This window comes from Ovis canadensis, chromosome 22 (genome assembly GCF_042477335.2).
Source record: "Ovis canadensis isolate MfBH-ARS-UI-01 breed Bighorn chromosome 22, ARS-UI_OviCan_v2, whole genome shotgun sequence".
NCBI classification, from domain to species: Eukaryota; Metazoa; Chordata; class Mammalia; order Artiodactyla; family Bovidae; genus Ovis; species Ovis canadensis.
Genome location: NC_091266.1, coordinates 14,642,821 through 14,785,011, shown reverse-complemented (window position 1 = coordinate 14,785,011; position 142,191 = coordinate 14,642,821).

Sequence of the window (142,191 nt, the reverse complement as noted above, 5' to 3'; positions counted from 1 at the left end):
GAAGTTCCCCGACATACCCGTCTCCACTCGAGAGGAAGCACGTGGGGTCCCGCACACATCCAGGGGAGCCCCGTTTCCGCCTCCTAGCTCGAGATGAGGGATCCTTTCCCTGTTTCGTAGGGAAAGAATTCCCGGCGTTCCTGTCGCATCTCAAGAGGAGGCGCTCTCCACAGGAAAGGCGAGAGGAACTCCAGGGTCATGCCACCATTCCAAGAGTCCCCCAGATGTGCCAGTCCATTCCAGAGGAACCTGTTTTCCCTGCACTGCCTTGACATTCAAGCCGAGGATCTACTCCCACCACGTGTGCTCGTGGAACAGCCCTGTGGGAAAGCCTCGTGGGAAAGCCTCGTGGGAAAGACTCGAGGGAAAACCATAGATCCTTTGATCCACGCGGCGGACTGCGGGACACTGCTGCTACCGCTCTGGAGGAAAGCGCAAGTGCATGCCCGCATTCGAGACGAGGACTGACTCCCCTGGGGAGACTCCAGAAGTACCCCAAGATCCATGTCAGCACTGGAGAGGAATCCTCAGGTTCCGGCCCCGACTCCACACAAGGTCTTAGGCCCCGGCATCGACGGGAGAGGAATGCCGAGAGGCCCCCGAGGAACTCGCATGGGGACTGGCCTTTCCTGAGGCCACCAGAGCGGGTCCCTGAGGTCCCCGTCGTAAGTCGAGAGCACCTGCCGCAACTCGAGAAAATCCAGGAGGTTTTGCCCTCCAGGCGAGATGAGGCCCATTTCCGCTGAGGCTTCTCGAGGCGAAACACATCTAACCACTGGAACTTCCAAAGGGCCCTTCACACCCTTGCTGCAACTCAAGAAGTTCCCCGACATACCCGTCTCCACTCGAGAGGAAGCACGTGGGGTCCCGCACACATCCAGGGGAGCCCCGTTTCCGCCTCCTAGCTCGAGATGAGGGATCCTTTCCCTGTTTCGTAGGGAAAGAATTCCCGGCGTTCCCGTCGCATCTCAAGAGGAGGCGCTCTCCACAGGAAAGGCGAGAGGAACTCCAGGGTCGTGCCACCATTCCAAGAGTCCCCCAGATGTGTCAGTCCATTCCAGAGGAACCTGTTTTCCCTGCACTGCCTTGACGTTCAAGCCGAGTATCGACTCCCACCACGTGTGCACGTGGGACAGCCCTGTGGGAAAGCCTCGTGGGAAAGACTCGACGGAAAACCATAGATCCTTTGATCCACGCGGCGGACTGCGTGACACTGCTGCTACAGCTCTGGAGGAAAGCGCAAGTGCATGCCCGCATTCGAGACGAGGACTGACTCCCCTGGGGAGACTCCAGAAGTACCCCAAGATCCATGTCAGCACTGGAGAGGAATCCTCAGGTTCCTGCCCCGACTCCACACAAGGTCTTAGGCCCCGGCATCGACGGGAGAGGAATCCCGAGAGGCCCCCGAGGAACTCGCATGGGGACTGGCCTTTCCTGAGGCCACCAGAGCGGGTCCCTGAGGACCCCATCGTAAGTCGAGAGCACCTGCCGCAACTCGAGAAAATCCAGGAGGTTTTGCCCTCCAGGCGAGATGAGGCCCATTTCCGCTGAGACTTCTCGAGGCTAATCACATCTAACCGCTGGAACTTCCAAAGGGTCCTTCACACCATTGCTGCAACTCAAGAAGTTCCGCGACATACCCGTCTCCACACGAGAGGAAGCACGTGGGTTCCCGCACCCATCCAGGGGAGCCCCGTTTCCGCCTCCTAGCTCGAGATGAGGGATCCTTTCCCTGTTTCGTAGGGAAAGAATTCCCGGCGTTCCCGTCGCATCTCAAGAGGTGGCGCTCTCCACAGGAAAGGCGAGAGCAACTCCAGGGTCGTGGCACCATTCCAAGAGTCCCCCAGATGTGTCAGTCCATTCCAGAGGAACCTGTTTTCCCTGCACTGCCTTGACGTTCAAGCCGAGGATCCACTCCCACCACGTGTGCACGTGGGACAGCCCTGTGGGAAAGCCTCGTGGGAAAGCCTCGTGGGAAAGACTCGAGGGAAAACCATAGATCCTTTGATCCACGCGGCGGACTGCGTGACACTGCTGCTACCGCTCTGGAGGAAAGCGCAAGTGCATGCCCGCATTCGAGACGAGGACTGACTCCCCTGGGGAGACTCCAGAAGTACCCCAAGATCCATGTCAGCACTGGAGAGGAATCCTCAGGTTCCGGCCCCGACTCCACACAAGGTCTTAGGCCCCAGCATCGACGGGAGAGGAATCCCGAGAGGCCCCCGAGGAACTCGCATGGGGACTGGCCTTTCCTGAGGCCACCAGAGCGGGTCCCTGAGGTCCCCGTCGTAAGTCGAGAGCACCTGCCGCAACTCGAGAAAATCCAGGAGGTTTTGCCCTCCAGGCGAGATGAGGCCCATTTCCGCTGAGGCTTCGCGAGGCTAATCACGTCTAACCACTGGAACTTCCAAAGGGTCCTTCACACCCTTGCTGCAACTCAAGAAGTTCCCCGACATACCCGTCTCCACTCGAGAGGAAGCACGTGGGGTCCCGCACACATCCAGGGGAGCCCCGTTTCCGCCTCCTAGCTCGAGATGAGGGATCCTTTCCCTGTTTCGTAGGGAAAGAATTCCCGGCGTTCCCGTCGCATCTCAAGAGGAGGCGCTCTCCACAGGAAAGGCGAGAGGAACTCCAGGGTCGTGCCACCATTCCAAGAGACCCCCAGATGTGTCAGTCCATTCCAGAGGAACCTGTTTTCCCTGCACTGCCTTGACGTTCAAGCCTAGGATCGACTCCCACCACGTGTGCACGTGGGACAGCCCTGTGGGAAAGCCTCGTGGGAAAGCCTCGTGGAAAGACTCGAGGGAAAACCATAGATTCTTTGATCCACGCGGCGGACTGCGTGACACTGCTGCTACCGCTCTGGAGGAAAGCGCAAGTGCATGCCCGCATTCGAGACGAGGACTGACTCCCCTGGGGAGACTCCAGAAGTACCCCAAGATCCATGTCAGCACTGGAGAGGAATCCTCAGGTTCCGGCCCCGACTCCACACAAGGTCTTAGGCCCCAGCATCGACGGGAGAGGAATCCCGAGAGGCCCCCGAGGAACTCGCATGGGGACTGGCCTTTCCTGAGGCCACCAGAGCGGGTCCCTGAGGTCCCCGTCGTAAGTCGAGAGCACCTGCCGCAACTCGAGAAAATCCAGGAGGTTTTGCCCTCCAGGCGAGATGAGGCCCATTTCCGCTGAGGCTTCTCGAGGCTAATCACGTCTAACCACTGGAACTTCCAAAGGGTCCTTCACACCCTTGCTGCAACTCAAGAAGTTTCCCGACATACCCGTCTCCACTCGAGAGGAAGCACGTGGGGTCCCGCACACATCCAGGGGAGCCCCGTTTCCGCCTCCTAGCTCGAGATGAGGGATCCTTTCCCTGTTTCGTAGGGAAAGAATTCCCGGCGTTCCCGTCGCATCTCAAGAGGAGGCGCTCTCCACAGGAAAGGCGAGAGGAACTCCAGGGTCGTGCCACCATTCCAAGAGACCCCCAGATGTGTCAGTCCATTCCAGAGGAACCTGTTTTCCCTGCACTGCCTTGACGTTCAAGCCTAGGATCGACTCCCACCACGTGTGCACGTGGGACAGCCCTGTGGGAAAGCCTCGTGGGAAAGCCTCGTGGAAAGACTCGAGGGAAAACCATAGATTCTTTGATCCACGCGGCGGACTGCGTGACACTGCTGCTACCGCTCTGGAGGAAAGCGCAAGTGCATGCCCGCATTCGAGACGAGGACTGACACCCCTGGGGAGACTCCAGAAGTACCCCAAGATCCATGTCAGCACTGGAGAGGAATCCTCAGGTTCCAGCCCCGACTCCACACAAGGTCTTAGGCGCCGGCATCGACGGAAGAGGAATGCCGAGAGGCCCCCGAGGAACTCGCATGGGGACTGGCCTTTCCTGAGGCCACCAGAGCGGGTCCCTGAGGTCCCCGTCGTAAGTCGAGAGCACCTGCCGCAACTCGAGAAAATCCAGGAGGTTTTGCCCTCCAGGCGAGATGAGGCCCATTTCCGCTGAGGCTTCTCGAGGCTAATCACATCTAACCACTGGAACTTCCAAAGGGTCCTTCACACCCTTGCTGCAACTCAAGAAGTTCCCCGACATACCCGTCTCCACTCGAGAGGAAGCACGAGGGTCCCGCACACATCCAGGGGAACCCCGTTTCCGCCTCCTAGCTCGAGATGAGGGATTCTTTCCCTGTTTCGTAGGGAAAGAATTCCCGGCATTCCCGTCGCATCTCAAGAGGAGGCGCTCTCCACAGGAAAGGCGAAAGGAACTCCAGGGTCGTGCCACCATTCCAAGAGACCCCCAGATGTGTCAGTCCATTCCAGAGGAACCTGTTTTCCCTGCACTGCCTTGACATTCAAGCCTAGGATCGACTCCCACCACGTGTGCACGTGGGACAGCCCTGTGGGAAAGCCTCGTGGGAAAGCCTCGTGGGAAAGACTCGAGGGAAAACCATAGATCCTTTGATCCACGCGGCGGACTGCGTGACACTGCTGCTACCGCTCTGGAGGAAAGCGCAAGTGCATGCCCGCATTCGAGATGGGGACTGACTCCCCTGGGGAGACTCCAGAAGTACCCCAAGGTCCATGTCAGCACTGGAGAGGAATCCTCAGGTTCCAGCCCCGACTCCACACAAGGTCTTAGGCCCCGGCATCGACGGGAGAGGAATGCCGAGAGGCCCCCGAGGAACTCGCATGGGGACTGGCCTTTCCTGAGGCCACCAGAGCGGGTCCCTGAGGTCCCCGTCGTAAGTCGAGAGCACCTGCCGCAAGTCGAGAAAATCCAGGAGGTTTTGCCCTCCAGGCGAGATGAGGCCCATTTCCGCTGAGGCTTCTCGAGGCCAATCACATCTAACCACTGGTACTTCCAAAGGGTCCTTCACACCCTTGCTGCAACTCAAGAAGTTCCCCGACATACCCGTCTCCACTCGAGAGGAAGCACGTGGGGTCCCGCACACATCCAGGGGAGCCCCGTTTCCGCCTCCTAGCTCGAGATGAGGGATCCTTTCCCTGTTTTGTAGGGAAAGAATTCCCGGCGTCCCCGTCGCATCTCAAGAGGAGGCGCTCTCCACAGGAAAGGCGAGAGGAACTCCAGGGTCATGCCACCATTCCAAGAGTCCCCCAGATGTGTCAGTCCATTCCAGAGGAACCTGTTTTCCCTGCACTGCCTTGACGTTCAAGCCGAGGATCGACTCCCACCACGTGTGCACGTGGGACAGCCCTGTGGGAAAGCCTCGTGGGAAAGCCTCGTGGGAAAGACTCGAGGGAAAACCATAGATCCTTTGATCCACGCGGCGGACTGCGTGACACTGCTGCTACCGCTCTGTAGGAAAGCGCAAGTGCATGCCCGCATTCGAGACGAGGACTGACTCCCCTGGGGAGACTCCAGAAGTACCCCAGGATCCATATCAGCACTGGAGAGGAATCCTCAGGTTCCGGCCCCGACTCCACACAAGGTCTTAGGCCCCGGCATCGACGGGAGAGGAATGCCGAGAGGCCCCCGAGGAACTCACATGGGGACTGGCCTTTCCTGAGTCCACCAGAGCGGGTCCCTTAGGTCCCCGTCGTAAGTCGAGAGCACCTGCCGCAACTTGAGAAAATCCAGGAGGTTTTGCCCTCCAGGCGAGATGAGGCCCATTTCCGCTGAGACTTCTCGAGGCGAAACACTTCTAACCACTGGAACTTCCAAAGGTTCCTTCACATCTTTGCTGCAACTCAAGAAATTCCCCGACATACCCGTCTCCACTCGAGAGGAAGCACGTGGTGTCCCGCACACATCTAGGGGAGCACCGTTTCCGCCTCCTAGCTCGAGATGAGGGATCCTTTCCCTGTTTTGTAGGGAAAGAATTCCCGGCGTCCCCGTCGCATCTCAAGAGGAGGCGCTCTCCACAGGAAAGGCGAGAGGAACTCCAGGGTCATGCCACCATTCCAAGAGTCCCCCAGATGTGTCAGTCCATTCCAGAGGAACCTGTTTTCCCTGCACTGCCTTGACGTTCAAGCCGAGGATCGACTCCCACCACGTGTGCTCGTGGGACAGCCCTGTGGGAAAGCCTCGTGGGAAAGCCTCGTGGGAAAGACACGAGGGAAAACCATAGATCCTTTGATCCACGCGGCGGAGTGCGTGACACTGCTGCTACCGCTCTGGAGGAAAGCGCAAGTGCATGCCCGCATTCGAGACGAGGACTGACTCCCCTGGGGAGACTCCAGAAGTACTCCAAGATCCATGTCAGCACTGGAGAGGAATCCTCAGGTTCCGGCCCCGACTCCACACAAGGTCTTAGGCCCCGGCATCGACGGGAGAGGAATCCCGAGAGGCCCCCGAGGAACTCGCATGGGGACTCGCCTTTCCTGAGGCCACCAGAGCGGGTCCCTGAGGTCCCCGTCGTAAGTCGAGAGCACCTGCCGCAAGTCGAGAAAATCCAGGAGGTTTTGCCCTCCAGGCGAGATGAGGCCCATTTCCGCTGAGGCTTCTCGAGGCCAATCACATCTAACCACTGGTACTTCCAAAGGGTCCTTCACACCCTTGCTGCAACTCAAGAAGTTCCCCGACATACCCGTCTCCACTCGAGAGGAAGCACGTGGGGTCCCGCACACATCCAGGGGAGCCCCGTTTCCGCCTCCTAGCTCGAGATGAGGGATCCTTTCCCTGTTTCGTAGGGAAAGAATTCCGGCGTTCCCGTCGCATCTCAAGAGGAGGCGCTCTCCACAGGAAAGGCGAGAAGAACTCCAGGGTCGTGACACCATTCCAAGAGTCCCGCAGATGTGTCAGTCCATTCCAGAGGAACCTGTTTTCCCTGCACTGCCTTGACGTTCAAGCCGAGGATCGACTCCCACCACGTGTGCACGTGGGACAGCCCTGTGGGAAAGCCTCGTGGGAAAGCCTCTTGGTATAGACTCGAGGGAAAACCATAGATCCTTTGCTCCACACGGCGGGCTGCGTGACACTGCTGCTACCGCTCTGGAGGAAAGCGCAAGTGCATGCCCGCATTCGAGACGAGGACGACTCCCCTTGGGAGACTCCAGAAGTACACCAAGATCCATGTCAGCACTGGAGAGGAATCCTCAGGTTCTGGCCCCGACTCCACACAAGGTCTTAGGCCCCGGCATCGACGGGAGAGGAATCCCGAGAGGCCCCCGAGGAACTCGCATGGAGACTGGCCTTTCCTGAGGCCACCAGAGCGGGTCCCTGAGGTCCCCGTCGCAAGTCGAGAGCACCTGCCACAACTCGAGAAAATCCAGGAGGTTTTGCCCTCCAGGCGAGATGACGCCCATTTCCGCTGAGGCTTCTCGAGGCCAATCACATCTAACCACTGGAACTTCCAAAGGGTCCTTCACACCCTTGCTGCAACTCAAGAAGTTCCCCGACATACCCGTCTCCCTTCGAGAGGAAGCTCAAGGGTCCCGCACACATCCAGGGGAGCCCCGTTTCCGCCTCCTAGCTCGAGATGAGGGATCCTTTCCCTGTTTCGTAGGGAAAGAATTCCCGGCATTCCCGTCGCATCTCAAGAGGAGGCGCTCTCCACAGGAAAGGCGAAAGGAACTCCAGGGTCGTGCCACCATTCCAAGAGACCCCCAGATGTGTCAGTCCATTCCAGAGGAACCTGTTTTCCCTGCACTGCCTTGACATTCAAGCCTAGGATCGACTCCCACCACGTGTGCACGTGGGACAGCCCTGTGGGAAAGCCTCGTGGGAAAGCCTCGTGGGAAAGACTCGAGGGAAAACCATAGATCCTTTGATCCACGCGGCGGACTGCGTGACACTGCTGCTACCGCTCTGGAGGAAAGCGCAAGTGCATGCCCGCATTCGAGATGGGGACTGACTCCCCTGGGGAGACTCCAGAAGTACCCCAAGGTCCATGTCAGCACTGGAGAGGAATCCTCAGGTTCCAGCCCCGACTCCACACAAGGTCTTAGGCCCCGGCATCGACGGGAGAGGAATGCCGAGAGGCCCCCGGGGAACTCGCATGGGGACTGGCCTTTCCTGAGGCCACCAGAGCGGGTCCCTGAGGTCCCCGTCGTAAGTCGAGAGCACCTGCCGCAAGTCGAGAAAATCCAGGAGGTTTTGCCCTCCAGGCGAGATGAGGCCCATTTCCGCTGAGGCTTCTCGAGGCCAATCACATCTAACCACTGGAACTTCCAAAGGGTCCTTCACACCCTTGCTGCAACTCAAGAAGTTCCCCGACATACCCGTCTCCACTCGAGAGGAAGCACGTGGGGTCCCGCACACATCCAGGGGAGCCCCGTTTCCGCCTCCTAGCTCGAGATGAGGGATCCTTTCCCTGTTTTGTAGGGAAAGAATTCCCGGCGTCCCCGTCGCATCTCAAGAGGAGGCGCTCTCACAGGAAAGGCGAGAGGAACTCCAGGGTCATGCCACCATTCCAAGAGTCCCCCAGATGTGTCAGTCCATTCCAGAGGAACCTGTTTTCCCTGCACTGCCTTGACGTTCAAGCCGAGGATCGACTCCCACCACGTGTGCACGTGGGACAGCCCTGTGGGAAAGCCTCGTGGGAAAGCCTCGTGGGAAAGACTCGAGGGAAAACCATAGATCCTTTGATCCACGCGGCGGACTGCGTGAAACTGCTCCTAAGGCCCTGGAGGAAAGCGCAAGTGCATGCCCGCATTCGAGACGAGGACTGACTCCCCTGGGGAGACTCCAGAAGTACCCCACGATCCATGTCAGCACTGGAGAGGAATCCTCAGGTTCCGGCCCCGACTCCACACAACGTCTTAAGCCCCGGCATTGACGGGAGAGGAATCCTGAGAGGCCCCCGTGGAACTCGCATGGGGACTGGCCTTTCCTGAGGCCACCAGAGCGGGTCCCTGAGGTCCCCGTCGTAAGTCGGGAGCACCTGCCCCAACACGAGAAAATCCAGGAGGTTTTGCCCTCCAGGCGAGATGAGGCCCATTTCCGCTGAGGCATCTCGAGGCTAATCACATCTAACCACTGGAACTTCCAAAGTGTCCTTCACACCCTTTCCTCAACTCAAGAAGTTCCCCACATACCCGTCTCCACTCGAGAGGAAGCACGAGGGTCCGGCACACCTCCAGGGGAGCCCCGTTTCCGCCTCCTAGCTCGAGATGAGGGATCCTTTCCCTGTTTCGTAGGGAAAGAATTCCCGGCGTTCCCGTCGCATCTCAAGAGGAGGCGCTCTCCACAGGAAAGGCGAGAGGAACTCCAGGGTCGTGCCACCATTCCAAGAGTCCCCCAGATGTGTCAGTCCATTCCAGAGGAACCTGTTTTCCCTGCACTGCCTTGACGTTCAAGCCGAGGATCGACTCCCACCACGTGTGCACGTGGGACAACCCTGTGGGAAAGCCTCGTGGGAAAGCCTCGTGGGAAAGCCTCGTGGGGAAGACTCGAGGGAAAACCATAGATCCTTTGATTCACGCGGCGGACTGCGTGACACTGCTGCTACCGCTCTGGAGGAAAGCGCAAGTGCATGCCCGCATTCGAGACGAGGACTGACTCCCCTGGGGAGACTCCAGAAGTACCCCAAGATCCATGTCAGCACTGGAGAGGAATCCTCAGGTTCCGGCCCCGACTCCACACAAGGTCTTAGGCCCCGGCATCGACGGGAGAGGAATCCCGAGACGCCCCCGAGGAACTCGCATGGGGACTGGCCTTTCCTGAGGCCACCAGAGCGGTTCCCTGAGATCCCTGTCGTAAGTCGAGAGCACCTGCCGCAACTCGAGAAAATCCAGGAGGTTTTGCCCTCCAGGCGATTGAGGCCCATTTCCGCTGAGGCTTCTCGAGGCCAATCACATCTAACCACTGGAACTACCAAAGGGTCCCTCACAATATTGCTGCAACTCAAGAAGTTCCCCGACAAACCCGTCTCCACTCGAGAGGAAGCACGTGGGGTCCCGCACACATCCAGGGGAGCCCCGTTTCCGCCTCCTAGCTCGAGATGAGGGATCCTTCCCTGTTTCGTAGGGAAAGAATTCCCGGCGTTCCCGTCGCATCTCAAGAGGAGGCGCTCTCCAGAGGAAAGGCGAGAGGAACTCCAGGGTCGTGACACCATTCCAAGAGTCCCCCAGATGTGTCAGTCCATTCCAGAGGAACCTGTTTTCCCTGCACTGCCTTGACGTTCAAGCCGAGGATCGACTCCCACCACGTGTGCACGTGGGACAGCCCTGTGGGAAAGCCTCGTGGGAAAGCCTCGTGGGAAAGACTCGAGGGAGAACCATAGATCGTTTGATCCACGCGGCGGATTGCGGGACACTGCTACTACCGCTCTGGAGGAAAGCGCAAGTGCATGCCAGCATTCGAGACGAGGACTTACTTCCCTGGGGAGACTCCAGAAGTACCCCAAGATCCATGTCAGCACTGGAGAGGAATCCTCAGGTTCCGGCCCCGACTCCACACAACGTCTTAAGCCCCGGCATTGACGGGAGAGGAATCCCGAGAGGCCCCCGAGGAACTCGCATGGGGACTGGCCTTTCCTGACGCCAACAGAGCGGGTCCCTGAGGTCCCCGTCGTAAGTCGAGAGCACCTGCCGCAACTCGAGAAAATCCAGGAGGTTTTGCCCTCCAGGCGAGATGAGGCCCATTTCCGCTGAGGCTTCTCGAGGCTAAACACATCTAACCACTGGAATATCCAAAGGGTCCTTCTCACCCTTACTGCAACTCAAGAAGTTCCCCGACATACACGTCTCCACTCTAGAGGAAGCACGATGGTCCCGCACACATCCAGGGGAGCCCCGTTTCCGCCTCCTAGCTCGAGATGAGGGATCCTTTCCCTGTTTCGTAGGGAAAGAATTCCCGGCGTTCCCGTCGCATCTCAAGAGGAGGCGCTCTCCACAGGAAAGGCGAGAGGAACTCCAGGGTCGTGCCACCATTCCAAGAGTCCCCCAGATGTGTCAGTCCATTCCAGAGGAACCTGTTTTCCCTGCACTTCCTTGACGTTCAAGCCGAGGATCGACTCCCACCACGTGTGCACGTGGGACAACCCTGTGGGAAAGCCTCGTGGGAAAGCCTCGTGGGAAAGACTCGAGGGAAAACCATAGATCCTTTGATCCACGCGGCGGACTGCGTGACACTGCTGCTACCGCTCTGGAGGAAAGCGCAAGTGCATGCCCGCATTCGAGACGAGGACTGACTCCCCTGGGGAGACTCCAGAAGTACCCCAAGATCCATGTCAGCACTGGAGAGGAATCCTCAGGTTCCGGCCCCGAATCCACACAATGTCTTAGGCCCCGGCATCGACGGGAGAGGAATCCCGAGAGGCCCCCGAGGAACTCGCATGGGGACTGGCCTTTCCTGAGGCCACCAGAGCGGGTCCCTGAGGTCCCCGTCGTAAGTCGAGAGCACCTGCCGCAACTCGAGAAAATCCAGGAGGTTTTGCCCTCCAGGCGAGATGAGGCCCATTTCCGCTGAGGCTTCTCGAGGCTAATCACGTCTAACCACTGGAACTTCCAAAGGGTCCTTCACACCCTTGCTGCAACTCAAGAAGTTCCCCGACATACCCGTCTCCACTCGAGAGAAAGCACGTGGGGTCCCGCACACATCCAGGGGAGCCCCGTTTCCGCCTCCTAGCTCGAGATGAGGGATCCTTTCCCTGTTTCGTAGGGAAAGAATTCCCGGCGTTCCCGTCGCATCTCAAGAGGAGGCGCTCTCCACAGGAAAGGCGAGAGGAACTCCAGGGTCGTGCCACCATTCCAAGAGTCCCCCAGATGTGTCAGTCCATTCCAGAGGAACCTGTTTTCCCTGCACTGCCTTGACGTTCAAGCCGATGATCGACTCCCACCACGTGTGCACGTGGGACAGCGCTGTGGGAAAGCCTCGTGGGAAAGCCGGTGGGAAAGCCTCGAGGGAAAACCATAGATCCTTTGATCCACGCGGCGGACTGCGTGAAACTGCTCCTACCGCCCTGGAGGAAAGCGCAAGTGCATGCCCGCATTCGAGACGAGGACTGACTCCCCTGGGGAGACTCCAGAAGTACCCCAAGATCCATGTCAGCACTGGATAGGAATCCTCAGGTTCCGGCCCCGACTCCACACAAGGTCTTAGGCCCAGGCATCGAAGGGAGAGGAATCCCGAGAGGCCCCCGAGGAACTCGCATGGGGACTGGCCTTTCCTGAGGCCACCAGAGCGGGTCCCTGAGGTCCCCGTCGTAAGTCGAGAGCACCTGACGCAACACGAGAAAATCCAGGAGGTTTTGCCCTCCAGGCGAGATGAGGCCCATTTCCGCTGAGGCTTCTCGAGGCTAATCACATCTAACCACTGGAACATCCAAAGGGTCCTTCTCACCCTTGCTGCAACACAAGAAGTTCCCTGACATACCCGTCTCCACTGGAGAGGAAGCAGAGGGTCCCGCACACATCGAGGGGAACCCCGTTTCCGCCTCCTAGCTCGAGATGAGGGATCCTTTCCCTGTTTCGTAGGGAAAGAATTCCCGGCGTTCCCGTCGCATCTCAAGAGGAGGCGCTCTCCACAGGAAAGGCGAGAGGAACTGCAGGGTCGTGCCACCAATTCAAGAGACCACCAGATGTGTCAGTCCATTAGAGAGGAAGCTGTTTTCCCTGCACTGCCTTGACGTTCAAGCCGAGGATCGACTCCCTCCACGTGTGCACGTGGGACAGCCCTGTGGGAAAGCCTCGTGGGAAAGACTCGAGGGAAAACCATAGATCCTTTGATCCACACGGCGGACTGCGTGACACTGCTGCTACCGCTCTGGAGCAAAGCGCAAGTGCATGCCCGCATTCGAGACGAGGACTGACTCCCCTGGGGAGACTCCAGAAGTACCCCAAGATCCATGTCAGCACTGAAGAGGAATCCTCAGGTTCCGGCCCGACTCCACACAAGGTCTTAGGCCCCGGAATCAACGGGAGAGGAATCCCGAGAGGCCCCCGAGGAACTCGTATGGGGACTGGCCTTTCCTGAGGCCTCCAGAGCGGGTCCCTGAGGTCCCCGTCGTAAGTCGAGAGCACCTGCCGCAACTCGAGAAAATCCAGGAGGTTTTGCCCTCCAGGCGAGATGAGGCCCATTTCCGCTGAGGCTTCTCGAGGCTAATCACATCTAACCACTGGAACTTCCAAAGGGTCCTTCACACCCTTGCTGCAACTAAAGAAGTTCCCCGACATACCCGTCTCCACTCGAGAGGAAGCACGTGGGGTCCCGCACACATCCAGGGGAGCCCCGTTTCCGCCTCCTAGCTCGAGATGAGGGATCCTTTCCCTGTTTCGTAGGGAAAGAATTCCCGGCGTTCCCGTCGCATCTCAAGAGGAGGCGCTCTCCACAGGAAAGGCGAGAGGAACTCCAGGGTCGTGCCACCATTCCAAGAGTCCCCCAATGGGTCAGTCCATTCCAGAGGAACGTGTTTTCCCTGCACTGCCTTCACGTTCAAGCCGAGGATCGACTCCCACCACGTGTGCACGTGGGACAGCCCTGTGGCAAAGCCTCGTGGGAAAGCCTCGTGGGAAAGACTCGAGGGAAAACCATAGATCCTTTGATCCACGCGGCGGACTGCGTGACACTGCTGCTACCGCTCTGGAGGAAAGCGCAAGTGCATGCCCGCATTCGAGACGAGGACTGACTCCCCTGGGGAGACTCCAGAAGTACCCCAAGATCCATGTCAGCACTGGAGTGGAATCCTCAGGTTCCGGCCCCGACTCCACACAAGGTCTTAGGCCCCGGCATCGCCGGGAGAGGAATCCCGAGCGGCCCCCGAGGAACTCGCATGGGGACTGGCCTTTCCTGAGTCCACCAGAGCGGGTCCCTGAGGTCCCCGTTGTAAGTCGAGAGCACCTGCCGCAACTCGAGAAAATCCAGGAGTTTTTGCCCTCCAGGCGAGATGAGGCCCATTTCCGCTGAGGCTTCTCGAGGCTAATCACATCTAACCACTGGAACTTCCTAAGGGTCCTTCACACCCTTGCTGCAACTCAAGAAGTTCCCCGACACACTCGTCTCCACTCGAGAGGAAGCCCGTGGGGTCCCGCACACATCCAGGGGAGCCCCGTTTCCGCCTCCTAGCTCGAGATGAGGGATCCTTTCCCTGTTTCGTAGGGAAAGAATTCCCGGCGTTCCCGTCGCATCTCAAGAGGAGGCGCACTCCACAGGAAAGGCGAGAGGAACTCCAAGGTCCTGCCACCATTCCAAGAGTCCCCCAGATGTGTCAGTCTATTCCAGAGGAACCTGTTTTCCCTGCGCTGCCTTGACGTTCAAGCCGAGGATCGACTCCCACCACGTGTGCACGTGGGACAGCCCTGGGGAAAGCCTCGTGGGAAAGCCTCGTGGGAAAGACTCGAGGGAAAACCATAGATCCTTTGATCCACGCGGCGGACTGCGTGAAACTGCTGCTACCGCTCTGGGGGAAAGCGCAAGTGCATGCCCGCATTCGAGACGAAGACTGACTCCCCTGGGGAGACTCCAGAAGTACCCCAAGACCAAGTCAGCACTGGAGAGGAATCCTCAGGTTCCGGCCCCGACTCCACACAAGGTCTTAGGCCCCGGCATCGACGGGAGAGGAATCCCGAGAGGTCCCCGAGGAACTCGCATGGGGACTTGCCTTTCCTGAGGCCACCAGAGCGGGTCCCTGAGGTCCCCGTCGTAAGTCGAGAGCACCTGCCGCAACTCGAGAAAATCCAGGAGGTTTGCCCTCCAGGCGAGATGAGGCCCATTTCCGCTGAGGCTTCTCGTGGCTAATCACATCTAACCACTGGAACTTCGAAAAAAGGTCCTTTACACCCTTGCTGCAACTCAAGAGGTTCCCCGACATACCCGTCTCCACTCGAGAGGAAGCACGAGGGTCCCGCACACATCCAGGGGAGCCCCGTTTCCGCCTCCTAGCTCGAGATGAGGGATCCTTTCCCTGTTTCGTAGGGAAAGAATTCCCGGCGTTCCCGTCGCATCTCAAGAGGAGGCGCTCTCCACAGGAAAGGCGAGAGGAACTCCAGGGTCGTGCCACCATTCCAAGAGACCCCAGATGTGTCAGTCCATTCCAGAGGAACCTGTTTTCCATGTACTGCCTTGACATTCAAGCGGAAGATAGACTCCCACCACGTGTGCACGTGGGACAGCCCTGTGGGAAAGCCTCGTGGGAAAGCCTCGTGGGAAAGACTCGAGGGAAAACCATAGATCCTTTGATCCACGCGGTGGACTGCGTGACACTGCTGCTACCGCTCTGGAGGAAAGCGCAAGTGCATGCCCGCATTCGAGACGAGGACTGACTCCCCTGGGGAGACTCCAGAAGTACCCCAAGATCCATGTCAGCACTGGAGAGGATTCCTCAGGTTCCGGCCCCGACTCCACACAAGGTCTTAGGCCCCGGCATCGACGGGAGAGGAATCCCGAGAGGCCCCCGAGGAACTCGCATGGGGACTGGCCTTTCCTGAGGCCTCCAGAGCGGGTCCCTCTGGTCCCCTTGGTAAGTCGAGAGCACCTGCCGCAACTCGAGAAAATCCAGGAGGTTTTGCCCTCCAGGCGAGATGAGGCCCATTTCCGCTGAGGCTTCTCGAGGCTAATCACATCTAACGTCTGGAACTTCCAAAGGGTCCTTCACACCCTAGCTGCAAGCAGTTCCGCGACATACCCGTCTCCACTCGAAAGGAAGCACGTGGGGTCCCGCACACATCCAGGGGAGCCCCGTATCCGCCTCCTAGTTCGAGGTGAAGGATCCTATCCCTGTTTCGTAGGGAAATAATTCCCGGGGTTCCCATCGCATCTCAAGAGGAGGCGCTCTCCACAGGAAAGGCGAGAGGAACTCCAGGGTCGTGCCACCATTCCAAGAGACCCCAGATGTGTCAGTCCATTCCATAGGAACCTGTTTTCCCTGTACTGCCTTGACGTTCAAGCCGAGGATCTACTCTCACCACGTGTGCACGTGGGACAGCCCTGTGGGAAAGCCTCGTGGGAAAGCCTCGTGGGAAAGACTCGAGGGAAAACCATAGATCCTTTGATCCACGCGGTGGACTGCGTGACACTGCTGCTACCGCTCTGGAGGAAAGCGCAAGTGCATGCCCGCATTCGAGACGAGGATTGACTCCCCTGGGGAGACTCCAGAAGTACCCCAAGATCCATGTCAGCACTGGAGAGGAATCCTCAGGTTCCGGCCCCGACTCCACACAAGGTCCTAGGCCCCGGGATCGACGGGAGAGGAATCCCGAGAGGCCCCCGGAATCTCGCATGGGGACTGGCCTTTCCTGAGGCCTCCAGAGCGGGTCCCTGAGGTCCCCGTCGTAAGTCGAGAGCACCTGCCGCAACTCGAGAAAATCCACGAGGTTTTGTCCTCCAGGCGAGATGAGGCCCATTTCCGCTGAGGCTTCTCGAGGCTAATCACATCTAACCACTGGAACTTCCAAAGGGTCCTTCACACCCTTGCTGCAACTCAAGAAGTTCCCCGACATACCCGTCTCCACTCGAGAGGAAGCACGAGGGTCCCGCACACATCCAGGGGATCCCCGTATCCGCCTCCTAGCTCGAGATGAGGGATCCTTTCCCTGTTTCGTAGGGAAAGAATTCCCGGCGTTCCCGTCGCATCTCAAGAGGAGGCGCTCTCCACAGGAAAGGCGAGAGGAACTCCACGGTCGTTCCACCATTCCACGAGTCCCCCAGATGTGTCAGTCCATTACAGAGGAACCTGTTTTCCCTGCACTTCCTTGACGTTCAAGCCGAGGATCGACTCCCACCACGTGTGCACGTGGGACAGCCCTGTGGGAAAGCCTCGTGGGAAAGCCTCGTGGGAAAGACTCGAGGGAAAACCATGGATCCTTTGATCCACGCGGCGGACTGCGTGACACTGCTGCTACCGCTCTGGAGGAAAGCGCAAGTGCATGCCCGCATTCGAGACGAGGACTGACTCCCCTGGGGAGACTCCAGAAGTACCCCAAGATCCATGTCAGCACTGGAGAGGAATCCTCAGGTTCCGGCCTCGACTCCACACAAGGTCTTAGGCCCCGGCATCGACGGGAGAGGAATCCCGAGAGGCCCCCGAGGAACTCTCATGGGGACTGGCCTTTCCTGAGGCCACCAGAGCGGGTCCCTGAGGTCCCCGTCGTAAGTCGAGAGCACCTGCCGCAACTCGAGAAAATCCAGGAGGTTTTGCCATCCAGGCGAGATGAGGCCCATTTCCGCTGAGGCTTCTCGAGGCTAATCACATCTAACCACTGGAACTTCCCAAGGGTCCTTCACACCCTTGCTGCAACTCAAGAAGTTCCCCAACATACCCGTCTCCACTCGAGAGGAAGCCCGTGGGGTCCCGCACACATCCAGGGGAGCCCCGTTTCCGCCTCCTAGCTCGAGATGAGGGATCCTTTCCCTGTTTCGTAGGGAAAGAATTCCCGGCGTTCCCGTCGCATCTCAAGAGGAGGCGCTCTCCACAGGAAAGGCGAGAGGAACTCCAGGGTCGTGCCACCATTCCAAGAGACCCCAGATGTGTCAGTCCATTCCAGAGGAACCTTTTTTCCATGTACTGCCTTGACGTTCAAGCCGAAGATAGACTCCCACCACGTGTGCACGTGGGACAGCCCTGTGGGAAAGCCTCGTAGGAAAGCCTCGTGGGAAAGACTCGAGGGAAAACCATAGATCTTTTGATCCACACGGCGGACTGCGTGACACTGCTGCTACCGCTCTGGAGGAAAGCGCAAGTGCATGCCCGCATTCGAGACGAGGACTGACGCCCCTGGGGAGACTCCAGAAGTACCCCAAGATCCATGTCAGCACTGGAGAGGAATCCTCAGGTTCCGGCCCCGACTCCACACAAGGTCTTAGGCCCCGGCATCGACGGGAGAGGAATCCCAAGAGGTCCGCGAGGAACTCGCATGGGGACTTGCCTTTCCTGAGGCCACCAGAGCGGGTCCCTGAGGTCCCCGTCGTAAGTCGAGAGGACCTGCCGCAACTCGAGAAAATCCAGGAGGTTTGCCCTCCAGGCGAGATGAGGCCCATTTCCGCTGAGGCTTCTCGTGGATAATCACATCTAACCACTGGAACTTCCAAAAGGTCCTTCACACCCTTGCTGCAACTCAAGAGGTTCCCCGACATACCCGTCTCCACTCGAGAGGAAGCACGAGGGTCCCGCACACATCCAGGGGAGCCCCGTTTCCGCCTCCTAGCTCGAGATGAGGGATCCTTTCCCTGTTTCGTAGGGAAAGAATTCCCGGCGTTCCCGTCGCATCTCAAGAGGAGGCGCTCTCCACAGGAAAGGCGAGAGGAACTCCAGGGTCGTGCCACCATTCCAAGAGTCCCCCAGATGTGTCAGTCCATTCCAGAGGAACCTGTTTTCCCTGCGCTGCCTTGACGTTCAAGCCGAGGATCGACTCCCACCACGTGTGCACGTGGGACAGCCCTGGGGAAAGCCTCGTGGGAAAGCCTCGTGGGAAAGACTCGAGGGAAAACCATAGATCCTTTGATCCACGCGGCGGACTGCGTGAAACTGCTGCTACCGCTCTGGGGGAAAGCGCAAGTACATGCCCGCATTCGAGACGAAGACTGACTCCCCTGGGGAGACTCCAGAAGTACCCCAAGACCAAGTCAGCACTGGAGAGGAATCCTCAGGTTCCGGCCCCGACTCCACACAAGGTCTTAGGCCCCGGCATCGACGGGAGAGGAATCCCGAGAGGTCCCCGAGGAACTCGCATGGGGACTTGCCTTTCCTGAGGCCACCAGAGCGGGTCCCTGAGGTCCCCGTCGTAAGTCGAGAGCACCTGCCGCAACTCGAGAAAATCCAGGAGGTTTGCCCTCCAGGCGAGATGAGGCCCATTTCCGCTGAGGCTTCTCGTGGCTAATCACATCTAACCACTGGAACTTCGAAAAAAGGTCCTTTACACCCTTGCTGCAACTCAAGAGGTTCCCCGACATACCCGTCTCCACTCGAGAGGAAGCACGAGGGTCCCGCACACATCCAGGGGAGCCCCGTTTCCGCCTCCTAGCTCGAGATGAGGGATCCTTTCCCTGTTTCGTAGGGAAAGAATTCCCGGTGTTCCCGTCGCATCTCAAGAGGAGGCGCTCTCCACAGGAAAGGCGAGAGGAACTCCAGGGTCGTGCCACCATTCCAAGAGACCCCAGATGTGTCAGTCCATTCCAGAGGAACCTGTTTTCCATGTACTGCCTTGACATTCAAGCGGAAGATAGACTCCCACCACGTGTGCACGTGGGACAGCCCTGTGGGAAAGCCTCGTGGGAAAGCCTCGTGGGAAAGACTCGAGGGAAAACCATAGATCCTTTGATCCACGCGGCGGACTGCGTGACACTGCTGCTACCGCTCTGGAGGAAAGCGCAAGTGCATGCCCGCATTCGAGACGAGGACTGACTCCCCTGGGGAGACTCCAGAAGTACCCCAAGATCCATGTCAGCACTGGAGAGGATTCCTCAGGTTCCGGCCCCGACTCCACACAAGGTCTTAGGCCCCGGCATCGACGGGAGAGGAATCCCGAGAGGCCCCCGAGGAACTCGCATGGGGACTGGCCTTTCCTGAGGCCTCCAGAGCGGGTCCCTCTGGTCCCCTTGGTAAGTCGAGAGCACCTGCCGCAACTCGAGAAAATCCAGGAGGTTTTGCCCTCGAGGCGAGATGAGGCCCATTTCCGCTGAGGCTTCTCGAGGCTAATCACATCTAACCACTGGAACTTCCAAAGGGTCCTTCACACCCTAGCTGCAAGCAGTTCCGCGACATACCCGTCTCCACTCGAAAGGAAGCACGTGGGGTCCCGCACACATCCAGGGGAGCCCCGTATCCGCCTCCTAGTTCGAGGTGAAGGATCCTATCCCTGTTTCGTAGGGAAATAATTCCCGGGGTTCCCATCGCATCTCAAGAGGAGGCGCTCTCCACAGGAAAGGCGAGAGGAACTCCAGGGTCGTGCCACCATTCCAATAGTACCCCAGATGTGTCAGTCCATTCCAGAGGAACCTGTTTTCCCTAAACTGCCTTGACGTTCAAGCCGAGGATCGACCCCCACCACGTGTGTACGTGGGACAGCCCTTGGGAAAACCGCGTGGGACAGCCTCGTGGGAAAGACTCGAGGGAAAACCATAGATCCTTTGATCCACGCGGCGGACTGCGTGACACTGCTGCTACCGCTCTGGAGCAAAGCGCAAGTGCATGCCCGCATTCGAGACGAGGACTGACTCCCCTGGGGAAACTCCAGAAGTACCCCAAGATCCATGTCAGCACTGGAGAGGAATCCTCAGGTTCCGGCCCCGACTCCACACAAGGTCTTAGGCCCCGGATTCGACGGGAGAGGAATCCCGAGAGGCCCCCGAGGAACTCGCATGGGGACTGGCCTTTCCTGAGGCCACCAGAGCGGGTCCCTGAGGTCCCCGTCGTAAGTCGAGAGCACCTGCCGCAACTCGAGAAAATCCAGGAGGTTTGCCCTCCAGGCGAGATGAGGCCCATTTCCGCTGAGGCTTCTCGTGGCTAATCACATCTAACCACTGGAACTTCCAAAAGGTCCTTCACACCCTTGCTGCAACTCAAGAGGTTCCCCGACATACCCGTCTCCACTCGAGAGGAAGCACGAGGGTCCCGCACACATCCAGGGGAGCCCCGTTTCCGCCTCCTAGCTCGAGATGAGGGATCCTTTCCCTGTTTCGTAGGGAAAGAATTCCCGGCGTTCCCGTCGCATCTCAAGAGGAGGCGCTCTCCACAGGAAAGGCGAGAGGAACTCCAGGGTCGTGCCACCATTCCAAGAGTCCCCCAGATGTGTCAGTCCATTCCTGAGGAACCTGTTTTCCCTGCGCTGCCTTGACGTTCAAGCCGAGGATCGACTCCCACCACGTGTGCACGTGGGACAGCCCTGTGGGAAAGCCTCGTGGGAAAGCCTCGTGGGAAAGACTCGAGGGAAAACCATAGATCCTTTGATCCACGCGGCGGAATGCGTGAAACTGCTGCTACCGCTCTGGGGGAAAGCGCAAGTGCATGCCCGCATTCGAGACGAGGACTGACTCCCCTGGGGAGACTCCAAAAGTACCCCAAGATCCATGTCAGCACTGGAGAGGAATCCTCAGGTTCCGGCCCCGACTCCACACAAGGTCTTAGGCCCCGGCATCGCCGGGAGAGGAAACCTGAGAGGCCCCCGAGGAACTCGCATGGGGACTGGCCTTTCCTGAGGCCACCAGAGCGGGTCCCCGAGGTCCCCGTCGTAAGTCGAGATCACCTGCCGCAACTCGCGAAAATCCAGGAGGTTTTGCCCTCCAGGCGAGATGAGGCCCATTTCCGCTGAGGCTTCTCGAGGCTAATCACATCTAACCACTCGAACTTCCAAAGGGTCCTTCACACCCTTGCTGCAACTCAAGAAGTTCCCCGACATACCCGTGTCCACTAGAGAGGAAGCACGTGGGTTGCCGCACACATCCAGGGAAGCCCCGTTTCCGCCTCCTAGTTCGAGATGAGGGATCCTATCCCTGTTTCGTAGGGAAAGAATTCCCGGCGTTCCCGTCGCATCTCAAGAGGAGGCGCTCTCCACAGGAAAGGCGAGAGGAACTCCAGGGTCGTGCCACCATTCCAAGAGACCCCAGATGTGTCAGTCCATTCCATAGGAACCTGTTTTCCCTGTACTGCCTTGACGTTCAAGCCGAGGATCTACTCTCACCACGTGTGCACGTGGGACAGCCCTGTGGGAAAGCCTCGTGGGAAAGCCTCGTGGGAAAGACTCGAGGGAAAACCATAGATCCTTTGATCCACGCGGTGGACTGCGTGACACTGCTGCTACCGCTCTGGAGGAAAGCGCAAGTGCATGCCCGCATTCGAGACGAGGATTGACTCCCCTGGGGAGACTCCAGAAGTACCCCAAGATCCATGTCAGCACTGGAGAGGAATCCTCAGGTTCCGGCCCCGACTCCACACAAGGTCCTAGGCCCCGGGATCGACGGGAGAGGAATCCCGAGAGGCCCCCGGAATCTCGCATGGGGACTGGCCTTTCCTGAGGCCTCCAGAGCGGGTCCCTGAGGTCCCCGTCGTAAGTCGAGAGCACCTGCCGCAACTCGAGAAAATCCACGAGGTTTTGTCCTCCAGGCGAGATGAGGCCCATTTCCGCTGAGGCTTCTCGAGGCTAATCACATCTAACCACTGGAACTTCCAAAGGGTCCTTCACACCCTTGCTGCAACTCAAGAAGTTCCCCGACATACCCGTCTCCACTCGAGAGGAAGCACGAGGGTCCCGCACACATCCAGGGGATCCCCGTATCCGCCTCCTAGCTCGAGATGAGGGATCCTTTCCCTGTTTCGTAGGGAAAGAATTCCCGGCGTTCCCGTCGCATCTCAAGAGGAGGCGCTCTCCACAGGAAAGGCGAGAGGAACTCCACGGTCGTTCCACCATTCCACGAGTCCCCCAGATGTGTCAGTCCATTACAGAGGAACCTGTTTTCCCTGCACTTCCTTGACGTTCAAGCCGAGGATCGACTCCCACCACGTGTGCACGTGGGACAGCCCTGTGGGAAAGCCTCGTGGGAAAGCCTCGTGGGAAAGACTCGAGGGAAAACCATGGATCCTTTGATCCACGCGGCGGACTGCGTGACACTGCTGCTACCGCTCTGGAGGAAAGCGCAAGTGCATGCCCGCATTCGAGACGAGGACTGACTCCCCTGGGGAGACTCCAGAAGTACCCCAAGATCCATGTCAGCACTGGAGAGGAATCCTCAGGTTCCGGCCTCGACTCCACACAAGGTCTTAGGCCCCGGCAACGACGGGAGAGGAATCCCGAGAGGCCCCCGAGGAACTCTCATGGGGACTGGCCTTTCCTGAGGCCTCCAGAGCGGGTCACTCTGGTCCTCTTGGTAAGTCGAGAGCACCTGCCGCAACTCGAGAAAATCCAGGAGGTTTTGCCATCCAGGCGAGATGAGGCCCATTTCCGCTGAGGCTTCTCGAGGCTAATCACATCTAACCACTGGAACTTCCCAAGGGTCCTTCACACCCTTGCTGCAACTCAAGAAGTTCCCCAACATACCCGTCTCCACTCGAGAGGAAGCCCGTGGGGTCCCGCACACATCCAGGGGAGCCCCGTTTCCGCCTCCTAGCTCGAGATGAGGGATCCTTTCCCTGTTTCGTAGGGAAAGAATTCCCGGCGTTCCCGTCGCATCTCAAGAGGAGGCGCTCTCCACAGGAAAGGCGAGAGGAACTCCAGGGTCGTGCCACCATTCCAAGAGACCCCAGATGTGTCAGTCCATTCCAGAGGAACCTTTTTTCCATGTACTGCCTTGACGTTCAAGCCGAAGATAGACTCCCACCACGTGTGCACGTGGGACAGCCCTGTGGGAAAGCCTCGTAGGAAAGCCTCGTGGGAAAGACTCGAGGGAAAACCATAGATCTTTTGATCCACACGGCGGACTGCGTGACACTGCTGCTACCGCTCTGGAGGAAAGCGCAAGTGCATGCCCGCATTCGAGACGAGGACTGACTCACCTGGGGAGACTCCAGAAGTACCCCAAGATCCATGTCAGCACTGGAGAGGAATCCTCAGGTTCCGGGACCGACTCCACACAAGGTCTTAGGCCCCGGCATCGACGGGAGAGGAATCCCAAGAGGCCCCAGAGGAAGTCGCATGGGGACTGGCCTTTCCTGAGGCCACCAGAGCGGGTCCCTGAGGTCCCCGTCGTAAGTCGAGAGCACGTGCCGCAACTCGAGAAAATCCAGGAGGTGTTGCCCTCCAGGCGAGATGAGGCCCATTTCCGCTGAGGCTTCTCGAGGCTAATCACATCTAACCACTGGAACTTCCAAAGGGTCCTTCACACCCTTGCTGCAACTCAAGAAGTTCCCCGACATACCCGTCTCCACTCGAGAGGAAGCACGAGGGTCCCGCACACATCCACGGGAGCCCCGTTTCCGCCTCCTAGCTTGAGATGAGGGATCCTTTCCCTGTTTCGTAGGGAAAGAATTCCCGGCGTTCCCTTCGCATCTCAAGAGGAGGCGCTCTCCACAGGAAAGGCGAGAGGAACTCCAGGGTCGTGCCACCATTCCACGAATCCCCCAGATGTGTCAGTCCATTACAGAGGAACCTGTTTTCCCTGCACTGCCTTGATGTTCAAGCCCAGGATCGACTCCCACCACGTGTGCACGTTGGACAGCCCTGTGGGAAAGCCTCGTGGGAAAGCCTCGTGGGAAAGACTCGAGGGAAAACCATAGATCCTTTGATCCACGCGGCGGACTGCGTGACACTGCTGCTACCGCTCTGGAGGAAAGCACAACTGCATGCCCGCATACGAGGCGAGGACTGACTCTCCTGGGGAGACTCCAGAAGTACCCCAAGATCCATGTCAGCACTGGAGAGGAATCCTCAGGTTCCGGCCCCGACTCCACACAAGGTCTTAGGCCCCGGCATCGACGGGAGAGGAATCCCGAGAGGCCCCCGAGGAACTCGCATGGGGACAGGCCTTTCCTGAGGCCACCAGAGCGTATCCCTGTGGTCCCCGTCGTAAATCGAGAGCACCTGCCGCAACTCGAGAAAATCCAGGAGGTTTTGCCCTCCAGGCGAGATGAGGCCCATTTCCGCTGAGGCTTCTCGAGGCTAATCACATCTAACCACTGGAACTTCCCAAGGGTCCTTCACACCCTTGCTGCATCTCAAGAAGTTCCCCGACATACCCGTCTCCACTCGAGAGGAAGCACGAGGGTCCCGCACACATCCAGGGGAGCCCCGTTTCCGCCTCCTAGCTCGAGATGAGGGATCCTTTCCCTGTTTCGTAGGGAAAGAATTCCCGGCGTTCCCGTCGCATCTCAAGAGGAGGCACTCTCCACAGGAAAGGCGAGAGGAACTCCAGGGTCGTGTCACCATTCCAAGAGACCCCCAGATGTGTCAGTCCATTCCAGAGGAACCTGATTTCCCTGCACTGCCTTGACTTTCAAGCCGAAGATCGAGTCCCACCAAGTGTGCACGTGGTACAGCCCTGTGGAAAAGCCTCGTGGGAAAGCCTCGTGGGAAAGACTCGAGGGAAAACCATAGATCCTTTGATCCACGCGGCGGACTGCGTGACACTGCTGCTACCGCTCTGGAGGAAAGCACAACTGCATGCCCGCATACGAGGCGAGGACTGACTCCCCTGGGGAGACTCCAGAAGTACCCCAAGATCCATGTCAGCACTGGAGAGGAATATTCAGGTTCCGGCCCCGACACCACACTATGTCCTAGGCCCCGGCATCGACGGGAGAGGAATCCCGAGAGGCCCCCGAGGAACTCGCATGGGGACTGGCCTTTCCTGAGGCCACCAGAGCGGGTCCCTGAGATCCCCGTCGTAAGTCGAGAGCACCTGCCGCAACTCGAGAAAATCCAGGAGGTTTTGCCCTCCAGGCGAGATGAGGCCCATTTCCGCTGAGGCTTCTCGAGGCTAATCACATCTAACCACTGGAACTTCCAAAGGGTCCTTCACACCCTTGCTGCAACTCAAGAAGTTCCCCGACATACCCGTCTCCACTCGAGAGGAAGCACGTGGGGTCCCGCAACATCGAGGGGAGCCCCGTTTCCGCCTCCTAGCTCGAGATGAGGGATCCTTTCCTTGTTTCGTAGGGAAAGAATTCCCGGCGTTCCCGTCGCATCTCAAGAGGAGGCGCTATCCACAGGAAAGGCGAGAGGAACTCCAGGGTCGTGCCACCATTCCAGGAGTCCCCCAGATGTGTCAGTCCATTCCAGAGGAACCTGTTTTCCCTGCACTTCCTTGACGTTCAAGCCGTGGATCGACTCCCACCACGTGTGCACGTGGGACAGCCCTGTGGGAAAGCCTCGTGGGAAAGCCTCGTGGGAAAGACTCGAGGGAAAACCATAGATCCTTTGATCTAAGAGGCGGACTGCGTGACACTGCTGCTACCGCTCTGGAGGAAAACGCAAGTGCATGCCGCATTCGAGACGAGGACTGACTCCCCTGGGGAGACTCCAGAAGTACCCCAAGATCGATGTCAGCACTGGAGAGGAATCCTCAGGTTCCGGCCCCAAATCCACACAAGGTCTTAGGGCCCGGCATCGACGGGAGAGGAATCCCGAGAGGCCCCTGAGGAACTCGCATGGGGACTGGCCTTTCCTGAGGCCTCCAGAGCGGGTCGCTGAGGTCCCCGTCGTAAGTCGAGAGCACCTGCCGCAATTCGAGAAAATTCAGGAGGTTTTGCCCTCCAGGCGAGATGAGGCCCATTTCCGCTGAGGCTTCTCGAGGCTAATCACATCTAACCACTGGAACTTCCAAAGGGTCCTTCACACCCTTGCTGCAACACAAGCAGTTCCGCGACATACCCGTCTCCACTCGAGAGGAAGCACGAGGGTCCAGCACACATCCAGGGGAGCCCCGTTTCCGCCTCCTAGCTCGAGATGAGGGATCCTTTCCCTGTTTCGTAGGGAAAGAATTCCCGGCGTTCCCGTCGCATCTCAAGAGGAGGCGCTCTCCACAGGAAAGGCGAGAGGAACTCCAGGGTCGTACCACCATTCCAAGAGACCCCAGATGTGTCAGTCCATTCCAGAGGAACCTGTTTTCCCTGTACTGCCTTGACGTTCAAGCCGAGGATCGACTCCCACCACGTGTGCACGTGGGACAGCCCTGTGGGAAAGCCTCGTGGGAAAGCCTCGTGGGAAAGACTCGAGGGAAAACCATAGATCCTTTGATCCAGGCGGCAGACTGTGTGACACTGCGGCTACCGCTCTGGAGGAAAGCGCAAGTGCATTCCCGCATTCGAGACGAGGACTGACTCCCCTGGGGAGACTCCAGAAGAAGCCCAAGATCCATGTCAGCACTGGAGAGGAATCATCAGGTTCCGGCCCCGACTCCACACAAGGTCTTAGGCCCCGGTATCCACGGGAGAGGAATCCCGAGAGGCCCCCGAGGAACTCGCATGGGGACTGGCCTTTCCTGAGGCCACCAGAGCGGGTCCCTGAGGTCCCCGTCGTAAGTCGAGAGCACCTGCCGCAACACGGGAAAATCCAGGAGGTTTTGCCCTCCAGGCGATTTGAGGCCCATTTCCGCTGAGGCTTCTCGAGGCTAATCACATCTAACCACTGGAACTTCCCAAGGGTCCTTCACACCCTTGCTGCAACTCAAGAAGTTCCCCGACATAGCCGTCTCCACTCGAGAGAAAGAACGAGGGTCCCGCACACATCCAGGGGAGCCCCGTTTCCGCCTCCTAGCTCGAGATGAGGGATCCTTTCCCTGTTTCGTAGGGAAAGAATTCCCGGCGTTCCCGGCGCATCTCAAGAGGAGGCGCTCTCCACAGGAAAGGCGAGAGGAACTGCAGGGTCGTGCCACCATTCCAAGAGTCCCCCAGATGTGTCAGTCCATTCCAGAGGAACCTGTTTTCCCTGCACTGCCTTGACGTTCAAGCCGAGGATCGACTCCCACCACGTGTGCACGTGGGACAGCCCTGTGGGAAAGCCTCGTGGGAAAGCCTCGTGGGAAAGACTCGAGGGAGAACCATAGATCCTTTGATCCACGCAGCGGATTGCGTGACACTGCTGCTACCGCTCTGGAGGAAAGCGCAAGTGCATGCCAGCATTCGAGACGAGGACTTACTTCCCTGGGGAGACTCCAGAAGTACCCCAAGATCCATGTCAGCACTGGAGAGGAATCCTCAGGTTCCGGCCCCGACTCCACACAACGTCTTAAGCACCGGCATTGACGGGAGAGGAATCCCGAGAGGCCCCCGAGGAACTCGCATGGGGACTGGCCTTTCCTGAGGCCACCAGAGTGGGTCCCTGAGGTTCCCGTCGTAAGTCGAGAGCACCTGCCGCAACTCGAGAAAATCCAGGAGGTTTTGCCCTCCAGGCGAGATGAGGCCCATTTCCGCTGAGGCTTCTCGAGGCTAATCACATCTAACCACTGGAACTTCCAAAGTGTCCTTCACACCCTTGCCTCAACTCAAGAAGTTCCCCACATACCCGTCTCCACTCGAGAGGAAGCACGTGGGGTCCCGCACACATCCAGGGGAGCCCCGTTTCCGCCTCCTAGCTCGAGATGAGGGATCCTTTCCCTGTTTCGTAGGGAAAGAATTCCCGGCGTTCCCGTCGCATCTCAAGAGGAGGTGCTCTCCACAGGAAAGGCGAGAGGAACTCAAGGGTCGTGCCACCATTCCAAGAGTCCCCCAGATGTGTCAGTCCATTACAGAGGAAGCTGTTTTCCCTGCACTGCCTTGACGTTCAAGCCGAGGATCGACTCCCACCACGTGTGCACGTGGGACAGCCCTGTGGGAAAGCCTCGTGGGAAAGACTCGAGGGAAAACCATAGATCATTTGATCCACGCGGCGGACTGCGTGACAGTGGTGCTACTGCTTTGGAGGAAAGCGCAAGTGCATGCCCGCATTCGAGACGAGGACTGACTCCCCTGGGGAGACTCCAGAAGTACCCCAAGATCCATGTCAGCACTGGAGAGGAATCCTCAGGTTCCGGCCCCGACTCCACACAAGGTCTTAGGCCACGGCATCGACGGGAGAGGAATCCCGAGAGGCCCCCGAGGAACTCGCATGGGGACTGGCCTTTCCTGAGGCCACCAGAGCGGGTCCCTGAGGTCCCCGTCGTAAGTCGAGAGCACCTGCCCCAACTCGAGAAAATCCAGGAGGTTTTGCCCTCCAGGCGAGATGAGGCCCATTTCCGCTGAGGCTTCTCGAGGCTAATCACATCTAACCACTGGAACTTCCAAAGGGTCCGTCACACCTTTGCTGCAACTCAAGAAGTTCCCCGACATACCCGTCTCCACTCGAGAGGAAGCACGTGGGGTCCGGCACACCTCCAGGGGAGCCGCGTTTCCGCCTCCTAGCTCGAGATGAGGGATCCTTTCCCTGTTTCGTAGGGAAAGAATTCCCGGCGTTCCCATCGCATCTCAAGATGAAGCGCTCTCCACAGGAAAGGTGAGAGGAACTCCAGGGTCGTGCCACCATTCCAAGAGACCCCCAGATGGGTCAGTCCATTCCAGAGGAACCTGTTTTCCCTGCACTGCCTTGACGTTCAAGCCGAGGATCGACTCCCAACACGTGTGCACGTGGGACAGCCCTGTGGGAAAGCCTCGTGGGAAAGCCTCGTGGGAAAGACTCGAGGGAAAACCATAGATCCTTTGATCCACGCGGCGGACTGCGTGACACTGCTGCTACCGCTCTGGAGGAAAGCACAAGTGCATGCCCGCATTCGAGACGAGGACTGACTCCCCTGGGGAGACTCCAGAAGTACCCCAAGATCCATGTCAGCACTGGAGAGGAATCCTCAGGTTCCGGCCCCGACTCCACACAAGGTCTTAGGCCCCGGCATCGACGGGAGAGGAATCCCGAGAGGCCCCCGAGGAACTCGCATGGGGACTGGCCTTTCCTGAGGCCACCAGAGCGGGTCCCTGAGGTCCCCGTCGTAAGTCGAGAGCACCTGCCGCAACTCGAGAAAATCCAGGAGGTTTTGCCCTCCAGGCGAGATGAGGCCCATTTCCGCTGAGGCTTCTCGAGGCTAATCACATCTAACCACTGGAACTTCCAAAGGGTCCTTCACACCCTTGCTGCAACTCACGAAGTTCCCCGACATACCCGTCTCCACTCGAGAGGAAGCACGAGGGTCCCGCACACATCCCGGGGAGCCCCGTTTCCGCCTCCTAGCTCGAGATGAGGGATCCTTCTCTCTTTCGTAGGGAAAGAATTCCCGGTGTTCCCGTCGCATCTCAAGAGGAGGCGCTCTCCACAGGAAAGGCGAGAGGAATTCCTGGATCGTGCCACCATTCAAAGAGTCCCCCAGATGTGTCAGTCCATTCCAGAGGAACCTGTTTTCCCTGCACTGCCTTGAAGTTCAAGCCGAGGATCGACTCCCACCACGTGTGCACGTGGGACAGCCCTGTGGAAAGGCTCATGGGAAAGCCTCGTGGGAAAGACTCGAGGGAAATCCATAGATCCTTTGATCCACGCGGCGGACTGCGTGACACTGCTGCTACCGCTCTGGAGGAAAGCGCAAGTGCATGCCCGCATTCGAGACGAGGACTGACTCCCCTGGGGAGACTCCAGAAGTACCCCAAGATCCATGTCAGCACTGGAGAGGAATCCTCAGGTTCCGGCCCCGACTGCACACAAGGTCTTAGGCCCCGGCATCGACGGGAGAGGAATCCCGAGAGGCCACCGAGGAACTCGCATGGGGACTGGCCTTTCCTGAGGCCACCAGAGCGGGTCCCTGAGGTCCCCGTCATAAGTCGAGAGCACCTGCCCCAACTCGAGAAAATCCAGGAGGTTTTGCCCTCCAGGCGAGATGAGGCCCATTTCCGCTGAGTCTTCTCGAGGCTAAACACGTCTAACCACTGGAACTTCCTAAGGGTCCTTCACACCCTTGCTGCAACTCAAGAAGTTCCCCGACATACCCGTCTCCACTCGAGAGGAAGCACGAGGGTCCCGCACACATCCAGGGGAGCCCCGTTTCCGCCTCTTAGCTCGAGATGAGGGATCCGTTCCCTGTTTCATAGGGAAAGAATTCCCGGCGTTCCCGTCGCATCTCAAGAGGAGGCGCTCTCCACAGGAAAGGCGAGAGGAACTCCAGGGTCGTGCCACCATTCCAAGAGTCCCCCGGATATGTCAGTCCATTCCAGAGGAACCTGTTTTCCCTGCACTGCCTTGACGTTCAAGCCGAGGATCGACTCCCACCACGTATGCACCTGGGACAGCCCTGTGGGAAAGCCTCGTGGGAAAGCCTCGTGGGAAAGACTCGAGGGAAAACCATAGATCCTTTGATCCACGCGGCGGTCTGCGTGACACTGCTGCTACCGATCTGGAGGAAAGCGCAAGTGCATGCCCGCATTCGAGACGAGGACTGACTCCCCTGGGGAGACTCCAGAAGTACCCCAAGATCCATGTCAGCACTGGAGAGGAATACTCAGGTTTCGGCCCTCACTCCACACAAGGTCTTAGGCCCCGGCATCGATGGGAGAGGAATCCCGAGAGGACCCCGAGGAACTCGCATGGGGACTGGCCTTTCCTGAGGCCACCAGAGCGGGTCCCTGAGGTCCCCGTCGTAAGTCGAGAGCACCTGCCGCAACTCGAGAAAATCCAGGAGGTTTTGCCCTCCAGGCGAGATGAGGCCCATTTCCGCTGAGGCTTCTCGAGGCCAATCACGTCTAACCACTGGAACTTCCAAAGGGTCCTTCACACCCTTGCTGCAATTCAAGAAGTTCCCCGACCTACCCGTCTCCACTCGAGAGGAAACACGTCGAGTCCCGCACACATCCAGGGGAGCCCCGTTTCCGCCTCCTAGCTCCGGATGACGGATCCTTTCCCTGATTCCTAGGGAAAGATTCCCGGCGTTCCCGTCGCATCTCAAGAGGAGGCGCTCTCCACAGGAAAGGCGAGAGGAACTCCAGGGTCGTGCCACCATTCCAAAGTCCCCCAGATGTGTCAGTCCATTCCAGAGGAACCTGTTTTCCCTGCACTGTCTTGACGTTCAAGCCGAGGATCGACTCCCACCACGTGTGCACGTGGGACAGCCCTGTGGGAAAGCCTCGTGGGAAAGCCTCGTGGGAAAGACTCGAGGGAAAACCATAGATCCTTTGATCCACGCGGCGGACTGCGTGACACTGCTGCTACCGCTCTGGAGGAAAGCGCAAGTGCATGCCCGCATTCGAGACGAGGACTGACTCCCCTGGGGAGACTCCAGAAGTACCCCAAGATCCATGTCAGCACTGGAGAGGAATCCTCAGGTTCCGGGACCGACTCCACACAAGGTCTTAGGCCCCGGCATCGACGGGAGAGGAATCCCAAGAGGCCCCAGAGGAACTCGCATGGGGACTGGCCTTTCCTGAGGCCTCCAGAGCGGGTCCCTCTGGTCCCCTTGGTAAGTCGAGAGCACCTGCCGCAACTCGAGAAAATCCAGGAGGTTTTGCCCTCCAGGCGAGATGAGGCCCATTTCCGCTGAGGCTTCTCGAGGCTAATCACATCTAACCACTGGAACTTCCAAAGGGTCCGTCACACCTTTGCTGCAACTCAAGAAGTTCCCCGACATACCCGTCTCCACTCGAGAGGAAGCACGTGGGGTCCGGCACACCTCCAGGGGAGCCGCGTTTCCGCCTCCTAGCTCGAGATGAGGGATCCTTTCCCTGTTTCGTAGGGAAAGAATTCCCGGCGTTCCCATCGCATCTCAAGATGAAGCGCTCTCCACAGGAAAGGTGAGAGGAACTCCAGGGTCGTGCCACCATTCCAAGAGACCCCCAGATGGGTCAGTCCATTCCAGAGGAACCTGTTTTCCCTGCACTGCCTTGACGTTCAAGCCGAGGATCGACTCCCAACACGTGTGCACGTGGGACAGCCCTGTGGGAAAGCCTCGTGGGAAAGCCTCGTGGGAAAGACTCGAGGGAAAACCATAGATCCTTTGATCCACGCGGCGGACTGCGTGACACTGCTGCTACCGCTCTGGAGGAAAGCACAAGTGCATGCCCGCATTCGAGACGAGGACTGACTCCCCTGGGGAGACTCCAGAAGTACCCCAAGATCCATGTCAGCACTGGAGAGGAATCCTCAGGTTCCGGCCCCGACTCCACACAAGGTCTTAGGCCCCGGCATCGACGGGAGAGGAATCCCGAGAGGCCCCCGAGGAACTCGCATGGGGACTGGCCTTTCCTGAGGCCACCAGAGCGGGTCCCTGAGGTCCCCGTCGTAAGTCGAGAGCACCTGCCGCAACTCGAGAAAATCCAGGAGGTTTTGCCCTCCAGGCGAGATGAGGCCCATTTCCGCTGAGGCTTCTCGAGGCTAATCACATCTAACCACTGGAACTTCCAAAGGGTCCTTCACACCCTTGCTGCAACTCACGAAGTTCCCCGACATACCCGTCTCCACTCGAGAGGAAGCACGAGGGTCCCGCACACATCCAGGGGAGCCCCGTTTCCGCCTCCTAGCTCGAGATGAGGGATCCTTCTCTCTTTCGTAGGGAAAGAATTCCCGGTGTTCCCGTCGCATCTCAAGAGGAGGCGCTCTCCACAGGAAAGGCGAGAGGAATTCCTGGATCGTGCCACCATTCAAAGAGTCCCCCAGATGTGTCAGTCCATTCCAGAGGAACCTGTTTTCCCTGCACTGCCTTGAAGTTCAAGCCGAGGATCGACTCCCACCACGTGTGCACGTGGGACAGCCCTGTGGAAAGGCTCGTGGGAAAGCCTCGTGGGAAAGACTCGAGGGAAATCCATAGATCCTTTGATCCACGCGGCGGACTGCGTGACACTGCTGCTACCGCTCTGGAGGAAAGCGCAAGTGCATGCCCGCATTCGAGACGAGGACTGACTCCCCTGGGGAGACTCCAGAAGTACCCCAAGATCCATGTCAGCACTGGAGAGGAATCCTCAGGTTCCGGCCCCGACTGCACACAAGGTCTTAGGCCCCGGCATCGACGGGAGAGGAATCCCGAGAGGCCACCGAGGAACTCGCATGGGGACTGGCCTTTCCTGAGGCCACCAGAGCGGGTCCCTGAGGTCCCCGTCATAAGTCGAGAGCACCTGCCCCAACTCGAGAAAATCCAGGAGGTTTTGCCCTCCAGGCGAGATGAGGCCCATTTCCGCTGAGTCTTCTCGAGGCTAAACACGTCTAACCACTGGAACTTCCTAAGGGTCCTTCACACCCTTGCTGCAACTCAAGAAGTTCCCCGACATACCCGTCTCCACTCGAGAGGAAGCACGAGGGTCCCGCACACATCCAGGGGAGCCCCGTTTCCGCCTCTTAGCTCGAGATGAGGGATCCGTTCCCTGTTTCATAGGGAAAGAATTCCCGGCGTTCCCGTCGCATCTCAAGAGGAGGCGCTCTCCACAGGAAAGGCGAGAGGAACTCCAGGGTCGTGCCACCATTCCAAGAGTCCCCCGGATATGTCAGTCCATTCCAGAGGAACCTGTTTTCCCTGCACTGCCTTGACGTTCAAGCCGAGGATCGACTCCCACCACGTATGCACCTGGGACAGCCCTGTGGGAAAGCCTCGTGGGAAAGCCTCGTGGGAAAGACTCGAGGGAAAACCATAGATCCTTTGATCCACGCGGCGGTCTGCGTGACACTGCTGCTACCGATCTGGAGGAAAGCGCAAGTGCATGCCCGCATTCGAGACGAGGACTGACTCCCCTGGGGAGACTCCAGAAGTACCCCAAGATCCATGTCAGCACTGGAGAGGAATACTCAGGTTTCGGCCCTCACTCCACACAAGGTCTTAGGCCCCGGCATCGATGGGAGAGGAATCCCGAGAGGACCCCGAGGAACTCGCATGGGGACTGGCCTTTCCTGAGGCCACCAGAGCGGGTCCCTGAGGTCCCCGTCGTAAGTCGAGAGCACCTGCCGCAACTCGAGAAAATCCAGGAGGTTTTGCCCTCCAGGCGAGATGAGGCCCATTTCCGCTGAGGCTTCTCGAGGCCAATCACGTCTAACCACTGGAACTTCCAAAGGGTCCTTCACACCCTTGCTGCAATTCAAGAAGTTCCCCGACCTACCCGTCTCCACTCGAGAGGAAACACGTCGAGTCCCGCACACATCCAGGGGAGCCCCGTTTCCGCCTCCTAGCTCCGGATGACGGATCCTTTCCCTGATTCCTAGGGAAAGATTCCCGGCGTTCCCGTCGCATCTCAAGAGGAGGCGCTCTCCACAGGAAAGGCGAGAGGAACTCCAGGGTCGTGCCACCATTCCAAAGTCCCCCAGATGTGTCAGTCCATTCCAGAGGAACCTGTTTTCCCTGCACTGTCTTGACGTTCAAGCCGAGGATCGACTCCCACCACGTGTGCACGTGGGACAGCCCTGTGGGAAAGCCTCGTGGGAAAGCCTCGTGGGAAAGACTCGAGGGAAAACCATAGATCCTTTGATCCACGCGGCGGACTGCGTGACACTGCTGCTACCGCTCTGGAGGAAAGCGCAAGTGCATGCCCGCATTAGAGACGAGGACTGACTCCCCTGGGGAGACTCCAGAAGTACCCCAAGATCCATGTCAGCACTGGAGAGGAATCCTCAGGTTCCGGGACCGACTCCACACAAGGTCTTAGGCCCCGGCATCGACGGGAGAGGAATCCCAAGAGGCCCCAGAGGAACTCGCATGGGGACTGGCCTTTCCTGAGGCCTCCAGAGCGGGTCCCTCTGGTCCCCTTGGTAAGTCGAGAGCACCTGCCGCAACTCGAGAAAATCCAGGAGGTTTTGCCCTCCAGGCGAGATGAGGCCCATTTCCGCTGAGGCTTCTCGAGGCTAATCACATCTAACCACTGGAACTTCCAAAGGGTCCTTCACACCCTAGCTGCAAGCAGTTCCGCGACATACCCGTCTCCACTCGAAAGGAAGCACGTGGGGTGCCGCACACATCCAGGGGAGCCCCGTATCCGCCTCCTAGTTCGAGGTGAAGGATCCTATCCCTGTTTCGTAGGGAAAGAATTCCCGGGGTTCCCATCGCATCTCAAGAGGAGGCGCTCTCCACAGGAAAGGCGACAGGAACTCCAGGGTCGTGCCACCATTCCAAGAGTACCCCAGATGTGTCAGTCCATTCCAGAGGAACCTGTTTTCCCTAAACTGCCTTGACGTTCTAGCCGAGGATCGACTCCCACCACGTGTGTACGTGGGACAGCCCTTGGGAAAACCGCGTGGGACAGCCTCGTGGGAAAGACTCGAGGGAAAACAATAGATCCTTTGATCCACGCGGCGGACTGCGTGACACTGCTGCTACCGCACTGGAGCAAAGCGCAAGTGCATGCCCGCATTCGAGACGAGGACTGACTCCCCTGGGGAGACTCCAGAAGTACCCCAAGATCCATGTCAGCACTGGAGAGGAATCCTCAGGTTCCGGCCCCGAATCCACACAAGGTCTTAGGCCCCGGAATCGACGGGAGAGGAATCCCGAGAGGACCCCGAGGAACTCGTATGGGGACTGGCCTTTCCTGAGGCCTCCAGAGCGGGTCCCTGAGGTCCCCGTCGTAAGTCGAGAGCACCTGCCGCAACTCGAGAAAATCCAGGAGGTTTTGCCCTCCAGGCGAGATGAGGCCCATTTCCGCTGAGGCTTCTCGAGGCTAATCACATCTAACCACTGGAACTTCCAAAGGGTCCTTCACACCCTTGCTGCAACTCAAGAAGTTCCCCGACATACCCGTCTCCACTCGAGAGGAAGCACGTGGGGTCCCGCACACATCCAGGGGAGCCCCGTTTCCGCCTCCTAGCTCGAGATGAGGGATCCTTTCCCTGTTTCGTAGGGAAAGAATTCCCGGCGTTCCCGTCGCATCTCAAGAGGAGGCGCACTCCACAGGAAAGGCGAGAGGAACTCCAGGGTCCTGCCACCATTCCAAGAGTCCCCCAGATGTGTCAGTCCATTCCAGAGGAACCTGTTTTCCCTGCACTGCCTTGACGTTCAAGCCGAGGATCGACTCCCACCACGTGTGCACGTGGGACAGCCCTGTGGGAAAGCCTCGTGGGAAAGCATCGTGGGAAAGACTCGAGGGAAAACCATAGATCGTTTGATCTAAGAGGCGGACTGCCTGACACTGCTGCTACCGCTCTGGAGGAAAGCGCAAGTGCATGCTGCATTCGAGACGAGGACTGACTCCCCTGGGGAGACTCCAGAAGTACCCCAAGATCCATGTCAGCACTGGAGAGGAATCCTCAGGTTCCGGCCCCGACTCCACACAAGGTCTTAGGCCCCGGCATCGACGGGAGAGGAATCCCGAGAGGCCCCCGAGGAACTCGCATGGGGACTGGCCTTTCCTGAGGCCACCAGAGCGGGTCCCTGAGGTCCCCGTCGTAAGTCGAGAGCACCTGCCGCAACTCGAGAAAATCCAGGAGGTTTGCCCTCCAGGCGAGATGAGGCCCATTTCCGCTGAGGCTTCTCGTGGATAATCACATCTAACCACTGGAACTTCCAAAAGGTCCTTCACACCCTTGCTGCAACTCAACAGGTTCCCCGACATACCCGTCTCCACTCGAGAGGAAGCACGAGGGTCCCGCACACATCCAGGGGAGCCCCGTTTCCGCCTCCTAGCTCGAGATGAGGGATCCTTTCCCTGATTCCTAGGGAAAGAATTCCCGGCGTTCCCGTCGCATCTCAAGAGGAGGCACTCTCCACAGGAAAGGCGAGAGGAACTCCAGGGTCGTGCCACCATTCCAAGAGTCCCCCAGATGTGTCAGTCCATTCCTGAGGAACCTGTTTTCCCTGCGCTGCCTTGACGTTCAAGCCGAGGATCGACTCCCACCACGTGTGCACGTGGGACAGCCCTGGGGAAAGCCTCGTGGGAAAGCCTCGTGGGAAAGACTCGAGGGAAAACCATAGATCCTTTGATCCACGCGGCGGACTGCGTGAAACTGCGGCTACCGCTCTGGGGGAAATCGCAAGTGCATGCCCGCATTCGAGACGAGGACTGACTCCCCTGGGGAGACTCCAGAAGTACCCCAAGATCCATGTCAGCACTGGAGAGGAATCCTCAGGTTCCGGCCCCGACTCCACACAAGGTCTTAGGCCCCGGAATCGACGGGAGAGGAATCCCAAGAGGTCCCCGAGGAACTCGCATGGGGACTTGCCTTTCCTGAGGCCACCAGAGCGGGTCCCTGAGGTCCCCGTCGTAAGTCGAGAGCACCTGCCGCAACTCGAGAAAATCCAGGAGGTTTTGCCCTCCAGGCGAGATGAGGCCCATTTCCGCTGAGGCTTCTCGAGGCTAATCACATCTAACCACTGGAACTTCCAAAGGGTCCTTCACACCCTTGCTGCAACTCACGAAGTTCCCCGACATACCCGTCTCCACTCGAGAGGAAGCACGAGGGTCCCGCACACATCCAGGGGAGCCCCGTTTCCGCCTCCTAGCTCGAGATGAGGGATCCTTCTCTCTTTCGTAGGGAAAGAATTCCCGGTGTTCCCGTCGCATCTCAAGAGGAGGCGCTCTCCACAGGAAAGGCGAGAGGAATTCCTGGGTCGTGCCACCATTCAAAGAGTCCCCCAGATGTGTCAGTCCATTCCAGAGGAACCTGTTTTCCCTGCGCTGCCTTGACGTTCAAGCCGAGGATCGACTCCCACCACGTGTGCACGTGGGACAGCCCTGTGGAAAGGCTCGTGGGAAAGCCTCGTGGGAAAGACTCGAGGGAAATCCATAGATCCTTTGATCCACGCGGCGGACTGCGTGACACTGCTGCTACCGCTCTGGAGGAAAGCGCAAGTGCATGCCCGCATTCGAGACGAGGACTGACTCCCCTGGGGAGACTCCAGAAGTACCCCAAGATCCATGTCAGCACTGGAGAGGAATCCTCAGGTTCCGGCCCCGACTGCACACAAGGTCTTAGGCCCCGGCATCGACGGGAGAGGAATCCCGAGAGGCCACCGAGGAACTCGCATGGGGACTGGCCTTTCCTGAGGCCACCAGAGCGGGTCCCTGAGGTCCCCGTCATAAGTCGAGAGCACCTGCCCCAACTCGAGAAAATCCAGGAGGTTTTGCCCTCCAGGCGAGATGAGGCCCATTTCCGCTGAGTCTTCTCGAGGCTAAACACGTCTAACCACTGGAACTTCCTAAGGGTCCTTCACACCCTTGCTGCAACTCAAGAAGTTCCCCGACATACCCGTCTCCACTCGAGAGGAAGCACAAGGGTCCCGCACACATCCAGGGGAGCCCCGTTTCCGCCTCTTTGCTCGAGATGAGGGATCCGTTCCCTGTTTCATAGGGAAAGAATTCCCGGCGTTCCCGTCGCATCTCAAGAGGAGGCGCTCTCCACAGGAAAGGCGAGAGGAACTCCAGGGTCGGGCCACCATTCCAAGAGTCCCCCGGATATGTCAGTCCATTCCAGAGGAACCTGTTTTCCCTGCACTGCCTTGACGTTCAAGCCGAGGATCGACTCCCACCACGTATGCACCTGGGACAGCCCTGTGGGAAAGCCTCGTGGGATAGCCTCGTGGGAAAGACTCGAGGGAAAACCATAGATCCTTTGATCCACGCGGCGGTCTGCGTGACACTGCTGCTACCGCTCTGGAGGAAAGCGCAAGTGCATGCCCGCATTCGAGACGAGGACTGACTCCACTGGGGAGACTCCAGAAGTACCCCAAGATCCATGTCAGCACTGGAGAGGAATACTCAGGTTTCGGCCCTCACTCCACACAAGGTCTTAGGCCCCGGCATCGATGGGAGAGGAATCCGGAGAGGCCCCCGAGGAACTCGCATGGGGACTGGCCTTTCCTGAGGCCACCAGAGCGGGTCCCTGAGGTCCCCGTCGTAAGTCGAGAGCACCTGCCGCAACTCGAGAAAATCCAGGAGGTTTTGCCCTCCAGGCGAGATGAGGCCCATTTCCGCTGAGGCTTCTCGAGGCCAATCACGTCTAACCACTGGAACTTCCAAAGGGTCCTTCACACCCTAGCTGCAAGCAGTTCCGCGACATACCCGTCTCCACTCGAAAGGAAGCACGTGGGGTGCCGCACACATCCAGGGGAGCCCCGTATCCGCCTCCTAGTTCGAGGTGAAGGATCCTATCCCTGTTTCGTAGGGAAAGAATTCCCGGGGTTCCCATCGCATCTCAAGAGGAGGCGCTCTCCACAGGAAAGGCGAGAGGAACTCCAGGGTCGTGCCACCATTCCAAGAGTACCCCAGATGTGTCAGTCCATTCCAGAGGAACCTGTTTTCCCTAAACTGCCTTGATGTTCAAGCCGAGGATCGACTCCCAACACGTGCGTACGTGGGACAGCCCTTGGGAAAACCGCGTGGGACAGCCTCGTGGGAAAGACTCGAGGGAAAACCATAGATCCTTTGATTCACGCGGCGGACTGCGTGACACTGCTGCTACCGCTCTGGAGCAAAGCGCAAGTGCATGCCCGCATTCGAGACGAGGACTGACTCCCCTGGGGAGACTCCAGAAGTACCCCAAGATCCATGTCAGCACTGGATAGGAATCCTCAGGTTCCGGCCCCGACTCCACACAAGGTCTTAGGCCCCGGAATCGACCGGAGAGGAATCCCGAGAGGCCCCCGAGGAACTCGTATGGGGACTGGCCTTTCCTGAGGCCTCCAGAGCGGGTCCCTGAGGTCCCCGTCGTAAGTCGAGAGCACCTGCCGCAACTCGAGAAAATCCAGGAGGTTTTGCCCTCCAGGCGAGATGAGGCCCATTTCCGCTGAGGCTTCTCGAGGCTAATCACATCTAACCACTGGAACTTCCAAAGGGTCCTTCACACCCTTGCTGCAACTAAAGAAGTTCCCCGACATACCCGTCTCCACTCGAGAGGAAGCACGTGGGGTCCCGCACACATCCAGGGGAGCCCCGTTACCGCCTCCTAGCTCGAGATGAGGGATCCTTTCCCTGTTTCGTAGGGAAAGAATTCCCGGCGTTCCCGTCGCATCTCAAGAGGAGGCGCTCTCCACAGGAAAGGCGAGAGGAACTCCAGGGTCGTGCCACCATTCCAAGAGTCCCCCAGATGTGTCAGTCCATTCCAGAGGAACCTGTTTTCCCTGCGCTGCCTTGACGTTCAAGCCGAGGATCGACTCCCACCACGTGTGCACGTGGGACAGCCCTGGGGAAAGCCTCGTGGGAAAGCCTCGTGGGAAAGACTCGAGGGAAAACCTTAGATCCTTTGATCCACGCGGCGGACTGCGTGAAACTGCTGCTACCGCTCTGGGGGAAAGCGCAAGTGCATGCCCGCATTCGAGACGAGGACTGACTCCCCTGGGGAGACTCCAGAAGTACCCCAAGATCCATGTCAGCACTGGAGAGGAATCCTCAGGTTCCGTCCCTCACTCCACACAAGGTCTTAGGCCCCGGCATCGATGGGAGAGGAATCCGGAGAGGCCCCCGAGAAACTGGCATGGGGACTGGCCTTTCCTGAGGCCACCAGAGCGGGTCCCTGAGGTCCCCGTCGTAAGTCGAGAGCACCTGCCGCAACTCGAGAAAATCCAGGAGGTTTTGCCCTCCAGGCGAGATGAGGCCCATTTCCGCTGAGGCTTCTCGAGGCCAATCACGTCTAACCACTGGAACTTCCAAAGGGTCCTTCACACCCTTGCTGCAATTCAAGAAGTTCCCCGACCTACCCGTCTCCACTCGAGAGGAAACACGTGGAGTCCCGCACACATCCAGGGGAGCCCCGTTTCCGCCTCCTAGCTCCGGATGACGGATCCTTTCCCTGATTCCTAGGGAAAGATTCCCGGCGTTCCCGTCGCATCTCAAGAGGAGGCGCTCTCCACAGGAAAGGCGAGAGAAACTCCAGGGTCATGCCACCATTCCAAGAGTCCCCCAGATGTGTCAGTCCATTCCAGAGGAACCTGTTTTCCCTGCATTGCCTTGACGTTCAAGCCGAGGATCGACTCCCACCACGTGTGCACGTGGGACAGCCCTGTGGGAAAGCCTCGTGGGAAAGCCTCGTGGGAAAGACTCGAGGGAAAACCATAGATCCTTTGATGCACGCGGCGGACTGCGTGACACTGCTGCTACCGCTCTGGAGGAAAGCGCAAGTGCATGCACGCATTCGAGACGAGGACTGACTCCCCTGGGGAGTCTCCAGAATTACCCCAAGATCCATGTCAGCACTGAAGAGGAATCCTCAGGTTCCGGCCCCGACTCCACACAAGGTCTTAGGCCCCGGCATCGACGGGAGAGGAATCCCGAGAGGCCCCCGAGGAACTCGCATGGGGACTGGCCTTTCCTGAGGCCTCCAGAGCGGGTCCCTCTGGTCCCCTTGGTAAGTCGAGAGCACCTGCCGCAACTCGAGAAAATCCAGGAGGTTTTGCCCTCCAGGCGAGATGAGGCCCATTTCCGCTGAGGCTTCTCGAGGCTAATCACATCTAACCACTGGAACTTCCAAAGGGTCCTTCACACCCTAGCTGCAAGCAGTTCCGCGACATACCCATCTCCACTCGAAAGGAAGCACGTGGGGTGCCGCACACATCCAGGGGAGCCCCGTATCCGCCTCCTAGTTCGAGGTGAAGGATCCTATCCCTGTTTCGTAGGGAAAGAATTCCCGGGGTTCCCATCGCATCTCAAGAGGAGGTGCTCTCCACAGGAAAGGCGAGAGGAACTCCAGGGTCGTGCCACCATTCCAAGAGTACCCTAGATGTGTCAGTCCATTCCAGAGGAACCTGTTTTCCCTAAACTGCCTTGACGTTCAAGCCGAGGATCGACTCCCACCACGTGTGTACGTGGGACAGCCCTTGGGAAAACCGCGTGGGACAGCCTCGTGGGAAAGACTCGAGGGAAAACCATAGATCCTTTGATCCACGCGGCGGACTGCGTGACACTGCTGCTACCGCTCTGGAGCAAAGCGCAAGTGCATGCCCGCATTCGAGACGAAGACTGACTCCCCTGGGGAGAATCCAGAAGTACCCCAAGATCCATGTCAGCACTGGAGAGGAATCCTCAGGTTCCGGCCCCGACTCCACACAAGGTCTTAGGCCCCGGAATCGACGGGAGAGGAATCCCGAGAGGCCCCCGAGGAACTCGTATGGGGACTGGCCTTTCCTGAGGCCTCCAGAGCGGGTCCCTGAGGTCCCCGTCGTAAGTCGAGAGCACCGGCCGCAACTCGAGAAAATCCAGGAGGTTTTGCCCTCCAGGCGAGATGAGGCCCATTTCCGCTGAGGCTCCTCTAGGCTAATCACATCTAACCACTGGAACTTCCAAAGGGTCCTTCACACCCTTGCTGCAACTAAAGAAGTTCCCCGACATACCCGTCTCCACTCGAGAGGAAGCACGTGGGGTCCCGCACACATCCAGGGGAGCCCCGTTACCGCCTCCTAGCTCGAGATGAGGGATCCTTTCCCTGTTTCGTAGGGAAAGAATTCCCGGCGTTCCCGTCGCATCTCAAGAGGAGGCGCTCTCCACAGGAAAGGCGAGAGGAACTCCAGGGTCGTGCCACCATTCCCAGAGTCCCCCAGATGTGTCAGTCCATTCCAGAGGAACCTGTTTTCCCTGCGCTGCCTTGACGTTCAAGCCGAGGATCGACTCCCACCACGTGTGCACGTGGGACAGCCCTGGGGAAAGCCTCGTGGGAAAGCCTCGTGGGAAAGACTCGAGGGAAAACCATAGATCCTTTGATCCACGCGGCGTACTGCGTGAAACTGCTGCTACCGCTGTGGGGGAAAGCGCAAGTGCATGCCCGCATTCGAGACGAAGACTGACTCCCCTGGGGAGACTCCAGAAGTACCCCAAGATCCATGTCAGCACTGGAGAGGAATCCTCAGGTTCCGGCCCCGACTCCACACAAGGTCTTAGGCCCCGGCATCGACGGGAGAGGAATCCCAAGAGGTCCCCGAGGAACTCGCATGGGGACTTGCCTTTCCTGAGGCCACCAGAGCGGGTCCCTGAGGTCCCCGTCGTAAGTCGAGAGCACCTGCCGCAACTCGAGAAAATCCAGGAGGTTTGCCCTCCAGGCGAGATGAGGCCCATTTCCGCTGAGGCTTCTCGTGGATAATCACATCTAACCACTGGAACTTCCAAAAGGTCCTTCACACCCTTGCTGCAACTCAAGAGGTTCCCCGGCATACCCGTCTCCACTCGAGAGGAAGCACGAGGGTCCCGCACACATCCAGGGGAGCCCCGTTTCCGCCTCCTAGCTCGAGATGAGGGATCCTTTCCCTGTTTCGTAGGGAAAGAATTCCCGGCGTTCCCGTCGCATCTCAAGAGGAGGCACTCTCCACAGGAAAGGCGAGAGGAACTCCAGGGTCTTGCCACCATTCCAAGAGTCCCCCAGATATGTCAGTCCATTCCTGAGGAACCTGTTTTCCCTGCGCTGCCTTGACGTTCAAGCCGAGGATCGACTCCCACCACGTGTGCACGTGGGACAGCCCTGGGGAAAGCCTCGTGGGAAAGCCTCGTGGGAAAGACTCGAGGGAAAACCATAGATCCTTTGATCCACGCGGCGGACTGCGTGAAACTGCTGCTACCGCTCTGGGGGAAAGCGCAAGTGCATGCCCGCATTCGAGACGAGGACTGACTCCCCTGGGGAGACTCCAGAAGTACCCCAAGATCCATGTAAGCACTGGAGAGGAATCCTCAGGTTCCGGCCCCGACTCCACACAAGGTCTTAGGCCCCGGCATCGACGGGAGAGGAATCCCAAGAGGTCCCCGAGGAACTCGCATGGGGACTTGCCTTTCCTGAGGCCACCAGAGCGGGTCCCTGAGGTCCCCGTCGTAAGTCGAGAGCACCTGCCGCAACTCGAGAAAATCCAGGAGGTTTTGCCCTCCAGGCGAGATGAGGCCCATTTCCGCTGAGGCTTCTCGAGGCTAATCACATCTAACCACTGGAACTTCCAAAGGGTCCTTCACACCCTTGCTGCAACTCACGAAGTTCCCCGACATACCCGTCTCCACTCGAGAGGAAGCACGAGGGTCCCTCACACATCCAGGGGAGCCCCGTTTCCGCCTCCTAGCTCGAGATGAGTTATCCTTCTCTCTTTCGTAGGGAAAGAATTCCCGGTGTTCCCGTCGCATCTCAAGAGGAGGCGCTCTCCACAGGAAAGGCGAGAGGAATTCCTGGGTCGTGCCACCATTCAAAGAGTCCCCCAGATGTGTCAGTCCATTCCAGAGGAACCTGTTTTCCCTGCACTGCCTTGACGTTCAAGCCGAGGATCGACTCCCACCACGTGTGCACGTGGGACAGCCCTGTGGAAAGGCTCGTGGGAAAGCCTCGTGGGAAAGACTCGAGGGAAATCCATAGATCCTTTGATCCACGCGGCTGACTGCGTGACACTGCTGCTACCGCTCTGGAGGAAAGCGCAAGTGCATGCCCGCAATCGAGACGAGGACTGACTCCCCTGGGGAGACTCCAGAAGTACCCCAAGATCCATGTCAGCACTGGAGAGGAATCCTCAGGTTCCGGCTCCGACACCACACAAGGTCTTAGGCCCCGGCATCGACGTGAGAGGAATCCCGAGAGGCCCCCGAGGAACTCGCATGGGGACTGGCCTTTCCTGAGGCCACCAGAGCGGGTCCCTGAGGTCCCCGTCATAAGTCGAGAGCACCTGCCCCAACTCGAGAAAATCCAGGAGGTTTTACCCTCCAGGCGAGATGAGGCCCATTTCCGCTGAGTCTTCTCGAGGCTAAACACGTCTAACCACTGGAACTTCCTAAGGGTCCTTCACACTCTTGCTGCAACTCAAGAAGTTCCCCGACATACCCGTCTCCACTCGAGAGGAAGCACGAGGGTCCCGCACACATCCAGGGGAGCCCCGTTTCCGCCTCTTAGCTCGAGATGAGGGATCCGTTCCCTGTTTCGTAGGGAAAGAATTCCCGGCGTTCCCGTCGCATCTCAAGAGGAGGCGCTCTCCACAGGAAAGGCGAGAGGAACTCCAGGGTCGTGCCACCATTCCAAGAGTCCCCCGGATATGTCAGTCCATTCCAGAGGAACCTGTTTTCCCTGCACTGCCTTGACGTTCAAGCCGAGGATCGACTCCCACCACGTATGCACCTGGGACAGCCCTGTGGGAAAGCCTCGTGGGAAAGCCTCGTGGGAAAGACTCGAGGGAAAACCATAGATCCTTTGATCCACGCGGCGGTCTGCGTGACACTGCTGCTACCGCTCTGGAGGAAAGCGCAAGTGCATGCCTGCATTCGAGACGAGGACTGACTCCCCTGGGGAGACTCCAGAAGTACCCCAAGATCCATGTCAGCACTGGAGAGGAATACTCAGGTTTCGGCCCTCACTCCACACAAGGTCTTAGGCCCCGGCATCGATGGGAGAGGAATCCGGAGAGGCCCCCGAGGAACTGGCATGGGGACTGGCCTTTCCTGAGGCCACCAGAGCGGGTCCCTGAGGTCCCCGTCGTAAGTCGAGAGTACCTGCCGCAACTCGAGAAAATCCAGGAGGTTTTGCCCTCCAGGCGAGATGAGGCCCATTTCCGCTGAGGCTTCTCGAGGCCAATCACGTCTAACCACTGGAACTTCCTAAGGGTCCTTCACACCCTTGCTGCAACTCAAGAAGTTCCCCAACATACCCGTCTCCACTCGAGAGGAAGCCCGTGGGGTCCCGCACACATCCAGGGGAGCCCCGTTTCCGCCTCCTAGCTCGAGATGAGGGATCCTTTCCCTGTTTCGTAGGGAAAGAATTCCCGGCGTTCCCGTCGCATCTCAAGAGGAGGCGCTCTCCACAGGAAAGGCGAGAGGAACTCCAGGGTCGTGCCACCATTCCAAGAGACCCCAGATGTGTCAGTCCATTCCAGAGGAACCTGTTTTCCATGTACTGCGTTTACGTTCAAGCCGAAGATAGACTCCCACCACGTGTGCACGTGGGACAGCCCTGTGGGAAAGCCTCGTAGGAAAGCCTCGTGGGAAAGACTCGAGGGAAAACCATAGATCTTTTGATCCACACGGCGGACTGCGTGACACTGCTGCTACCGCTCTGGAGGAAAGCGCAAGTGCATGCCCGCATTCGAGACGAGGATTGACTCACCTGGGGAGACTCCAGAAGTACCCCAAGATCCATGTCAGCACTGGAGAGGAATCCTCAGGTTCCGGGACCGACTCCACACAAGGTCTTAGGCCCCGGCATCGACGGGAGAGTAATCCCAAGAGGCCCCAGAGGAAGTCGCATGGGGACTGGCCTTTCCTGAGGCCACCAGAGCGGGTCCCTGAGGTCCCCGTCGTAGGTCGAGAGCACCTGCCGCAACTCGAGAAAATCCAGGAGGTGTTGCCCTCCAGGCGAGATGAGGCCCATTTCCGCTGAGGCTTGTCGAGGCTAATAACATCTAACCACTGGAACTTCCCAAGGGTCCTTCACACCCTTGCTGCAACTCAAGAAGTTCCCCGACATACCCGTCTCCACTCGAGAGGAAGCACGAGGGTCCCGCACACATCCAGGGGAGCCCCGTTTCCGCCTCCTAGCTCGAGATGAGGGATCCTTTCCCTGTTTCGTAGGGAAAGAATTCCCGGCGTTCCCGTCGCATCTCAAGAGGAGGCACTCTCCACAGGAAAGGCGAGAGGAACTCCAGGGTCGTGTCACCATTCCAAGAGACCCCCAGATGTGTCAGTCCATTCCAGAGGAACCTGATTTCCCTGCACTGCCTTGACTTTCAAGCCGAAGATCGAGTCCCACCAAGTGTGCACGTGGTACAGCCCTGTGGAAAAGCCTCGTGGGAAAGCCTCGTGGGAAAGTCTCGAGGGAAAACCATAGATCCTTTGATCCACGCGGCGGACTGCGTGACACTGCTGCTACCGCTCTGGAGGAAAGCACAACTGCATGCCCGCATACGAGGCGAGGACTGACTCCCCTGGGGAGACTCCAGAAGTACCCCAAGATCCATGTCAGCACTGGAGAGGAATCCTCAGGTTCCGGCCCCGACACCACACTATGTCCTAGGCCCCGGCATCGACGGGAGAGGAATCCCGAGAGGCCCCCGAGGAACTCGCATGGGGACTGGCCTTTCCTGAGGCCACCAGAGCGGGTACCTGAGGTCCCCGTCGTAAGTCGAGAGCACCTGCCACAACTCGAGAAAATCCAGGAGGTTTTGCCCTCCAGGAGAGATGAGGCCCATTCAGCTGAGTCTTCTCGAGGCTAATCACATCTCACCACTGGAACTTCCAAAGGGTCCTTCACACCCTTGCTGCAACTCAAGCAGTTCCACGACATACCCGTCTCCACTCGAGAGGAAGCACTAGGGTCCCGCACACATCCAGGGGAGCCCCGTTTCCGCCTCCCAGCTTGAGATGAGGGATCCTATCCCTGTTTCGTAGGGAAAGAATTCCCGGCGTTCCCGTCGCATCTCAAGAGGAGGCGCTCTCCACAGGAAAGGCGAGAGGAACTCCAGGGTCGTGCCACCATTCCAAGAGACCCCAGATGTGTCAGTCCATTCCAGAGGAACCTGTTTTCCCTGCACTGCCTTGACGTTCAAGCCGAGGATCGACTCTCACCACGTGTGCACGTGGGACAGCCCTGTGGGAAAGCCTCGTGGGAAAGCCTCGTGGGAAAGACTCGAGGGAAAACCATAGATCCTTTGATCCACGCGGCGGACTGCGTGACACTGCTGCTACCGCTCTGGAGGAAAGCGCAAGTGCATGCCCGCATGCGAGACGAGGACTGACTCCCCTGGGGAGACTCCAGAAGTACCCCAAGATCCATGTCAGCACTGGAGAGGAATCCTCAGGTTCCGCCCCCGACTCCACACAAGGTCTTAGGCCCCGGCATCGACGGGAGAGGAATCCCGAGAGGCCCCCGAGGAACTCGCATGGGGACTGGCCTTTCCTGAGGCCACCAGAGCTTGTCCCTGAGGTCCCAGTCGTAAGTCGAGAGCACCTGCCGCAACTCGAGAAAATCCAGGAGATTTTGCCCTCCAGGCGAGATGAGGCCCATTTCCGCTGAGGCTTCTCGAGGCTAATCACATCTAACCACTGGAACTTCCAAAGGGTCCTTCACACCCTTGCTGCAACTCAAGCAGTTCCGCGACATACCCGTCTCCACTCGAGAGGAAGCACTTGGGTTCCCGCACACATCCAGGGGAGCCCCGTTTCCGCCTCCTAGCTCGAGATGAGGGATCCTTTCCCTGTTTCGTAGGGAAAGAATTCCCGGCGTTCCCGTCGCATCTCAAGAGGAGGCGCTCTCCACAGGAAAGGCGAGAGGAACTCCAGGGTCGTGCCACCATTCCAAGAGTCCCCCAGATGTGTCAGTCCATTCCAGAGGAACCTGTTTTCCCTGCACTGCCTTGACGTTCAAGCCGAGGATCGACTCCCACCACGTGTGAACGTGGGACAGCCCTGTGGGAAAGCCTCGTGGGAAAGCCTCGTGGAAAAGACTCGAGGGAAAACCATAGATCCTTTGATGCACGCGGCGGACTGCGTGACACTGCTGCTACCGCTCTGGAGGAAAGCGCAAGTGCATGCCCGCATTCGAGACGAGGACTGACTCCCCTGGGGAGACTCCAGAAGTACCCCAAGATCCATGTCAGCACTGGAGAGGAATCCTCAGGTTCCGGCCCCGACTCCACACAAGGTCTTAGGCCCCGGCATCGACGGGAGAGGAATCCCGAGAGGCCCCCGAGGAACTCGCATGGGGACTGGCCTTTCCTGAGGCCACCAGAGCGGGTCCCTGAGGTCCCCGTCATAAGTCGAGAGCACCTGCCGCAACTCGAGAAAATCCAGGAAGTTTTGCCCTCCAGGCGAGATGAGGCCCATTTCCGCTGAGGCTTCTCGAGGCTAATCACATCTAACCACTGGAACTTCCCAAGGGTCCTTCACACCCTTGCTGCAACTCAAGAAGTTCCCCGACATACCCGTCTCCACTCGAGAGGAAGCCCGAGTGTCCCGCCCACATCCAGGGGAGCCCCGTTTCCGCCTCCTAGCCCGAGATGAGGGATCCTTCCCTGTTTCGTAGGGAAAGAATTCCCGGCGTTCCCGTTCATCTCAAGAGGAGGTGCTCTCCACAGGAAAGGCGAGAGGAACTCCAGGGTCGTGCCACCATTCCAAGAGACCCCCAGATTTGTCAGTCCATTACAGAGGAAGCTGTTTTCCCTGCACTGCCTTGACGTTCAAGCCGAGGATCGACTCCCACCACGTGTGCACGTGGGACAGCCCTGTGGGAAAGCCTCGTGGGAAAGCCTCGTGGGAAAGACTCGAGGGAAAACCATAGATCCTTTGATCCACGCGGCGGACTGCGTGACACTGCTGCTACCGCTCTGGAGGAAAGCGCAAGTGCATGCCCGCATTCGAGACGAGGACTGACTCCCCTGGGGAGACTCCAGAAGTACCCCAAGATCCATGTCAGCACTGGAGAGGAATCCTCAGGTTCCGGCCCTGACTCCACACAAGGTCTTAGGCCCCGGCATCGACGGGAGAGGAATCCCGAGAGGCCCCCGAGGAACTCGCATGGGGACTGGCCTTTCCTGACGCCACCAGAGCGGGTCCCTGAGGTCCCCGTCGTAAATCAAGAGCACCAGCCGCAACTCGAGAAAATCCAGGAGGTTTTGCCCTCCAGGCGAGATGAGGCCCATTTCCGCTGAGGCTTCTCGAGGCTAATCACATCTAACCACTGGAACTTCCAAAAGGTCCTTCACACCCTTGCTGCAACTCAAGAAGTTCCCCGACATACCCGTCTCCACTCGAGAGGAAGCACGAGGGTCCCGCACACATCCACGGGAGCCCCGTTTCCGCCTCCTAGCTTGAGATGAGGGATCCTTTCCCTGTTTCATAGGGAAAGAATTCACGGCGTTCCCTTTGCATCTCAAGAGGAGGCGCTCTCCACAGGAAAGGGGAGAGGAACTCCAGGGTCGTGCCACCATTCCAAGAGACCCCCAGATGTGTCAGTCCATTCCAGAGGAACCTGTTTTCCCTGCACTGCCTTGATATTCAAGCCGAGGATCGACTCCCACCACGTGTGCACGTGGGACAGCCCTGTGGGAAAGCCTCGTGGGAAAGCCTCGTGGGAAAGACTCGAGGGAAAACCATAGATCCTTTGATCCACGCGGCGGACTGCGTGACACTGCTGCCACCGCTCTGGAGGAAAGCGCAAGTGCATGCCCGCATTCGAGACGAGGACTGACTCCCCTGGGGAGACTCCAGAAGTACCCCAAGATCCATGTCAGCACTGGAGAGGAATCCTCAGGTTCCTGCCCCGACTCCACACAAGGTCTTAGGCCCCGGCATCGACAGGAGAGGAATCCCAAGCGGCCCTCGAGGAACTCGCATGGGGACTGGCCTTTCCTGAGGCCACCAGAGCGGGTCCCTGAGGTCCCCGTCGTAAGTCGAGAGCACCTGCCGCAACTCGAGAAAATCCCGGAGGTTTTGCCCTCCAGGCGAGATGAGGCCCATTTCCCATGAGGCTTCTCGAGGCTAATCACATCTAACCACTGGAACTTCCAAAGGGTCCTTCACACCCTTGCTGCAACTCAAGAAGTTCCCCGACATACCCGTCTCCACTTGAGAGGAAGCACATGGGGTCCCGCACACATCCAGGGGAGCCCCGTTTCCGCCTCCTAGCTCGAGATGAGGGATCCTTTCACTGTTTCGTAGGGAAAGAATTCCCGGCGTTCCAGTCGCATCTCAAGAGGAGGCGCTCTCCACAGGAAAGGCGAGAGGAACTCCAGGGTCGTGCCACCATTCCACGAATCCCCCAGATGTGTCATTCCATTACAGAGGAACCTGTTTTCCCTGCACTGCCTTGATGTTCAAGCCGAGGATCGACTCCCACCACGTGTGCACGTGGGACAGCCCTGTGGGAAAGCCTCGTGGGAAAGCCTAGTGGGAAAGACTCGAGGGAAAACCATAGATCCTTTGATCCACGCGGCGGACTGCGTGACACTGCTGCCACCGCTCTGGAGGAAAGCGCAAGTGCATGCCCTCATTCGAGACGAGGACTGACTCCCCTGGGGAGACTCCAGAAGTACCCCAAGATCCATGTCAGCACTGGAGAGGAATCCTCAGGTTCCGGCCCCGACTCCACACAAGGTCTTAGGCCCCGGCATCGACAGGAGAGGAATCCCAAGAGGCCCTCGAGGAACTCGCATGGGGACTGGCCTTTCCTGAGGCCACCAGAGCGGGTCCCTGAGGTCCCCGTCGTAAGTCGAGAGCACCTGCCGCAACTCGAGAAAATCCAGGAGGTTTTGCCCTCCAGGCGAGATGAGGCCCATTTCCGTTGAGGCTTCTCGAGGCTAATCACATCTAACCACTGGAACTTCCAAAGGGTCCTTCAAACCCTTGCTGCAACTCAAGAAGTTCCCCGACATACTCGTCTCCACTTGAGAGGAAGCACATGGGGTCCCGCACACATCCAGGGGAACCCCGTTTCCGCCTCCTAGCTCGAGATGAGGGATCCTTTCCCTGTTTCGTAGGGAAAGAATTCCCGGCGTTCCCGTCGCATCTCAAAAGGAGGCACTCTCCACAGGAAAGACGAGAGGAACTCCAGGGTCGTGCCACCATTCCAAGAGACCCCCAAAGGTGTCAGTCCATTCCAGAGGCACCTGTTTTCCCTGCACTGCCTTGATGTTCAAGCCGAGGATCGACTCCCACCACGTGTGCACGTGGTACAGCCCTGTGCGAAAGCCTCGTGGGAAAGCCTCGTGGGAAAGACTCGAGGGAAAACCATAGATCCTTTGATCCACGCGGCGGACTGCGTGACACTGCTGCTACCGCTCTGGAGGAAAGCGCAAGTGCATGCCCGCATTCGAGACGAGGACTGACTCCCCTGGGGAGACTCCAGAAGTACCCCAAGATCCATGTCAGCACTGGAGAGGAATCCTCAGGTTCCGGCCCCGACTCCACACAAGGTCTTAGGCCCCGGCATCGACGGGAGAGGAATCCCGAGAGGCCCCCGAGGAACTCGCATGGGGACTGGCCTTTCCTGAGGCCACCAGAGCGGGTCCCTGAGGTCCCCGTCATAAGTCGAGAGCACCTGCCGCAACTCGAGAAATCTAGGAGGTTTTGCCCTCCAGGCGAGATGAGGCCCATTTCCGCTGAGGCTTCTCGAGGCTAATCACATCTAACCACTGGAACTTCCAAAGGGTCCTTCACACCCTTGCTGCAACTCAAGAAGTTCCCCGACATACCCGTCTCCACTCGAGAGGAAGCACGAGGGTCCCGCACACATCCAGGGGAGCCCCGTTTCCGCCACCTAGATCGAGATGAGGGATCCTTTCCCTGTTTCATAGGGAAAGAATTCACGGCGTTCCCTTCGCATCTCAAGAGGAGGCGCTCTCCACAGGAAAGGGGAGAGGAACTCCAGGGTCGTGCCACCATTCCAAGAGACCCCCAGATGTGTCAGTCCATTCCAGAGGAACCTGTTTTCCCTGCACTGCCTTGATATTCAAGGCGAGGATCGACTCCCACCACGTGTGAACGTGGGACAGCCCTGTGGAAAGCCTCGTTGGAAAGCCTCGTGGGAAAGACTCGAGGGAAAACCATAGATCCTTTGATCCACGCGGCGGACTGCGTGACACTGCTGCCACCGCTCTGGAGGAAAGCGCAAGTGCATGCCCGCATTCGAGACGAGGACTGACTCCCCTGGGGAGACTCCAGAAGTACCCCAAGATCCATGTCAGCACTGGAGAGGAATCTTCAGGTTCCGGCCTCGACTCCACACAAGGTCTTAGGCCCCGGCATCGACGGGAGAGGAATCCCGAGAGGCCCCCGAAGAGCTCGCATGGGGACTGGCCTTCCTGAGGCCACCAGAGCGGGTCCCTGAGGTCCCCGTCGTAAGTCGAGAGCACCTGCCTCAACTCGAGAAAATCCAGGAGGTTTTGCCCTCCAGGCGAGATGAGGCCCATTTCCGCTGAGGCTTCTCGAGGCTAATCAGATCTAACCACTGGAACTTCCAAAGGGTCCTTCACACCCTTGCTGCAACTCAAGCAGTTCCGCGACATACCCGGCTCCACTCGAGAGGAAGCACGTGGGGTGCCGCACACATCCAGGGGAGCCCCGTTTCCGCCTCCTAGTTCGAGATGAGGGATCCTATCCCTATTTCGTAGGGAAAGAATTCCCGGCGTTCCCTTCGCATCTCAAGAGGAGGCGCTCTCCACAGGAAAGGCGAGAGCAACTCCAGGGTCGTGCCACTATTCCACGAGTCCCCCAGATGTGTCAGTCCATTCCAGAGGAACCTGTTTTCCCCGAACTGCCTTGACGTTCAAGCCGAGGATCGACTCCCACCACGTGTGCACGTGGGACAGCCCTGTGGGAAAGCCCCGTGGGACAGCCTCGTGGGAAAGACTCGAGGGAAAACCAAAGATCCTTTTGTCCACGCGGCGGACTGTGTCACACTGCTGCTACCGCTCTGGAGGAAAGCGCAAGTGCATGCCCTCATTCGAGACGAGGACTGACTCCCCTGGGGAGACTCCAGAAGTACCCCAAGATCCGTGGCAGCACTGGAGAGGAATCCTCAGGTTCCGGCCCCGACTCCACACAAGGTCTTAGGCCCCGGCATCGACAGGAGAGGAATCCCAAGCGGCCCTCGAGGAACTCGCATGGGGACTGGCCTTTCCTGAGGCCACCAGAGCGGGTCCCTGAGGTCCCCGTCGTAAGTCGAGAGCACCTGCCGCAACTCGAGAAAATCCAGGAGGTTTTGCCCTCCAGGCGAGATGAGGCCCATTTCCCATGAGGCTTCTCGAGGCTAATCACATCTAACCACTGGAACTTCCAAAGGGTCCTTCACACCCTTGCTGCAACTCAAGAAGTTCCCCGACATACCCGTCTGCACTCGAGAGGAAGCACGTGGGGTTCCGCACACATCCAGGGGAGCCCCATTTCCGCCTCCTAGCCCGAGATGAGGGATCCTTTCCCTGTTTCGTAGGGAAAGAATTCCCGGCGTTCCCGTCGCATCTCAAGAGGAGGCGCTCTCCACAGGAAAGGCGAGAGGAACTCCAGGGTCGTGCCACCATTCCAAGAGACCCCCAGATGTGTCAGTCCATTACAGAGGAAGCTGTTTTCCCTGCACTGCCTTGACGTTCAAACCGAGGATCAACTCCCACCACGTGTGCACGTGGGACAGCCCTGTGGGAAAGCCTCGTGGGAAAGCCTCGTGGGAAAGACTCGAGGGAAAACCATAGATCCTTTGATCCACGAGGCGGACTGCGTGACACTGCTGCGACCGCTCTGGAGGAAAGCGCAAGTGCATGCCCGCATTCGAGACGGGGACTGACTCCCCTGGGGAGACTCCAGAAGTACCCCAAGATCCATGTCAGCACTGGAGAGGAATCCTCAGGTTCCGGCCCCGACTCCACACAAGGTCTTAGGCCCCGGCATCGACGGGAGAGGAATTCCGAGAGGCCCCCGAGGAACTCGCATGGGGACTGGCCTTTCCTGAGGTCACCAGAGCGGGTCCCTGAGGTCCCCGTCGTAAGTCGAGAGCACCTGCCGCAACTCGAGAAAATCCAGGAGGTTTTGCCCTCCAGCCGAGATGAGGCCCAATTCCGCTGAGGCTTCTCGAGGCTAATCACATCTAACCACTGGAACTTTCAAAGGGTCCTTCACACCATTGCTGCAACTCAAGACGTTCCCCGACATACCCGTCTCCACTCGAGAGGAAGCACGAGGGTCCCGCACACATCCAGGGGAGCCCCGTTTCCGCCACCTAGATCGAGATGAGGGATCCTTTCCCTGTTTCATAGGGAAAGAATTCACGGCGTTCCCTTCGCATCTCAAGAGGAGGCGCTCTCCACAGGAAAGGAGAGAGGAACTCCAGGGTCGTGCCACCATTCCAAGAGACCCCCAGATGTGTCAGTCCATTCCAGAGGAACCTGGTTTCCCTGCACTGCCTTGATATTCAAGGCGAGGATCGACTCCCACCACGTGTGAACGTGGGACAGCCCTGTGGGAAAGCCTCGTTGGAAAGCCTCGTGGGAAAGACTCGAGGGAAAACCATAGATCCTTTGATCCACGCGGCGGACTGCGTGACACTGCTGCCACCGCTCTGGAGGAAAGCGCAAGTGCATGCCCGCATTCGAGACGAGGACTGACTCCCCTGGGGAGACTCCAGAAGTACCCCAAGATCCATGTCAGCACTGGAGAGGAATCCTCAGGTTCCGGCCTCGACTCCACACAAGGTCTTAGGCCCCGGCATCGACGGGAGAGGAATCCCGAGAGGCCCCCGAAGAGCTCGCATGGGGACTGGCCTTCCTGAGGCCACCAGAGCGGGTCCCTGAGGTCCCCGTCGTAAGTCGAGAGCACCTGCCGCAACTCGAGAAAATCCAGGAGGTTTTGCCCTCCAGGCGAGATGAGGCCCATTTCCGCTGAGGCTTCTCGAGGCTAATCAGATCTAACCACTGGAACTTCCAAAGGGTCCTTCACACCCTTGCTGCAACTCAAGCAGTTCCGCGACATACCCGGCTCCACTCGAGAGGAAGCACGTGGGGTGCCGCACACATCCAGGGGAGCCCCGTTTCCGCCTCCTAGTTCGAGATGAGGGATCCTATCCCTATTTCGTAGGGAAAGAATTCCCGGCGTTCCCTTCGCATCTCAAGAGGAGGCGCTCTCCACAGGAAAGGCGAGAGCAACTCCAGGGTCGTGCCACCATTCCACGAGTCCCCCAGATGTGTCAGTCCATTCCAGAGGAACCTGTTTTCCCCGAACTGCCTTGACGTTCAAGCCGAGGATCGACTCCCACCACGTGTGCACGTGGGACAGCCCTGTGGGAAAGCCTCGTGGGACAGCCTCGTGGGAAAGACTCGAGGGAAAACCAAAGATCCTTTTGTCCACGCGGCGGACTGTGTGACACTGCTGCTACCGCTCTGGAGGAAAGCGCAAGTGCATGCCCTCATTCGAGACAAGGACTGACTCCCCTGGGGAGACTCCAGAAGTACCCCAAGATCCATGTCAGCACTGGAGAGGAATCCTCAGGTTCCTGCCCCGACTCCACACAAGGTCTTAGGCCCCGGCATCGACAGGAGAGGAATCCCAAGCGGCCCTCGAGGAACTCGCATGGGGACTGGCCTTTCCTGAGGCCACCAGAGCGGGTCCCTGAGGTCCCCGTCGTAAGTCGAGAGCACCTGCCGCAACTCGAGAAAATCCAGGAGGTTTTGCCCTCCAGGCGAGATGAGGCCCATTTCCCATGAGGCTTCTCGAGGCTAATCACATCTAACCACTGGAACTTCCAAAGGGTCCTTCACACCCTTGCTGCAACTCAAGAAGTTCCCCGACATACCCGTCTCCACTTGAGAGGAAGCACATGGGGTCCCGCACACATCCAGGGGAGCCCCGATTCCGCCTCCTAGCTCGAGATGAGGGATCCTTTCCCTGTTTCGAAGGGAAAGAATTCCCGGCGTTTCCGTCGCATCTCAAAAGGAGGCACTCTCCACAGGAAAGGCGAGAGGAACTCCAGGGTCGTGCCACCATTCCAAGAGACCCCCAGAGGTGTCAGTCCATTACAGAGGAACCTGTTTTCCCTGAACTGCCTTGACGTTCAAGCCGAATGGACTCCCACCACGTGTGCACGTGGTACAGCCCTGTGGGAAAGCCTCGTGGGAAAGCCTCGTGGGAAAGACTCGAGGGAAAACCATAGATCCTTTGATCCACGCGGCGGACTGCGTGACACTGCTGCTACCGCTCTGGAGGAAAGCGCAAGTGCATGCCCGCATTCGAGACGAGGACTGACTCCCTTGGGGAGACTCCAGAAGTACCCCAAGATCCATGACAGCACTGGAGAGGAATCCTCAGGTTCCGGTCCCGACTCCACACAAGGTCTTAGGCCCCGGCATCGACGGGAGAGGAATCCCGAGAGGCCCCCGAGGAACTCGCATGGGGACTGGCCTTTCCTGAGGCCACCAGAGCAGGTCCCTGAGGTCCCCGTCGTAAGTCGAGAGCACCTGCCGCAACTCGAGAAAATCCAGGAGGTTTTGCCCTCCAGGCGAGATGAGGCCCATTTCCGCTGAGGCTTCTCGAAGCTAATCACATCTAACCACTGCAACATCCAAAAGGTCCTTCTCACCCTTGCTGTAACTCAAGAAGTTGCCCGACATACCCGTCTCCACTCGAGAGGAAGCACGAGGGTCAAGCACACATCCAGGGGAGCCCCGTTTCCGCCTCCTAGCTCGAGATGAGTTATCCTTTCCCTGTTTCGTAGGGAAAGAATTCCCGGCGTTCCCGTCGCATCTCAAGAGGAGGCGCTCTCCACAGGAAAGGCGAGAGGAACTCCAGGGTCGTGCCACCATTCCAAGGGTCCCCCAGATGTGTCAGTCCATTCCAGAGGAACCTGTTTTCCCTGCACTGCCTTGACGTTCAAGCCGAGGATCGACTCCCACCACGTGTGCACGTGGGACAGCCCTGTGGGAAAGCCTCGTGGGAAAGCCTCGTGGGAAAGACTCGAGGGAAAACCATAGATCCATTGATCCACGCGGCGGACTGCGTGATATGCTGCTACCGCTCTGGAGGAAAGCGCAAGTGCATGCCCGCATTCGAGACGAGGACTGACTCCCCTGGGGAGACTCCAGAAGTACCCCAAGATCCATGTCAGCACTGGAGAGGAATCCTCAGGTTCCGGCCCCGAATCCACACAAGGTCTTAGTCCCCGGCATCGACGGGAGAGGAATCCCGAGAGGCCCCCGAGGAACTCGCATGGGGACTGGCCGTTCCTGAGGCCACCAGAGCGTGTCCCTGAGGTACCCGTCGTAAGTCGAGAGCACCTGCCGCAACTCGAGAAAATCCCGGAGGTTTTGCCCTCCAGGCGAGATGAGGCCCATTTCCCATGAGGCTTCTCGAGGCTAATCACATCTAACCACTGGAACTTCCAAAAGGTCCTTCACACCCTTGCTGCAACTCAAGAAGTTCCCCGACATACCCGTCTCCACTCGAGAGGAAGCACGAGGGTCCCGCACACATCCACGGGAGCCCCGTTTCCGCCTCCTAGCTTGAGATGAGGGATCATTTCCCTGTTTCATAGGGAAAGAATTCACGGCGTTCCCTTCGCATCTCAAGAGGAGGCGCTCTCCACAGGAAAGGGGAGAGGAACTCCAGGGTCGTGCCACCATTCCAAGAGACCCCCAGATGTGTCAGTCCATTCCAGAGGAACCTGTTTTCCCTGCACTGCCTTGATATTCAAGCCGAGGATCGACTCCCACCACGTGTGCACGTGGGACAGCCCTGTGGGAAAGCCTCGTGGGAAAGCCTCGTGGGAAAGACTCGAGGGAAAACCATAGATCCTTTGATCCACGCGGCGGACTGCGTGACACTGCTGCCACCGCTCTGGAGGAAAGCGCAAGTGCATGCCCGCATTCGAGACGAGGACTGACTCCCCTGGGGAGACTCCAGAATTACCCCAAGATCCATGTCAGCACTGGAGAGGAATCCTCAGGTTCCTGCCCCGACTCCACACAAGGTCTTAGGCCCCGGCATCGACAGGAGAGGAATCCCAAGCGGCCCTCGAGGAACTCGCATGGGGACTGGCCTTTCCTGAGGCCACCAGAGCGGGTCCCTGAGGTCCCCGTCGTAAGTCGAGAGCACCTGCCGCAACTCGAGAAAATCCCGGAGGTTTTGCCCTCCAGGCGAGATGAGGCCCATTTCCCATGAGGCTTCTCGAGGCTAATCACATCTAACCACTGGAACTTCCAAAGGGTCCTTCACACCCTTGCTGCAACTCAAGAAGTTCCCCGACATACCCGTCTCCACTTGAGAGGAAGCACATGGGGTCCCGCACACATCCAGGGGAGCCCCGTTTCCGCCTCCTAGCTCGAGATGAGGGATCCTTTCACTGTTTCGTAGGGAAAGAATTCCCGGCGTTCCAGTCGCATCTCAAGAGGAGGCGCTCTCCACAGGAAAGGCGAGAGGAACTCCAGGGTCGTGCCACCATTCCACGAATCCCCCAGATGTGTCATTCCATTACAGAGGAACCTGTTTTCCCTGCACTGCCTTGATGTTCAAGCCGAGGATCGACTCCCACCACGTGTGCACGTGGTACAGCCCTGTGGGAAAGCCTCGTGGGAAAGCCTAGTGGGAAAGACTCGAGGGAAAACCATAGATCCTTTGATCCACGCGGCGGACTGCGTGACACTGCTGCCACCGCTCTGGAGGAAAGCGCAAGTGCATGCCCTCATTCGAGACGAGGACTGACTCCCCTGGGGAGACTCCAGAAGTACCCCAAGATCCATGTCAGCACTGGAGAGGAATCCTCAGGTTCCGGCCCCGACTCCACACAAGGTCTTAGGCCCCGGCATCGACAGGAGAGGAATCCCAAGAGGCCCTCGAGGAACTCGCATGGGGACTGGCCTTTCCTGAGGCCACCAGAGCGGGTCCCTGAGGTCCCCGTCGTAATTCGAGAGCACCTGCCGCAACTCGAGAAAATCCAGGAGGTTTTGCCCTCCAGGCGAGATGAGGCCCATTTCCGTTGAGGCTTCTCGAGGCTAATCACATCTAACCACTGGAACTTCCAAAGGGTCCTTCAAACCCTTGCTGCAACTCAAGAAGTTCCACGACATACTCGTCTCCACTTGAGAGGAAGCACATGGGGTCCCGCACACATCCAGGGGAACCCCGTTTCCGCCTCCTAGCTCGAGATGAGGGATCCTTTCCCTGTTTCGTAGGGAAAGAATTCCCGGCGTTCCCGTCGCATCTCAAAAGGAGGCACTCTCCACAGGAAAGACGAGAGGAACTCCAGGGTCGTGCCACCATTCCAAGAGACCCCCAAAGGTGTCAGTCCATTCCAGAGGCACCTGTTTTCCCTGCACTGCCTTGATGTTCAAGCCGAGGATCGACTCCCACCACGTGTGCACGTGGTACAGCCCTGTGCGAAAGCCTCGTGGGAAAGCCTCGTGGGAAAGACTCGAGGGAAAACCATAGATCCTTTGATCCACGCGGCGGACTGCGTGACACTGCTGCTACCGCTCTGGAGGAAAGCGCAAGTGCATGCCCGCATTCGAGACGAGGACTGACTCCCCTGGGGAGACTCCAGAAGTACCCCAAGATCCATGTCAGCACTGGAGAGGAATCCTCAGGTTCCGGCCCCGACTCCACACAAGGTCTTAGGCCCCGGCATCGACGGGAGAGGAATCCCGAGAGGCCCCCGAGGAACTCGCATGGGGACTGGCCTTTCCTGAGGCCACCAGAGCGTGTCCCTGTGGTCCCCGTCGTAAGTCGAGAGCACCTGCCGCAACTCGAGAAAATCCAGGAGGTTTTGCCCTCCAGGAGAGATGAGGCCCATTTCCGCTGAGGCTTCTCGAGCCTAATCACATTTAACCACTGGAACTTCCAAAGGGTCCTTCACACCCTTGCTGCAACTCAAGAAGTTCCCCGACATACCCGTCTCCACTCGAGAGGAAGCACGAGGGTCCCGCACACATCCAGGGGAGCCCCGTTTCCGCCTCCTAGCTCGAGATGAGGGATCCTATCCCTGTTTCGTAGGGAAAGAATTCCCGGCGTTCCCGTCGCATCTCAAGAGGAGGCGCTCTCCACAGGAAAGGCGAGAGGAACTCCAGGGTCGTGCCACCATTCCAAGAGTCCCCCAGATGTGTCAGTCCATTCCAGAGGAACCTGTTTTCCCTGCACTGCCTTGACATTCAAGCCGAGGATCGACTCCCGACACGTGTGCACGTGGGACAGCCCTGTGGGAAAGACTCGTGGGAAAGCCTCGTGGGAGAGATTCGAGGGAAAACCATAGATCCTTTGATCCATGCGGCGGACTGCGTGACACTGCTGCTACCACTCTGGAGGAAAGCGCAAGTGCATGTCCCGTTTCGAGACGAGGACTGACTCCCCTGGGGAGACTCCAGAAGTACCCCAAGATCCATGTCTGCACTGGAGAGGAATCCTAGGGTTCCGGCCCCGACTCCACACAAGGACTTAGGCCCCGTCCTCGACGGGAGAGGAATCCCGAGAGGCCCCCGAGGAACTCGAATGGGGACTGGCCTTTCCTGAGGCCACCAGAGCGGGTTCCCGAGGTCCCCGTCGTAAGTCGAGAGCACCTGCCGCAACTGGAGAAAATCCAGGAGGTTTTGCCCTCCAGGCGAGATGAGACCCATTTCCGCTGAGGCTTCTCGAGGCTAATCACATCTAACCACTGGAACTTCCAAAGGGTCCTTCACACCCTTGCTGCAACTCAAGAAGTTCATACCCGTGTCCACTCGAGAGGAAGCACGAGGGTCCCGCACACATCCAGGGGAGCCCCGTTTCCGCCTCCTAGCTCGAGATGAGGGATCCTTTCCCTGTTTCGTAGGGAAAGAATTCCCGGCGTTCCCGTCGCATCTCAAGAGGAGGCGCTCTCCACAGGAAAGGCGCGAGGAACTCCTGGGTCGTGGCACCATTCCAAGAGACCCCCAGATGTGTCAGTCCATTCCAGAGGCACCTGTTTTCCCTGCACTGTCTTGACGTTCAAGCCGAGGATCGACTCCCACCACGTGTGCACGTGGGACAGCCCTGTGGGAAAGCCTCGTGGGAAAGCCTCGTGGGAAAGACTCGAGGGAAAAGCATAGATCCTTTGATCCACGCGGCGGACTGCGTGACACTGCTGCTACCGCTCTGGGGGAAAGCGCAAGTGCATGCCCGCATTCGAGACGAGGACTGACTCCCCTGGGGAGACTCCAGAAGTACCCCAAGATCCATGTCAGCACTGGAGAGGAATCCTCAGGTTCCGGCCCCGACTCCACACAAGGTCTTAGGCCCCGGCATCGACGGGAGAGGAATCCCGAGAGGCCCCCGAGGAACTCGCATGGGGACTGGCCTTTCCTGAGGCCTCCAGAGCGGGTCCCTGAGGTCCCCGTCGTAAGTCGAGAGCACCTGCCGCAACTCGAGAAAATCCAGGAGGTTTTGTCCTCCAGGCGAGATGAGGCCCATTTCCGCTGAGGCTTCTCGAGGCAAATGACTTCTAACCACTGGAACGTCCAAAGGGTCCTTCACACCCTTGCTGCAACTCAAGAAGTTCCCCGACATACCCGTCTCCACTCGAAAGGACGCACGTGGGGTCTCGCACACATCCAGGGGAGCCCCGTTTCCGCCTCCTAGCTCGAGATGAGGGATCCTTTCCCTGTTTCGTAGGGAAAGAATTCCCGGCATTCCCGTCGAATCTCAAGAGGAGGCGCTCTCCACAGGAAAGGCGAGAGGAACTCTAGGGTCGTGCCACCATTCCAAGAGTCCCCCAGATGTGTCAGTCCATTCCAGAGGAACCTGTTTTCCCTGCACTGCCTTGACGTTCAAGCCGAGGATCGACTCCCACCACGTGTGCACGTGGGACAGCCCTGTGGGAAAGCCTCGTGGGAAAGCCTCGTGGGTAAGACTAGAGGGAAAAACATAGATCCTTTGATCCAGGCGGCGGACTGCGTGACACTGCTGCTACCGCTCTGGAGGAAAGCGCAAGTGAATGCCCGCATTCGAGACGAGGACTGACTGCCCTGGGGAGACTCCAGAACTACCCCAAGATCCATGTCAGCACTGGAGAGGAATCCTCAGGTCCGGCCCCGACTCCACACAAGGTCTTAGGCCCCGGCATCGACGGGAGAGGAATCCCGAGAGGCCCCCGAGGAACTCGCATGGGGACTGGCCTTTCCTGAGGCCACCAGAGCGGGTCCCTGAGGTCCCCGTCGTAAGTCGAGAGCACCTGCCGCAACTCGAGAAAATCCAGGAGGTTTTGCCCTCCAGGCGAGATGAGGCCCATTTCCGCTGAGGCTTCTCGAGGCTAATCACATCTAACCACTGGAACTTCCAAAGGGTCCTTCACACCCTTGCTGCAACTCAAGAAGTTCCCCGACATACCCGTGTCCACTCAAGAGGAAGCACGTGGGGTCCCGCACACATCCAGGGGAGCCCCGTTTCCGCCTCCTAGCTCGAGATGAGGGATCCTTTCCCTGTTTCGTTGGGAAAGATTTCCCGGCCGTCCCGTCGCATCTCAAGAGGAGGCGCTCTCCACAGGAAAGGCGAGAGGAACTCCAGGGTCATGCCACCATTCAACGAGTCCCCCAGACGTGTCAGTCCATTCCAGAGGAACCTGTTTTCCCTGCACTGCCTTGACGTTCAAGCCGAGGATCGACTCCCACCACGTGTGCACGTGGGACATCCCTGTGGGAAAGCCTCGAGGGACAGCCTCGTGGGAAAGACTCGAGGGAAAACCATAGATCCTTTGATCCACGCGGCGGACTGCGTGACACTGCTGCTACCGCTCTGGAGGAAAGCGCAAGTGCATGCCCGCATTCGAGACGAGGACTGACTCCCCTGGGGAGACTCCAGAAGTACCCCAAGATCCATGTCAGCACTGGAGAGGAATCCTCAGGTTCCGGCCCCGACTCCACACAAGGTCTTAGGCCCCGGCATCGACGGGAGAGGAATCCCGAGAGGCCCCCGAGGAACTCGCATGGGGACTGGCCTTTCCTGAGGCCACCAGAGCGGGTCCCCGAGGTCCCCGTCGTAAGTCGAGAGCACCTGCCGCAACTCGAGAAAATCCAGGATTTTTTGCCCTCCAGGCGAGATGAGGCCCATTTCCGCTGAGGCTTCTCGAGGCTGATCACATCTAACCACTGGAACTTCCAAAGGGTCCTTCACACCCTTGCTGCAACTCAAGTAGTTCCCCGACATACCCGTCTCCACTCGAGAGGAAGAACGAGGGTCGCGCACACATCCAGGGGAGCCCCGTTTCCGCCTCCTAGCTCGAGATGAGGGATCCTTTCCCTGTTTCGTAGGGAAAGAATTCCCGGCGTTCCCTTCGCATCTCAGGAGGAGGCGCTCTCCACAGGAAAGGCGAGAGGAACTCCAGGGTCGTGATACCATTCCAAGAGTCCCCCAGATGTGTCAGTCCATTCCAGAGGAACGTATTTTCCCTGCACTGCCTCGACGTTCATGCCGAGGATCGACTCCCACCACGGTGGCACGTGGGACAGCCCTGTGTGAAAGCATCGTGGGAAAGCGTCGAGGGAAAGCCATAGATACCTTGATCCACCCGGCGGACTGCGTGACACTGCTGTTACCACTCTGGAGGAAAGCGCAAGTGCATGCCCGCATTCGAGACAAGGACTGACTCCCCTGGGGAGACTCCAGAAGTACCCCAATATCCATGTCAGCACTGGAGAGGAATACTCAGGTTCCGGCCCCGACTCCACACAAGGTCTTAGGCCCCGGCATTGACGGGAGAGGAATCCCGAGAGAACCCCGAGGAACTCGCATTGGGACTGGCCTTCCCTGGGGCCACCAGAGCGGGTCCCTGAGGTCTCCGTCGTAAGTCGAGAGCACCAGCCGCAACTCGAGAAAATCCAGGAGGTTTTGCCCTCGAGGCGAGATGAGGCCCATTTCCGCTGAGGCTTCTCGAGCCTAATCACATCTAACCACTGGAACTTCCAAAGGGTCCTTCACACCCTTACTGCAACTCAAGAAGTTCCCCGACATACCCGTCTCCACTCGAGAGGAAGCACGAGGGTCCCGAACACATCCAGGGGAGCCCCGTTTCCGCCTCCTAGCTCGAGATGAGGGATCCTTTCCCTGTTTCGTAGGGAAAGAATTCCCGGCGTTCCCGTCGCATCTCAAGAGGAGGCGCTCTCCACAGGAAAGGCGAGAGGAACTCCAGAGTCCTGCCACCACTCCAAGAGTCCCCCAGATGTGTCAGTCCATTCCAGAGGAACCTGTTTTCCCCGAATTGCCTTAACGTTCAAGCCGAGGATCGACTCCCACCACGTGTGCACGTGGGACAGCCCTATGGGAAAGCCCCGTGGGACAGCCTCGTGGGAAAGACTCGAGGGAAAACCAAAGATCCTTTTGTCCACGAGGCGGACTGTGTGACACTGCTGCTACCGCTCTGGAGGAAAGCGCAAGTGCATGCCCTCATTCGAGACGAGGACTGACTCCCCTGGGGAGACTCCAGAAGTACCCCAAGATCCATGTCAGCACTGGAGAGGAATCCTCAGGTTCCTGCCCCGACTCCACACAAGGTCTTAGGCCCCGGCATCGACAGGAGAGGAATCCCAAGCGGCCCTCGAGGAACTCGCATGGGGACTGGCCTTTCCTGAGACCACCAGAGCGGGTCCCTGAGGTCCCCGTCGTAAGTCGAGAGCACCTGCCGCAACTCGAGAAAATCCAGGAGGTTTTGCCCTCCAGGCAAGATGAGGCCCATTTCCCATGAGGCTTCTCGAGGCTAATCACATCTAACCACGGGAACTTCCAAAGGGTCCTTCACACCCTTGCTGCAACTCAAGAAGTTCCCCGACATACCCGTCTCCACTTGAGAGGAAGCACATGGGGTCCCGCACACATCCAGGGGAGCCCCGTTTCCGCCTCCTAGCTCGAGATGAGGGATCCTTTCCCTGTTTCGAAGGGAAAGAATTCCCGGCGTTTCCGTCGCATCTCAAAAGGAGGCACTCTCCACAGGAAAGGCGAGAGGAACTCCAGGGTCGTGCCACCATTCCAAGAGACCCCCAAGGTGTCAGTCCATTACAGAGGAACCTGTTTTCCCTGCACTGCCTTGACGTTCAAGCCGAATGGACTCCCACCACGTGTGCACGTGGTACAGCCCTGTGGGAAAGCCTCGTGGGAAAGCCTCGTGGGAAAGACTCGAGGGAAAACCATAGATCCTTTGATCCACGCGGCGGACTGCGTGACACTGCTGCTACCGCTCTGGAGGAAAGCGCAAGTGCATGCCCGCATTCGAGACGAGGACTGACTCCCTTGGGGAGACTCCAGAAGTACCCCAAGATCCATGACAGCACTGGAGAGGAATCCTCAGGTTCCGGTCCCGACTCCACACAAGGTCTTAGGCCCCGGCATCGACGGGAGAGGAATCCCGAGAGGCCCCCGAGGAACTCGCATGGGGACTGGCCTTTCCTGAGGCCACCAGAGCAGGTCCCTGAGGTCCCCGTCGTAAGTCGAGAGCACCTGTCGCAACTCGAGAAAATCCAGGAGGTTTTGCCCTCCAGGCGAGATGAGGCCCATTTCCGCTGAGGCTTCTCGAAGCTAATCACATCTAACCACTGCAACATCCAAAAGGTCCTTCTCACCCTTGCTGTAACTCAAGAAGTTGCCCGACATACCCGTCTCCACTCGAGAGGAAGCACGAGGGTCAAGCACACATCCAGGGGAGCCCCGTTTCCGCCTCCTAGCTCGAGATGAGTTATCCTTTCCCTGTTTCGTAGGGAAAGAATTCCCGGCGTTCCCGTCGCATCTCAAGAGGAGGTGCTCTAAAAAGGAAAGGCGAGAGGAACTCCAGGGTCGTGCCACCATTCCAAGGGTCCCCCAGATGTGTCAGTCCATTCCAGAGGAACCTGTTTTCCCTGCACTGCCTTGACGTTCAAGCCGAGGATCGACTCCCACCACGTGTGCACGTGGGACAGCCCTGTGGGAAAGCCTTGTGGGAAAGCCTCGTGGGAAAGACTCGAGGGAAAACCATAGATCCATTGATCCACGCGGCGGACTGCGTGACACTCCTGCTACCGCTCTGGAGGAAAGCGCAAGTGCATGCCCGCATTCGAGACGGGGACTGACTCCCCTGGGGAGACTCCAGAAGTACCCCAAGATCCATGTCAGCACTGGAGAGGAATCCTCAGGTTCCGGCCCCGACTCCACACAAGGACTTAGGCCCCGGCATCGACGGGAGAGGAATCCCGAGAGGCCCCCGAGGAACTCGCATGGGGACTGGCCTTTCCTGAGGCCACCAGAGCGGGTCCCTGAGGTCCCCGTCGTAAGTCGAGAGCACCTGCCGCAACTCGAGAAAATCCAGGAGGTTTTGCCCTCCAGGCGAGATGAGGCCCAATTCCGCTGAGGCTTCTCGAGGCTAATCACATCTAACCACTGGAACTTTCAAAGGGTCCTTCACACCCTTGCTGCAACTCACGAAGTTCCCCGACATACCCGTCTCCACTCGAGAGGAAGCACGAGTGTCCCGCACACATCCAGGGGGCCCCATTTCCGCCTCCTAGCTCGAGATGAGGGATCCTTTCCCTATTTCGTAGGGAAAGAATTCCCGGCGTTCCCGTCGCATCTCAAGAGGAGGCGCTCTCCACAGGAAAGGGGAGAGGAACTCCAGGGTCGTGCCACCATTCCAAGAGACCCCCAGATGTGTCAGTCCATTCCAGAGGAACCTGTTTTCCATGCACTGCCTTGACGTTCAAGCCGAGGATCGACTCCCAGCACGTGTGCACGTGGGACAGCCCTGTGGGAAAGCCTCGTGGGAAAGCCTCGGGGGAAAGAATCGAGGGAAAACCATAGATCCTTTGATCCACGCGGCGGACTGCGTGACACTGCTGCTACCGCTCTGGAGGAAGGCGCAAGTGCATGCCCGCATTCGAGACGAGGACTGACTCCCCTGGGGAGACTCCAGAAGTACCCCAAGATCCATGTCAGCACTGGAGAGGAATCCTCAGGTTCCGGCCCCGACTCCACACATGGTCTTAGGCCCCGGCATCGACGGGAGAGGAATCCCGAGAGGCCCCCGAGGAACTCGCATGGGGACTGGCCTTTCCTGAGGCCACCAGAGCGGGTCCCTGAGGTCCCCGTCGTAAGTCGAGAGCACCTGCCGCAACTCGAGAAAATCCAGGAGGTTTTGCCCTCCAGGCAAGATGAGTCCCATTTCCAATGAGGCTTCTCGAGGCTAATCACATCTAACCACTGGAACTTCCAAAGGGTCCTTCACACCCTTGCTGCAACTCAAGAAGTTCCCCGACATACCCGTCTCCACTCGAGAGGAAGCACGTGGGGTCCCGCACACATCCAGGGGAGCCCCGTTTCCGCCTCCTCGCTCGAGATGAGGGATCCTTTCCATTTTTCCTAGGGAAAGAATTCCCGGCGTTCCCGTCGCATCTCAGGAGGAGGCGCTCTCCACAGGAAAGGCGAGAGGAACTCCAGGGTCGTGCCACCATTCCAAGAGACCCCCAGATGTGTCAGTCCATTCCAGAGGCACCTGTTTTCCCTGCACTGCCTTGACGTTCAAGCCGAGGATCGACTCCAACCACGTGTGCACGTGGTACAGCCCTGTGGGAAAGCCTCGTGGGAAAGCCTAGTGGGAAAGACTCGAGGGAAAACCATAGATCCTTTGATCCACGCGGCGGATTGCGTGACACTGCTGCTACCGCTCTGGAGGAAAGCGGAAGTGCATGCCCGCATTCGAGACGAGGACTGACTCCCCTGGGGAGTCTCCAGAAATACCCCAGGATCCATGTCAGCACTGGAGAGGAATCCTCAGGTTCCGGCCCCGACTCCACACAAGGTCTTAGGCCCCGGCATCCACGGGAGAGGAATCCCGAGAGGCCCCCGAGGAACTCGCATGGGGACTGGCCTTTCCTGTGGCCACCAGAGCGGGTTCCTGAGGTCCCCGTCGTAAGTCGAGAGCACCTGCCGCAACTCGAGAAAATCCACGAGGTGTTGCCCTCCAGGCGAGATGAGGCCCATTTCCGCTGAGGCTTCTCGAGGCTAATCACATCTAACCACTGTTACTTCCAAAGGGTCCTTCACACCCTTGCTGCAACTCAAGCAGTTCCGCGACATACCCGTCTCCACTCGAGAGGAAGCACGTGGGGTCCCGCACACATCCAGAGGAGCCCCGTTTCCGCCTCCTAGCTCGAGATGAGGGATCCTTTCCCTCTTTCGTAGGGAAAGAATTCCCGGCGTTCCCGTCGCATCTCAAGAGGAGGCGCTCTCCACAGGAAAGGCGAGAGGAACTCCAGGGTCGTGGCACCATTCCAAGAGACCGCCAGATGTGTCAGTCCATTCCAGAGGAACCTGTTTTCCCTGCACTGCCTTGACGTTCAAGCCGAGGATCGACTCCCAGCACGTGTGCACGTGGGACAGCCCTGTGGGAAAGCCTCGTGGGAAAGCCTCGTGGGAAAGACTCGAGGGAAAATCATAGATCCTTTGATCCACGCGGCGGACTGCGTGACACTGCTGCTACCACTCTGGAGGAAAGCGCAAGTGCATGCCCGCTTTCGAGACGAGGACTGACTCCCCTGGGGAGACTCCAGAAGTACCCCAAGATCCATGTCAGCACTGGAGAGGAATCCTCAGGTTCCGGCCCCGACTCCACACAAGGCCTTAGGCCCCGGCATACACGGGAGAGGAATCCCGAGAGGCCCCGAGGAACTCGCATGGGGACTGGCCTTTCCTGAGGACACCAGAGCGGGTCCCTGAGGTCCCCGTTGTAAGTCGAGAGCACCCGGCGCAACTCGAGAAAATCCAGGAGATTTTGCCCTCCAGGCGAGATGAGGCCCATTTCCGCTGAGGCTTCTCGAGGCTAATCACATCTAACCACTGGAACTTTCAAAGGGTCCTTCACACCCTTGCTGCAACTCAAGAAGTTCCCGACATACCCGTCTCCACTCGAGAGGAAGCACGAGGGTCCCGCACACATCCAGGGGAGCCCCGTTTCCGCCTCCTAGCTCGAGATAAGGGATCCTTTCCCTGTTTCGTAGGGAAAGAATTCCCGGCGTTCCCGTTGCATCTCAAGAGGAGGCGCTCTCCACAGGAAAGGCGAGAGGAACTCCAGGGTCGTGCCACCATTCCAAGAGTCCCCCAGATGTGTCAGTCCATTCCAGAGGAACCTGTTTTCCCTGCACTGCCTTGACGTTCAAGCCGAGGATCGACTCGCACTACGTGTGCACGTGGGACAGCCCTGTGGGAAAGCCTCGTGGGAAAGCCTCGTGGGAAAGACTCGAGAGAAAAGCATAGATCCTTTGATCCACGCGGCGGACTGCGTGACACTCCTGCTACCGCTCTGGAGGAAAGCGCAAGTGCATGCCCGCATTCGAGACGGGGACTGACTCCCCTGGGGAGACTCCAGAAGTACCCCAAGATCCATGTCAGCACTGGAGAGGAATCCTCAGGTTCCGGCCCCGACTCCACACAAGGACTTAGGCCCCGGCATCGACGGGAGAGGAATCCCGAGAGGCCCCCGAGGAACTCGCATGGGGACTGGCCTTTCCTGAGGCCACCAGAGCGGGTCCCTGAGGTCCCCGTCGTAAGTCGAGAGCACCTGCCGCAACTCGAGAAAATCCAGGAGGTTTTGCCCTCCAGGCGAGATGAGGCCCAATTCCGCTGAGGCTTCTCGAGGCTAATCACATCTAACCACTGGAACTTTCAAAGGGTCCTTCACACCCTTGCTGCAACTCACGAAGTTCCCCGACATACCCGTCTCCACTCGAGAGGAAGCACGAGTGTCCCGCACACATCCAGGGGGCCCCATTTCCGCCTCCTAGCTCGAGATGAGGGATCCTTTCCCTATTTCGTAGGGAAAGAATTCCCGGCGTTCCCGTCGCATCTCAAGAGGAGGCGCTCTCCACAGGAAAGGGGAGAGGAACTCCAGGGTCGTGCCACCATTCCAAGAGACCCCCAGATGTGTCAGTCCATTCCAGAGGAACCTGTTTTCCATGCACTGCCTTGACGTTCAAGCCGAGGATCGACTCCCAGCACGTGAGCACGTGGGACAGCCCTGTGGGAAAGCCTCGTGGGAAAGCCTCGGGGGAAAGAATCGAGGGAAAACCATAGATCCTTTGATCCACGCGGCGGACTGCGTGACACTGCTGCTACCGCTCTGGAGGAAGGCGCAAGTGCATGCCCGCATTCGAGACGAGGACTGACTCCCCTGGGGAGACTCCAGAAGTACCCCAAGATCCATGTCAGCACTGGAGAGGAATCCTCAGGTTCCGGCCCCGACTCCACACATGGTCTTAGGCCCCGGCATCGACGGGAGAGGAATCCCGAGAGGCCCCCGAGGAACTCGCATGGGGACTGGCCTTTCCTGAGGCCACCAGAGCGGGTCCCTGAGGTCCCCGTCGTAAGTCGAGAGCACCTGCCGCAACTCGAGAAAATCCAGGAGGTTTTGCCCTCCAGGCAAGATGATGCCCATTTCCAATGAGGCTTCTCGAGGCTAATCACATCTAACCACTGGAACTTCCAAAGGGTCCTTCACACCCTTGCTGCAACTCAAGAAGTTCCCCGACATACCCGTCTCCACTCGAGAGGAAGCACGTGGGGTCCCGCACACATCCAGGGGAGCCCCGTTTCCGCCTCCTCGCTCGAGATGAGGGATCCTTTCCATTTTTCCTAGGGAAAGAATTCCCGGCGTTCCCGTCGCATCTCAGGAGGAGGCGCTCTCCACAGGAAAGGCGAGAGGAACTCCAGGGTCGTGCCACCATTCCAAGAGACCCCCAGATGTGTCAGTCCATTCCAGAGGCACCTGTTTTCCCTGCACTGCCTTGACGTTCAAGCCGAGGATCGACTCCAACCACGTGTGCACGTGGTACAGCCCTGTGGGAAAGCCTCGTGGGAAAGCCTAGTGGGAAAGACTCGAGGGAAAACCATAGATCCTTTGATCCACGCGGCGGATTGCGTGACACTGCTGCTACCGCTCTGGAGGAAAGCGGAAGTGCATGCCCGCATTCGAGACGAGGACTGACTCCCCTGGGGAGTCTCCAGAAATACCCCAGGATCCATGTCAGCACTGGAGAGGAATCCTCAGGTTCCGGCCCCGACTCCACACAAGGTCTTAGGCCCCGGCATCCACGGGAGAGGAATCCCGAGAGGCCCCCGAGGAACTCGCATGGGGACTGGCCTTTCCTGTGGCCACCAGAGCGGGTCCCTGAGGTCCCCGTCGTAAGTCGAGAGCACCTGCCGCAACTCGAGAAAATCCACGAGGTGTTGCCCTCCAGGCGAGATGAGGCCCATTTCCGCTGAGGCTTCTCGAGGCTAATCACATCTAACCACTGTTACTTCCAAAGGGTCCTTCACACCCTTGCTGCAACTCAAGCAGTTCCGCGACATACCCGTCTCCACTCGAGAGGAAGCACGTGGGGTCCCGCACACATCCAGAGGAGCCCCGTTTCCGCCTCCTAGCTCGAGATGAGGGATCCTTTCCCTCTTTCGTAGGGAAAGAATTCCCGGCGTTCCCGTCGCATCTCAAGAGGAGGCGCTCTCCACAGGAAAGGCGAGAGGAACTCCAGGGTCGTGGCACCATTCCAAGAGACCGCCAGATGTGTCAGTCCATTCCAGAGGAACCTGTTTTCCCTGCACTGCCTTGACGTTCAAGCCGAGGATCGACTCCCACCACGTGTGCACGTGGGACAGCCCTGTGGGAAAGCCTCGTGGGAAAGCCTCGTGGGAAAGACTCGAGGGAAAATCATAGATCCTTTGATCCACGCGGCGGACTGCGTGACACTGCTGCTACCACTCTGGAGGAAAGCGCAAGTGCATGCCCGCTTTCGAGACGAGGACTGACTCCCCTGGGGAGACTCCAGAAGTACCCCAAGATCCATGTCAGCACTGGAGAGGAATCCTCAGGTTCCGGCCCCGACTCCACACAAGGCCTTAGGCCCCGGCATACACGGGAGAGGAATCCCGAGAGGCCCCGAGGAACTCGCATGGGGACTGGCCTTTCCTGAGGACACCAGAGCGGGTCCCTGAGGTCCCCGTTGTAAGTCGAGAGCACCCGCCGCAACTCGAGAAAATCCAGGAGATTTTGCCCTCCAGGCGAGATGAGGCCCATTTCCGCTGAGGCTTCTCGAGGCTAATCACATCTAACCACTGGAACATTCAAAGGGTCCTTCACACCCTTGCTGCAACTCAAGAAGTTCCCGACATACCCGTCTCCACTCGAGAGGAAGCACGAGGGTCCCGCACACATCCAGGGGAGCCCCGTTTCCGCCTCCTAGCTCGAGATAAGGGATCCTTTCCCTGTTTCGTAGGGAAAGAATTCCCGGCGTTCCCGTTGCATCTCAAGAGGAGGCGCTCTCCACAGGAAAGGCGAGAGGAACTCCAGGGTCGTGCCACCATTCCACGAATCCCCCAGATGTGTCAGTCCATTACAGAGGAAGCTGTTTTCCCTGCACTGCCTTGACGTTCAAGCCGAGGATCGACTCCAACCACGTGTGCACGTGGGACAGCCCTGTGGGAAAGCCTCGTGGGAAAGCCTCGTGGGAAAGACTCGAGGGAAAACCATAGATCCTTTGATCCACGCGGCGGACTCCGTGACACTGCTGCTACCGCTCTGGAGGAAAGCGCAAGTGCATGCCCGCATTCGAGACGAGGACTGACTCCCCTGGGGAGACTCCAGAAGTACCCCAAGATCCATGTCAGCACTGGAGAGGAATCCTCAGGTTCCGGCCCCGACTCCACACAAGGCCTTAGGCCCCGGCATACACGGGAGAGGAATCCCGAGAGGCCCCGAGGAACTCGCATGGGGACTGGCCGTTCCTGAGGCCACCAGAGCGGGTCCCTGAGGTCCCCGTCGTAAGTCGAGAGCACCTGCCACAACTCGAGAAAATCCAGGAGGTTTTGCCCTCCAGGCGAGATGAGGCCCATTTCCGCTGAGGCTTCTCGAGGCTAATCACGTCTAACCACTGGAACTTCCAAAGGGTCCTTCACACCCTTGCTGCAACTCAAGAAGTTCCCCGACATACCCGTTTCCACTCGAGAGGAAGCACGTGGGGTCCCGCACACATCCAGGGGAGCCCCGTTTCCGCCTCCTAGCTCGAGATGAGGGATCCTTTCCCTGTTTCGTAGGGAAAGAATTCCCGGCGTTCCCGTCGCATCTCAAGAGGAGGCGCTCTCCACAGGAAAGGGGAGAGGAACTCCATGGTCTTGCCAGCATTCCAAGAGACCCCCAGATGTGTCAGTCCATTACAGAGGAACCTGTTTTCCCTGCACTGCCTTGACGTTCAAGCCGAGGATCGACTCACACCACGTGTGCACGTGGGACAGCCCTGTGGGAAAGCCTGGTGGGAAAGCCCCGTGGGAAAGACTGGAGGGAAAACCATAGATCCTTTGATCCACGCGGCGGACTGCGTGATACTGCTGCTACCGCTCTGGAGGAAAGCGCAAGTGCATGCCCGCATTCGAGACGAGGACTGACTCCCCTGGGGAGTCTCCAGAAATTCCCCAAGATCCATGTCAGCACTGGAGAGGAATCCTCAGGTTCCGGCCCCGACTCCACACAAGGTCTTAGGCCCCGGCATCCACGGGAGAGGAATCCCGAGAGGCCCCCGAGGAACTCGCATGGGGACTGGCCTTTCCTGTGGCCACCAGAGCGGGTCCCTGAGGTCCCCGTCGTAAGTCGAGAGCACCTGCCGCAACTCGAGAAAATCCACGAGGTGTTGCCCTCCAGGCGAGATGAGGCCCATTTCCGCTGAGGCTTCTCGAGGCTAATCACATCTAACCACTGTTACTTCCAAAGGGTCCTTCACACCCTTGCTGCAACTCAAGCAGTTCCGCGACATACCCGTCTCCACTCGAGAGGAAGCACGTGGGGTCCCGCACACATCCAGAGGAGCCCCGTTTCCGCCTCCTAGCTCGAGATGAGGGATCCTTTCCCTCTTTCGTAGGGAAAGAATTCCCGGCGTTCCCGTCGCATCTCAAGAGGAGGCGCTCTCCACAGGAAAGGCGAGAGGAACTCCAAGGTCGTGGCACCATTCCAAGAGACCGCCAGATGTGTCAGTCCATTACAGAGGAACCTGTTTTCCCGGCACTGCCTTGACGTTCAAGCCGAGGATCGACTCCCACCACGTGTGCACGTGGGACAGCCCTGTGGGAAAGCCTCGTGGGAAAGCCTCGTGGGAAAGACTCGAGGGAAAACCATAGATCCTTTGATCCACGCGGCGGACTGCGTGACACTGCTGCTACCGCTCTGGAGGAAAGCGCAAGTGCATGCCCGCTTTCGAGACGAGGACTGACTCCCCTGGGGAGACTCCAGAAGTACCCCAAGATCCATGTCAGCACTGGAGAGGAATCCTCAGGTTCCGGCCCCGACTCCACACAAGGCCTTAGGCCCCGGCATACACGGGAGAGGAATCCCGAGAGGCCCCGAGGAACTCGCATGGGGACTGGCCTTTCCTGAGGACACCAGAGCGGGTCCCTGAGGTCCCCGTTGTAAGTCGAGAGCACCTGCCGCAACTCGAGAAAATCCAGGAGGTTTTGCCCTCCAGGCGAGATGAGGCCCATTTCCGCTGAGGCTTCTCGAGGCTAATCACGTCTAACCACTGGAACTTCCTAAGGGTCCTTCACACCCATGATGCAACTCAAGATGTTCCCCGACATCGCCGTCTCCACTCGAGAGGAAGCACGAGGGTACCGCACACATCCATGGGAGCCCCGTTTCCGCCTCCTAGCTCGAGATGAGGGATCCTTTCCCAGTTTCGTAGGGAAAGAATTCCCGGCGTTCCCGTCGCATCTCAAGAGGAGGCGCTCTCCACAGGAAAGGCGAGAGGAACTCCAGGGTCGTGCCACCATTCCAAGAGTCCCCCAGATGTGTCAGTCCATTCCAGAGGAAGCTGTGTTCCCTGCACTGCCTTGACGTTTAAGCCGAGGATCGACTCCCACCACGTGTGCACGTGGGACAGCCCTGGGGGAAAGCCTCTTGGGAAAGCCTCGTGGGAAAGACTCGAGGGAACACCATAGATCCTTTGATCCACGCAGCGGACTGCGTGATACTGCTGCTACCGCTCTGGAGGAAAGAGCAAGTGCATGCCAGCATTCGAGACGAGGACTGACTCCCCTGGGGAGACTCCAGAAGTACCCCAAGATCCATGTCAGCACTGGAGAGGAATCCTCAGGTTCCGGCCCAGACTCCACACAAGGTTTAAGGCCCCAGCATCGACGGGAGAGGAATCCCGAGAGGCCCCCGAGGAAATCCCATGGGGACTGGCCTTTCCTGAGGCCACCAGAGCGGGTCCCTGAGGTCCCCGTCGTAAGTCTGGAGCACCTGCCGCAACTGGAGAAAATCCAGGAGGTTTTGCCCTCCAGGCGAGATGAGGCCCATTTCTGCTGAGGCTTCTCGAGGCTAATCACATCTAACCACTGGAACTTCCAAAGGGTCCTTCACACCCTTGCTGCAACTCAAGAAGTTCCCCGACATACCCGTCTCCACTCGAAAGGAAGCACGAGGGTCCCGCACACATCCAGGGAAGCCCCGTTTCCGCCTCCTAGCTCGAGATGAGGGATCCTTTCCCTGTTTCGTAGAGAAAGAATTCCCGGCATTCCCGTCGCATCTCAAGAGGAGGCGCTCTCCACAGGAAAGGCGAGAGAAAATTCAGGGTCGTGCCACCATTCCAAGAGTCCCCCAGATGTGTCAGTCCATTCCAGAGGAACCTGTTTTCCCTGCACTGCCTCGACGTTCATCCCGAGGATCGACTCCCACCACGGTGGCACGTGGGACAGCCCTGTGTGAAAGCATCGTGGGAAAGCCTCAAGGGAAAGCCATAGATCCCTTGATCCACCGGCGGACTGTGTGACACTGCTGCTACCACTCTGGAGGAAAGCGCAAGTGCATGCCCGCATTCAAGACGAGGACTGACTCCCCTGTGGAGACTCCAGAAGTACCCCAATATCCATGTCAGCACTGGAGAGGAATCCTCAGGTTCCGGCCCCGACTCAACACATGGTCTTAGGCCCCGGCATCGCCGGGAGAGGAATCCCGAGAGGCCCCCGAGGAACTCGCATGGGGACTGGCCTTTCCTGAGGCCACCAGAGCGTGTCCCTGTGGTCCCCGTCGTAAGTCGAGAGCACCTACCGCAACTCGAGAAAATCCAGGAGGTTTTGCCCTCCAGGAGAGATGAGGCCCATTTCCGCTGAGGCTTCTCGAGCCTAATCACATTTAACCACTGGAACTTCCAAAGGGTCCTTCACACCCTTGCTGCAACTCAAGAAGTTCCCCGACATACCCGTCTCCACTCGAGAGGAAGCACGAGGGTCCCGCACACATCCAGGGGAGCCCCGTTTCCGCCTCCTAGCTCGAGATGAGGGATCCTATCCCTGTTTCGTAGGGAAAGAATTCCCGGCGTTCCCGTCGCATCTCAAGAGGAGGCGCTCTCCACAGGAAAGGCGAGAGGAACTCCAGGGTCGTGCCACCATTCCAAGAGTCCCCCAGATGTGTCAGTCCATTCCAGAGGAACCTGTTTTCCCTGCACTGCCTTGACATTCAAGCCGAGGATCGACTCCCGACACGTGTGCACGTGGGACAGCCCTGTGGGAAAGACTCGTGGGAAAGCCTCGTGGGAGAGATTCGAGGGAAAACCATAGATCCTTTGATCCATGCGGCGGACTGCGTGACACTGCTGCTACCACTCTGGAGGAAAGCGCAAGTGCATGTCCCGTTTCGAGACGAGGACTGACTCCCCTGGGGAGACTCCAGAACTACCCCAAGATCCATGTCTGCACTGGAGAGGAATCCTAGGGTTCCGGCCCCGACTCCACACAAGGACTTAGGCCCCGTCCTCTACGGGAGAGGAATCCCGAGAGGCCCCCGAGGAACTCGAATGGGGACTGGCCTTTCCTGAGGCCACCAGAGCGGGTTCCCGAGGTCCCCGTCGTAAGTCGAGAGCACCTGCCGCAACTGGAGAAAATCCAGGAGGTTTTGCCCTCCAGGCGAGATGAGACCCATTTCCGCTGAGGCTTCTCGAGGCTAATCACATCTAACCACTGGAACTTCCAAAGGGTCCTTCACACCCTTGCTGCAACTCAAGAAGTTCATACCCGTGTCCACTCGAGAGGAAGCACGAGGGTCCCGCACACATCCAGGGGAGCCCCGTTTCCGCCTCCTAGCTCGAGATGAGGGATCCTTTCCCTGTTTCGTAGGGAAAGAATTCCCGGCGTTCCCGTCGCATCTCAAGAGGAGGCGCTCTCCACAGGAAAGGCGCGAGGAACTCCTGGGTCGTGGCACCATTCCAAGAGACCCCCAGATGTGTCAGTCCATTCCAGAGGCACCTGTTTTCCCTGCACTGTCTTGACGTTCAAGCCGAGGATCGACTCCCACCACGTGTGCACGTGGGACAGCCCTGTGGGAAAGCCTCGTGGGAAAGCCTCGTGGGAAAGACTCGAGGGAAAAGCATAGATCCTTTGATCCACGCGGCGGACTGCGTGACACTGCTGCTACCGCTCTGGGGGAAAGCGCAAGTGCATGCCCGCATTCGAGACGAGGACTGACTCCCCTGGGGAGACTCCAGAAGTACCCCAAGATCCATGTCAGCACTGGAGAGGAATCCTCAGGTTCCGGCCCCGACTCCACACAAGGTCTTAGGCCCCGGCATCGACGGGAGAGGAATCCCGAGAGGCCCCCGAGGAACTCGCATGGGGACTGGCCTTTCCTGAGGCCTCCAGAGCGGGTCCCTGAGGTCCCCGTCGTACGTCGAGAGCGCCTGCCGCAACTCGAGAAAATCCAGGAGGTTTTGTCCTCCAGGCGAGATGAGGCCCATTTCCGCTGAGGCTTCTCGAGGCAAATGACTTCTAACCACTGGAACGTCCAAAGGGTCCTTCACACCCTTGCTGCAACTCAAGAAGTTCCCCGACATACCCGTCTCCACTCGAAAGGACGCACGTGGGGTCTCGCACACATCCAGGGGAGCCCCGTTTCCGCCTCCTAGCTCGAGATGAGGGATCCTTTCCCTGTTTCGTAGGGAAAGAATTCCCGGCATTCCCGTCGAATCTCAAGAGGAGGCGCTCTCCACAGGAAAGGCGAGAGGAACTCTAGGGTCGTGCCACCATTCCAAGAGTCCCCCAGATGTGTCAGTCCATTCCAGAGGAACCTGTTTTCCCTGCACTGCCTTGACGTTCAAGCCGAGGATCGACTCCCACCACGTGTGCACGTGGGACAGCCCTGTGGGAAAGCCTCGTGGGAAAGCCTCGTGGGTAAGACTAGAGGGAAAAACATAGATCCTTTGATCCAGGCGGCGGACTGCGTGACACTGCTGCTACCGCTCTGGAGGAAAGCGCAAGTGAATGCCCGCATTCGAGACGAGGACTGACTGCCCTGGGGAGACTCCAGAACTACCCCAAGATCCATGTCAACACTGGAGAGGAATCCTCAGGTCCGGCCCCGACTCCACACAAGGTCTTAGGCCCCGGCATCGACGGGAGAGGAATCCCGAGAGGCCCCCGAGGAACTCGCATGGGGACTGGCCTTTCCTGAGGCCACCAGAGCGGGTCCCTGAGGTCCCCGTCGTAAGTCGAGAGCACCTGCCGCAACTCGAGAAAATCCAGGAGGTTTTGCCCTCCAGGCGAGATGAGGCCCATTTCCGCTGAGGCTTCTCGAGGCTAATCACATCTAACCACTGGAACTTCCAAAGGGTCCTTCACACCCTTGCTGCAACTCAAGAAGTTCCCCGACATACCCGTCTCCACTCAAGAGGAAGCACGTGGGGTCCCGCACACATCCAGGGGAGCCCCGTTTCCGCCTCCTAGCTCGAGATGAGGGATCCTTTCCCTGTTTCGTTGGGAAAGATTTCCCGGCCGTCCCGTCGCATCTCAAGAGGAGGCGCTCTCCACAGGAAAGGCGAGAGGAACTCCAGGGTCATGCCACCATTCAACGAGTCCCCCAGACGTGTCAGTCCATTCCAGAGGAACCTGTTTTCCCTGCACTGCCTGACGTTCAAGCCGAGGATCGACTCCCACCACGTGTGCACGTGGGACAGCCCTGTGGGAAAGCCTCGTGGGAAAGCCTCGTGGGAAAGACTCGAGGGAAAAACATAGATCCTTTGATCCAGGCGGCGGACTGCGTGACACTGCTGCTACCGCTCTGGAGGAAAGCGCAAGTGCATGCCCGCATTCGAGACGAGGACTGACTCCCCTGGGGAGACTCCAGAACTACCCCAAGATCCATGTCAGCACTGGAGAGGAATCCTCAGGTTCCGGCCCCGACTCCACACAAGGTCTTAGGCCCCGGCATCCACGGGAGAGGAATCCCGAGAGGCCCCCGAGGAACTCGAATGGGGACTGGCCTTTCCTGAGGCCACCAGAGCGGGTTCCCGAGGTCCCCGTCGTAAGTCGAGAGCACCTGCCGCAACTGGAGAAAATCCAGGAGGTTTTGCCCTCCAGGCGAGATGAGACCCATTTCCGCTGAGGCTTCTCGAGGCTAATCACATCTAACCACTGGAACTTCCAAAGGGTCCTTCACACCCTTGCTGCAACTCAAGAAGTTCCCCGACATACCCGTCTCCACTCGAGAGGAAGCACGAGGGTCCTGCACACATCCAGGGGAGCCCCGTTTCCGCCTCCTAGCTCGAGATGAGGGATCCTTTCCCTGTTTCGTAGGGAAAGAATTCCCGGCGTTCCCGTCGCATCTCAAGAGGAGGCGCTCTCCACAGGAAAGGCGAGAGGAACTCCAGGGTCGTGGCACCATTCCAAGAGACCCCCAGATGTGTCAGTACATTCCAGAGGAACCTGTTGTCCCTGCACTGCCTTGACGTTCAAGCCGAGGATCGACTCCCACCACGTGTGCACGTGGGACATCCCTGTGGGAAAGCCTCGAGGGACAGCCTCGTGGGAAAGACTCGAGGGAAAACCATAGATCCTTTGATCCACGCGGCGGACTGCGTGACACTGCTGCTACCGCTCTGGAGGAAAGCGCAAGTGCATGCCCGCATTCGAGACGAGGACTGACTCCCCTGGGGAGACTCCAGAAGTACCCCAAGATCCATGTCAGCACTGGAGAGGAATCCTCAGGTTCCGGCCCCGACTCCACACAAGGTCTTAGGCCCCGGCATCGACGGGAGAGGAATCCCGAGAGTCCCCCGAGGAACTCGCATGGGGACTGGCCTTTCCTGAGGCCACCAGAGCGGGTCCCCGAGGTCCCCGTCGTAAGTCGAGAGCACCTGCCGCAACTCGAGAAAATCCAGGATTTTTTGCCCTCCAGGCGAGATGAGGCCCATTTCCGCTGAGGCTTCTCGAGGCTGATCACATCTAACCACTGGAACTTCCAAAGGGTCCTTCACACCCTTGCTGCAACTCAAGTAGTTCCCCGACATACCCGTCTCCACTCGAGAGGAAGAACGAGGGTCGCGCACACATCCAGGGGAGCCCCGTTTCCGCCTCCTAGCTCGAGATGAGGGATCCTTTCCCTGTTTCGTAGGGAAAGAATTCCCGGCGTTCCCTTCGCATCTCAGGAGGAGGCGCTCTCCACAGGAAAGGCGAGAGGAACTCCAGGGTCGTGATACCATTCCAAGAGTCCCCCAGATGTGTCAGTCCATTCCAGAGGAACGTATTTTCCCTGCACTGCCTCGACGTTCATGCCGAGGATCGACTCCCACCACGGTGGCACGTGGGACAGCCCTGTGTGAAAGCATCGTGGGAAAGCGTCGAGGGAAAGCCATAGATACCTTGATCCACCCGGCGGACTGCGTGACACTGCTGTTACCACTCTGGAGGAAAGCGCAAGTGCATGCCCGCATTCGAGACAAGGACTGACTCCCCTGGGGAGACTCCAGAAGTACCCCAATATCCATGTCAGCACTGGAGAGGAATCCTCAAGTTCCGGCCCCAACTCCACACAAGGTCTTAGGCCCCGGCATTGACGGGAGAGGAATCCCGAGAGGACCTCGAGGAACTCGCATGGGGACTGGCCTTCCTTGGGGCCACCAGAGCGGGTCCCTGTGGTCTCCGTCGTAAGTCGAGAGCACCTGCGGCAACTCGAGAAAATCCAGGAGGTTTTGCCCTCCAGGCGAGATGAGGCCCATTTCCGCTGAGGCTTCTCGAGCCTAATCACATCTAACCACTGGAACTTCCAAAGGGTCCTTCACACCCTTGCTGCAACTCAAGAAGTTCCCCGACATACCCGTCTCCACTCGAGACGAAGCATGAGGGTCCCGCACACATCCAGGGGAGCCCCGTTTCCGCCTCCTAGCTCGAGATGAGGGATCCTTTCCCTGTTTCGTAGGGAAAGAATTCTCGGCGTTCTCGTCGCATCTCAAGAGGAGGCGCTCTCCACAGGAAAGGCGAGAGGAACTCCAGGGTCCTGCCACCACTCCAAGAGTCCCCCAGATGTGTCAGTCCATTCCAGAGGAACCTGTTTTCCCTGCACTGCCTTGACGTTCAAGCCGAGGATCGACTCCCTCCACGTGTGCACGTGGGACATCCCTGGGGGAAGGCCACGTGGGAAAGCCTCGTGGGAAAGACTCGAGGGAAAACTATAGATCCTTTGATCCACGCTGCAGACTGCGTGACACTGCTCCTACCGCACTGGAGGGAAGCGCAAGTGCATGCCCGCATTCGAGACGAGGACTGACTCCCCTGGGGAGACTCCAGAAGTACCCCAAGATCCATGTCAGCACTGGAGAGGAATCCTCAGTTTCTGGCCCCGACTCCACCCAAGGTCTTAGGCCCCGGCCCCGTTGGGAGAGGAATCCCGAGAGGCCCCCGAGGAACTCGCATGGGGACTGGCCTTTCCTGAGGCCATCAGAGCGGGTCCCTGATGTCCCCGTCGTAAGTCGGGAGCACCTGCCGCAACTGGAGAAAATCCAGGAGGTTTTGCCCTCCAGGCGAGATGAGGCCCATTTCTGCTGAGGCTTCTCGAGGCTAATCACATCTAACCACTGGAACTTCCAAAGGGTCCTTCACACCCTTGCTGCATCTCAAGAAGTTCCCCGACATACCCGTCTCCACTCGAGAGGAAGCACGAGGGTCCCGCACACATCCAGGGAAGCCCCGTTTCCGCCTCCTAGCTCGAGATGAGGGATCCTTTCCCTGTTTCGTAGAGAAAGAATTCCCGGCATTCCCGTCGCATCTCAAGAGGAGGCGCTCTCCACAGGAAAGGCGAGAGAAAATTCAGGGTCGTGCCACCATTCCAAGAGTCCCCCAGATGTGTCAGTCCATTCCAGAGGAACCTGTTTTCCCTGACTGCCTCGACGTTCATCCCGAGGATCGACTCCCACCACGGTGGCACGTGGGACAGCCCTGTGTGAAAGCATCGTGGGAAAGCCTCGAGGGAAAACCATAGATCCCTTGATCCACCGGCGGACTGTGTGACACTGCTGCTGCCACTCTGGAGGAAAGCGCAAGTGCATGCCCGCATTCGAGACGAGGACTGACTCCCCTGGGGAGACTTCAGAAGTACCCCAATATCCATGTCAGCACTGGAGAGGAATCCTAGGGTTCCGGCCCCGACTCCACACAAGGACTTAGGCCCCGTCCTCGACGGGAGAGGAATCCCGAGAGGCCCCCGAGGAACTCGAATGGGGACTGGCCTTTCCTGAGGCCACCAGAGCGGGTCCCCGAGGTCCCCGTCGTAAGTCGAGAGCACCTGCCGCAACTGGAGAAAATCCAGGAGGTTTTGCCCTCCAGGCGAGATGAGGCCCATTTCCGCTGAGGCTTCTCGAGGCTAATCACATCTAACCACTGGAACTTCCAAAGGGTCCTTCACACCCTTGCTGCAACTCAAGAAGTTCATACCCGTGTCCACTCGAGAGGAAGCACGAGGGTCCCGCACACATCCAGGGGAGCCCCGTTTCCGCCTCCTAGCTCGAGATGAGAGATCCTTTCCCTGTTTCGTAGGGAAAGAATTCCCGGCGTTCCCGTCGCATCTCAAGAGGAGGCGCTCTCCACAGGAAAGGCGCGAGGAACTCCTGGGTCGTGGCACCATTCCAAGAGACCCCCAGATGTGTCAGTCCATTCCAGAGGCACCTGTTTTCCCTGCACTGTCTTGACGTTCAAGCCGAGGATCGACTCCCACCACGTGTGCACGTGGGACAGCCCTGTGGGAAAGCCTCGTGGGAAAGCCTCGTGGGAAAGACTCGAGGGAAAAGCATAGATCCTTTGATCCACGCGGCGGACTGCGTGACACTGCTGCTACCGCTCTGGGGGAAAGCGCAAGTGCATGCCCGCATTCGAGACGAGGACTGACTCCCCTGGGGAGACTCCAGAAGTACCCCAAGATCCATGTCAGCACTGGAGAGGAATCCTCAGGTTCCGGCCCCGACTCCACACAAGGTCTTAGGCCCCGGCATCGACGGGAGATGAATCCCGAGAGGCCCCCGAGGAACTCGCATGGGGACTGGCCTTTCCTGAGGCCTCCAGAGCGGGTCCCTGAGGTCCCCGTCGTAAGTCGAGAGCACCTGCCGCAACTCGAGAAAATCCAGGAGGTTTTATCCTCCAGGCGAGATGAGGCCCATTTCCGCTGATGCTTCTCGAGGCAAATGACTTCTAACCACTGGAACGTCTAAAGGGTCCTTCACACCCTTGCTGCAACTCAAGAAGTTCCCCGACATACCCGTCTCCACTCGAGAGGAAGCACGAGGGTCCTGTACACATCCAGGGGAGCCCCGTTTCCGCCTCCTAGCTCGAGATGAGGGATCCTTTCCCTGTTTCGTAGGGAAAGAATTCCCGGCGTTCCCGTCGCATCTCAAGAGGAGGCACTCTCCACAGGAAAGGCGAGAGGAACTCCAGGGTCGTGGCACCATTCCAAGAGACCCCCAGATGTGTCAGTCCATTCCAGAGGAACCTGTTGTCCCTGCACTGCCTTGACGTTCAAGCCGAGGATCGACTCCCACCACGTGTGCACGTGGGACAGCCCTGTGGGAAAGCCTCGTGGGAAAGAATAGTGGGAAAGACACGAGGGAAAAACATAGATCCTTTGATCCACGTGGCGGACTGCGTGACACTGCTGCTACTGCTCTGGAGGAAAGCCCAAGTGCATGCCCGCATTCGAAACGTGGACTGACTCCCCTGGGGAGACTCCTGAAGTACCCCAAGATCCATGTCAGCACTGGAGAGGAATCCTCAGGTTCCGGCCCCGACTCCACACAACGTCTTAGACCCCGGCATCGACGGGAGAGGAATCCCGAGAGGCCCCCGTGGAACTCGCATGGGGACTGGCCTTTCCTGAGGCCACCAGAGCTGGTCCCTGAGGTCCCCGTCGTAAGTCGAGAGCACCTGACGCAACTCGAGAAAATCCAGGAGGTTTTGCCCTCCAGGCGAGATGAGGCCCATTTCCGCTGAGGCTTCTCGAGGCTAATCACATCTAACCACTGGAACTTCCAAAGGGTCCTTCACACCCTTGCTGCAACTCAAGTAGTTCCGCCACATACCCGTCTCCACTCGAGAGGAAGCACGTGGGGTGCCGCACACATCCAGGGGAGCCCCGTTTCCGCCTCCTAGTTCGAGATGAGGGATCCTTTCCCTGTTTCGTAGGGAAAGAATTCCCGGCGTTCCCGTCGCATCTCAAGAGGAGGCACTCTCCACAGGAAAGGCGAGAGGAACTCCAGGGTCGTGCCACCATTCCAAGAGTCCCCCAGATGTGTCAGTCCATTCCAGAGGAACCTTTTTTTCCTGAACTGCCTTGACATTCAAGCCGAGGATCGACTCCCACCACGTGTGCACGTGGGACAGCCCTGTGGGAAAGCCTCGAGGGACAGCCTCGTGGGAAAGACTCGAGGGAAAACCATAGATCCTTTGATCCACGCGGCGGACTGTGTGACACTGCTGCTACCGCTCTGGAGGAAAGCGCAAGTGCATGCCCGCATTCGAGACGAGGACTGACTCCCCTGGGGAGACTCCAGAAGTACCCCAAGATCCATGTCAGCACTGGAGAGGAATCCTCAGGTTCCGGCCCCGACTCCACACAAGGTCTTAGGCCCCGGCATCGACGGGAGAGGAATGCCGAGAGGCCCCCGAGGAACTCGCATGGGGACTGGCCTTTCCTGAGGCCACCAGAGCGGGTCCCTGAGGTCCCCGTCGTAAGTCGAGAGCACCTGCCGCAACTCAAGAAAATCCAGGAGGTTTTGCCCTCCAGGCGAGATGAGGCCCATTTCCGCTGAGGCTTCTCGAGGCTAATCACATCTAACCACTGGAACTACCAAAGGGTCCTTCACACCCTTGCTGCAACTCAAGCATTTCCGCGACATACCCGTCTCCACTCGAGAGGAAGCACGTGGGGTCCCGCACACATCCAGGGGAGCCCCGTTTCCACCTCCTAGCTCGAGATGAGGGATCCTTTCCCTGTTTAGTAGGGAAAGAATTCCCGGCGTTCCCGTCGCATCTCAAGAGGAGGCGCTCTCCACAGGAAAGGCGCGAGGAACTCCTGGGTCGTGGCACCATTCCAAGAGACCCCCAGATGTGTCAGTCCATTCCAGAGGAACCTGTTTTCCCCGCACTGCCTTGACGTTCAAGCCGAGGATCGACTCCCACCACGTGTGCACGTGGGACAGCCCTGTGGGAAAGCCACGTGGGAAAGCCTCGTGGGAAAGACTCAAGGGAAAACCATAGATCCTTTGATCCACGCGGCGGACTGCGTGACACTGCTGCTACCGCTCTGGAGGAAAGCGCAATGCATGCCCGCATTCGAGACGAGGACTGACTCCCCTGGGGAGACTCCAGAACTACCCCAAGATCCATGTCAGCACTGGAGAGGAATCCTCAGGTTCCGGCCCCGACTCCACAAAAGGTCTTAAGCCCCGGCATCCACAGGAGAGGAATCCCGAGAGGCACCCGAGGAACTCGCATGGGGACTGGCCTTTCCTGAGGCCACCAGAGCGGGTCCCTGAGGTCCCCGTCGTAAGTCGAGAGCACCTGCCGCAACTCGAGAAAATCCAGGAGGTTTTGCCCTCCAGGCGAGATGAGGCCCATTTCCGCTGAGGCTTCTCGAGGCTAATCACATCTAACCACTGGAACTTCCAAAGGGTCCTTCACACCCTTGCTGCAACTCAAGAAGTTCCCCGACATACCCGTCTCCACTCGAGAGGAAGCACGAGGGTCCTGCACACATCCAGGGGAGCCCCGTTTCCGCCTCCTAGCTCGAGATGAGGGATCCTTTCCCTGTTTCGTAGGGAAAGAATTCCCGGCGTTCCCGTCGCATCTCAAGAGGAGGCGCTCTCCACAGGAAAGGCGAGAGGAACTCCAGGGTCGTGGCACCATTCCAAGAGACCCCCAGATGTGTCAGTCCATTCCAGAGGAACCTGTTTTCCCTGCACTGCCTTAACGTTCAAGCCGAGGATCGACTACCACCACGTGTGCACGTGTGACAGCCCTGTGGGAAAGCCTCGTGGAAAAGCCTAGTGGGAAAGACACGAGGGAAAAACATAGATCCTTTGATCCACGCGGCGGACTGCGTGACACTGCTGCTACTGCTCTGGAGGAAAGCCCAAGTGCATGCCCGCATTCGAAACGTGGACTGACTCCCCTGGGGAGACTCCTGAAGTACCCCAAGATCCATGTCAGCACTGGAGAGGAATCCTCAGGTTCCGGCCCCGACTCCACACAAGGTCTTAGGCCCCGGCATCGACGGGAGAGGAATCCCGAGAGGCCCCCGAGGAACTCGCATGGGGACTGGCCTTTCCTGAGGCCACCAGAGCTGGTCCCTGAGGTCCCCGTCGTAAGTCGAGAGCACCTGACACAACTCGAGAAAATCCAGGAGGTTTTGCCCTCCAGGCGAGATGAGGCCCATTTCCGCTGAGGCTTCTCGAGGCTAATCACATCTAACCACTGGAACTTCCAAAGGGTCCTTCACACCCTTGCTGCAACTCAAGCAGTTCCGCGACATACCCGTCTCCACTCGAGAGGAAGCACGTGGGGTGCCGCACACATCCAGGGGAGCCCCGTTTCCGCCTCCTAGTTCGAGATGAGGGATCCTATCCCTGTTTCGTAGGGAAAGAATTCCCGACGTTCCCGTCGCATCTCAAGAGGAGGCGCTCTCCACAGGAAAGGCGAGAGGAACTCCAGGGTCGTGCCACCATTCCAAGAGTCCCCCAGATGTGTAAGTCCATTCCAGAGGAACCTGTTTTCCCTGCACTGCCTTGACGTTCAAGCCGAGGATCGACTCCCACCACGTGTGCACGTGGGACAGCCCTGTGGGAAAGCCTCGAGGGACAGCCTCGTGGGAAAGACTCGAGGGAAAACCATAGATCCTTTGATCCACGCGGCGGACTGTGTGATACTGCTGCTACCGCTCTGGAGGAAAGCGCAAGTGCATGCCCGCATTCGAGACGAGGACTGACTCCACTGGGGAGACTCCAGAAGTACCCCAAGATCCATGTCAGCACTGGAGAGGAATCCTCCGGTTCCGGCCCCGACTCCACACAAGGTCTTAGGCCCCAGCATCGACGGGAGAGGAATCCCAAGAGGCCCCCGAGTAACTCGCAAGGGGACTGGCCTTTCCTGAGGCCACCAGAGCGGGTCCCTGAGGTCCCCGTCGTAAGTCGAGAGCACCTGCCGCAACTCGAGAAAATCCAGGAGGTTTTGCCCTCCAGGCGAGATGAGGCCCATTTCCGCTTAGGCTTCTCGAGGCTAATCTCATCTAACCACTGGAACTTCCAATGGGACCTTCACACCCTTGCTGCAACTCAAGCAGTTCCGCGACATTCCCGTCTCCACTCGAGAGGATGCACGTGGGTTCCCGCACACATCCAGGGGAGCCCCGTTTCCGCCTCCTAGCTCGAGATGAGTGATCCTTTCCCTGTTTCGTAGGGAAATAATTCCCGGCGTCCCCGTCGCATCTCAAGAGGAGGCGCTCTCCACAGGAAAGGCGAGAGGAACTCCAGTGTCGTGCCACCATTCCAAGAGTCCCCCAGATGTGTCAGTCCATTCCAGAGGAACCTGTTTTCCCTGCACTGCCTTGACGTTCAAGCCGAGGATCGACTCCCACCACGTGTGCACGTGGGACAGCCCTGTGGGAAAGCCTCGTGGGAAAGCCTCGTGGGAAAGACTCGAGGGAAAAACATAGATCCTTTGATCCACGCGGCGGACTGCGTGACACTGCTGCTACCGCTCTGGAGGAAAGCGCAAGTGCATGCCCGCATTCGAGACGAGGACTGACTCCCCTGGGGAGACTCCAGAAGTACCCCAAGATCCATGTCAGCACTGGAGAGGAATCCTCAGGTTCCGGCCCCGACTCCACACAAGGTCTTAGGCCCCGGCATCGATGGGAGAGGAATCCCGAGAGGCCCCCGAGGAACTCGCATGGGGACTGGCCTTTCCTGAGGCCACCAGAGCGTGTCCCTGAGGTCCCCGTCGTAAGTCGAGAGCACCTGCCGCAACTCGAGAAAATCCAGGAGGTTTTGCCCTCCAGGCGAGATGAGGCCCATTTCCGCTGAGGCTTCTCGAGGCCAATCACATCTAACCACTGGAACTTCCAAAGGGTCCTTCACACCCTTGCTGCAACTCAAGAAGTTCCCCGACATACCCGTCTGCACTCGAGAGGAAGCACGTGGTGTCCCGCACACATCCAGGGGAGCCCCGTTTCCGCCTTCTAGCTCGAGATGAGGGATCCTTTCCCTGTTTCATAGGGAAAGAATTCTCGGTGTTCCCGTCGCATCTCAAGAGGAGGTGCTCTCCACAGGAAAGGCGAGAGGAACTCCAGGGTCATGCCACCATTCCAAGAGTCCCCCAGATGTGTCAGTCCATTCCAGAGGAACCTGTTTTCCCAGCACTGCCTTGACGTTCAAGCCGAGGATCGACTCCCACCACGTGTGCACGTGGGACAGCCCTTTGGGAAAGCCTCGTGGGAAAGCCTCGTGGGAAAGACTCGAGGGAAAACCATAGATCCTTTGATCCACGCGGCGGACTGCGTGACACTGCTGCTACCGCTCTGGAGGAAAGCGCAAGTGCATGCCCGCATTCGAGACGAGGACTGACTCCCCTGGGGAGACTCCAGAAGTAGCCCAAGATCCATGTCAGCACTGGAGAGGAATCCTCAGGTTCCGGCCCCGACTCCACACAAGGTCTTAGGCCCCGGCATCGACGGGAGAGGAATCCCGAGAGGCCCCTGAGGAACTCGCATGGGGACTGGCCTTTCCTGAGGCCACCAGAGCGGGTCCCTGAGGTCCCCGTCGTAAGTCGAGAGCACCTGCCTCAACTCGAGAAAATCCAGGAGGTTTTGCCCTCCAGGCGAGATGAGGCCCATTTCCGCTTAGGCTTCTCGAGGCTAATCACATCTAACCACTGGAACTTCCAATGGGACCTTCACACCCTTGCTGCAACTCAAGCAGTTCCGCGACATACGCGTCTCCACTCGAGAGGAAGCACGTGGGTCCCGCACACATCCAGGGGAGCCCCGTTTCCGCCTCCTAGCTCGAGATGAGGGATCCTTTCCCTGTTTCGTAGGGAAAGAATTCCCGGCGTTCCCGTCGCATCTCAAGAGGAGGCGCTCTCCACAGGAAAGGCGAGAGGAACTCCAGGGTCGTGCCACCATTCCAAGAGTCCCCCAGATGTGTCAGTCCATTCCAGAGGAACCTGTTTTCCCTGCACTGCCTTGACGTTCAAGCCGAGGATCGACTCCCACCACGTGTGCACGTGGGACAGCCCTGTGGGAAAGCCTCGTGGGAAAGCCTCGTGGGAAAGACTCGAGGGAAAACCATAGATCCTTTGATCCACGCGGCGGACTGCGTGACACTGCTGCTACCGCTCTGGAGGAAAGCGCAAGTGCATGCCCGCATTCGAGACGAGGACTGACTCCCCTGGGGAGACTCCAGAAGTACCCCAAGATCCATGTCAGCACTGGAGAGGAATCCTCAGGTTCCGGCCCCGACTCCACACAAGGTCTTAGGCCCCGGCATCGATGGGAGAGGAATCCCGAGAGGCCCCCGAGGAACTCGCATGGGGACTGGCCTTTCCTGAGGCCACCAGAGCGTGTCCCTGAGGTCCCCGTCGTAAGTCGAGAGCACCTGCCGCAACTCGAGAAAATCCAGGAGGTTTTGCCCTCCAGGCGAGATGAGGCCCATTTCCGCTGAGGCTTCTCGAGGCCAATCACATCTAACCACTGGAACTTCCAAAGGGTCCTTCACACCCTTGCTGCAACTCAAGAAGTTCCCCGACATACCCGTCTGCACTCGAGAGGAAGCACGTGGTGTCCCGCACACATCCAGGGGAGCCCCGATTCCGCCTCCTAGCTCGAGATGAGGGATCCTTTCCCTGTTTCATAGGGAAAGAATTCTCGGTGTTCCCGTCGCATCTCAAGAGGAGGTGCTCTCCACAGGAAAGGCGAGAGGAACTCCAGGGTCATGCCACCATTCCAAGAGTCCCCCAGATGTGTCAGTCCATTCCAGAGGAAACTGTTTTCCCAGCACTGCCTTGACGTTCAAGCCGAGGATCGACTCCCACCACGTGTGCACGTGGGACAGCCCTTTGGGAAAGCCTCGTGGGAAAGCCTCGTGGGAAAGACTCGAGGGAAAACCATAGATCCTTTGATCCACGCGGCGGACTGCGTGACACTGCTGCTACCGCTCTGGAGGAAAGCGGAAGTGCATGCCCGCATTCGAGACGAGGACTGACTCCCCTGGGGAGACTCCAGAAGTACCCCAAGATCCATGTCAGCACTGGAGAGGAATCCTCAGGTTCCGGCCCTGACTCCACACAAGGTCTTCGGCCCCGGCATCGATGAGAGAGGAATCCCGAGAGGCCCCCGAGGAACTCGCATGGGGACTGGCCTTTCCTGAGGCCACCAGAGCGGGTCCCCGAGGTCCCCGTCGTAAGTCGAGAGCACCTGCCGCAACTCGAGAAAATCCAGGAGGTTTTGCCCTCCAGGCCAGATGAGGCCCATTTCCACTGAGGCTTCTCGAGGCTAATCACGTCTAACCACTGGAACTTCCAAAGGGTCCTTCACACCCTTGCTGCAACTCAAGAAGTTCCCCGACATACCCGTTTCCACTAGAGAGGAAGCACGAGGGTCCCGCACACATCCAGGGGAGCCCCGTTTCCGCCTCCTAGCTCGAGATGAGGGATCCTTTCCCTGTTTCGTAGGGAAAGAATTCCCGGCGTTCCCTTCGCATCTCAAGAGGAGGCGCTCTCCACAGGAAAGGCGAGAGGAACTCCAGGGTCGTGACACTATTCCAAGAGTCCCCCAGATGTGTCAGTCCATTCCAGAGGAACCTGTTTTCCATGCACTGCCTTGACGTTCAAGCCGAGGATCGACTCCCACCACGTGTGCACGTGGGACAGCCCTGTGGGAAAGCCTCGTGGGAAAGCCTCGTGGGAAAGACTCGAGGGAAAACCATAGATCCTTTGATCCACGCGGCGGACTGCGTGACACTGCTGCTACCGCTCTGGAGGAAAGCGCAAGTGCATGCCCGCATTCGAGACGAGGACTGACTCCCCTGGGGAGACTCCAGAAGTACCCCAAGATCCATGTCAGCACTGGAGAGGAAACGTCAGGTTCCGGCCCCGACTCCACACAAGGTCTTAGGCCTCAGCATCGACGGGAGAGGAATCCCGAGAGGCCCCCGAGGAACTCGCATGGGGACTGGCCTTTCCTGAGACCACCAGAGCTGGTCCCTGAGGTCCCCGTCGTAAGTCGAGAGCACCTGCCGCAACTCGAGAAAATCCAGGAGGTTTTGCCCTCCAGGCGAGATGAGGCCCATTTCCGCTGAGGCTTCTCGAGGCTAATCACGTCTAACCACTGGAACTTCCATAGGGTCCTTCACACCCTTGCTGCAACTCAAGAAGTTCCCCGACATACGCGTCTCCACTCGAGAGGAAGCACGTGGGTCCCGCACACATCCAGGGGAGCCCCGTTTCCGCCTCCTAGCTCGAGATGAGGGATCCTTTCCGTGTTTCTTAGGGAAAGAATTCCCGGCGTTCCCGTCGCATCTCAAGAGGAGGCGCTCTCCACAGGAAAGGCGAGAGGAACTCCAGGGTCGTGCCACCATTCCAAGAGTCCCCCAGATGTGTCAGTCCATTCCAGAGGAACCTGTTTTCCCTGCACTGTCTTGACGTTCAAGCCGAGGATCGACTCCCACCACGTGTGCACGTGGGACAGCCCTGTGGGAAAGCCTCTTGGGAAAGCCTCGTGGGAAAGACTCGAGGAAAAACCATAGATCCTTTGATCCACGTGGCAGACTGCGTGACACTGCTGCTACCGCTCTGGAGGAAAGCGCAAGTGCATGCCCGCATTCGAGACGAGGACTGACTCCACTGGGGAGACTCCAGAAGTACCCCAAGATCCATGTCAGCACTGGAGAGGAATCCTCCGGTTCCGGCCCCGACTCCACACAAGGTCTTAGGCCCCAGCATCGACGGGAGAGGAATCCCAAGAGGCCCCCGAGGAACTCGCATGGGGACTGGCCTTTCCTGAGGCCACCAGAGCGTGTCCCTGAGGTCCCCGTCGTAAGTCGAGAGCACCTGCCGCAACTCGAGAAAATCCAGGAGGTTTTGCCCTCCAGGCGAGATGAGGCCCATTTCCGCTGAGGCTTCTCGAGGCCAATCACATCTAACCACTGGAACTTCCAAAGGGTCCTTCACACCCTTGCTGCAACTAAAGAAGTTCCCCGACATACCCGTCTGCACTCGAGAGGAAGCACGTGGTGTCCCGCACACATCCAGGGGAGACCCGTTTCCGCCTCCTAGCTCGAGATGAGGGATCCTTTCCCTGTTTCATAGGGAAAGAATTCTCGGTGTTCCCGTCGCATCTCAAGAGGAGGTGCTCTCCACAGGAAAGGCGAGAGGAACTCCAGGGTCATGCCACCATTCCAAGAGTCCCCCAGATGTGTCAGTCCATTCCAGAGGAACCTGTTTTCCCAGCACTGCCTTGACGTTCAAGCCGAGGATCGACTCCCACCACGTGTGCACGTGGGACAGCCCTTTGGGAAAGCCTCGTGGGAAAGCCTCGTGGGAAAGACTCGAGGGAAAACCATAGATCCTTTGATCCACGCGGCGGACTGCGTGACACTGCTGCTACCGCTCTGGAGGAAAGCGGAAGTGCATGCCCGCATTCGAGACGAGGACTGACTCCCCTGGGGAGACTCCAGAAGTACCCCAAGATCCATGTCAGCACTGGAGAGGAATCCTCAGGTTCCGGCCCTGACTCCACACAAGGTCTTCGGCCCCGGCATCGATGAGAGAGGAATCCCGAGAGGCCCCCGAGGAACTCGCATGGGGACTGGCCTTTCCTGAGGCCACCAGAGCGGGTCCCTGAGGTCCCCGTCGTAAGTCGAGAGCACCTGCCGCAACTCGAGAAAATCCAGGAGGTTTTGCCCTCCAGGCCAGATGAGGCCCATTTCCGCTGAGGCTTCTCGAGGCTATCACATCTAACCACTGGAACTTCCAAAGGGTCCTTCACACCCTTGCTGCAACTCAAGAAGTTCCCCGACATACCCGTCTCCACTCGAGAGGAAGCACGAGGGTCCCGCACACATCCATGGGAGCCGCGTTTCCGCCTCCTACCTCGAGATGAGGGATCCTTTCCTGTTTCTTAGGGAAAGATTTCCCGGCGTTCCCGTGGCATCTCAAGAGGAGGCGCTCTCCACAGGAAAGGCGAGAGGAACTCCAGGGTCGTGCCACCATTCCAAGAGTCCCCCAGATGTGTCAGTCCATTGCAGAGGAACCTGTTTTCCCTGCACTGCCTTAACGTTCAAGCCGCGGATCGACTCCCACCACTTGTGCACGTGGACAGCCCTGTGGGAAATCCTCGTGGGAAAGCCTCGTGGGAAAGACTCGAGGGAAAACCATCGATCCTTTGATCCACGCGGCGGACTGCGTGACACTGCTGCTACCGCTCTGGAGGAAAGGGCAAGTGCATGCCCGCATTCGAGACTAGGACTGACTCCCCTGGGGAGACTCCAGAAGTACCCCAAGATCCATGTCAGCACTGGAGAAGAATCCTCAGGTTCCGGCCCCGACTCCACACAAGGTCATTGGCCCCGGCATCGACGTGAAAGGAATTCCGAAAGGCCCCTGTGGAACTCGCATGAGGAATGGCCTTTCCTGTGGCCACCAGAGCGGGTCCCTGGGGTCCCCGTCGTAAGTCGAGAGCACCTGCCGCAACTCGAGAAAATCCAGGAGGTCTTGCCCTCCAGGCGAGATGAGGCCCATTTCCGCTGAGGCTTCTGGAGGCTAATCACATCTAACGACTGGAACTTCCAAAGGCTCCTTCACACCCTTGCTGCAACTCAAGAAGTTCCCCGACATACCCGTCTCCACTCGAGAGGAAGCATGAGGATCCCGCACACATCCAGGGGAGCCCCGTTTCCGCCTCCTAGCTCGAGATGAGGGATCCTTTCCCTGTTTCATAGGGAAAGAATTCCCGGCGTTCCCGTCGCATCTCAAGAGGAGGCGCTCTCCACAGAAAAGTCGAGAGGAACTCCAGGGTCGAGCCACCATTCCAAGAGTCCCCCAGATGTGTCAGTCCATTGCAGAGGAACCTGTTTTCCCTGCACTGCCTTGAGGGTCAAGCCGAGGATCGACTCCCACCACGTGTGCACGTGGGACAGCCCTGTGGGTAAGCCTCGTGGGGAAGCCTCCTGGGAAAGACTCGAGGGAAAACCATAGATCCTTTGATCCACGCGGCGGACTGCGTGACACTGCTGCTACCGCTTTGGAGGAAAGCGCAAGTGCATGCCCGCATTCGAGACGAGGACTGACTCCCCTGGGGAGACTACAGATGTACCCGAAGGTCCATGTCAGCACTAGAGAGGATTCCTCAGGTTCCGGCCCCGACTCCACACAAGGTCTTAGGCCCCGGCGTCGACGGGAGAGGAATCCCGAGAGGCCCCCGAGGATCTCGCATGGGGACTGGCCTCTCCTCAGGGCACCAGAGCGGTTCCCTGAGGACCCCGTCGTAAGTCGAGAGCACCTGCCGCAACTCGAGAAAATCCAGGAGGTTTTGCCCTCCAGGCGAGATTAGGCCCATTTCCGCTGAGGCTTCTCGAGGCTAATCACATCTAACCACTGGAACTTCCAAAGGTTCCTTCACACTCTTGCTGCAACTCAAGAAGTTCCCCGACATACCCGTCTCCACTCAAGAGGAAGCACGAGGGTCCCACACACATCCAGGGGAGCCCCGTTTCCACCTCTTAGCTCGAGATGAGGGATCCTTTCCCTGTTTCGTAGGGAAAGAATTCCCGGCGTTCCCGTCGCATCTCAAGAGGAGGCGCTCTCCACAGCAAAGGCAGGAGGAACTCCAGGGTCGTGCCACCATTCCAAGAGTCCCCCAGATGTGTCAGTCCATTCCAGAGGAACCTGTTTTCGTGCACTGCCTTGACGTTCAAGCCAAGGATCGACTCCCACCACGTGTGCACGTGGGACAGCCCTTTGGGAAAGCCTCGTGGGAAAGCCTCGTGGGAAGGACTCGAGGGAAAACCATAGATCCTTTGATCCACGCGGCGGACAGCGTGACACTGCTGCTACCGCTCTGGAGGAAAGGGCAAGTGCATGCCCGCATTGGTGACGAGGACTGACTCCCCTGGGGAGACTCCAGAAGTACCCCAAGATCCATGTCAGCACTGGAGTGGAACCTCAGGTTCCGGCCCCGACTCCGCACAAGGTCTTAGGCCCTGGCATCGAAGGGAGAGGAATCCCGAGAGGCCCCCGAGGAACTCATATGGGGACTGGCCTTTCCTGAGGCCACCAGAGTGGGTCCCCGAGGTCCCCGTCGTAAGTCGAGAACAGCTGCCGCAACTCGAGAAAATCCAGGAGGTTTTGCCCTCCAGGCGAGACGAGGCCCATTTCCGTTGAGGCTTCTCGAGGCCAATCACATCTAACCACTGGAACTTCCAAAGGGTCCTTCACACCCTTGCTGCAACTGAAGAAGTTCCCCGACATACCCGTCTCCACTCGAGAGGAAGCACGAGGGTCCCGCACACATCCAGGGGAGCCCCGTTTCCGCCTCCTAGCTCGAGGTGAGGGATCCTTTCATGTTTCGTAGGGAAAGAGTTCCCGGCATTCCCGTCGCATCTCAAGTGGAGGCGCTCTCCACAGGAAAAGCGAGAGGAACTCCAGGGTCGTGCCACTATTCCAAGAGTCCCCCAGATGTGTCAGTCCATTCCAGAGGAACCTGTTTTCCCTGCACTGCATTGACGTTCAAGCCGAGGATCGACTCCCACTACATGTGCATGTGGGACATCCCTGTGGTAAAGCCACGTTGGAAAGCCTCGAGGGAAAGACATAGATCCCTGGATCCACACGGCCAACTGCGTGACACTGCTGCTACCGCTCTGGAGGAAAGCGGAAGTGCATACCCGCATTCGAGTCGAGAACTGACTCCCCTGGGGAGACTCCAGAAGTACCCCAAGATCCATGTCAGCACTGGAGAGGAATCCTCAGGTTCCGGCCCCGACTCCACACTAGGTCTTAGGCCCCGGCATCGACGGGAGAGGAATCCCGAGAGGCCCCCGAGGAACTCGCGTGGGGACTGGCCTTTCCTGAAGCCACCAGTGTGGGTCCCTGAGGGCCCCGTCGTAAGTCAAGAGCAGCTGCAGCAACTCGAGAAAATCCAGGAGGGTTTGCCCTCTAGGCAAGATGAGGCCCATGTCCGCTGAGGCTTCTCGAGGCTAATCACATCTAACCACTGGAACTTCCAAAGGGTCCTTCACACTCTTGCTGCAACTCAAGAAGTTCCCCGACATACCTGTCTCCACTCGTGAGGAAGCACGACTGTCCCGCACACATCCAGGGGAGCCCCGTATCCGCCTCCTAGCTCGAGATGAGGGATCCTTTCCCTGTTTTAGGGAAAGAATTCCCGGCCTTCCCGTCGAATCTCAAGAGGAGGCGCTCTCCACAGGAAAGGCGAGAGGAACTCCAGGGTCGTGTCACCATTTCAAGAGTCCCCCAGATGTGTCAGTCCATTCCAGACGAACCTGTTTTCCCTGCACTGCCTTGACGTTCAAACCGAGGATCGACTCCCACCACGTGTTCATGTGGGACAGCCCTGTGGGAAAGCCTTATGGGAAAGCCTCGTGTGAAAGCCACGTGGGAAAGCCTCGAGGGAAAACCATAGATCCTTTGACCCACGCGGACAACAGCGTGCACTGCTGCTACCACTCTGGAGGAAAGCGCAAGTGCATGCGCGCATTCGAGACGAGGACTGACTCCCCTGGGGAGACTCCAGAAGTACCCCAAGATCCATGTTAGCACTGGAGAGGAATCCTCAGGTTCCGGCCCCGACTCCACACAAGGTCTTAGGCCCCGGCATCGACGGGAGAGGAATCCCGAGAGGCCCCCGAGGAACTCGCATGGGGACTGGCCTTTCCTGAGGCCAAGAGAGCGGGTCCCTGAGGGCCCCGTCGTAATGCGAGAGCACCTGCCGCAACTCGTGAAAATCCAGGAGGTTTTGCCCTCCAGGCGAGATGAGGCCCATTTCCGCTGAGGCTTCTCGAGGCTAATCACATCTAACCACTGGAACTTCCAAAGGGTCCTTCACACCCTTGCTGCAACTCAAGAAGTTCCCCGACATACCCGTCTCCACTCGAGAGGAAGCACGAGGGTCCCGCACACATCCAGGGGAGCCCCGTTTCCGCCTCCTAGCTCGAGATGAGGGATCCTTTCCCTGTTTCTTAGGGAAAGATTTCCCGGCGTTCCCGTCGCATCTCAAGATGAGGCGCTCTCCACAGGAAAGGCGAGAGGAACTCCAGGGTCGTGCCACCATTCCAAGAGTCCCCCAGATGTGTCAGTCCATTCCAGAGGAACCTGTTTTCCCTGCACTGCCTTGACGTTCAAGCCGAGGATCGACTCCCACCACGTGTGCACGTGGGACAGCCCTGTGGGAAAGCCTCGTCGGAAAGCCTCGTGGGAAAGATTCGAGGGAAGACCATAGATCCTTTGATCCACGCGGCGAAATGCGGGACACTGCTGCTACCGCTCTGGAATAAAGCGCAAGTGCATGCCCGCATTGGTGACGAGGACTGACTCCCCTGGGGAGACTCCCGAAGTACCCCAAGATCCATTTCTGCACTGGAGAGGATTCCTCAGGTTCCGGCCCCGACTCCACACAAGGTCTTAGGCCCCGGCATCGACGGGAGAGGAATTCCCAGAGGCCCCCGAGGAACTCGCATGGGGACTGTCCTTTCCTGAGGCCACCAGAGCGGGTCCCTGAGGTCCCCGTCGTAAGTCGAGAGCACCTGCCGCAACTCGAGAAAATCCAGGAGGTTTTGCCCTCCAGGCGAGACGAGTCCCATTTCGGCTGAGGCTTCTCGAGGCTAATCAAATCTAACCACTGGAACTTCCAAAGGGTCCGTCACACCCTTGCTGCAAGTCAAGAAGTTCCCCGACAGGCCCGTCTCCACTCGAGAGAAAGCACGAGGTTCCCGCACACATCCAGGGGAGCCCCGTTTCCGCCTCCTAGCTGGAGATGAGGGATCCTTTCCTTGTTTCGTAGGGAAAGAATTCCCGGCGTTCCCGGCGCATCTCAAGAGGAGGCGCTCTCCACAGGAAAGGCGAGAGGAACTCCAGGGTCGTGCCACCATTCCAAGAGTCCCCCAGATGTGTCAGTCCATTGCAGAGGAACCTTTTTTCCCTGCACTGCCTTGACGTTCATGCGGAGGATCGACCCCCACCACGTGTGCACGTGGGACAGCCCTGTGGGAAAGCCTCGTGGGAAAGCCTCGTGGGAAGGACTCGAGGGAAAACCATAGATCCTTTGATCCGCGGGGCGGACAGCGTGACACTGCTGCTACCGCTCTGGAGGAAAGGGCAAGTGCATGCCCGCATTGGTGATTGGACTGACTCCCCTGGGGAGACTCCAGAAGTACCCCAAGATCCATGTCAGCACTGGAGTGGAACCTCAGGTTCCGGCCCCGACTCCGCACAAGGTCTTAGGCCCTGGCATCGAAGGGAGAGGAATCCCGAGAGGCCCCCGAGGAACTCATATGGGGACTGGCCTTTCCTGAGGCCACCAGAGTGGGTCCCCGAGGTCCCCGTTGTAAGTCGAGAGCAGCTGCCGCAACTCGAGAAAATCCAGGAGGTTTTGCCCTCCAGGCGAGACGAGGCCCATTTCCGCTGAGGCTTCTCGAGGCCAATCACATCTAACCACTGGAATTTCCAAAGGGTCCTTCACACCCTGGCTGCAACTGAAGAAGTTCCCCGACATACCCGTCTCCACTCGAGAGGAAGCACGAGGGTCCCGCACACATCCAGGGGAGCCCCGTTTCCGCCTCCTAGCTCGAGGTGAGGGATCCTTTCCCTGTTTCGTAGGGAAAGAGTTCCCGGCATTCCCGTCGCATCTCAAGTGGAGGCGCTCTCCACAGGAAAAGCGAGAGGAACTCCAGGGTCGTGCCACCATTCCAAGAGTCCCCCAGATGTGTCAGTCCATTCCAGAGGAACCTGTTTTCCCTGCACTGCCTTGACGTTCAAGCCGAGGATCGACTCCCACTACATGTGCATGTGGGACATCCCTGTGGGAAAGCCTCGTGGGAAAGCCTCGAGGGAAAGACATAGATCCCTGGATCCACACGGCCAACTGCGTGACACTGCTGCTACCGCTCTGGAGGAAAGCGGAAGTGCATACCCGCATTCGAGTCGAGAACTGACTCCCCTGGGGAGACTCCAGAAGTACCCCAAGATCCATGTCAGCACTGGAGAGGAATCCTCAGGTTCCGGCCCCGACTCCACACTAGGTCTTAGGCCCCGGCATCGACGGGAGAGGAATCCCGAGAGGCCCCCGAGGAACTCGCGTGGGGACTGGCCTTTCCTGAAGCCACCAGTGTGGGTCCCTGAGGGCCCCGTCGTAAGTCAAGAGCAGCTGCAGCAACTCGAGAAAATCCAGGAGGGTTTGCCCTCTAGGCAAGATGAGGCCCATGTCCGCTGAGGCTTCTCGAGGCTAATCACATCTAACCACTGGAACTTCCAAAGGGTCCTTCACACCCTTGCTGCAACTCAAGAAGTTCCCCGACATACCCGTCTCCACTCGAGTGGAAGCACGAGGGTCCCGCACACATCCAGGGGAGCCCCGTTTCCGCCTCCTAGCTCGAGATGAGGGATCCTTTCCCTGTTTCTTAGGGAAATTTTTCCCGGCGTTCCCGTCGCATCTCAAGATGAGGCGCTCTCCACAGGAAAGGCGAGAGGAACTCCAGGGTCGTGCCACCATTCCAAGAGTCCCCCAGATGTGTCAGTCCATTCCAGAGGAACCTTTTTTCTCTGCACTGCCTTGACGTTCAAGCCGAGGATCGAATCCCACCACGTGTGCCCGTGGGACAAGCCTGTGGGAAAGCCTCGTGGGAAAGCCTCGTGGGAAAGACTCGAGGGAAAAAAAATAGATCCTTTGATCCACGCGGCAGACTGCGTGACACTGCTGCCGCCGCCCTGGTTGAAAGCGCAAGTGCATGCCCGCATTCGAGACGAGGACTGACTCCCCTGGGGAGACTCCAGAAGTACCCCAAGATCCATGTCAGCACCGGAGAGGAATCCTGAGGTTCCCGCCCCGACTCCACACAAGGTCTTAGGCCCCGGCATCGACGGGAGAGGAATCCCGAGAGGCCCCCGAAGAAGTCGCATGGGGACTGGCCTTTCCTGAGGCCACCAGAGCGGGTCCCTGAAGTCCCCATTGTAAGTCGAGAGCACCTGCCGCAACTCGAGAAAACCCAGGAGGTTTTGCCCTCCAGGCGAGATGAGGCCCATTTCCGCTGAGGCTTCTCGAGGCTAATCACATCTAACCACTGGAACTTCCAAAGGGTCATTCACACCCTTGCTGCAACTCAAGAAGTTCCCCGACATTGCCGTCTCCACTCGAGAGGAAGCACGAGGGTCCAGCACAATCCAGGGGAGCCGCGTTTCCGCCTCCTAGCTCTAGATGAGGGATCCTTTAACTGTTTCGTAGGTAAAGAATTCCCGGCGTTCCCGACGCATCTCAAGAGGAGGCGCTCTCCACAGGAAAGGCGAGAGGAACTCCAGGGTCGTGCCACCATTCCAAGAGTCCCCCAGATGTGTTAGTCCATTGCAGAGGAACCTGTTTTCCCTGCACTGCCTTGACGTTCAAGCCGAGGATCGACTCCCACCACGTGTGCATGTGGGACAGCCCTGTGGGAAAGCCTCGGATGAAAGCCTCGTGGGAAAGATTCGAGGGAAAACCATAGATCCTTTGATCCACGCGGCGAAATGCGGGACACTGCTGCTACCGCTCTGGAGGAAAGCGTAAGTGCATGCCCGCATTCGAGACGAGGACTGACACCCTGGGGATACTCCAGAAGTTCCCCAAGATCCATGTCAGCACTGGAGAGGAATCCTCAGGTTCTGGCCCACACTCCACAAAAGGTTTAGGCCCCGGCATCGATGGGAGAGGAATCCCGAGAGGCCCCCGAGGAACTCGCAAGGGGACTGGCCTTTCCTGAGGCCACCAGAGCGGGTCCCTGTGGTCCCCATCGTAAGTCGAGAGCACCTGCCGCAACTCGTGAAAATCCAGGAGGTTTTGACCTCCAGGCGAGATGAGGCCCATTTCCACTGAGGCTCCTTAAGGCTAATCACATCTAACCACTGGAACTTCCAAAGGGTCCTTCACACCCTTGCTGCAACTCAAGAAGTCCCCCAACATACCCGTCTCCACTCGAGAGGAAGCACGAGGGTCCCGCACACATCCAGGGGAGCCCCGTTTCCGCCTCCTAGCTCGAGATGAGGGATCCTTTCCCTGTTTCGTAGGGAAAGAATTCCCGGCGTTCCCGTCGCATCTCAAGAGGAGGCGCTCTCCACAGGAAAGGCGAGAGGAACTCCAGGGTCGTGCCACCATTCCAAGAGTCCCCCAGATGTGTCAGTCCATTCCAGACGAACCTGTTTTCCCTGCACTGCCTTGACGTACAAGCCGAGGATCGACTCCCACCACGTGTGCACGTGGGACAGCCCTGAGGGAAAGCCTCGTGGGAAAGCCTCGTGGGAAAGACTCGAGGGAAAACCATAGATCCTTTGATCCACGCGGCGGACTGCATGACACTGCTGCCGCCGCTCTGGAGGAAAGCGCAAGTGCATGCCCGCATTCTAGACGAGGACTGACTCCCCTGGGGAGACTCCAGAAGTACCCCAAGATCCATGTCAGCACTGGAGAGGAATCCTCAGGTTCCGGCCCCGACTCCACACAAGGTCTTAGGCCCCGGCATCGACGGGAGAGGAATCCCGAGAGGTCCCCGAGGAACTCGAATGCGGACTGGACTTTCGTGAGGCCACCAGAGCAGGTCCCTGAGGTCCCCGTCGTAAGTCGAGAACACCTGCCGCAACTCGAGAAAATCCAGGAGGTTTTGCCCTCCAGGCGAGATGAGGACCTTTTCCGCTGAGGCTTCTCGTGGCTAATCACATCTAACCACTGGAACTTCCAAAGGGTCCTTCACACCCTTGTAGCAACTCAAGAAGTTCCCCGACATAGACGTCTCCACTCGAGAGGAAGCACCAGGGTCCTGCACACTTCCAAGGGAGCCCCGTTTCCGCTTCCTAGCTCGAGATGAGGAATCCTTTCCCTGTTTCGTAGGTAAAGAATTCCCGGCGTTCCCGACCCATCTCAAGAGGAGGCGCTCTCCACAGGAAAGGCGAGAGGAACTCCAGGGTCGTGCCACCATTCCAAGAGACCCAAGATGTGTCAGTCCATTCCAGAGGAACCTGATTTCCCTGCATCGCCGTGACGTTCAAGCCGAGGATCGACTCTCACCACAGTGCCACGTGGGACAGCCCTGTGGGAAAGCCTTTTGGGAAAGCCTCGTGGGAAAGACTCGAGGGAAAACCATAGATCCTTTGATCCATGCGGCGGACAGCATGACACTGCTGCTACCGCTCTGGAGGAAAGGGCAAGTGCATGCCCGCATTGGTGACGAGGACTGACTCCCCTGGGGAGACTCCAGAAGTACCCCAAGATCCATGTCAGCACTGGAGTGGAACCTCAGGTTCCGGCCCCGACTCCACACAAGGTCTTAGGCCCTGGCATCGAAGGGAGAGGAATCACGAGAAGCCCCCGAGGAACTCATATGGGGACTGGCCTTTCCTGAGGCCACCAGAGTGGGTCCCCGAGGTCCCCGTCGTAAGTCGAGAGCAGCTGCCGCAACTCGAGAAAATCCAGGAGGTTTTGCCCTCCAGGCGAGACGAGGCCCATTTCCGCTGAGGCTTCTCGAGGCTAATCACATCTAACCACTGGAACTTCCAAAGGGTCCTTCACACCCTTGCTGCAACTGAAGAAGTTTCCCGACATAACCGTCTCCACTCGAGAGGAAGCACGAGGGTCCCGCACACATCCAGGGGAGCCCCGTTTCCGCCTCCTAGCTCGAGATGAGGGATCCTTTCCCTGTTTCGTAGGGAAAGAATTCCCGGCATTCCCGTCGCATCTCAAGTGGAGGCGCTCTCCACAGGAAAAGCGAGAGGAACTCCAGGGACGTGGCACCATTCCAAGAGTCCCCCAGATGTGTCAGTCCATTCCAGAGGAACCTGTTTTCCCTGAACTGCCTTGACGTTCAAGCCGAGGATCGACTCCCACTACATGTGCATGTGGGACATCCCTGTGGGAAAGCCTCGTGGGAAAGCCTCGAGGGAAAGACATAGATCCCTGGATCCACACGGCCAACTGCGTGACACTGCTGCTACCGCTCTGGAGGAAAGCGGAAGTGCATGCCCGCATTCGAGTCGAGAACTGACTCCCCTGGGGAGACTCCAGAAGTACCCCAAGATCCATGTCAGCACTGGAGAGGAATCCTCAGGTTCCGGCCCCGACTCCACACTAGGTCTTAGGCCCCGGTATTGACGGGAGAGGAATCCCGAGAAGCCCCCGAGGAACTCGCGTGGGGACTGGCCTTTCCTGAAGCCACCAGTGTGGGTCCCTGAGGGCCCCGTCGTAAGTCAAGAGCAGCTGCAGCAAATCGAGAAAATACAGGAGGTTTTGCCCTCCAGGCGAGATGAGGCCCATTTCCGCTGAGGCTTCTCGAGGCTAATAACATCTAACCACTGGAACTTCCAAAGGGTCCTTCACACCCTTGCTGCAACTCAAGAAGTCCCCCAACATACCCGTCTCCACTCGAGAGGAAGCACGAGGGTCCCGCACACATCCAGGGGAGCCCCGTTTCCGCCTCCTAGCTCGAGATGAGGGATCCTTTCCCTGTTTCGTAGGGAAAGAATTCCCGGCGTTCCCGTCGCATCTCAAGAGGAGGCGCTCTCCACAGGAAAGGCGAGAGGAACTCCAGGGTCGTGCCACCATTCCAAGAGTCCCCCAGATGTGTCAGTCCATTCCAGACGAACCTGTTTTCCCTGCACTGCCTTTACGTTCAAGCCGAGGATCGACTCCCACCACGTGTGAATGTGGGACAGCCCTGTGGGAAAGCCTTATGGGAAAGCCTCTTGGGAAAGCCTCGTAGGAAAGACTCGAGGGAAAACCATAGATCCTTTGCTCCACGCGGCGGACTGCGTGACACTGCTGCTACCGCTCTGGAGGAAAGCACAAGTTCATGCGCGCATTCGAGACGAGGACTGACTCCCCTGGGTGAATCCAGAAGTACCACAAGATACATGTCAGCACTGGAGAGGAATCCTCAGGTTCTGGTCCCGAATCCACACAAGGTCTTAGGCCCCGGCATCGACGGGAGAGCAATCCCGAGAGGCCCCCGAGGAACTCGCATGGGGACTGGCCTTTCCTGAGGCCACCAGAGCGGGTCCCTGAGGTCCCCGTCGTAAGTCGAGAGCACCTGCCGCAACTCGAGAAAATCCAGGAGGTTTTGCCCTTCAGGCGAGATGAGGCCCATTTCCGCTGAGGCATCTCGAGGCTAATCACATCTAACCACTGGAACTTCCAAAGGGTCCTTCACACCCTTACTGCAACTCAAGAAGTTCCCCGACATAGCCGTCTCCACTCGAGAGGAAGCACGAGGGTCCCGCACACATCCAGGGGAGCCCCGTTTCCGCCTTCTAGCTCGAGATGAGGGATCCTTTCCCTGTTTCATAGGGAAAGAATTCCCGGCGTTCCCGTCGCATCTCAGGAGGAGGCGCTCTCCACAGGAAAGGCGAGAGGAACTCCAGGGTCGTGCCACCATTCCAAGAGTCCCCCAGATGTGTCAGTCCATTCCAGAGGAACCTGTTTTCCCTGCACTGCTTTGACGTTGACGCCGAGGATCGACTCCCACCACGTGTGCACGTGGGACAGCCCTGTGGGATAGCCTCGTGGGAAAGCCTCGTGGGAAAGACTCGAGGGAAAACCACAGATCCTTTGCTCCACGCGGCGGATTGCGTGACACTGCTGCTACCGCTCTGGAGGAAAGCGCAAGTGCATGCCCGCATTCGAGACGAGGACTGACTCCCCTGGGGAGACTCCAGAAGTACCCCAAGATCTATGTCAGCACTGGAGAGGAATCCTCAAGTTCCGGCCCCGACTCCACACAAGGTCTTAGGCCCCGGCAACGACGGGAGAGGAATCCCGAGAGGCCCCCGAGGAACTCGCATGGGAACTGGCCTTTCCTGAGGCCACCAGAGCGGGTCCCTGAGGTCCCGTCGTACGTCGAGAGCACCTGCCGCAACTCGAGAAAATCCAGGAGGTTTTGCCCTCCAGGCGAGATGAGGCCCATTTCCGCTGAGGCTTCTCGAGGCTAATCACATCTAACCACTGGAACTTCAAAAGGGTCCTTCACACCCTTGCTGCAACTCAAGAAGTTCCCCGAACTAGACGTCTCCACTCGAGTGGAAGCACGAAGGTCTCGCACACAACCAGGGGAGCCCCGTTTCCACCTCCTAGCTCGAGATGAGGGATCCTTTCCCTGTTTCGAAGGGAAAGAATTCCCGGCGTGCCCGTCGCATCTCAAGAGGAGGCCCTCTCCAGCGGAAAGGCGAGAGGCACTCCAGGGTCGTGCCACCATTCCAAGAGTCCCCCAGATGTGTCAGTCCATTCCAGAGGAACCTGTTTTCCCTGCACTGCCTTGACGTTCAAGCCGAGGATCGTCTCCCAGCACGTGTGCACGTGGGACAGCCCTGTGGGAAAGCCTCGTGGGAAAGACTCGAGGGAAAACCATAGATTCTTTGCTCCACACGGCGGGTTGCGTGACACTGCTGCTACCACTCTGGAGGAAAGCGCAAATGCATGCCCGCATTCGAGACGAGGACTGACTCCCCTGGGGAGACTCCAGAAGTACCCCAAGATCCATGTCAGCACTGGAGAGGAATCCTCAGGTTCCGGCCCCGACTCCACACAAGGTCTTAGGCCCCGGCATCGACGGGAGAGGAATCCCGAGAGGCCCCCGAGAAACTCGCATGGGGACTGGCCTTTCCTGAGGCCACCAGAGCGGGTCCCTGAGGTCCCCGTCGTAAGTCGAGAGCACCTGCCGCAACTCGAGAAAATCCAGGAGGTTTTGCCCTCCAGGCGAGATGAGGCCCATTTCCGCTGAGGCTTCTCGATGCTAATCACATCTAACCACTGGAGCTTCAATGGGTCCTTCACACCCTTGCTGCAACTCAAGATGTTCCCGAAATAGACGTCTCCACTCTCGAGGAAGCACGAGGGTCCCCCACACATCCAGGGGAGCCCCTTTTCCGCCTCCTAGCTCGAGATGAGGGATCCTTTCCCTGTTTCGTAGGGAAAGAATTCCCGGCGTTCCAGTCGCATCTCAAGAGGAGGTGCTCTAAAAAGGAAAGGCGAGAGGAACTCCAGGGTCGTGCCACCATTCCAAGAGTCCCCCAGATGTGTCAGTCCATTCCAGAGGAACCTGTTTTCCCTGCACTGCCTTGACATTCAAGCCGAGGATCGACTCCCACCACGTGTGCACCTGGGACAGCCCTGTGGGAAAGCCTCGTGGGAAAGCCTCGTGGGAAAGACTCGAGGGAAAACCATAGATCCTTTGCTCCACGCGGCGGACTGCGTGACACTGCTGCTACCGCTCTGGAAGAAAGCACAAGTGCATGCCTGCATTCGAGACGAGGAGTGACTCCCCTGGGGAGACTCCAGAAGTTCCCCAAGATCCATGTCAGCACTGGAGAGGAATCCTCAGATTCCGGCCCAGACTCCACACAAGGTCTTAGGCTCCGGCATCGACGGGAGAGCAAACCCGAGAGGCCCCCGAGGAGCTCGCATGGGGACTGGCCTTTCCTGAGGCCACCAGAGCTTGTCCCTGAGGTCCCCGTCGTACGTCGAGAGCACCTGCCGCAACTCGATAAAATCCAGGATGTTTTGTCCTCCAGGCGAGATGAGGCCCATTTCCGCTGAGGCTTCTCGAGGCTAATCACATCTAACCACTGGATCTTCCAAAGGGTCCTTCACACCATTGCTGCAACACAAGAAGTTCCCCGACATAGCCGTCTCCACTCGAGAGGAAGCACGATGGTCCCGCACACATCCAGGGGAGCCCCGTTTCCGCCTCCTAGCTCGAGGTGAGGGATCCTTTCCTGTTTCGTAGGGAAAGAATTCCCGGCGTTCCCGTCGCATCTCAAGAGGAGGCGCTCTCCACAGGAAAGGCGAGAGGAACTCCAGGGTCGTGCCACCATTCCAAGAGTCCCCCAGATGTGTCAGTCCATTCCAGAGGAACCTGTTTTCCCTGCACTACCTTGACGTTCAAGGCCAGGATCGACTCCCACCACGTGTGCAAGTGGGACAGCCCTGTGGGAAAACCTCGTGGGAAAGCCTCATGGGAAAGACTCGAGGGAAAACCATAGATCCTTTGCTCCACACGGCGGACTGCGTGACACTGCTGCTACCGCTCTGGAGGAAAGCGCAGGTGCATGCCCGCATTCAAGACGAGGACTGACTCCCCAGGGGAGAATCCAGAAGTACCCCAAGATCCATATCAGCGCTGGAGAGGAATCCTAGGTTCTGGCCCCGACTCCACACAAGGTCTTAGGCCCCGGCATCGAAGGGAGAGGAATCCCGAGAGGCCCCCGAGGAACTCGCAAAGGGACCGGCCTTTCCTGAGGCCACCAGAGCGGGTCCCTGAGGTCCCCGTCGTAAGTCGAGATCACCTGCCTCAACTCGAGAAAATCCAGGAGGTTTGGCCCTCCAGGCGAGATGAGGCCCATTTCCGTTGAGGCTTCTCGAGGCTAATCACATCTAACCACTGGAACTTCCAAAGGGTCCTTCACACCCTTGCTGCAACTCAAGAAGTTCCCCGACATACCTGTCTCCATTCGAGAGGAAGCACGAGGGTCCCGCACACATCCAGGGGAGCCCCGTTTCCGACTCCTAGCTAGAGATGAGGGATCCTTTCCCTGTTTGGTAGGGAAAGAATTCCCGGCGTTCCCGTCGCATCTCAAGAGGAGGCGCTCTCCACAGGAAAGGCGAGAGGAACTCCAGGGTCGTGCCACCATTCCAAGAGTCCCCCAGATGTGTCAGTCCATTCCAGAGGAACCTGTTTCCCTGCACTGCCTTGACGTTCAAGCCGAGGATCGACTCCCACCACGCGTGCACGTGGGACAGTATTGTGTGAAAGCCTCGTGGGAAAGCCTCGTGGGAAAGACTCGAGGGAAAACCATAGATCCTTTGCTCCACGCGACGGACTGCGTGACACTGCTGCAACCGCTCTGGAGGAAAGCGCAAGGGCATGCCCGCATTCGAGACGACGACTGACTCCCCTGAGGAGACTCCTGAAGTACCCCAAGATCCATGTCAGCACTGGAGAGGAATCCTCAGTTTCCGGCCCCGACTCCACACAAGGCCTTAGGCCCCGGAATCGACGGGAGAGGAATCCCGAGAGGCCCCCGAGGTACTCGCATGGGGACTGGCCTTTCCTGAGGCCACCAGAACGGGTCCCTGAGGTCCCCGTCGTACGTCGAGAGCACCTGCCGCAACTCGAGAAAATCCAGGAGGTTTTGCCCTCCAGGCGAGAAGAGGCCCATTTCCGCTGAGGCTTCTAGAGGCTAATCACATCTAACCACTGGAACTTCAAAGGGTCCTTCACACCCTTTCTGCAACTCAAGAAGTTCCCCAACATACCCGTCTCCACTCGAGAGGAAGCACCAGGGTCCCGCACACATCCAGGGGAGCCCCGTTTCCGCCTCCTAGCTCGAGATGAGGGATCCTTTCCCTGTTTCTTAGGGAAAGAATTCCCGGCGTTCCCGTCGCATCTCAAGAGGAGGCGCTCTCCACAGGAAAGGCGAGAGGAACTCCAGGGTCGTGCCACCATTCCAAGAGTCTCCCAGATGTGTCAGTCCATTCCAGAGGAACCTGGTTTCCCTGCACTGCCTTGACGTTCAAGCCGAGGATCGACTCCCACCACGTGTGCACGTGGGACAGCCCTGTGGGAAAGCCTCGTGGGAAAGCCTCGTGGGAAAGACTCGAGGGAAAACCATAGATCCTTTGCTCCACGCGGCGGACTGCATGACACTGCTGCCGCCCCTCTGGAGGAAAGCGCAAGTGCATGCCCGCATTCGAAACGAGGACTGACTCCCCTGGGGAGACTCCAGAAGTACCCCAAGATCCATGTCAGCACTGGAGAGGAATCCTCAGATTCCGGCCCAGACTCCACACAAGGTCTTAGGCCCCGGCATCGACGGGAGGGCAATCCCGAGAGGCCCCCGAGGAACTCGCATGGGGACTGGCCTTTCCTGAGGCCACCAGATCGCGTCCCTGAGGTCCCTGTCGTACGTCGAGAGCACCGACCGCAACTCGCGAAAATCCAGGAGGTTTTCCCCTCCAGGCGAGATGAGGCCCATTTTCGCCGAGGCTTCTCTAGGCTAATCACATCTAACCACTGGAACTTCCAAAGGGTCCTTCACACCCTTGCTGCAACTCAAGAAGTTCCCCGACATACACGTCTCCACTCGAGAGGAATCACGAGGATCCTGCACACATCCAGGGGAGCCCCTTTTCCGCCTCCTAGCTCGAGATGAGTGATCCTTTTCCTGTTTCGTAGGGAAAGAATTCGCGTTCCCGTCGCATCTCAAGAGGAGGCCTCTCCACAGGAAAGGCGAGAGGATCTCCAGGGTCGTACCACCATTCCAAGAGTCCCCCAGATGTGTCAGTCCATTCCAGAGGAACCTGATTTCCCTGCACTGCCTTGACGTTCAAGCCGAGGATCGACTCCCACCACGTGTGCACGAGGGACAGCCCTGTGGGAAAGCCTCGTGGGAAAGCCTCGTGGGAAAGACTCGAGGGAAAACCACAGATCCTTTGATCCATTGGGCGGACTGCGTGACACTGCTGCTACCGCGCTGGAGGAAAGCGCAAGTGCATGCCCGCGTTCGAGACGAGGACTGACTCCCCTGGGGAGACTCCAGAAGTACCCCAAGATCCATGTCAGAATGGCAGAGGAATCCTAGGTACCGACCCCGACTCCACACAAGGTCTTAGGCCCCGACATCGACGGGAGAGGAATCCCGAGAGGCCGCCGAGGAACTCGCATGGGGCCTGGCCTTTCCTGAGGCCACCAGAGCGGTTCCCTGAGGTCCCCGTCGTAAGTCGAGAGCACCTGCCGTAACTCTAGAAAATCCAGGAGGTTTTGCCCTCCAGGTAAGATGAGGCCCATTTCCGCTGAGGCTTCTCGAGGCCAATCACGTCTAACCACTGGAACTTCCAAAGGGTCCTTCACACCCTTGCTGCAACTCAAGAAGTTCCCCGACATACCCGTCTCCACTCGAGAGGAAGCACGTGGTGTCCCGCACACATCCAGGGGAGCCCCGTTTCCGCCTAATAGTTCGAGATGAGGGATCCTTTCCCTGTTTCGTAGGGAAAGAATTCCCGGCGTTCCTGTCGCATCTCAAGAGGAGGCGCTCTCCACAGGAAAGGAGAGAGGAACTCCAGGGTCGTGCCACCATTCCAATAGTCCCCCAGATGTGTCAGTCCATTCCAGAGGAACCTGTTTTCCCTGCACTGCCTTGACGTTCAAGCCGAGGATCGAGTCCCACCACGTGTGCACGTGGGACAGCCCTGTGGGAAAGCCTCGTGGGAAAGCCTCGTGGGAAAGACTCGAGGGAAAACCATAGATCCTTTGATCCACGCGGCGAACTGCGTGACACTGCTGCTACCGCTCTGGAGGAAAGCGCAATGCATGTCCGCATTCGAGACGAGGACTGACTCCCCTGGGGAGACTCCAGAAGTACCCCAAGATCCATGTCAGCACTGGAGAGGAATCCTCAGGTTCCGGCCCCGACTCCACACGAGGTCTTAGGCTCCGGCATCGACGGGAGAGGAATCCCGAGACGCCCCCGAGGAACTCGCATGGGGCCTGGCCTTTACTGACGCCACCAGAGCGGTTCCCTGAGGTCCCCGTCGTAAGTTGAGAGCACCTGCCGCAACTCTAGAAAATCCAGGAGGTTTTGCCCTCCAGGTGAGATGAGGCCCATTTCCGCTGAGGCTTCTCGAGGCCAATCACATCTAACCACTGGAACTTCCAAAGGGTCCTTCACACCATTGCTGCAACTCAAGAAGTTACCCGACATACCCGTCTCCACTCGAGAGTAAGCACGTGGGGTCCCACACACATCCAGGGGAGCCCCGTTTCCGCCTCCTAGCTCGAGATGAGGGATCCTTTCCCTGTTTCGTAGGGAAAGAATTCCCGGCGTTCCCGTCGCATCTCAAGAGGAGGCGCTCTCCACAGGAAAGGCAAGAGGAACTCCAGGGTCGTGCCACCATTCCAAAGTCCCCCAGATGTGTCAGTCCATTCCAGAGGAACCTGTTTTCCTGCACTGCCTTGACGTTCAAGCCGAGGATCGACTCCCACCACGTGTGCACGTGGGACAGCCCTGTGGGAAAGCCTCGTGGGAAAGCCTCGTGGGAAAGACTCGAGGGAAAACCATAGATCCTTTGATCCACGCGGCGGACTGCGTGACACTGCTGCTACCGCTCTCGAGGAAAGCGCAAGTGCATGCCCGCATTCGAGACGAGGACTAACTCCCCTGGGGAGACTCCAGAAGTACCCCAAGATCCATGTCAGCACTGGAGAGGAATCCTCAGGTTCCGGCCCCGATTCCACACAAGGTCTTAGGCCCCGGCATCGACGGGAGAGGAATCCCGAGAGGCCCCCGAGGAACTCGCATGGGGACTGGCCTTTCCTGAGGCCACCAGAGCGGGTCCCTGAGGTCCCCGTCGTAAGTCGAGAGCACCTGCCGCAACTCGAGAAAATCCAGGAGGTTTTGCCCTCCAGGCGAGATGAGGCCCATTTCCGCTAAGGCTTCTCGAGGCTAATCACGTCTAACCACTGGAACTTCCAAAGGGTCCTTCACACCCTTGCTGCAACTCAAGAAGTTCCCCGACATACCCGTCTCCACTCGAGAGGAAGCACGTGGGTCCCGCACACATCCAGGGGAGCCCCGTTTCCGCCTCCTAGCTCGAGATGAGGGATCTTTTCCCTGTTTCGTAGGGAAAGAATTCCCGGCGTTCCCGTCGCATCTCAAGAGGAGGCGCTCTCCACAGGAAAGGCGAGAGGAACTCCAGGGTCGTGACACCATTCCAAGAGTCCCCCAGATGTGTCAGTCCATTCCAGAGGAACCTGTTTTCCCTGCACTGCCTTGACGTTCAAGCCGAGGATCGACTCCCACCACGTGTGCACGTGGGACAGCCCTGTGGGAAAGCCTCGTGGGAAAGCCTCGTGGGAAAGACTCGAGGGAAAACCATAGATCCTTTGATCCACGCGGCGGACTGCGTGACACTGCTGCTACCGCTCTGGAGGAAAGCGCAAGTGCATGCCCGCATTCGAGACGAGGACTGACTCCCCTGGGGAGACTCCAGAAGTACCCCAAGATCCATGTCAGCACTGGAGAGGAATCCTCAGGTTCCGGCCCCGACTCCACACAAGGTCTTAGGCCCCGGCATCCACGGGAGAGGAGTCTCGAGAGGCCCCCGAGGAACTCGCATGGGGACTGGCCTTTCCTGAGGTGACCAGAGCGGGTCCCAAGATCCCCGTCGTAAGTCGAGAGCACCTGCCGCAACTCGAGAAAATCCAGGAGGTTTTGCCCTCCAGGCGAGATGAGGCCCATTTCCGCTGAGGCTTCTCGAGGCTAATCACGTCTAACCACTGGAACTTCCAAAGGGTCCTTCACACCCTTGCTGCAACTCAAGAAGATCCCCGACATACCCGTCTCCACTCGAGAGGAAGCACGTGGGTCCCGCACACATCCAGGGGAGCCCCGTTTCCGCCTCCTAGCTCGAGATGAGGGATCCTTTCCCTGTTTCGTAGGGAAAGAATTCCCGGCGTTCCCGTCGCATCTCAAGAGGAGGCACTCTCCACAGGAAAGGCGAGAGGAACTCCAGGGTCGTGCCACCATTCCAAGAGTCCCCCAGATGTGTCAGTCCATTCCAGAGGAACCTGTTTTCCCTGCACTGCCTTGACGTTCAAGCCGAGGATCGACTCCCACCACGTGTGCACGTGGGACAGCCCTGTGGGAAAGCAACGTGGGAAAGCCTCGTGGGAAAGACTCGAGGGAAAACCATCGATCCTTTGATCCACGCGGCGGACTGCGTGACACTGCTGCTACCGCTCTGGAGGAAAGCGCAATGCATACCCGCATTTGAGACGAGGACTGACTACCCTGGGGAGACTCCAGAAGTACCCCAAGATCCATGTCAGCACTGGAGAGGAATCCTCAGGTTCCGGCCCCGACTCCACACAAGGTCTTAGGCCCCGTCATCGACGGGAGAGGAATCCCGAGACGCCCCCGAGGTACTCGCATGGGGACTGGCCTTTCCTGAGGCCACCAGAGCGGGTCCCTGAGGTCCCCGTCGTAAGTCGAGAGCACCTGCCGCAACTCGAGAAAATCCAGGAGGTTTTGCCCTCCAGGCAAATGAGGTCCATTTCCGCTGAGGCTTCTCGAGGCCAATCACATCTAACCACTGGAACTTCCAAAGGGTCCTTCACACCCTTGCTGCAACTCAAGAAGTTCCCCGACATACCCGTCTCCACTCGAGAGGAAGCACGTGGGGTCCCGCACACATCCAGGGGAACCCCGTTTCCGCCTCCTAGCTCGAGATGAGGGATCCTTTCCCTGTTTCTTAGGGAACGAATTCCCGGCGTTCCCGTCGCATCTCAAGAGGAGGCGCTCTCCACAGGAAAGGCGAGAGGAACTCCAGGGTCGAGACACCATTCCAAGAGTCCCCCAGATGTGTCAGTCCATTCCAGAGGAACCTGTTTTCCCTGCACTGCCTTGACGTTCAAGCCGAGGATCGACTCCCACCACGTGTGCACGTGGGACAGCCCTGAGGGAGAGCCTCGTGGGAAAGCCTCGTGGGAAAGACTCGAGGGAAAACCATAGATCCTTTGATCCACGCGGCGGACTGCGTGACACTGCTGCTACCGATCTGGAGGAAAGCGCAAGTGCATGCCCGCATTCGAGACGAGGACTGACTCCCCTAGGGAGACTCCAGGAGTACCCCAAGATCCATGTCAGCACTGGAGAGGAATCCTCAGGTTCCGGCCCCGACTCCACACAAGGTCTTAGGCCCCGGCATCGACGGGAGAGGAATCCCGAGAGGCCCCCGAGGAACTCTCATGGGGACTGGCTTTTCCTGAGGCCACCAGAGCGGGTCCCTGAGATCCCCGTCATATGTCGAGATCACTTGCCGCAACTCGAGAAAATCCAGGAGGTTTTGCCCTCCAGGCGAGATGAGGCCCATTTCCGCTGAGGCTTCTCGAGGCCAATCACATCTAACCACTGGAACTTCCAAAGGGTCCTTCACACCCTTGCTGCAACTCAAGAAGTTCCCCGACATACCCGTCTGCACTCGAGAGGAAGCACGTGGTGTCCCGCACACATCCAGGGGAGCCCCGTTTCCGCCTCCTAGCTCGAGATGAGGGATCGTTTCCCTGTTTCGTAGGGAAAGAATTCCCGGCGTTCCCGTCGCATCTCAAGAGGAGGCGCTCTCCACAGGAAAGGCGAGAGGAACTCCAGGGTCATGCCACCATTCCAAGAGTCCCCCAGATGTGTCAGTCCATTCCAGAGGAACCTGTTTTCCCTACACTGCCTTGACGTTCAAGCCGAGGATCGACTCCCACCACGTGTGCACGTGGGACAGCCCTGTGGGAAAGCAACGTGGGAAAGCCTCGTGGGAAAGACTCGAGGGAAAACCATCGATCCTTTGATCCACGCGGCGGACTGCGTGACACTGCTGCTACCGCTCTGGAGGAAAGCGCAATGCATACCCGCATTTGAGACGAGGACTGACTCCCCTCGGGAGACTCCAGAAGTACCCCAAGATCCATGTCAGCACTGGAGAGGAATCCTCAGGTTCCGGCCCCGACTCCACACAAGGTCTTAGGCCCCGGCAAAGACGGCAGAGGAATCCCGAGACGCCCCCGAGGTACTCGCATGGGGACTGGCATTTCCTGAGGCCACCAGAGCGGGTCCCTGAGGTCCCCGTCGTAAGTCGAGAGCACCTGCCGCAACTCGAGAAAATCCAGGAGGTTTTGCCCTCCAGGCAAATGAGGTCCATTTCCGCTGAGGCTTCTCGAGGCCAATCACATCTAACCACTGGAACTTCCAAAGGGTCCTTCACACCCTTGCTGCAACTCAAGAAGTTCCCCGACATACCCGTCTCCACTCGAGAGGAAGCACGTGGGGTCCCGCACACATCCAGGGGAACCCCGTTTCCGCCTCCTAGCTCGAGATGAGGGATCCTTTCCCTGTTTCTTAGGGAACGAATTCCCGGCGATCCCGTCGCATCTCAAGAGGAGGCGCTCTCCACAGGAAAGGGGAGAGGAACTCCAGGGTCGAGACACCATTCCAAGAGTCCCCCAGATGTGTCAGTCCATTCCAAAGGAACCTGTTTTCCCTGCACTGCCTTGACGTTCAAGCCGAGGATCGACTCCCACCACCTGTGCACGTGGGACAGCCCTGTGGGAAAGCCTCGTGGGAAAGCCTCGTGGGAAAGACTCGAGGGAAAACCATAGATCCTTTGATCCACGCGGCGGACTGCTTGACACTGCTGCTACCGCTCTGGAGGAAAGCGCAAGTGCATGCCCGCATTCGAGACGAGGACTGACTCCCCTGGGGAGACTCCAGGAGTACCCCAAGATCCATGTCAGCACTGGAGAGGAATCCTCAGGTTCCGGCCCCGACTCCACACAAGGTCTTAGGCCCCGGCATCGACGGGAGAGGGATCCCGAGAGGACCCCGAGGAACTCTCATGGGGACTGGCTTTTCCTGAGGCCACCAGAGCGGGTCCCTGAAGTCCCCGTCATATGTCGAGATCACTTGCGGCAACTCGAGAAAATCCAGGAGGTTTTGCCCTCCAGGCGAGATGAGGCCCATTTCCGCTGAGGCTTCTCGAGGCCAATCACATCTAACCACTGGAACTACCAAAGGGTCCTTCACACCATTGCTGCAACTCAAGAAGATCCCCGACATACCCGTCTCCACTCGAGAGGAAGCACGTGGGGTCCCGCACACATCCAGGGGAGCCCAGTTTCCGCCTCCTAGCTCGAGATGAGGGATCCTTTCCCTGTTTCGTAGGGAAAGAATTCCCGGCGTTCCCGTCGCATCTCAAGAGGAGGCGCTCTCCACAGGAAAGGCGAGAGGAACTCCAGGGTCGTGCCACCATTCCAAGAGTCCCCCAGATGTGTCAGTCCATTCCAGAGGAAACTGTTTTCCCTGCACTGCCTTGACATTCAAGCCGAGGATCGAGTCCAACCACGTGTGCACGTGGGACAGCCCTGTGTGAAAGCCTCGTGGCAAAGCCTCGTGGGAAAGCCTCGTGGGGAAGACTCGAGGGAAAACCATAGATCCTTTGATTCACGCGGCGGACTGCGAGACACTGCTGCTACCGCTCTGGAGGAAAGCGCAAGTGCATGCCCGCATTCGAGACGAGGACTGACTCCCCTGGGGAGACTCCAGAAGTACCCCAAGATCCATGTCAGCACTGGAGAGGAATCCTCAGGTTCCGGCCCCGACTCCACACAAGGTCTTAGGCCCCGGCATCGACGGGAGAGGAATCCCGAGACGCCCCCGAGGAACTCGCATGGGGACTGGCCTTTCCTGAGGCCACCAGAGCGGTTCCCTGAGATCCCTGTCGTAAGTCGAGAGCACCTGCCGCAACTCGAGAAAATCCAGGAGGTTTTGCCCTCCAGGCGAGATGAGGCCCATTTCCGCTGAGGCTTCTCGAGGCCAATCACATCTAACCACTGGAACTACCAAAGGGTCCTTCACAATATTGCTGCAACTCAAGAAGTTCCCCGACAAACCCGTCTCCACTCGAGAGGAAGCACGTGGGGTCCCGCACACATCCAGGGGAGCCCCGTTTCCGCCTCCTAGCTCGAGATGAGGGATCCTTCCCTGTTTCGTAGGGAAAGAATTCCCGGTGTTCCCGTCGCATCTCAAGAGGAGGCGCTCTCCAGAGGAAAGGCGAGAGGAACTCCAGGGTCGTGACACCATTCCAAGAGTCCCCCAGATGTGTCAGTCCATTCCAGAGGAACCTGTTTTCCCTGCACTGCCTTGACGTTCATGCCGAGGATCGACTCCCACCACCTGTGCACGTGGGACAGCCCTGTGGGAAAGCCTCGTGGGAAAGCCTCTTGGGAAAGACTCGAGGGAAAACCATAGATCCTTTGATCCACGCGGCGGACTGCGTGACACTGCTGCTACCGCTCTGGAGGAAAGCGCAAGTGCATGCCCGCATTCGAGACGAGGACTGACTCCCCTGGGGAGACTCCAGAAGTACCCCAAGATCCATGTCAGCACTGGAGAGGAATCCTCAGGTTCCGGCCCCGACTCCACACAAGGTCTTAGGCCCCGGCATAGACGGGAGAGGAATCCCGAGAGGCCCCCGAGGAACTCGCATGGGGACTGGCCTTTCCTGAGGCCACCAGAGCGGGTCCCTGAGGTCCCCGTCGTAAGTCGAGAGCACCTGCCGCAACTCGAGAAAATCCAGGAGGTTTTGCCCTCCAGGCGAGATGAGGCCCATTTCCGCTGAGGCATCTCGAGGCCAATCACATCTAACCACTGGAACTTCCAAAGGGTCCTTCACACCATTGCTGCAACTCAAGAAGTTCCACGACATACCCGTCTGCACTCGAGGAGAAGCACGTGGGGTCCCGCACACATCCAGGGGAGCCCCGTTTCCGCCTCCTAGCTCGAGATGAGGGATCCTTTCCCTGTTTCGTAGGGAAAGAATTCCCGGCGTTCCCGTCGCATCTCAAGAGGAGGCGCTCTCCACAGGAAAGGCGAGAGGAACTCCAGGGTCGTGACACTATTCCAAGAGTCCCCCAGATGTGTCAGTCCATTCCAGAGGAACCTGTTTTCCCTGCACTGCCTTGACGTTCAAGCCGAGGATCGACTCCCACCACGTGTGCACGTGGGACAGCCCTCTGGGAAAGCCTCGTGGGAAAGCCTCGTGGGAAAGACTCGAGGGAAAACCATAGATCCTTTGATCCACGTGGCGGACTGCGTGACACTGCTGCTACCGCTCTGGAGGAAAGCGCAAGTGCATGCCCGCATTCGAGACGAGGACTGACTCCCCTGGGGAGACTCCAGAAGTACCCCAAGATCCATGTCAGCACTGGAGAGGAATCCTCAGGTTCCGGCCCCGACTCCACACAAGGTCTTAGGCCCCGGCATCGACGGGAGAGGAATCCCGAGACGCCCCCGAGGAACTCGCATGGGGACTGGCCTTTCCTGAGGCCACCAGAGGGGTTCCCTGAGATCCCCATTGTAAGTCGAGAGCACCTGCCGCAACTCGAGAAAATCCAGGAGGTTTTGCCCTCCAGGCGAGATGAGGCCCATTTCCGCTGAGGCTTCTCGAGGCCAATCACATCTAACCACTGGAACTACCAAAGGGTCCTCACACCATTGCTGCAACTCAAGAAGATCCCCGACATACCCGTCTCCACTCGAGAGGAAGCACGTGGGGTCCCGCACACATCCAGGGGAGCCCCGTTTCCGCCTCCTAGCTCGAGATGAGGGATCCTTTCCCTGTTTCGTAGGGAAAGAATTCCCGGCGTTCCCGTCGCATCTCAAGAGGAGGCGCTCTCCACAGGAAAGGCGAGAGGAAATCCAGGGTGGTGACACCATTCCAAGAGTCCCCCAGATGTGTCAGTCCATTCCAGAGGAACCTGTTTTCCCTGCACTGCCTTGAGGTTCAAGCCGAGGATCGACTCCCACCACGTGTGCACGTGGGACAGCCCTGTGGGAAAGCCTCGTGGGAAAGCCTCTTGGGAAAGACTCGAGGGAAAACCATAGATCCTTTGATCCACGCGGCGGACTGCGTGACACTGCTGCTACCGCTCTGGAGGAAAGCGCAAGTGCATGCCCGCATTCGAGACGAGGACTGACTCCCCTGGGGAGACTCCAGAAGTACCCCAAGATCCATGTCAGCACTGGAGAGGAATCCTCAGGTTCCGGCCCCGACTCCACACAAGGTCTTAGGCCCCGGCATAGACGGGAGAGGAATCCCGAGAGGCCCCCGAGGAACTCGCATGGGGACTGGCCTTTCCTGAGGCCACCAGAGCGGGTCCCTGAGGTCCCCGTCGTAAGTCGAGAGCACCTGCCGCAACTCGAGAAAATCCAGGAGGTTTTGCCCTCCAGGCGAGATGAGGCCCATTTCCGCTGAGGCTTCTCGAGGCCAATCACGTCTAACCACTGGAACTTCCAAAGGGTCCTTCACACCCTTGCTGCAACTCAAGAAGTTCCCCGACATACCCGTCTCCACTCGAGAGGAAGCATGTGGTGTCCCGCACACATCCAGGGGAGCCCGGTTTCCGCCTCCTAGCTCGAGATGAGGGATCCTTTCCCTGTTTCGTAGGGAAAGAATTCCCGGCGTTCCCGTCGCATCTCAAGAGGAGGCGCTCTCCACAGGAAAGGCGAGAGGAACTCCAGGGTCGTGCCACCATTCCAAGAGTCCCCCAGATGTGTCAGTCCATTCCAGAGGAACCTGTTTTCCCTGCACTGCCTTGACGTTCAAGCCGAGGATCGAGTCCCACCACGTGTGCACGTGGGACAGCCCTGTGGGAAAGCCTCGTGGGAAAGCCTCGTGGGAAAGACTCGAGGGAAAACCATAGATCCTTTGATCCACGCGGCGGACTGCGTGACACTGCTGCTACCGCTCTGGAGGAAAGCGCAAGTGCATGCCCGCATTCGAGACGAGGACTGACTCCCCTGGGGAGACTCCAGAAGTACCCAAAGATCCATGTCAGCACTGGAGAGGAATCCGCAGGTTCCGGCCCCGACTCCACACAAGGTCTTAGGCCCCGGCATCGACGGGAGAGGAATCCCGAGACGCCCCCGAGGAACTCGCATGGGGACTGGCCTTTCCTGAGGCCACCAGAGCGGTTCCCTGAGATCCCCGTCGTAAGTCGAGAGCACCTGCCGCAACTCGAAAAAATCCAGGAGGTTTTGCCCTCCAGGCGAGATGAGGCCCATTTCCGCTGAGGCATCTCGAGGCCAATCACATCTAACCACTGGAACTTCCAAAGGGTCCTTCACACCATTGCTGCAACTCAAGAAGTTCCACGACATACCCGTCTGCACTCGAGGAGAAGCACGTGGGGTCCCGCACACATCCAGGGGAGCCCCGTTTCCGCCTCCTAGCTCGAGATGAGGGATCCTTGCCCTGTTTCGTAGGGAAAGAATTCCCGGCGTTCCCGTCGCATCTCAAGAGGAGGCGCTCTCCACAGGAAAGGCGAGAGGAACTCCAGGGTCGTGACACTATTCCAAGAGTCCCCCAGATGTGTCAGTCCATTCCAGAGGAACCTGTTTTCCCTGCACTGCCTTGACGTTCAAGCCGAGGATCGACTCCCACCACGTGTGCACGTGGGACAGCCCTCTGGGAAAGCCTCGTGGGAAAGCCTCGTGGGAAAGACTCGAGGGAAAACCATAGATCCTTTGATCCACGTGGCGGACTGCGTGACACTGCTGCTACCGCTCTGGAGGAAAGCGCAAGTGCATGCCCGCATTCGAGACGAGGACTGACTCCCCTGGGGAGACTCCAGAAGTACCCCAAGATCCATGTCAGCACTGGAGAGGAATCCTCAGGTTCCGGCCCCGACTCCACACAAGGTCTTAGGCCCCGGCATCGACGGGAGAGGAATCCCGAGACGCCCCCGAGGAACTCGCATGGGGACTGGCCTTTCCTGAGGCCACCAGAGCGGTTCCCTGAGATCCCCATCGTAAGTCGAGAGCACCTGCCGCAACTCGAGAAAATCCAGGAGGTTTTGCCCTCCAGGCGAGATGAGGCCCATTTCCGCTGAGGCTTCTCGAGGCCAATCACATCTAACCACTGGAACTACCAAAGGGTCCTTCACACCATTGCTGCAACTCAAGAAGATCCCCGACATACCCGTCTCCACTCGAGAGGAAGCACGTGGGGTCCCGCACACATCCAGGGGAGCCCCGTTTCCGCCTCCTAGCTCGAGATGAGGGATCCTTTCCCTGTTTCGTAGGGAAAGAATTCCCGGCGTTCCCGTCGCATCTCAAGAGGAGGCGCTCTCCACAGGAAAGGCGAGAGGAAATCCAGGGTGGTGACACCATTCCAAGAGTCCCCCAGATGTGTCAGTCCATTCCAGAGGAACCTGTTTTCCCTGCACTGCCTTGAGGTTCAAGCCGAGGATCGACTCCCACCACGTGTGCACGTGGGACAGCTCTGTGGGAAAGCCTCGTGGGAAAGCCTCGTGGGAAAGACTCGAGGGAAAACCATAGATCCTTTGATCCACGCGGCGGACTGCGTGACACTGCTGCTACCGCTCTGGAGGAAAGCGCAAGTGCATGCCCGCATTCGAGACGAGGACTGACTCCCCTGGGGAGACTCCAGAAGTACCCCAAGATCCATGTCAGCACTGGAGAGGAATCCTCAGGTTCCGGCCCCGAATCCACTCAAGGTCTTAGGCCCCGGCATCGACGGGAGAGGAATCCCGAGACGCCCTCGAGGAACGCGCATGGGGACTGGCCTTTCCTGAGTCCACCAGAGCGGTTCCCTGAGATCCCCGTCGTAAGTCGAGAGCACCTGCCGCAACTCGAGAAAATCCAGGAGGTTTTGCCCTCCAGGCGAGATGAGGCCCATTTCCGCTGAGGCTTCTCGAGGCCAATCACATCTAACCACTGGAACTTCAAAGGGTCCTTCACACCCTTGCTGCAACTCAAGAAGTTCCCCGACATACCCGTCTGCACTCGAGAGGAAGCACGTGGTGTCCCGCACACATCCAGGGGAGCCCCGTTTCCGCCTCCTAGCTCGAGATGAGGGATCCTTTCCCTGTTTCTTAGGGAAAGAATTCCCGGCGTTCCCGTCGCATCTCAAGAGGAGGCGCTCTCCACAGGAAAGGCGAGAGGAACTCCAGGGTCGAGACACCATTCCAAGAGTCCCCCAGATGTGTCAGTCCATTCCAGAGGAACCTGTTTTCCCTGCACTGCCTTGACGTTCAAGCCGAGGATCGACTCCCACCACGTGTGCACGTGGGACAGCCCTGTGGGAAAGCCTCGTGGGAAATCCTCGTGGGAAAGACTCGAGGGAAAACCATAGATCGTTTGATCCACGCGGCGGACTGCGTGACACTGCTGCTACCGCTCTGGAGGAAAGCGCAAGTGCATGCCCGCATTCGAGACGAGGACTGACTCCCCTGGGGAGACTCCAGAAGTACCCCAAGATCCATGTAAGCACTGGAGAGGAATCCTCAGGTTCCGGCCCCGACTCCACACAAGGTCTTAAGCCCCGGCATCGACGGGAGAGGAATTCCGAGAGGCCCCCGAGGAACTCGCATGGGGACTGGCCTTTCCTGAGGCCACCAGAGCGGGTCCCTGAGGTCCCCGTCGTAAGTCGAGAGCACCTGCCCCAACTCGAGAAAATCCAGGAGGTTTTGCCCTCCAGGCGAGATGAGGCCCATTTCTGCTGAGGCTTCTGGAGGCCAATCACATCTAACCACTGGAACTTCCAAAGGGTCCTTCACACCCTTGCTGCAACTCAAGAAGTTCCCCGACATACCCGTCTGCACTCGAGAGGAAGCACGTGGTGTCCCGCACACATCCAGGGGAGCCCCGTTTCCGCCTCCTAGCTCGAGATGAGGGATCGTTTCCCTGTTTCGTAGGGAAAGAATTCCCGGCGTTCCCGTCCCATCTCAAGAGGAGGCGCTCTCCACAGGAAAGGCGAGAGGAACTCCAGGGTCGTGCCACCATTCCAAGAGTCCCCCAGATGTGTCAGTCCATTCCAGAGGAACCTGTTTTCCCTGCACTGCGTTGACGTTCAAGCCGAGGATCGAATCCCACCACGTGTGCACGTGGGACAGCCCTGTGGGAAAGCCTCGTGGGAAAGCCTCGTGGGAAAGACTCGAGGGAAAAGAATAGATCCTTTGATCCACGCGGCGGACTGCGTGACACTGCTGCTACCGCTCTGGAGGAAAGCGCAAGGGCATGCCCGCATTCGAGACGAGGACAGACTCCCCTGGGGAGAGTCCAGAAGTACCCCAAGATCCATGTCAGCACTGGAGAGGAATCCTCAGGTTCCGGCCCCGACTCCACACAAGGTCTTAGGCCCCGGCATCGACGGGAGAGGAATCCCGAGACGCCCCCGAGGAACTCGCATGGGGACTGGCCTTTCCAGAGGCCACCAGAGCGGGTCCCTGAGGTCCCCGTCGTAAGTCGAGAGCACCTGCCGCAACTCGAGAAAATCCAGGTGGTTTTGCCCTCCAGGCGAGATGAGGCCCATTTCCGCTGAGGCTTCTCGAGGCCAATCACATCTAACCACTGGAACTTCCAAAGGGTCCTTCACACCATTGCTGCAACTCAAGAAGTTCCCCGACATACCCGTCTCCACTCGAAAGGAAGCACGTGGGGTCCCGCACACATCCAGGGGAGCCCCGTTTCCGCCTCCTAGCTCGAGATGAGGGATCCTTTCCCTGTTTCGTAGGGAAAGAATTCCCGGCGTTCCCGTCGCATCTCAAGAGGAGGCGCTCTCCACAGGAAAGGCGGGAGGAACTCCAGGGTCGTGACACCATTCCAAGAGTCCCCCAGATGTGTCAGTCCATTCCAGAGGAACCTGTTTTCCCTGCACTGCCTTGACGTTCAAGCCAAGGATCGACTCCCACCACGTGTGCACGTGGGACAGCCCTGTGGGAAAGCCTCGTGGGAAAGCCTCGTGGGAAAGACTCGAGGGAAAACCATAGATCCTTTGATCCATGCGGCGGACTGTGAGACACTGCTGCTACCGCTCTGGAGGAAAGCGCAAGTGCATGCCTGCATTCGAGACGAGGACTGACTCCCCTGGGGAGACTCCAGAAGTACCCCACGATCCATGTCAGCACTGGAGAGGAATCCTCAGGTTCCGGCCCCGACTCCACACAAGGTCTTAGGACCCGGCATCGACGGGAGAGGAATCCCCAGAGGAACTCGCATGGGGACTGGCCTTTCCTGAGGCTACCAGAGCGGGTACCTGAGGTCCTCGTCGTTAGTCGAGAGCACCTGCCGCAACTCGAGAAAATCCAGGCGGTTTTGCCCTCCAGGCGAGATGAGGCCCATTTCCGCTGAGGCTTCTCGAGGCCAATCACATCTAACCACTGGAACTTCCAAAGGGTCCTTCACACCCTTGCTGCAACTCAAGAAGTTCCCCGACATACCCGTCTGCACTCGAGAGGAAGCACGTGGTGTCCCGCACACATCCAGGGGAGACCCGTTTCCGCCTCCTAGCTCGAGATGAGGGATCCTTTCCCTCTTTCGTAGGGAAAGAATTCCCGGCGTTCCCGTCGCATCTCAAGAGGAGGCTCTCTCCACAGGAAAGGCGAGAGGAACTCCAGGGTCGTGCCACCATTCCAAGAGTCCCCCAGATGTGTCAGTCCATTCCAGAGGAACCTGTTTTCCCTGCACTGCCTTGACGTTCAAGCCGAGGATCGACTCCCACCACGTGTGCACGTGGGACAGCCCTGTGGGAAAGCCTCGTGGGAAAGCCTCTTGGGAAAGACTCGAGGGAAAACCATAGATCCTTTGATCCACGCGGCAGACTGCGTGACACTGCTGCTACCGCTCTGGAGGAAAGCGCAAGTGCATGCCCGCATTCGAGACGAGGACTGACTCCCCTGGGGAGACTCCAGAAGTACCCCAAGATCCATGTCAGCACCGGAGAGGAATCCTCAGGTTCCGGCCCCGACTCCACACAAGGTCTTAGGCACCGGCATCGATGGGAGAGGAATCCCCAGAGGCCCCCGAGGAACTCCCATGGGGACTGGCCTTTCCTGAGGCCACCAGAGCGAGTCCCTGAGGTCCCCGTCGTAAGTCGAGAGCACCTGCCGCAACTCGAGAAAATCCAGGCGGTTTTGCCCTCCAGGGGAGATGAGGCCCATTTCCGCTGAGGCTTCTCGATGCTAATCACGTCTAAATACTGGAACTTCCAACGGGTCCTTCACACCCTTGCTGCGACTAAAGAAGTTCCCCACCATACCCGTCTCCACTCCAGAGGAAGCACGTGGGGTCCCGCACACATCCAGGGGAGCACCGATTCCGCCTCCTAGCTCGAGATGAGGGATCCTTTCCCTGTTTCATAGGGAAAGAATTCCCGGCGTTCCCGTCGCATCTCAAGAGGAGGCGCTCTCCACAGGAAAGGCGAGAGGAACTCCAGGGTCGTGCCACCATTCCAAGACACCCCCAGATATGTCAGTCCATTCCAGAGGAACCTGTTTTCCCTGCACTGCTTTGACGTTCAAGCCGAGGATCGACTCCCACCACGTGTGCACGTGGGACAGCCCTGTGGGAAAGCCTCGTGGGAAAGCCTCGTGGGAAAGACTCGAGGGAAAACCATAGATCCTTTGATCCACGCGGCGGACTGCGTGACACTGCTGCTACCGCTCTGGAGGAAAGCGCAAGTGCATGCCCGCATTCGAGACGAGGACTGACTCCCCTGGGGAGACTCCAGAAGTACCCCAAGATCCATGTCAGCACTGGAGAGGAATCCTCAGGTTCCGCCCCGACTCCACACAAGGTCTTAGGCCCTGGCATCGAAGGGAGAGGAATCCCGAGAGGCCCCCGAGGAACTCGCATGGGGACTGGCCTTTCCTGAGGCCACCAGAGCGGGTCCCTGAGGTCCCCGTCGTAAGTCGAGAGCACCTGCCGCAACTCGAGAAAATCCAGGAGGTTTTGCCCTCCAGGCGAGATGAGGCCCATTTCCGCTGAGGCTTCTCGAGGCTAATCACGTCTAACCACTGGAACTTCAAAGGGTCCTTCACACCCTTGCTGCAACTCAAGAAGTTCCCCGACATACCCGTCTCCACTCGAGAGGAAGCACGTGGTGTCCCGCACACATCCAGGGGAGCCCCGTTTCCGCCTCCTAGCTCGAGATGAGGGATCCTTTCCCTGTTTCGTAGGGCAAGAATTCCCGGCGTTCCCGTCGCATCTCAAGAGGAGGCGCTCTCCACAGGAAAGGCGAGAGGAACTCCAGGGTCGTGCCACCATTCCAAGAGTCCCCCAGATGTGTCAGTCCATTCCAGAGGAACCTGTTTTCCCTGCACTGCCTTGACGTTCAAGCCGAGGATCGACTCCCACCACGTGTGCACGAGGGACAGCCCTGTGGGAAAGCCTCGTGGGAAAGCCTCGTGGGAAAAACTCGAGGGAAAACCATAGATCCTTTGATCCACGCGGCGGACTGCGTGACACTGCTGCTACCGCTCTGGAGGAAAGCGCAAGTGCATGCCCGCATTCGAGACGAGGACTGACTCCCCTGGGGAGACTCCAGAAGTACCCCAAGATCCATGTCAGCACTGGAGAGGAATCCTCAGGTTCCGGCCCCGACTCCACACAAGGTCTTAGGCCCCGGCATCGACGGGAGAGGAATCCCGAGAGGCCCCCGAGGAACTCGCATGGGGACTGGCCTTTCCTGATGCCACCAGAGCGGGTCCCTGAGGTCCCCGTCGTAAGTCGAGAGCACCTGCCGCAACTCGAGAAAATCCAGGAGGTTTTGCCCTCCAGGCGAGATGAGGCCCATTTCCGCTGAGGCTTCTCGAGGCCAATTATGTCTAACCACTGGAACTTCCAAAGGGTCCTTCACACCCTTGCTGCAACTCAAGAACTTCCCCGACATACCCATCTCCACTCGAGAGGAAGCACGTGGGGTCCCGCACACATCCAGGGGAGCCCCGTTTCCGCCTCCTAGCACGAGATGAGGGATCCTTTCCCTGTTTCGTAGGGAAAGAATTCCCGGCGTTCCCGTCGCATCTCAAGAGGAGGCGCTCTCCACAGGAAAGGGGAGAGGAACTCCAGGGTCGTGCCACCATTCCAAGAGACCCCCAGATGTGTCAGTCCATTCCAGAGGAACCGGTTTTCCCTGCACGGCCTTGACGTTCAAGCCGAGGATCGAGTCCCACCACGTGTGCACGTGGGAAAGCCCTGAGGGAAAGCCTCGTGGGAAAGCCTCGTGGGAAAGACTCGAGGGAAAACCATAAATCCTTTGATCCATTGGGCGGACTGCGTGACACTGCTGCTACCGCTCTGGAGGAAAGCGCAAGTGCATGCCCGCATTCGAGACGAGGACTGACTCCCCTGGGGAGACTCCAGAAGTACCCCAAGAACCATGTGAGCACTGGAGAGGAATCCTCAGGTTCCGGCCCCGACTTCACACAAGGCCTTAGGCCCCGGCATCGACGGGAGAGGAATCCCCAGAGGAACTCGCATGGGGACTGGCCTTTCCTGAGGCCACCAGAGCGGGTCCCTGAGGTCCTCGTCGTAAATCGAGAGCACCTGCCGCAACTCGAGAAAATCCAGGCGGTTTTGCCCTCCAGGCAAGATGAGGCCCATTTCCGCTGAGGCTTCTCGAGGCCAATCACATCTAACCACGGGAACTTCCAAAGGGTCCTTCACACCCTTGCTGCAACTCAAGAAGTTCCCCGACATACCCGTCTCCACTCGAGAGGAAGCACGTGGGGTCCCGCACACATCCAGGGGAGCCCCTTTTCCGCCTCCTAGCTCGAGATGAGGGATCCTTTCCCTGTTTCGTAGGGAAAGAATTCCCAGCGTTCCCGTCGCATCTCAAGAGGAGGCGCTCTCCACAGGAAAGGCGAGAGGAACTCCAGGGTCGTGTCACCATTCCAAGAGTCCCCCAGATGTGTCAGTCCATTCCAGAGGAACCTGTTTTCCCTGCACTGCCTTGACGTTCAAGCCGAGGATCGACTCCCACCACGTGTGCACGTGGGACAGCCCTGTGGGAAAGCCTCGTGGGAAAGCCTCGTGGGAAAGACTCGAGGGAAAACCATAGATCCTTTGATCCACGCGGCGGAGTGCGTGACACTGCTGCTACCGCTCTGGAAGAAAGCGCAAGTGCATGCCCGCATTCGAGACGAGGACTGACTCCCCTTGGGAGACTCCAGAAGTACCCCAAGATCCATGTCAGCACTGGAGAGGAATCCCCAGGTTCCGGCCCCGACTCCACAGAAGGTCTTAGGCCCCGGCATCGACGGGAGAGGAATCCCGAGAGGCCCCCGAGGAACTCGCATGGGGACTGGCCTTTCCTGAGGCCACCAGAGCGGGTCCCTGAGGTCCCCGTCGTAACTCGAGAGCACCTGCCGCAACTCGAGAAAATCCAGGAGGTTTTGCCCTCCAGGCGAGATGAGGCCCATTTCCGCTGAGGCTTCTCGAGGCCAATCACATCTAACCACTGGAACTTCCAAAGGGTCCTTCACACCACTGCTGCAACTCAAGAAGTTCCCCGACATACCCGTCTCCACTCGAGAGGAAGCACGTGGTGTCCCGCCCACATCCAGGGGAGCTCCGTTTCCGACTCCTAGCTCGAGATGTGGGATCCTTTCCCTGTTTCGTAGGGAAAGAATTCCCTGCGTTCCCGTCGCATCTCAAGAGGAGGCGCTCTCCACAGGAAAGGCGAGAGGAACTCCAGGGTCGTGCCACCATTCCAAGAGTCCCCCAGATGTGTCAGTCCATTCCAGAGGAACCTGTTTTCCCTGCACTGCCTTGACGTTCAAGCCGAGGATCGACTCCCACCACGTGTGCACGTGGGACAGCCCTGTGGGAAAGCCTCTTGGGAAAGCCTCGTGGGAAAGACTCGAGGGAAAACCATAGATCCTTTGATCCACGCGGCGGACTGCGTGACACTGCTGCTACCGCTCTGGAGGAAAGCGCAAGTGCATGCCCGCATTCGAGACGAGGACTGACTCCCCTGGGGAGACTCCAGAAGTACCCCAAGATCCATGTCAGCACTGGAGAGGAATCCTCAGGTTCCGGCCCCGACTCCACACAAGGTCTAAGGCCCCGGCATCGACGGGAGAGGAATCCCGAGAGGCCCCCGAAGAACCCGCATGGGGATTGGCCTTTCCTGAGGCCACCAGAGCGGGTCCCTGAGGTCCCCGTCGTAAGTCGAGAGCACCTGCCGCAACTCGAGAAAATCCAGGAGGTTTTGCCCTCCAGGCGAGATGAGGCCCATTTCCGCTGAGGCTTCTCGAGGCTAATCACGTCTAACCACTGGAACTTCCAAAGGGTCCTTCACACCCTTGCTGCAACTCAAGAACTTCCCCGACATACCCGTCTCCACTCGAGAGGAAGCACGTGGTGTCCCGCACACATCCAGGGGAGCCCCTTTTCCGCCTCCTAGCTCGAGATGAGGGATCCTTTCCCTGTTTCGTAGGGAAAGAATTCCCGGCGTTCCCGTCGAATCTCAAGAGGAGGCGCTCTCCACAGGAAAGGGGAGAGGAACTCCAGGGTCGTGCCACCATTCCAAGAGACCCCCAGATGTGTCAGTCCATTCCAGAGGACCCTGTTTTCCCTGCACTGCATTGACGTTCAAGCCGAGGATCGAGTCCCACCACGTGTGCACGTGGGACAGCCTGAGGGAAAGCCTCATGGGAAAGCCTCGTGGGAAAGACTCGAGGGAAAACCATAAATCCTTTGATCCATTGGGCGGACTGCGTGACACTGCTGCTACCGCTCTGGAGGAAAGCGCAAGTGCATGCCCGCATTCGAGACGAGGACTGACTCCCCTGTGGAGACTCCAGAAGTACCCCAAGAACCATGTGAGCACTGGAGAGGAATCCTCAGGTTCCGGCCCCGACTTCACACAAGGTCTTAGGCCCCGGCATCGACGGGAGAGGAATACCCAGAGGAACTCGCATGGGGACTGGCCTTTCCTGAGGCCACCAGAGCGGGTCCCTGAGGTCCTCGTCGTAAGTCGAGAGCACCTGCCGCAACTCGAGAAAATCCAGGAGGTTTTTCCCTCCATGCGAGATGAGGCCCTTTTCCGCTGAGGCTTCTCGAGGCCAATTACGTCTAACCACTGGAACTTCCAAAGGGTCCTTCACACCCTTGCTGCAACTCAAGAAGTTCCCCGACATACCCGTCTCCACTCGAGAGGAAGCACGTGGTGTCCCGCACACATCCAGGGGAGCCCCGTTTCCGTCTCCTAGCTCGAGATGAGGGATCCTTTCCCTGTTTCGTAGGGCAAGAATTCCCGGCGTTCCCGTCGCATCTCAAGAGGAGGCGCTCTCCACAGGAAAGGCGAGAGGAACTCCAGGGTCGTGCCACCATTCCAAGAGTCCCCCAGATGTGTCAGTCCATTCCAGAGGAACCTGTTTTCCCTGCACTGCCTTGACGTTCAAGCCGAGGATCGACTCCCACCACGTGTGCACGAGGGACAGCCCTGTGGGAAAGCCTCGTGGGAAAGCCTCGTGGGAAAAACTCGAGGGAAAACCATAGATCCTTTGATCCACGCGGCGGACTGCGTGACACTGCTGCTACCGCTCTGGAGGAAAGCGCAAGTGCATGCCCGCATTCGAGACGAGGACTGACTCCCCTGGGGAGACTCCAGAAGTACCCCAAGATCCATGTCAGCACTGGAGAGGAATCCTCAGGTTCCGGCCCCGACTCCACACAAGGTCTTAGGCCCCGGCATCGACGGGAGAGGAATCCCGAGAGGCCCCCGAGGAACTCGCATGGGGACTGGCCTTTCCTGATGCCACCAGAGCGGGTCCCTGAGGTCCCCGTCGTAAGTCGAGAGCACCTGCCGCAACTCGAGAAAATCCAGGAGGTTTTGCCCTCCAGGCGAGATGAGGCCCATTTCCGCTGAGGCTTCTCGAGGCCAATTACGTCTAACCACTGGAACTTCCAAAGGGTCCTTCACACCCTTGCTGCAACTCAAGAACTTCCCCGACATACCCATCTCCACTCGAGAGGAAGCACGTGGGGTCCCGCACACATCCAGGGGAGCCCCGTTTCCGCCTCCTAGCACGAGATGAGGGATCCTTTCCCTGTTTCGTAGGGAAAGAATTCCCGGCGTTCCCGTCGCATCTCAAGAGGAGGCGCTCTCCACAGGAAAGGGGAGAGGAACTCCAGGGTCGTGCCACCATTCCAAGAGACCCCCAGATGTGTCAGTCCATTCCAGAGGAACCGGTGTTCCCTGCACTGCCTTGACGTTCAAGCCGAGGATCGAGTCCCACCACGTGTGCACGTGGGACAGCCCTGAGGGAAAGCCTCGTGGGAAAGCCTCGTGGGAAAGACTCGAGGGAAAACCATAAATCCTTTGATCCATTGGGCGGACTGCGTGACACTGCTGCTACCGCTCTGGAGGAAAGCGCAAGTGCATGCCCGCATTCGAGACGAGGACTGACTCCCCTGGGGAGACTCCAGAAGTACCCCAAGAACCATGTGAGCACTGGAGAGGAATCCTCAGGTTCCGGCCCCGACTTCACACAAGGCCTTAGGCCCCGGCATCGACGGGAGAGGAATCCCCAGAGGAACTCGCATGGGGACTGGCCTTTCCTGAGGCCACCAGAGCGGGTCCCTGAGGTCCTCGTCGTAAATCGAGAGCACCTGCCGCAACTCGAGAAAATCCAGGCGGTTTTGCCCTCCAGGCAAGATGAGGCCCATTTCCGCTGAGGCTTCTCGAGGCCAATCACATCTAACCACGGGAACTTCCAAAGGGTCCTTCACACCCTTGCTGCAACTCAAGAAGTTCCCCGACATACCCGTCTCCACTCGAGAGGAAGCACGTGGGGTCCCGCACACATCCAGGGGAGCCCTTTTTCCGCCTCCTAGCTCGAGATGAGGGATCCTTTCCCTGTTTCGTAGGGAAAGAATTCCCAGCGTTCCCGTCGCATCTCAAGAGGAGGCGCTCTCCACAGGAAAGGCGAGAGGAACTCCAGGGTCGTGTCACCATTCCAAGAGTCCCCCAGATGTGTCAGTCCATTCCAGAGGAACCTGTTTTCCCTGCACTGCCTTGACGTTCAAGCCGAGGATCGACTCCCACCACGTGTGCACGTGGGACAGCCCTGTGGGAAAGCCTCGTGGGAAAGCCTCGTGGGAAAGACTCGAGGGAAAACCATAGATCCTTTGATCCACGCGGCGGAGTGCGTGACACTGCTGCTACCGCTCTGGAAGAAAGCGCAAGTGCATGCCCGCATTCGAGACGAGGACTAACTCCCCTGGGGAGACTCCAGAAGTACCCCAAGATCCATGTCAGCACTGGAGAGGAATCCCCAGGTTCCGGCCCCGACTCCACAGAAGGTCTTAGGCCCCGGCATCGACGGGAGAGGAATCCCGAGAGGCCCCCGAGGAACTCGCATGGGGACTGGCCTTTCCTGAGGCCACCAGAGCGGGTCCCTGAGGTCCCCGTCGTAACTCGAGAGCACCTGCCGCAACTCGAGAAAATCCAGGAGGTTTTGCCCTCCAGGCGAGATGAGGCCCATTTCCGCTGAGGCTTCTCGAGGCCAATCACATCTAACCACTGGAACTTCCAAAGGGTCCTTCACACCATTGCTGCAACTCAAGAAGTTCCCCGACATACCCGTCTCCACTCGAGAGGAAGCACGTGGTGTCCCGCCCACATCCAGGGGAGCTCCGTTTCCGACTCCTAGCTCGAGATGTGGGATCCTTTCCCTGTTTCGTAGGGAAAGAATTCCCTGCGTTCCCGTCGCATCTCAAGAGGAGGCGCTCTCCACAGGAAAGGCGAGAGGAACTCCAGGGTCGTGCCACCATTCCAAGAGTCCCCCAGATGTGTCAGTCCATTCCAGAGGAACCTGTTTTCCCTGCACTGCCTTGACGTTCAAGCCGAGGATCGACTCCCACCACGTGTGCACGTGGGACAGCCCTGTGGGAAAGCCTCTTGGGAAAGCCTCGTGGGAAAGACTCGAGGGAAAACCATAGATCCTTTGATCCACGCGGCGGACTGCGTGACACTGCTGCTACCGCTCTGGAGGAAAGCGCAAGTGCATGCCCGCATTCGAGACGAGGACTGACTCCCCTGGGGAGACTCCAGAAGTACCCCAAGATCCATGTCAGCACTGGAGAGGAATCCTCAGGTTCCGGCCCCGACTCCACACAAGGTCTAAGGCCCCGGCATCGACGGGAGAGGAATCCCGAGAGGCCCCCGAAGAACTCGCATGGGGATTGGCCTTTCCTGAGGCCACCAGTGCGGGTCCCTGAGGTCCCCGTCGTAAGTCGAGAGCACCTGCCGCAACTCGAGAAAATCCAGGAGGTTTTGCCCTCCAGGCGAGATGAGGCCCATTTCCGCTGAGGCTTCTCGAGGCTAATCACGTCTAACCACTGGAACTTCCAAAGGGTCCTTCACACCCTTGCTGCAACTCAAGAACTTCCCCGACATACCCGTCTCCACTCGAGAGGAAGCACGTGGGGTCCCGCACACATCCAGGGGAGCCCCTTTTCCGCCTCCTAGCTCGAGATGAGGGATCCTTTCCCTGTTTCGTAGGGAAAGAAATCCCGGCGTTCCCGTCGCATCTCAAGAGGAGGCGCTCTCCACAGGAAAGGGGAGAGGAACTCCAGGGTCGTGCCACCATTCCAAGAGACCCCCAGATGTGTCAGTCCATTCCAGAGGACCCTGTTTTCCCTGCACTGCATTGACGTTCAAGCCGAGGATCGAGTCCCACCACGTGTGCACGTGGGACAGCCTGAGGGAAAGCCTCGTGGGAAAGCCTCGTGGGAAAGACTCGAGGGAAAACCATAAATCCTTTGATCCATTGGGCGGACTGCGTGACACTGCTGCTACCGCTCTGGAGGAAAGCGCAAGTGCATGCCCGCATTCGAGACGAGGACTGACTCCCCTGGGGAGACTCCAGAAGTACCCCAAGAACCATGTGAGCACTGGAGAGGAATCCTCAGGTTCCGGCCCCGACTCCACACAAGGTCTTAGGCCCCGGCATCGACGGGAGGGGAATCCCGAGAGGCCCCAGAGGAACTCGCATGGGGACTGGCCTTTCCTGAGGCCACCAGAGCGGGTCCCTGAGGTCCCCGTCGTAAGTCGAGAGCACCTGCCGCAACTCGAGAAAATCCAGGAGGTTTTGCACTCCAGGCGAGATGAGGCCCATTTCCGCTGAGGCTTCTCGAGGCTAATCACGTCTAACCACTGGAACTTCCAAAGGGTCCTTCACACCCTTGCTGCAACTCAAGAAGTTCCCCGACATACCCGTCTCCACTCGAGAGGAAGCACGTGGTGTCCCGCACACATCCAGGGGAGCCCCTTTTCCGCCTCCTAGCTCGAGATGAGGGATCCTTTCCCTGTTTCGTAGGGAAAGAATTCCCGGCGTTCCCGTCGCATCTCAAGAGGAGGCGCTCTCCACAGGAAAGGGGAGAGGAACTCCAGGGTCGTGCCACCATTCCAAGAGACCCCCAGATGTGTCAGTCCATTCCAGAGGAACCTGTTTTCCCTGCACTGCCTTGACGTTCAAGCCGAGGATAGAGTCCCACCACGTGTGCACGTGGGACAGCCCTGAGGGAAAGCCTCGTGGGAAAGCCTCGTGGGAAAGACTCGAGGGAAAACCATAGATCCTTTGATCCACGCGGCGGACTGCGTGACACTGCTGCTACCGCTCTGGAGGAAAGCACAAGTGCATGCCCGCATTCGAGACGAGGACTGACTCCCCTGGGGAGACTCCAGAAGTACCCCAAGATCCATGTCAGCACTGGAGAGTAATCCTCAGGTTCCGGCCCCGACTCCACACAAGGTCTTAGGCCCCGGCATCGACGGGAGAGGAATCCCGAGAGGCCCCCGAGGAATTCGCATGGGGACTGGCCTTTCCTGAGGCCACCAGAGCGGGTCCCTGAGGTCCCCGTCGTAAGTCGAGAGCACCTGCCGCAACTCGAGAAAATCCAGGAGGTTTTGCCCTCCAGGCGAGATGAGGCCCATTTCCGCTGAGGCTTCTCGAGGCTAATCACGTCTAACCACTGGAACTTCCAAAGGGTCCTTCACACCCTTGCTGCAACTCAAGAACTTCCCCGACATACCCGTCTCCACTCGAGAGGAAGCACGTGGTGTCCCGCACACATCCAGGGGAGCCCCTTTTCCGCCTCCTAGCTCGAGATGAGGGATCCTTTCCCTGTTTCGTAGGGAAAGAATTCCCGGCGTTCCCGTCGCATCTCAAGAGGAGGCGCTCTCCACAGGAAAGGGGAGAGGAACTCCAGGGTCGTGCCACCATTCCAAGAGACCCCCAGATGTGTCAGTCCATTCCAGAGGACCCTGTTTTTCCTGCACTGCCTTGACGTTCAAGCCGAGGATCGAGTCCCACCACGTGTGCACGTGGGACAGCCTGAGGGAAAGCCTCGTGGGAAAGACTCGAGGGAAAACCATAAATCCTTTGATCCATTGGGCGGACTGCGTAACACTGCTGCTACCGCTCTGGAGGAAAGCGCAAGTGCATGCCCGCATTCGAGACGAAGACTGACTCCCCTGGGGAGACTCCAGAAGTACCCCAAGAACCATGTGAGCACTGGAGAGGAATCCTCAGGTTCCGGCCCCGACTTCACACAAGGCCTTAGGCCCCGGCATCGACGGGAGAGGAATCCCCAGAGGAACCCGCATGGGGACTGGCCTTTCCTGAGGCCACCAGAGCGGGTCCCTGAGGTCCTCGTTGTAAGTCGAGAGCACCTGCCGCAACTCGAGAAAATCCAGGCGGTTTTGCCCTCCAGGCAAGATGAGGCCCATTTCCGCTGAGGCTTCTCGAGGCCAATCACATCTAACCACGGGAACTTCCAAAGGGTCCTTCACACCCTTGCTGCAACTCAAGAAGTTCCCCGACATACCCGTCTCCACTCGAGAGGAAGCACGTGGGGTCCCGCACACATCCAGGGGAGCCCCTTTTCCGCCTCCTAGCTCGAGATGAGGGATCCTTTCCCTGTTTCGTAGGGAAAGAATTCCCGGCGTTCCCGTCGCATCTCAAGAGGAGGCGCTCTCCACAGGAAAGGCGAGAGTAACTCCTGGGTCGTGCCACCATTCCAAGAGTCCCCCAGATGTGTCAGTCCATTCCAGAGGAACCTGTTTTCCCTGCACTGCCTTGACGTTCAAGCCGAGGATCGACTCCCACCACGTGTGCACGTGGGACAGCCCTGTGGGAAAGCCTCGTGGGAAAGCCTCGTGGGAAAGACTCGAGGGAAAACCATAGATCCTTTGAACCACGCGGCGGACTGCGTGACACTGCTGCTACCGCTCTAGAGGAAAGCGCAAGTGCATGCCCGCATTCGAGACGAGGAATGACTCCCCTGGGGAGACTCCAGAAGTACCCCAAGATCCATGTCAGCACTGGAGAGGAATCCTCAGGTTCCGGCCCCGACTCCACACAAGGTCTTAGGCCCCGGCATCGACGGGAGAGGAATCCCGAGAGGCCCCCGAGGAACTCGCATGGGGACTGGCCTTTCCTGAGGCCACCCGAGCGGTTCCCTGAGGTCCCCGTCGAAAGTCGAGAGCACCTGCCGCAACTCGAGAAAATCCAGGAGGTTTTACCCTCCAGGCGAGATGAGGCCCATTTCCGCTGAGCCTTCTCGAGGCCAATCAAATCTAACCACTGGAACTTCCAAAGGGTCCTTCACACCCTTGCTGCAACTCAAGAAGTTCCCCGACATAACCGTCTCCACTCGAGAGGAAGCACGTGGGTCCCGCACACATCCAGGGGAGCCCCGTTTCCACCTCCTAGCTCGAGATGAGGGAGCCTTTCCCTGTTTCGTAGGGAAAGAATTCCCAGCGTTCCCGTCGCATCTCAAGAGGAGGCGCTCTCCACAGGAAAGGCGAGAGGAACTCCAGGGTCGTGCCACCATTCCAAGAATCCCCCAGATGTGTCAGTCCATTACAGAGGAACCTGTTTTCCCTGCACTGCCTTGACGTTCAAGCCGAGGATCGACTCCCACCACGTGTGCACGTGGGACAGCCCTGGGGAAAGCCTCGTGGGAAAGCCTCGTGGGAAAGACTCGAGGGAAAACCATAGATCCTTTGATCCACGCGGCGGACTGCGTGACACTGCTGCTACCGCTCTGGAGGAAAGCGCAAGTGCATGCCCGCATTCGAGACGAGGACTGACTCCCCTGGGGAGACTCCAGAATTACCCCAAGATCCATGTCAGCACTGGAGAGGAATCCTCAGGTTCCGGCCCCGACTCCACACAAGGACTTAGGCCCCGGCATCGACGGGAGAGGAATCCCCAGAGGCCCCCGAGGAACTCGCATGGGGACTGGCCTTTCCTGAGGCCACCAGAGCGGGTCCCTGAGGTCCCCGTCGTAAGTCGAGAGCACCTGCCGCAACTCGAGAAAATCCAGGAGGTTTTGCACTCCAGGCGAGATGAGGCCCATTTCCGCTGAGGCTTCTCGAGGCTAATCACGTCTAACCACTGGAACTTCCAAAGGGTCCTTCACACCCTTGCTGCAACTCAAGAAGTTCCCCGACATACCCGTCTCCACTCGAGAGGAAGCACGTGGGGTCCCGCACACATCCAGGGGAGCCCCTTTTCCGCCTCCTAGCTCGAGATGAGGGATCCTTTCCCTGTTTCGTAGGGAAAAAATTCCCGGCGTTCCCGTCGCATCTCAAGAGGAGGCGCTCTCCACAGGAAAGGGGAGAGGAACTCCAGGGTCGTGCCACCATTCCAAGAGACCCCCAGATGTGTCAGTCCATTCCAGAGGACCCTGTTTTCCCTTCACTGCCTTGACGTTCAAGCCGAGGATCGAGTCCCACCACGTGTGCACGTGGGACAGCCTGAGGGAAAACCTCGTGGGAAAGCCTCGTGGGAAAGACTCGAGGGAAAACTGTAAATCCTTTGATCCATTGGGCGGACTGCGTGACACTGCTGCTACCGCTCTGGAGGAAAGCGCAAGTGCATGCCCGCATTCGAGACGAGGACTGACTCCCCTGGGGAGACTCCAGAAGTACCCCAAGAACCATGTGAGCACTGGAGAGGAATCCTCAGGTTCCGGCCCCGACTTCACACAAGGTCTTAGGCCCCGGCATCGACGGGAGAGGAATACCCAGAGGAACTCGCATGGGGACTGGCCTTTCCTGAGGCCACCAGAGCGGGTCCCTGAGGTCCTCGTCGTAAGTCGAGAGCACCTGCCGCAACTCGAGAAAATCCAGGCGGTTTTGCCCTCCAGGCAAGATGAGGCCCATTTCCGCTGAGGCTTCTCGAGGCCAATCACATCTAACCACGGGAACTTCCAAAGGGTCCTTCACACCCTTGCTGCAACTCAAGAAGTTCCCCGACATACCCGTCTCCACTCGAGAGGAAGCACGTGGGGTCCCGCACACATCCAGGGGAGCCCCGTTTCCGCCTCCTAGCTCGAGATGAGGGATCCTTTCCCTGTTTCGTAGGGAAAGAATTCCCGGCGTTCCCGTCGCATCTCAAGAGGAGGCGCTCTCCACAGGAAAGGCGAGAGGAACTCCAGGGTCGTGCCACCATTCCAAGAGTCCCCTAGATGTGTCAGTCCATTCCAGAGGAACCTGTTTTCCCTGCACTGCCTTGACGTTCAAGCCGAGGATCGACTCCCACCACGTGTGCACGTGGGACAGCCCTGTGGGAAAGCCTCGTGGGAAAGCCTCGTGGGAAAGACTCGAGGGAAAACCATAGATCCTTTGATCCACGCGGCGGACTGCGTGACACTGCTGCTACCGCTCTGGAGGAAAGCGCAAGTGCATGCCCGCATTCGAGACGAGGACTGACTCCCCTGGGGAGACTCCAGAAGTACCCCAAGATCCATGTCAGCACTGGAGAGGAATCCTCAGGTTCCGGCCCCGACTCCACACAAGGTCTTAGGCCCCGGCATAGACGGGAGAGGAATCCCGAGAGGCCCCCGAGGAACTCGCATGGGGACTGGCCTTTCCTGAGGCCACCAGAGCGGGTCCCTGAGGTCCCCGTCGTAAGTCGAGAGCACCTGCCGCAACTCGAGAAAATCCAGGAGGTTTTGCCCTCCAGGCGAGATGAGGCCCATTTCCGCTGAGGCTTCTCGAGGCTAATCACGTCTAACCACTGGAACTTCCAAAGGGTCCTTCACACCCTTGCTGCAACTCAAGAAGTTCCCCGACATAACCGTCTCCACTCGAGAGGAAGCACGTGGGTCCCGCACACATCCAGGGGAGCCCCGTTTCCACCTCCTAGCTCGAGATGAGGGATCCTTTCCCTGTTTCGTAGGGAAAGAATTCCCAGCGTTCCCGTCGCATCTCAAGAGGAGGCGCTCTCCACAGGAAAGGCGAGAGGAACTCCAGGGTCGTGCCACCATTCCAAGAGTCCCCCAGATGTGTCAGTCCATTACAGAGGAACCTGTTTTCCCTGCACTGCCTTGACGTTCAAGCCGAGGATCGACTAACACCACGTGTGCACGTGGGACAGTCCTGTGGGAAAGCCTCGTGGGAAAGCCTCGTGGGAAAGACTCGAGGGAAAACCATAGATCCTTTGATCCACGCGGCGGACTGCGTGACACTGCTGCTACCGCTCTGGAGGAAAGCGCAAGTGCATGCCCGCATTCGAGACGAGGACTGATTCCCCTGGGGAGACTCCAGAATTACCCCAAGATCCATGTCAGCACTGGAGAGGAATCCTCAGGTTCCTGCCCCGACTCCACACAAGGACTTAGGCCCCGGCATCGACGGGAGAGGAATCCCCAGAGGCCCCCGAGGAACTCGCATGGGGACTGGCCTTTCCTGAGGCCACCAGAGCGGGTCCCTGAGGTCCCCGTCGTAAGTCGAGAGCACCTGCCGCAACTCGAGAAAATCCAGGAGGTTTTGCCCTCCAGGCGAGATGAGGCCCATTTCCGCTGAGGCTTCTCGAGGCTAATCACGTCTAACCACTGGAACTTCCAAAGGGTCCTTCACACCCTTGCTGCAACTCAAGAAGTTCCCCGACATACCCGTCTCCACTCGAGAGGAAGCACGTGGGGTCCCGCACACATCCAGGGGAGCCCCTTTTCCGCCTCCTAGCTCGAGATGAGGGATCCTTTCCCTGTTTCGTAGGGAAAGAATTCCCGGCGTTCCCGTCGCATCTCAAGAGGAGGTGCTCTCCACAGGAAAGGGGAGAGGAACTCCATGGTCGTGCCACCATTCCAAGAGACCCCCAGATGTGTCAGTCCATTCCAGAGGAACCTGTTTTCCCTGCACTGCCTTGACGTTCAAGCCGAGGATAGAGTCCCACCACGTGTGCACGTGGGACAGCCCTGAGGGAAAGCCTCGTGGGAAAGCCTCGTGGGAAAGACTCGAGGGAAAACCATAGATCCTTTGATCCACGCGGCGGACTGCGTGACACTGCTGCTACCGCTCTGGAGGAAAGCGCAAGTGCATGCCCGCATTCGAGACGAGGACTGACTCCCCTGGGGAGACTCCAGAATTACCCCAAGATCCATGTCAGCACTGGAGAGGAATCCTCAGGTTCCGGCCCCGACTCCACACAAGGACTTAGGCCCCGGCATCGACGGGAGAGGAATCCCCAGAGGCCCCCGAGGAACTCGCATGGGGACTGGCCTTTCCTGAGGCCACCAGAGCGGGTCCCTGAGGTCCCCGTCGTAAGTCGAGAGCACCTGCCGCAACTCGAGAAAATCCAGGAGGTTTTGCCCTCCAGGCGAGATGAGGCCCATTTCCGCTGAGGCTTCTCGAGGCTAATCACGTCTAACCACTGGAACTTCCAAAGGGTCCTTCACACCCTTGCTGCAACTCAAGAAGTTCCCCGACATACCCGTCTCCACTCGAGAGGAAGCACGTGGGGTCCCGCACACATCCAGGGGAGCCCCTTTTCCGCCTCCTAGCTCGAGATGAGGGATCCTTTCCCTGTTTCGTAGGGAAAGAATTCCCGGCGTTCCCGTCGCATCTCAAGAGGAGGTGCTCTCCACAGGAAAGGGGAGAGGAACTCCAGGGTCGTGCCACCATTCCAAGAGACCCCCAGATGTGTCAGTCCATTCCAGAGGAACCTGTTTTCCCTGCACTGCCTTGACGTTCAAGCCGAGGATAGAGTCCCACCACGTGTGCACGTGGGACAGCCCTGAGGGAAAGCCTCGTGGGAAAGCCTCGTGGGAAAGACTCGAGGGAAAACCATAGATCCTTTGATCCACGCGGCGGACTGCGTGACACTGCTGCTACCGCTCTGGAGGAAAGCGCAAGTGCATGCCCGCATTCGAGACGAGGACTGACTCCCCTGGGGAGACTCCAGAAGTACCCCAAGATCCATGTCAGCACTGGAGAGGAATCCTCAGGTTCCGGCCCCGACTCCACACAAGGTGTTAGGCCCCGGCATCGACGGGAGAGGAATCCCGAGAGGCCCCCGAAGAACTCGCATGGGGATTGGCCTTTCCTGAGGCCACCAGAGCGGGTCCCTGAGGTCCCCGTCGTAAGTCGAGAGCACCTGCCGCAACTCGAGAAAATCCAGGAGGTTTTGCCCTCCAGGCGAGATGAGGCCCATTTCCGCTGAGGCTTCTCGAGGCTAATCACGTCTAACCACTGGAACTTCCAAAGGGTCCTTCACACCCTTGCTGCAACTCAAGAACTTCCCCGACATACCCGTCTCCACTCGAGAGGAAGCACGTGCGGTCCCGCACACATCCAGGGGAGCCCCTTTTCCGCCTCCTAGCTCGAGATGAGGGATCCTTTCCCTGTTTCGTAGGGAAAGAATTCCCGGCGTTCCCGTCGCATCTCAAGAGGAGGCGCTCTCCACAGGAAAGGGGAGAGGAACTCCAGGGTCGTGCCACCATTCCAAGAGACCCCCAGATGTGTCAGTCCATTCCAGAGGACCCTGTTTTCCCTTCACTGCCT